This window comes from Hyla sarda, chromosome 7 (genome assembly GCF_029499605.1).
Source record: "Hyla sarda isolate aHylSar1 chromosome 7, aHylSar1.hap1, whole genome shotgun sequence".
Classification (NCBI taxonomy): domain Eukaryota; kingdom Metazoa; phylum Chordata; class Amphibia; order Anura; family Hylidae; genus Hyla; species Hyla sarda.
In genome coordinates, this window is record NC_079195.1 from 181,851,527 (window position 1) to 181,961,446 (window position 109,920).

Here is a 109,920-nt window from a genome sequence, read left to right on the forward strand (position 1 = left end):
CAGGACATAGAGCGTATGGATACGCCCTGCATTCTGAGTCCTTAAGGACCGAGGGCGTATCCATACGCCCGTGGGAATTCCTGTCCCCACCGCTAGCCGGTTGGGGACCGGAGCCGGATGCCTGCTGAAATCGTTCAGCAGGCATCCCGGCATATCGCCCAGGGGGGTCATTATGCCCCCTCCATGTCTGCGATTCCGGGTCAATTGGGTCTCCGGTGACCCGGAATTACTGGCTGATCGGGGCCATCTCTGACGGCCCCGAACAGCCATAGCCAGCAAGGGTGAGGTGGCACTGGTGCCACCTCACGATCGCCCTGATTCGTCGTCCGGTTTACCGGCCGACCTATCAGGGCACCTGCTGCGGGTGTCACTCCCGCAACCCGCTCCGCCCCTCTTCCGGAGGACGTGAGCGGGTGCGGGACGTGGACCCCGGGAGCTGGGGACCCCGATCCCCGGCGTCAATGTTGGGATCGGGGCCCCAGGAGCGGCGGCGGCGAGGGACTGACCTGTGTCCCGGAGCAGCAGCAGTAAGAGGTGAGTGACAGCCTCCTGCTGTTGCTTAGCAACAGCTCCCAGCATGTAAAAAGGGCATGCTGGGAGCTGTAGTTATGCAACAGCAGGAGGCAGACAACCACAGCTCCCAGCATTCCCTTATGGGCATGCTGGGACTTATAGTTTTGCAACAGCTGGAGGCACATTTTTTCTATGGAAAAGTGTACCTTCAGCTGTTGTATAACTACAACTCCCAGCTTGCACAAACAGCTAAAGTGCATGCTGGGAGTTGTAGTGGTGCATCTGGTGGTTGCATAACTACAACTCCCAGCATGCCCGTTGGCTGTCGGTGACTGCTGAGAGTTGTAGTTTTGCAACAGCTGAAGGCACACTGGTTGTGAAACTCAGAGCTTTTTTTTACCTAACTCAGTGTTTCACGACCGGTGTGCCTCCAGCTGTTGCAAACTACAACTCTCAGCAGTCACCGTACACCATGTACCGTACATGCTGGGAGTTGTAGTTTTGCAACAGCTGGAGGCACACTGGTTGTGAAACACTGAGTTAGGTCACAAACTCAGTGATATATAACCAGTGTGCCTACAGCTGTTGCAAAACTAAAACTCTCAGCATGTACAGTCTCTCAGCGCTTGCTGGGAGTTGTAGTTTTGCAACAGCTGGATATTCCCCCCCCCCCCCCCCCCCAATGTGTACAGGGTACACTCACATGGGCGGAGGTTTAAAGTAAGTATCCTGCTGCAAGTTTTAGCTGCGGCAAATTTTCTGCTGCAGCTCAAACTGCCAGCGAGAAACTACTGTGAACCCCCGCCCGTGCGACTGTACCTCACGATCGCCCTGATTCATCGGCCGGTTTACCGGCCGACCAATCAGGGCACCTGCTGCGGGTGTCACTCCCGCAACCCGCTCCGCCCCTCTTCCGGAGGATGTGAGCAGGTGCGGGACGTGGACCCCGGGAGCTGGGGACCCCCATCCCCGGCGTCAATGTTGGGATCAGGGACCCAGGAGCGGCGGCGGCGAGGGACTGACCTGTGTCCCGGAGCAGCAGCAGTAGGAGGTTAGTGACAGCCTCCTGCTGTTGCTTAGCAACAGCTCCCAGCATGCAAAAAGGGCATGCTGGGAGCTGTAGTTATGCAACAGCAGGAAGCAGACAACCACAACTCCCAGCATTCCCTTATGGGCATGCTGGGACTTATAGTTTTGCAACAGCTGGAGGCACATTTTTTCTATGGAAAAGTGTACCTTCAGCTGTTGTATAACTACAACTCCCAGCTTGCACAAACAGCTAAAGTGCATGCTGGGAGTTGTAGTGGTGCATCTGCTGGTTGCATAACTACAACTCCCAGCATACCCTAAAAACACTACACTAACACACAATAAAATAAAAAGTAAAAAACACTACATATACACATACCCCTACACAGCCCCCCTCCCCAATAAAAATGACAAACGTCTGGTACGCCACGGTTTCCAAAACGGAGCCTCCAGCTGTTGCAAAACAACAACTCCCAGTATTGTCGGACAGCCGTTGACTGTCCAGGCATGCTGGGAGTTTTGCAACAGCTGGAGGCACCCTGTTTGGGAATCACTGGCGTAGAATTCCCCTATGTCCACCCCTATGCAAGTCCCTAATTTAGGCCTCAAATGCGCATGGCGCTCTCACTTTGGAGCCCTGTCGTATTTCAAGGCAACCGTTTAGGGTCACATATGGGGTATCGCCGTACTTGGGAGAAATTGGGTTACAAATTTTGGGGGCTATTTTCTGCTTTTACCCTTTTTAAAAATGTAAAATTTTTTGGAAAACAAGCATTTTAGGTTAAAAAAAATTTTTTTTTTACATATGCAAAAGTCGTGAAACACCTGTGGGGTATAAAGGTTCACTGTTACGTTCCCCGAGGGGTCTAGTTTCCAAAATAGTATGCCATGTTTTTTTTTTTTTTTTTTGCTGTCCTGGCACCATAGGGGCTTCCTAAATGCGGCATGCCCCCAGAGCAAAATTTGCTCCCAAAAAACCAAATGTGACTACTCCCCTTCTGAGACCGGTAGTGCGCCAGCAGAGCACTTTTCACCCCCAAATTGGGTGTTTTCTGAATCGGGAGAAATTGGGCTTCAAATTTTGAGGGGTATTTTCTGCTATTACCCTTTTTAAAAATGTAAAATTTTTGGGACAACAAGCATTTTAGGAAATTTTTTTTTTTTTTTTTTTTTTTTTTTTTACATTTGCAAAAGTCATGAAACACCTGTAGGGTGTTAAGGCTCACTTTATCCCATGTTACATTCCCCGAGGGGTCTAGTTTCCAAAATGGTATGCCATGTGTTTTTTTTTTTTTTTGCTGTTCTGGCACCATAGGGGCTTCCTAAATGCAACATGCCCCCCAAAACGTTTCAGAAAAACGTACTCTGCAAAATCCCCTTGTCGCTCCTTCACTTCTGAGCCCTCTACTGCGCCCGCCGAACACTTTACATAGACATATGAGGTATGTGCATACTCGAGAGAAATTGGGCTACAAAAACAAGTAAAAATTTTCTCCTTTTACCACTTGCAAAAATTCAAAAATTGGGTCTACAAGAACATGCGAGTGTAAAAAATGAAGATTTTGAATTTTCTCCTTCACTTTGCTGCTATTCCTGTGAAACACCTAAAGGGTTAAAACACTTACTGAATGTCATTTTGAATACTTTGGGGGGTGTAGTTTTTATAATGGGGTCATTTGTGGGGTATTTCTAATATGAAGACCCTTCAAATCCACTTCAAAACTGAACTGGTCCCTGAAAAATATCGAGTTTGAAAATTTTGTGAAAAATTGGAAAATTGCTGCTGAACTTTGAAGCCCTCTGGTGTCTTCCAAAAGTAAAAACATGTCAACTTTATGATGCAAACATAAAGTAGACATATTGTATATGTGAATCAAAAAGAAATTTATTCGTAATATACAGTTTCCTTACAAGTAGAAAGCAAAGCTTCAAAATTAGAAAAATGCAAAATTTTCTAATTTTTCATCCAACTTACGGATTTTTCACCAAGAAAGGATGCAAGTTACCACAAAAATGTACTACTATGTTAAAGTAGAATATGTCACGAAAAAACAATCTCGGAATCAGAATGATAACTAAAAGCATTCCAGAGTTATTAATGTTTAAAGTGACAGTGGTCAGATGTGCAAAAAACGCTCTGGTCCTTAAGGCCAAAATGTGCTCCGTCCTGAAGGGGTTAAAATCCCCCTATTTTGAAGACCTAAAACTTTCATTTTTCTGTATAAGCGGCGGTATGAGGGCTCCTTTTTTGCACTGTGATCTGTACTTTTTATTGATACCATATTTGCTTATATAAAACTTTTAATACATTTAATACATAAAATGTTATTAAAAAAAGCTGCAATTTTGGACTTTTTTTTTTTTTTACGTTCATGCTGTTCACCGTACGGTATCATTAACATTTTATTTTAATAGATCGGATATTTAGGCATGCGGCGATACCAAATATGTATATCAAAAATTTATTTACACTTTTTGGGGGTGAAATAGTGAAAATGGGCCAATTTACGTTTTTTATTGGGAGAGGGGTTTTTTCACATTAAAAAAAAAAAATGTAACTTTAATTTTTACACCTTAGTAGTCCCCATAGGGGACTATTAATAGCAGTGTTTCCCAAACGCTGTCCTCAAGCACCCCCAACAGGTCATGTTTTCTGGATTTCCTTAGTCTTTCACAGATGATATAATTGTGGTGATGCCCGATTCACTGACCATAATTATATCACCTGTGAAAGACTAAGGAAATCCAGAAAACATGAGGACAGCGTGGGAAACACTGATTTATAGCAATCATTCGATTGCTAATACTGTTCAGTGCTATGCATAGGGCATAGCACTGATCAGTATTATCGGTCATCTTCTGCTCTGGTCTGCTCGATCTCAGACCAGAGCAGAAGACCCGTGGAAGGCAGCGGAGGCAGGTGAGGGGACCTGCTTCTGCCGTTCTAGATGATCAGATCTCTGCGGCAGTGCTGCGGGCGATCTGATCATCCATTTTAGTGACTACAGCGCTGCAGATGCCGTGATCTGTGTTGATCACGGCATCTGAGGGGTTAATGGCGGACATCCGAGCGATTGCGGATGTCTGCCATTACCGGTGGGTCCCTGGCTGCTATCAGCAGTTGGGACCTGCCACGCATGGCCCATCGCTACGATGCTCGCGGTCATGTATAGGAGATAAACGTACGTCCTGGTGCGTTAAAGACCACGGACTGCGTCGTTAAGGGGTTAACACACTTTTTTTTTCCATCCACAAACTCATATGAGGTTTGTATTTCGCACAACGGAGTACATTGTAATATCTTTAATCTTACCATAAAATACATGGTAAAACTGACGTATCTTTTTTTATTTGGGTCAATATGTTACCCACCATGTTACATGCTTTTCTATTATTGTACTACTTAAAAAAAAAAAGTTGGGAGTTTTTTTTTTTTTTTTTAAACAAAATAAGTATATGTAAATATGTAAAATTGTCCTATTCTGACCCCCTAAAATTTTCAAATTTTTCTGTATACGCTGCTTTATAGGAGCTCTTTTTTTTTTTTGCTCTGTGATCTGTAGTTTCTATCTGTACCGCTTATGTATATATGTTACTTTTTAATCACTTTTTATACCTTTTTATGGCATGTGATGTGACCTTTTTTAAACGTTGGTATTTTTATTTTATTTTTACCCCATCTTGATACAGGATCATGAACATTAAATAAGTTCAGACATTTCCACATGTGCTGATACCAAATACATTTATGTTTATTTGGTGTCTTGTTTACATTTTTATATTTGTAAAATAGGAAAAGGGGGAGGGATTACATTTTTAGTGGGGCAGGGGACACTCCCGATCCCCTGAAGTCATAGAAGAGAGGTGGCAGGGGTGCCACCCCTCCTATCCCTGCTTCTGACCGACCAATAGCAGATCAGGGGAAGGGGGGGGGGGTGTAACAGTTCGGTTCCCCGCTCTGCCCACCAACTGTTGTCCGGGCAGAGTGGGGGAACCGGTGGTGACCGGCCCCTGAGGTCTCTTACCATCGGCGATCGCCAGCGATGAGATGCGGCTCCCTGGTGCGCGATCCTACGGAAGCTGGTGAGTTGTTGCCTAGCAACATCTGGAGGGCCACAGTTTGGAGATCGCTATACAGTAGTCTCTAAACTGTAGCCCTCCAGATGTTGCAAAACTACAACTCCCAGTATTCGCAGACAGCTGTTTGGGCATGCTGGGTTTTATAGTTTTGCAAGATTTAGAGGGGTACAGTTTGGAGATCACTGTGCAGTGATGTCTAAACTGTGGCCCTCTAGATCTTGCAAAACTACAACTCCCAGCATGCCCACACAGCAGTTTGCTGTCTGGGCATGGTGGGATTTGTAGTTTTGAAACATCTGGAGGGCCACAGTTTGGAGATCACTGTGCAGTGGTTTCTAAAATGTGACCTTTTAAATCTTGCAAAACTGCAACTCCCAGCATGCACGGACAGCAAACAGCTGTCTCGCCATGCTGGGAGTTGTAGTTGCGTACCTCCAGGTATTGCATAACTACATCTCCCAGCATGCCCTTCGGCAATAAGTACATGCTGGGAGTTGTAGTTTTGCAACAGCTGGAGGCACAGTGGTTAGAAAATACTGAGTTAGGTAACAGAACCTAATTGAAGTTTTCGAACCAGTGTGCCGCCAGCTGTTGTACAGGTACAACTTCCAGAATGCACGGTCTGTCAGTACATGCTGAGGAGTTGTAGTTCTGCAACAGCTGGAGGTTTGCACAGGGTACATTCACACAGGCGGGTTTACAGTGAGTTTCCTGCTTCAAGTTTGAACTGCGGCAAATTCTTGCGCAGCACAAACTCCTAGTGGGAAACTCACCATAAACCCCGCAACTGAAAATGTACCCTAAAAACACTACACTAACGCTAAATAAAAAAGGTAAAACATGATGGGAGTTTAGCAACAGCTGTAGTAGGCACCCTGTTTGGGAATCACTGGCATAGAATACCCCTATGTCATGTCGTATTTCAAGGAAACAGTATAGGTTCACATATGGGGTATTTCTGTACTCGGGAGCAATGAAGTTAAACATTTTGGGGGTCTTTTTCTCCTTTTACCCCTTATGAAAAGGAAAAGTTGTGGTCCACACCAGCCTGTTAGTGTAAAAAATACAAATTTGAACACTAACATGCTGGTGTTGCCCCAGCATTTTATTTTCACAAGAGGTAAAAGGAAAAAAAGACCCCCAAAATTTGTAACACAATTTCTCCTGAGTACGGAAATATCCCATATGTAGGCGTAAAACAAGGCTCAGGAGTGAGAGCGCACTATGCACATTTGAGGCTTAAATTGGGGATTTGCACAGGGCTGGCTGATTTTACAGTGGTTCTGACATAAAAGCAATAAAATAAATACCCACGTGTGACCCCATTTTGGAAACTACAACCCTCATGGAACGTAGCAAGGGGTATAGTGAGCCTTAACACCCCACAGGTGTTTGACGTATTTTCGTTAAATTTGGATGGGGAAAATGAAAAATTTGTTGTTTTTTTTTTACTAAAATGCTGGTGTTACCCTAAAGTTTTCATTTTCACAAGGGAAAATAGGAAAAAAAGCCCCCCAAAATTTGTAACCCGTAGGAACATACTCCATATGTGGATGTAAAGTGCTCTGCGGGTAAACTACAATGCTCAGAAGAGAAGGAGCACCATAGGGATTTTGGAGAGAAAATTTGTCCAGAATTGAAGGCCACGTGTGTTTACATCGCCCCCCCATGTGACCCCATTTTGGAAACTACACCCCTCACGGAATATAAGAAAGGGTACAATGAGCATTTACGCCCAAAGGTGTCTGACAGATTTTTGGAACAGTGGTCCGTGAAAATGAAAAATTAAATTTTTCACTTGCACAGCCCACTATTCCAAATATCTGTCAAACGCCAGTGGGGTGTAAATGCTCACTGCACCCCTTATTATAGTGTGAGGGGTGTAGTTTCCAAAATGGGGTCACACGTGTGGGGGGACTTTGTAAATGCACAAGGCCCCTGACTTCTATTCCAAGCAAATTCTCTCTCCAAAAGCTCAATGGCGCTCCTTCTCATCTGAGCATTGTAGTGCGCCCGCAGAGCCCTTGACGTCCACACATGGGGTATTTCCATACTCAGAAGAAATGGGGTTACAAATTTTGGAGGGCATTTTCTCCAATTAACCCCTTGTAAAAATAAAAAATTTGGGGGGGGGGGGGCTGCATTTTAGTGAAAAAATAAATTTCCTTTACACATCCAACTTAAAACAAAAAGTCGTCAAACACCTTTGGGGTGTTAAGGCTCACTGTACCCCTTGTTAAGTTCCTTAAGGGGGTGTTGTTTCCAAAATAGTATGCCATGTTTTTGTTTTTTTGCTGTTCTGCCCCCCCCCCCCAAAACCATTTCAGCAAAATTTGCTTTCCAAAAGGCAAATGTTACTCCTTCTCTTCTGACCATTGTAGTGCACCCACAGTGCACTTGATGTCCACACATGGGGTATTTCCATACTCAGAAGAGATTGGGTTACAAATTTTGGGGGACATTTTTTTCCTATTCATTTACACATCCAAATTTCACGAAAAAGTAATCAAACACCTGTGGGGTGTTAATGGCTCACTGGACCCCTTGTTACATTCCTTGAGGGGTGTAGTTTCCAAAATAGTATGCCATGGGGGGGGGGGGGGGAGGGTGTTTGCTGTTCTGGCACCATAAAGGGTTTCCTAAATGTGACATGCCCCCTAAAACCCATTTCAGAAAAATTCACTCTCCAAAATACCATTGTCACTCCTTCCCTTCTAAGCCCTTTAGTGCACTTGACATACACATGAGATATTTCCTTACTCGAGAGAAATTACAAATTTTAGGGTGATTTCGCTCCTTATACCCCTTGTAAAAATTCATAAACTGGGACTACAAGAACATGAGTGTAAAAAATGAAGATTTTGAATTTTCTCCTTCACTTTGCTGCTATTCTTGTGAAACACCTAAAGTGTTAACACTAACTGAATGTCATTTTGAATACTTTGAGGGGTGCAGTTTTTATAATGGGGTCATTTATGGGGCATTTCTAATACGAAGTCCCCTCAAATCCACTTCAAAACTCAACTGAATAATGACAATTATTTGAAAAATTTGAAAATTGCTGCTGAACATTGAAGCCCTCTGATGTCTTCCAAAAGGTAAAAACACGTCAACTTTATGATGCCAACATAAAAGTAGACATATTGTATATGCAAATCAATATACAGTATAAGTTATTTGGAATGTCTCTATTTAAGCAGAGAGCTTCCAAGTAAAAAAAAAAATGCTTAATTTTCATATTTTTCATCAAATTTTGGAATTTTTCACCAAGAAATTATGCAAGTATCGACTAAAATTTACCACTAACATAAAGTAGAATATGTCATGAAAAAACAATCTCGGAATCAGAATGAAAAGTGACAGTGGTCAGATGAGCAAAAAAAATGCCCGGGTCCTTAAAGGAGTATTCCAGTGGTGAACAACTTATCCCCTATTCTAAGGATAGGGGATAAGTTGCAGATCGCGGGGGGTCCGACCGCTGGGGCCCCCTGCGATCTCCTGTACGGAGCCCGACAGCCCGCGGGAAGGGGGCGTGTCGACCTCCGCACGAAGTGGCGGCCGACACGCCCCCTCAATACAACTCTATGGCAGAGCCGAAGCGCTGCCTTCGGCAATCTCCGGCTCTGCCATAGAGATGTATTGAGTGGGCGTGTCGGCCGCCGCTTCGTGCGGTGGTCGACACCCGCTATCTGGCCGGAGAGCCTGGCCCCGTACAGAGAGATCGCAGGGGGCCCCAGCGGTCAGACCCCCCCGTGATCTCAAACTTATCCCCTATCCTTAGGATAGGGGATAAGTTTTTCACCACTGGACTACCCCTTTAAGGTGAAAATGGGCTGGGTCCTTAGCCCCTTAAGGACGCAGCCCTTTTTTGCAATTCTGACCACCGTCACTTTACGAATTAATAACGCGGAAACGCATTTGCCGAATATTCTGATTCTGAGAGTTTTTTCGTGACATATTCTACTTTATTTTGGTGGTAAATTTTCGGCGTTACTTGCATCCTTTTTGGTGAAAAATCCCCAAATTTCATGAAAATTTTGAACATTTTGAATTTTTCTAACTTTGAAGCTCTCTACTTGTAAGGAAAATGGATATTCACAATAAATTTTATTTTTATTCACAAATACAATATGTCCACTTTATGTTGGAATCATAAAATGGACATATTTTTGCTTTTTGAAAAAGTTAGAGAGCTTCAAAAGTAGAGCAGCAATTTTCAAAAATGTCATGAAAATTGCTCAATCTGAAGGGACAGATGTTACAGAACTACAACTCCCAGAGAGTTGTAGTTTGGCAACATCTGGAGGGCTACCGTTTGGGCACCACTGTAAGGGTGCTTTCACACTACGTTTGTAGTGTACGGTTGCTGGAATGAGACAACCAGAGTCAGCGTTTGAAATGAATGGGGTTCGGGCCGGATCCGACTGGGATACGGGAGCGGACGGTTTTCGCTCCTCCCAACTGGATCCAGCAACCGTACACTACAATCGTAGTGTGAAAGCACTCTTACAGTGGTCTCCAAACTGTGACCCTCCAGATGTTGCAAAACTACAACTCCCAGCATGCCCAGACAGCCTTTGGCTGTCTGGGCATGCTGGGAGTTGCAGTTTGGCCTTCCTAGTGGTTGCCACAGTAAAGATCACTTTACTTTCACTTTCAACCCCCCCCCCCCCCCCACTGTCGCTTCCCTACCTGAGCCAGTATCCAGCAGTCTCCAGCGAAGATCGGGGGGGGGGGTCCCCAGGCACCGGCCTCCATCTTCTGTCCATGTTCCCCTCGACATCCAGGCGTGGGCAGAAGGGGGTTGCCATGGCAACCCACTGTCCTGCTCTGCCATTGGTCAGATTCAGTTCTGACCAATGGCAGGGGATAGGAGGAGATCGCAGCACTGCAACCTCACTCCTAGCCCTCAGGATGATCGGGGCTGTCCCTGACAGCTCCGATCATCACCCGGAAAATAGCGATCGGGTCACCAGAGACCCGATCAGCCCGCAATAGCAGAAAATCGCATGTCTGAATTGACATGCGATTTTCTGCGATCGCCGACATGGGGGTCTCAGGACCCCCCTGGGCGATGTGCCGGGATGCCTGCTGAATGATTTCAGCAGGCATTCCGGTCCGGTCCCCAACCGGCTAGCGGCGGGGACCGGAATTCCCAAGGGCGTATGCATACGCCCCGCGTCCTTAAGGACTCGGGATGCAGGGCGTATACATACGCCCCGCGTCCTGAACAGGTTAAGGGATGAAAGTGTTTGCTGTATGCAGTGGTAATTACTTACCAAGAGTTGTCCAAGGAAGAACAACTACTTATCCAGAGACAGTAGAATAGAGAACATGGGCTAGCCTGAGATACTGTATCTCAAATTTCTGATGGTTCATGCTGGCTGTTATCAGAATACATATGCATTACAGCTTACTGTGTATGAGGCTCTGTAGCTGCAGACTGTCCATGCTGACCCATGGCCATCACCAAAAGTGCCTATAATGGGCATGTGAGCATGAGAAATGGACCAAACAGCAATAGTAAAAGGTGATCACTTTTACATTATGTGGACAGCCGTGTGTGCATCGCTTATCAAGATGCACTATGAGAAGAAGGCCAGCTTGTTCTGATGCTCTGGGCAATGTTCTACTCAGATCCTAGCATTCATGTAGATGTTACTTACATTCCACCTCGGAAGACTTTTTGTGGTGCCAAACAATTGGGTATTGGATCATTTTTACATGCTGGACTAGGTTGTGAATTGCTTTGTTAAGACTAATGCAAAACAGTAGTTTATAAGTTCTGGAACCCTGTTGACAACTCAAAATGTCATTTCGAACACACTTAAGAAAACTACACTTTTTTTGTGAAATCAACTTTTTAATTTCAATATATTTTTACAACAATTTTCATAGCGACAATTTATAACACTTGTTTAAAATGTTTCATTTTAAAATATAGATGGGATAGTCATTCTCTTCTGGAAAAAAAACAAGAGTTAATATCGACAATGTCGTCCAATTTACTGTGTCAAAACAATATGAAATGTACATGGGCTCATAACTCTCCTGCACATATGGAATGCTTACATATTAACGTTAATAAGACAAACAAAAAAATAGTTTTTTTTTCCTTGTTTTTGCATAGTACCTACGTCTCACCTGACGACTCAATGAAAAGGAATTCTCATTGAATGCCATGCAAAATCCAGATGTTACTCTTTGTTCAGGAGAATGCGTCCACCATATTAACCAACTACCTATTAAGAAATGAAGGGTTTGCACCTAAATTCTCTTTAGAAATTTGCAGACCAAACGATGTCTGATCTCCAAATTCGGCCACCATGCTCTTAATGCTGGCGATAACTCAAAATGCTACTGCAAAACCTATGCTAAACCCTATGTAAAGGATATAATGGATATAATATCGTAATAGAGTGATAGGGAGCTCTTGTCCATAACTAAAATTGATGTTCTGCAAAAACTTCAGCTAGACTCAAACTGTTTGTCCTTTGACAGAATCTTCGTTCTACTGTAAAACAAGCAGTCAAAGTTCGTAAACCTTAGCTTTCTAGTAATTGTAAGTCCACCAGAGGTGGTGATCTGATGAACCTATTTGCAATAATTTAAGTTAAACTGGCTGCATGGATAATTGAGACTTCCTCTCGGGATGCTTAGTAAACATAAAAGAAGCAACAATATTACAGGGATTTCCATGTTATGTATACGTTACATTTTCAAAAATAATAATTTGGAGCATACACTGTATGTACGACAAATGATGTATTTATCTCAGGTTTCATGAACCCTCATCATGTAGCTAAAGCCACTTATTATACCGCTCTTAGGGGGTATCCTGACATTATTCAAAGTCTTTCTTTTTAACAGACCCACATGGATTTGCTTTTTTGTATGAAAAATTAAGATAACAATACAAAGTGACTGAAATATGGGTACAGTTGAAAGAGGATTTGTTTAGATAGCTTACCTTCCAACAATGACAGCCTGTGTGCCGAACGGGAACTAGGTGGCCATTACACCCCTGGACACAAGGGGGGAGATTTATCAAAACCTGTGCAGAGGAAGAGTGGTGCAGTTGCCCAGAGCAGCCAATCAGATTTGTTTCTCTCATTTTTCAAAGGCTTCTTTAAAAATGAAAGAAGCTATCTGATTGGTTGCTAATGGGGAAACTGCACCACTCTTCCTCTGCACAGGTTTTGATAAATCTCCCGCAAGGTTTTTGTTCTGTATTTCTGCTGATAGTTTCCTCATCTATAAAAGTTGGTCTCTAAAACTTGCTCCTGGAAGGGTGATCCTGCTTGTTATATTCTTAAGTATGTTTATTCGTGGATAAACACATTGGTTAAAGAGAATCCGTCATCAGTTTCACCTGCACTAATCTGTTGTACAGGCTGTTAGTGTAGGTGACACTGACGACAAGAATACTTACCTTTCCCCAATCTGTGGCCCTGTTTTCTTCCTTATTCAGGCGACAGGCTTGGTGAATGGGCAGCGCTCCGGGAGCACGCTGACATCATCGCTGACTTCATCAGCTCCGCTCATGCACCAAGCCTACCGCCCAAATAAGATAATAGGCTAACAGGACCACGGATCGGGGATAGGTAAGTATCATTATCATCAGTGTCATTCGCACTTACAGTCTGCGGGTTAAACTGATAACAGATTCCCTTAAATGAGGTTTACAGAAACTAAAGTAAAAATACTGAAATTACTTTACTGACAACATTTTCATGGTGCAAAATAAAATATTGAAATAATGAATACATTAACCTATGAATAAATTACAAAAAAGAAAAATTAATGATAAATTAAAGTGACATCTCTAGCAATTAGGATTTGAAAAACTCCAAACCTATGAAGCGATGCTGAAAAACAGCATTTATGGCACACCAAAACTTGCTGCACACAAAACTGGGCCTCAAAACATGTAGCAATTAAACCTTTGGTGGTAGTCCTAAAATAACTAACTACTGTTACAATGGAGGCACATAGTACTGCCAGTGGTGCCCCAGTAATGGGTTCATTAAGATTCTCCATAAAATTGTATTTATTATTTAAAAAGCCATCACAATGCCAGCCTAAGCTAACTGTCTAAAACAGGACTATAGACCTCTGCATGTAAATAACATTCATAGCATGCTATCAAAAAGGAACCTGGTTGTTCCTACACATGACATTATAAGTAATACTAATCATTTCTTCTATAGGTTTAAACAATACTGGTGTGCATATGTCTATTATGTTTAAGCCTTGACTGAACGGGAACTGCATCATGGGAAATGCATTGTAGAAGGTGATTTGGTAAAACTGTGCTTCCCATAATATACCTAAGACACTGAAGGTCTTTAGGTCTGGGAGCACAAAGTGAAACAAAGTGTTAAGAAATCAATCTGAAAGGCAGGGAAACCAATACATATTAAACGGCAACTTATAGAAACTGCATAGTTTGCATTCTTTGTTAAGTTACCTCTAGCTTACCTCTACAAACCTTTATATTTGCATCTCAATCAAGAGATCCATACACCACACACACTTACCTCTGCCACCTATAGACAGGTGGTGGGGGGGGGGTTGATCAAAGATCTGTTTATAGTAGGATGTCCTTCAGATGGGCTAACAAGCCCTATATTTCCAGAACAGGGGGGCGATCAGCATACTATAAACAGATATGTGATCAGCCCCCCTCGTCTGTCTAAAGATACCACTATCTTGTCTTTTTGTTTTTTCTTTACAGAGACAACAGGTCCTTTTTAAAAGGTGTAATAGGTGTAGTGATGGAGCGGAGTGTTAGCATAGCCTGTGGTACGGTGTATAGCTTAGGGAACCTGTGCTGTTTATTGTACTGTCAGGCTTTGTGTGATTGTAATTTATTGTATGACTTGCAATGACGACTGAATGGCAAATAAAGCCCTTTCAGTACCTTTAAAGGTGTAATACTGACCACGCTTTGGCAACAGGTCATCTCTTTATGAAACTTCCGGCAAATCTGTATCCTGATCGCTTAAGTCTCCAGCTATAAAGTTGCCAGGAGATTTAAACAGATATCCTGCAGCTAGAGCACGATTGGAGTTACGCTATTTAAGTGGAGACTTTAAATATTAGAACTTTTTTTTCTCCCCCCCCCCCCTTCTGTTAAACCAGGTGACCCACACTCCTACTCCGAATCCCATAGTGTCTGCTATGTGCACCAGAACTCAGTTTCTTTATACATTTCTGTTAAGACTAACATTGATTGTCTCATTGCATGGAGAAAGAGGCTTCTGATCCACAAAGTAGACACTGCAGGTACCAAAGACTCAAGGGTGCAGGATGCATGGGCAAACAAGAATAGAGACAGGAGGTCAAAAATAAATCAGTCATTTTAAAGAAAATTATTAGCGCTACTAAAACTAATTTACGTTACCAATGGAGGAAAAATTCCCTGCATTAGTGTAACAGACACTATGATGGAGGCGGTGTCTCTGAAATGTCACATCAGATGTGTTCACACAAAACTCTCTCCACTCAGGACAGAGTGCTTGAAGAAGAGCAAATTGGACACTGGAGTGCGAGTTATAATACAATAAAGCAAAGTTAAAAAGATTGCACCTTAATGCTTATGGACTGTTGATATCTATGAAATTGATATCTATGAAATTGTGGTGTGTTGCTGAGGTGGATAGGTTTACAACGTCAATGGTGTAACTTCCTTTTTGGATACAAAGAAGTGATCAATTTGCAGTTAAAATTCTGTGCCTATAATATTCAGTGTTTGAAATCTTCGATAACTTGTCATTCACCCATGTGTTATTTCCATCACCAAAGACTACGATTTACTTACTCTGACAATTGGGAGATCAAGAAATACATAGTTTTTTTGTTTTTTACTTAGGAGGACATAAAAATATTTGATCTTCATTAAAACAGTGTATAATGAAAAGTGTTTTTGCAGCAATTTTCACAAAATCAGTTTTGCCACAAATTAGAAAACAATAGTGGTAAAAATTGCAACATGACTGCACTGAGTAGAGTTTATGTTGGAGGAACCTGTCTTGAAGTTTAGTATGATTTTCTCTTTGTAATTGAAATATGTGGTAATACCATGCCAAGATCCAGCGTTCAGAAAACTTAAAGGGGTACTCTGCCCCTAGACATCAGTTTTCAGATCGTTGCGGTGCCGCTGCTGGGGAGCCCCGGGATCGCTCTGCACGTAATGACGCGCAATACAGGGGCCGGAGCATAGTTACATCATGGCTCCGCCCCCCCCGTGACATCACGGCCCGCCCCTTTCAATACAAGTCTATGGGAGGGGGCACGGCGGTTGTCACGCTCCCTGCCAAAGACTTGCATTAAGGGGATGGGCTGTGATGTTACGAGGGGCGGAGCCATGACATCACGCGGCTCCGTCCCCTGTATCGCCCGTCATTACGCACAGAGCGAACTCGCTCTGTGCTGTAATGATAGTGCAGTGCCGCAGCGGGGATCCCAGGGCTCCCCAGCAGCGGCACCGCGGCAATCTGACATCTTATCCCCTATCCTTTGGATAGGGAATAAGATGTCTAGGGGCGGAGTACCCCTTTAAAGATTGTAACTCAAATCACATAAGGTCTTCTAGAGCAAGACGTTCTTCAAAGGTGAGGCAAAGATAGTCATTTGGCCACTATAGAAGATATGTTTTGTGACCACATTTACCAGAAGAATCTGATATAAGTTACAAAGCATGGTGGTAGAAATATTGTAGACTGAATTTGCTTTATTGCTTCAGGGCTTGCCCAGCTCTCTAACCTAGAGTGAACTATGAATTCTTCATTATATCAGAGGAAAGATGAGAGATCGCATCAGTAGATCGATGCTCAAGCGAAAGTGGGCCTTTACACTTAACATAGCCGCTTAGAAATGGGCACAAAATAAGTAGTGGTAGATTTTTGAATGGTATAATTCAAGCCTAGATTGAAATCCCATGGAGAGTTTGTGTAAGGGGATTTGAAACAGACTGTATGCAAGAAACAGCTAAAAATAAAAAATATATATTGGAAGAGTGAGAAAGGAATTCTCCAAATGGATGTCAAAGATTGGAAGTCAGCTAGAAACACCAAGAACAAACTATTAAACTATTAAAAGATATCCAGCCTAAAGAATCTTTATAAATCCAGCTGAAACCTGTAAGACTACACAAACCATTAGCCCATGATCTTGTTTGCTGTGTGAGCTGCAGAAGGGTATGCCTTGAGAGACGTGAGCATGGTTAGAGAAGCAGTGAATATAGAGGAAGAAGGTGTGTGCCTCAGTCAATTAGGGACAATCACACACTACACACTGAAGTGGGGCTCTCTGAGCTGAGGAGAAGGAAGTGTGACATTGCAGAGTGCTAAGAACTACTGGACTTCCTGCCTGGAGGAAAAGCCAACAGAACCAGGGTATGTGCTCAGCAAAGATTACACTTGTACATTGCAAAGTTATATAACTTTAATGTGCAGCTATATACATGGTAATTTTGTTTAGTTGGAGATCTCCTCTAATCCCTTAAGGATGCAGGGCTTTTCCGTTTTTTGCATTTTAATTTTTTCTCATCAAAATTATAACGCTTTCAATTTTGCACCTAAAATTCCATATTATTGCTTATTTTTTGCGCCACCAATTCTACTTTGCAATGACAGTCATTGTACCAAAATATCCACAGCGAAGCGGGGGGAAAAATTCATTGTGCGACAAAATTGAAGAAAAAAAATGCAATTTTTTACTTTTGGGGGCTTCCATTTCTACGCAGTATATTTTTCGGTAAAAATTAAATCTTATCTTTATTCTGTAGGTCCATATGGTTAAAATGATACCCTACTTATATAGGTTTGATTTTGTATTACTTCTAAAAAAAAAATAAAATAAAAATTTAAATACATGCAGGAAAATTTATACGTTTAAAATTGTCAATGTCTGACCCCTATGACTTTATTTTTCGGTGTACGGGCCGGTATGAGGACTCATTCTTTGCGCCGTGATCTGAAGTTTTTATCGGTACCATTTAATAATGATCGGACTTATTGATTGCTTTTTATTAATTTTTTCATGATATAAAAAGTGACCAAAAATATGCTATTTTGGAATTTTTTTTTTAAAGTGTTAATAGCGCGCGGCACAACGATCGGTGCCGCACGCTATTAGCCCAGGGTCCCAGCTGTCATTAGCCACCGGGACCGACCCGGTATGACCCCGCATTTTATACCGGGACCGGGCGCAGGGCGTACAGGTACGCCCTGCGTCCTTAAGAGGTTAAAGGGGTTATCCAGGAAAAAAAAATTTTTTTATATATCAACTGGCTCCAGCAAGTTAAACAGATTTGTAAATTACTTCTATAAAAAAATCTTAATCCTTTCAGTATTATTGAGCTTCTGAAGTTGAGTTGTTCTTTTCTGTCTAAGTGCTCTCTGATGACACGTGTCTCGGGAACCGCCCAGTTTAGAAGAGGTTTGCTATGGGGATTTTCTTCTAAACTGGGCGGTTCCCGAGACACGTGTCATCAGACAGCACTTAGACAGAAAAGAACAACCTTTACTTCAGAAGCTCATGAGTACTGAAAGGATTAAGATTCTTTAATAGAAGTAATTTACAAATCTGTTTAACTTTCTGGAGCCAGTTGATATATATAAAAAAGTTTTTTCCTGGATAACCCCTTTAAAGTGGTTGTGCGCTGCCCTGCAGTTCGGAGCTCAGCTCACAGCGTCCGGAAGTTCATTACTCCGAACGCTGTGTGCGGGCTTCCGTGTTCGCAGCCCCCGGGCGTGACGTCACGCGAGGCCCCTGCGTGACGTCTCGTCCGCCCCCTCAACGAAAATCTATGGGAAGGGCGCGCGACCGCTGTCATGCCCCCTTCCCATAGACTTTGGCAGAGGGGGCGGGCGAGACGTCACGAAGGGGCCGGGCGTGACGTCACGCCCGGCGGCTGCGAACACGGAAAATGTAAAATATGTAAAAAAAAACTGATAAAAGTCGCAAAAATTGAGACAAAAAGTCTCATTGCCAAACAAAGTAAAACTAACTCCAAAATGTTTTTTAACTATATAAATAGCAAAAAGGTTAAAAATGAAAGTGTTGGCCCTTTAAAAAATTATGAGGAGGAAATTATAAAAAGGATCAGGAAAAAGAAAATATATTAAACAAATTCTTCACTGTATTCACAGAGGAAAATGAAATGCCAGGTGAAATACAGCGAGATAAGGTAAACTCCCCATTACAGGTCACCTGTCTAAACCAGGAAGACGTACAGTGCCGCCAACAAAAAATCAAAAATAGACAAAATCGCCAGGTTTAGATGCCATTATTCACCCCCCGTGTTCTAAAGGTATTAAGTATTGTAATAGGCAGACCCCTATTTTTAATATTCAGGGACTCTACAGCGACAGGGACAGTTCCCCAGGACTGGCGCATGACAAATGTGGTGCAAATATTTAAAAAGGGGTCAAAAGGTGACCCGGGAATTATGGGCCTGCTAATTTACATACAATGGAGGTTAAACTATTTGAGGGTTTTCTAAGAGATTCCATTTTGGAGTATCTTAATAAAAATAAATATATGACTCCATATCAGCATGGCTTTATGAGGGATCGGTCCTGTTAAACTAACCTGATCAGCTTTTATGAGGAGGTGAGCTCCAGACTGGACCAGGGGTAATCGCTGGATGTCGTATATCTGGATTTTTCCAAAGCATTTGATACGGTGCCACATAAAAGATTGGTGCATAAAATAAGAAGGATTGGGCTGGGGGAGAATGTGTGCAAGTAACTGGCTCAATGATAGGAAACAGGGTGGTTATTAATGGTACTTACTCTGATTGGGTGACTGTTACTAGTGGGGTACCACAGGGGTCCTTCTTGGGTCCTGTCCTATTTAATATATTCATTAATGACCTTGTAGAGGGGTTCAATAGTAAAGAAGTAATCATTGCAGATGATACTAAACTCTGTAAAGCGGTAAACACTATAGAGGACAGTGCACTGTTACAAATGGATCTGGATAGGTTGGAGGTTTGGGGTGGGAAGTGGCCGATGAGGTTCAACACTGATAAATGTAAGGAAATTCACATGGGGAGGAAAAATCCGGTTTGGGATTATGTATTAAATGGGAGCACACTTGGGACTACTGACATAGAAAAGGACTTGGGAGTCTTAGTTAACAGTAAATTTAGCTGTAGTGACCAGTGTCGGACAGCTGCTGCCAAGGCAAATAAAATCATGGGGTGCATCAATAGGGGCATATATGCCCACGACAAGGAAATAATTCTACAGCTGTACAAATCACTAGTCAGACCACACATAGAATACTGTGTACAGTACTGGGCACCAGTGTACAAGAAAGATACAGTGGAGCTGGGGAGGGTTCAAAGACGGGCAACCAGGGTAATACGGGGAATGGGAGGACTACAGTACCCAGAAAGATTATCAGGGTTATTTAGTTTGGAAAAAAAGAAGGCTTAGGGGAGACCTAATAACTATGTATAAATATATCAGGGGACAGTACATAATTCTCTCCCATGACCTATTTATACCCAGGACTGTATCTATAACAAGGGGGCATCCTCTACTTCTAGAGGAAAGAAGGTTTCTACACCAGCACAGATGGGGGTTATTTACTGTAAGAGCAGTGAGACTGTGGAATTCTCTGCCAGAGGAGGTGGTTATGGGGAACTCTCTAAAAGAATTTAAAAAGGGGTCTGGATGCATTTTTGGAGAACAACAACATTGCTGGTTATGTAAACTAGATCTATAGGGACAGAATGTTGATCCAGGGATTTATTCTGATGCCATATTCGGAGTGGGGAAGGAATTTTTACCTCTAGTATGAGTTTTTTTTTTTTTTTGCATTCCTCTGGATCAACTCAGTAGGGACTCATTAGGGTTATAGGTTGAACTTTATGGACTCTGGTCTTTTTTTGACCTTATGAACTGTAGAAGCTAATGGTATGTATGTAAACTTTTTTTTTTTTACAATTTGCTATTGTTTTTTGTTCAGTCACACCACCTGTATCTTCATATACTTTTTGAATGAAGACCAAATATTCATGTTCACATTTGTCCTTACTTTTTGCCCTGACTGCAGGATCCTGAACTTGCGTAAAATCATATTATTACTATTAATATTATTACTACTTATTTTCTTTTCTAGGAAATAATGGCTGCTACTTAATGAGAACCATATCATATGGTAAAAACCATATTCTACCAGAAAGGATAATGTCTTGCAACATAAGAGATCAATAAAACTTGCCTGAGCCATTCCAGAGCACCTTCTATGCATGCATTGAGTAACAATGGCAGAACGCCATCATCTTGTGTGGCCAAGTCACATTCTCCAAGTCACTCCAGTTTTCTCTCCACTGTAGATGATCTATTTCCCGTCCTATATATGAAATTACTTTAGGGTAGAAATGCTTTGTTTAAGGAAGGAGACAATCATTATGTGAACATTGTGGATCTCATAGATAACAATGACATTAAAATAAACTCCAAATATCAAATCATGTAAAAGTAGATTTATGTATTTTCCAGTGGAGTCAATACTTCCCAGCTATAGACTAAACAAGTCCAGAGGGTTTTAAAACAAGAAACTGTAGGTTGATGGATAATGGATGGAAGGTAATGAAAGTTTACACAATGGTGTAACACTACAAACATCCAATATGATAAGTATACTGTGTATACGGCCATCATATAGTATTTACATAAGGCAAAGAAAAAAAAAATATTCTACTAGTGGAGTTACCCTTTAAACAGGATGAGGAGCCCCAACCATGTGACATTTGAAATGGGCACAGAGTCACAGCTTGTCCTGGCCATTTGGTGAGCATAAGTATAAGACAACCTGAAGGAAGGCGGTCAGCTCATCGCATTGGATGAGTAGTAGTGAATGGGGTAATCAGCAATGTACGATTCTTCACTTAACTGGTTAAGCATGCCCTTGTATAAAACATCCATGATAAGGACTTCGGCGACAAGTCTCTGTTTTTCCTCCATCCTCCGTAATTTTGATGCTACTGTTATACCAAAGGCGTCATACTCGTCACTGTTTTTTGAAAGAATAGCTGCAGCTTGAGTAAGCAGCTCATTGCTCAGGTCGTCATCATTGTACAGTTTTGCTTTCTTTCTCTTCCTTATGAATGGCATGTCCTCCTGGGGGTCGTAGTCTATGTCCTCTGATTGGCTGTTACTGGTTACCTGAAAGTTGCATGTTTTAAATGTCAAAATTCTTATGCATTAATTGGTTAATAAAATCTCTATCCAATTATATTTGGAGTCCCTCCTCCTAGAACAGTGTTTCCCAACCAGGGTGCCTCCAGATGATGCAAAACTACAACTCCCAGCATGCCCGGACAGCCATCTGGAGGCACCCTGGTTGGGAAACACTGTCTTAGAATGTGATCATTATGACCAGTGCACAAGAACACTGCTCCCTCCACTATAACCTGCAGCCTGTGGCAAGCAAGCTTGTCATACATTTTAGATAATGGACAACCAAATGTCTGTCCAGCCAACAGCTAGCCCTCCTCCCCACATATACAGTGATCCAACGCCTAAATAAATATCAGCAATACACAAAAATACCAAAGAATAATAACCCAATGTAGAGCCAGATGCCGCCTGCACTTACTCCAATGTACGTTTTGAGTAGCTGCGCTTCATCAGGGGGCGTGACGTGACGCCCCCTGACGAAGCACAGCCGCGCGAAACGTACGTTGGGGTAAGTGCAGGCGGCATCTGGCTCTACATTGGGTTATTCTCATGGTTCTATATATGCATGTTTTGTAGTCTATACCATTGTGACCCACATTATTATATTGTTGGTATATAGTCTACCATTTCTATGCAGCCATAGTCATTCCATTTCCAATGTTTATCTGGCCTCTGCCTCCTGTATTCTCTCAGTCCTGTGCACCACGATCTTGTATTTTGATTTCATATTTGAATATTTATTCAATAAAAATTTGCATTCTTTGGTATTTGTGTATTGCTTATATTTATTTAGGCGTTTGATTATTTGTTGTTTCAGCAATCTATACTTCTCCATTTATACGTTTGGTGACAATATACAGTGATCCCTCAACCTACAATGGCCTCAGATTACAATATTTTCAACATACAATGATCTTTTCTGGACCACTGTAACTTGAAACCAGACTCGACATACAATACTACAGACAGTCCAGATCTATGAAACGTGTCAATAGCTCGAAGAACCGACCAATCAGAATGGACAATTTACTGGTAAAACCCCTATATTACCGAGGTGCATTGACTGGCTGTCTATTTGCACCTCCCTACAGTACAGGGTGGTACTACATGTTCTGTACTACTCTTTACCTGTGCCAGGGTTAGATGCTTCTTTGGACACAGGCGAGGACTGCTTCATTTTACTTTTAAAGGACACTGGGGGACATTTATCAATGTTGGTGTAAGGTAGTAAAGATTTTACCCGTTTGCTTGGTACATTGTTTGCACAGTTGCTCAAAATTTACCAAAAAGGTGCACTGGACTTGATAAATTTTGCTCAAATATAGAAACCAGTGAGCTGCAGAGATAGACTTAAAAGGGGTACTCCACTGCTCAGTGTTTGGAACAAACTGTTCCGAACGCTGGAGTCGGCGCTGGGAGCTCAAGACATCATAGCCCCGCCCCTCATTATGTCATACCCCGCCCCCTTGGGGCTATGACGTCACGAGCTCCCGGCGCCGGCTCCAGTGTTCAGAACAGTTCCAAACGCTGAGCAGCGGAGTACCCCTTTAAGCTTTGTGGTCTCGCATCTGACACTTTTGTACGTGTCCTGTTAGGTGATGTAGGTTTGCGCAAAAAAAACAAAAAAAAAAACATTTTTGATGTTCTACAGAAGATTGCGCCAAAAAATTGTGCAAAAGATGCAATTGCACAAAATTTGCAGGGACATTTAGAACATTGAAGTGGTGTAAAGCCAATGATAAATGTCCCCACTGTGTGTACTGTACAGGATCCTGGAGAAGCTCTACATAAACAGTGATTTACAGTACCAGGAGTTCTTTATTACTTTTATATGTAAGGACTTGCTTTCTCTGTATTAGTTATCTAGTTTGTCTTTTGATCCTCACTTTTTCCTATTTTTGGATGACATTTTGGGAATTTTAGAACCAATTACCATGGTCTCAACATACAATGGTTTCAGCATACAATGGTCCTCCTGGAAGCAATTAATATTGTAACTTGAGGGCCACTGTAATGTATGCTTGGCTTAGATCATGTATTATGAGTGGGGAGAGAGGAGAAAGCTTCTTTCAGACTCCTCTGGTGTTGGCTTATCTCCCGAAGAACAAAAAGGATCCGGCATTTAAAAATCCAACATATGCTGTTAGAGGAAAGTGGGGCGCTAATCCTGTTGAAATCAGCGGGTTCAGCAGACTTTAATGTGTATTGCCATCTTTAATCACAAGAGGACACATCACCGCCCCCCCCACAAGGTCAGCATTTGTGTAGTTTAACTTTTAACCAAATTAAAAAGGAGTATTATAGTGAAAATGATCTTCATCCTATTGTGCCGGGCTACAAAAAGAACCCAAAATACAAACACTAACTCAACTTCCGTCGCTCCCCCGTTGCGCCACTATAGCTGTTTGGTCTTCCTCCTTCTTCCGTGTGCACGGATCCTCACACTGCGGTCAGCGTATCACCAGCTGCAGCGGTCCCACCATGGCCGATGATAGGCTGAGTGCAGTGTCATGTAAGGAGCCTGGGCCCCGCCTTCTACCTGCTGCTCTGGCTCCTTATTTGACACTGCGCTCAGCCCATCACCCTCCAAGGCCGGCGATATGCTGACCGCGTTGTGACAATCCGTGCACACGGGAGAAGACCAGGCCAGAGGACTGAACAGCTATAGCGGCACATTGGGGGAACGGAGGAAGGCGAGCTAATGCTTTCTGTACTCACCTGCTCCAATCCTGTCGCTGCTGTTCTAAAAGTGCCCAGTGCCACTGCTGAGCATGTAAAATGTGGTCTCCACACAACTACTTTAAAAGGAGCATGTATCTCCAGCAATGTAACAAAGAATTGTCCAGTGCAGTATCTCGGTATAAAAGCCTTAATTCTTTATTGTTGACCGAACATGGACATAGGAGGTAACAGGTAGGTGACGCTTTTATTTATTTGATCTCATGTGAACAGTGCCATTTGCAATACATAGGCTGTACTTCCACCCCCCCTAAAGGTTAGGATCAGAAAACATCTTTCTGATATCCTGCATTTTAACTCCCGTCATGTCTCTATGGTTACACGTCATTGTGCCGAGAGACATGATGGAAGTTATTCTTCCCTCTCAGTACAAGGTATGGAAAGAGTTATTCCGTCTATTAGGGGTGGTAGCTCAAAACAAAAATTACTGGATAGGGAAATTCTTTGGATCCTTAAATTGAACGCACGTTTTCCCACTGTCTTAAACAAAAGGCAGGACGTGATACTACATTACTAATGAACTTATCATAATATTGTGATGGCGATATATGTCTTGGTAACATGGAATTGTGCACCATGACCTGCCTTTTCCCAGTGTGTTTTTTTTGTTCTCTCTTTTTCAGATACTCATAGTTGTGAATGTTTGTTGTTTTTTTTCTCTTTCTCCCTTGTAAGCTTCTTTTGTTTCCTCTCATTTGGTGTATATAGCGTTTCCTTCCCAGTAAGTTCCAGTGGTGTCATTCCAGTATTTGAATTTACATGTTTTATGCCATTTTGGGATAACTTCTGGATAATAACTAATTAATTATTATAGTATAAATATATAAAAAAAATCTATCCCCATTTCATGCAGACTGACCCCGTACTCTCGTCATGCTAAGAAGAATAGTATCTTTTATGTATATTTGTTTTTATACTAGGTATTGACAGAGATTTCTTTCTGCCATGATTTTCATTACTAAAGGTCAATATTTTTGTAAATTTTTCTATGTGTTGCAATGTTACTATTGTGAATATGGCCGTCGCAGGGTTAATTCTCGATGATCCCGTGTGAGACCGGTTAGATCTGCCCTGCTTCCGCTATATAAGAGTCTCCCTTATAACATGTTTTTGTACGACTAAGGCTGCATACGACAGCCAAAACAAGTCACCTACCTGTTACCTCCTATGTCGGTGTTCAGTCAACAATAAAGAATTAAAGGGTTACTCCGCCCCTAGACATCTTATCCCCTATCCAAAGGATAGGGGATAAGATGTCAGATCGACGGGGTCCCGCTGCTGGGGACCCCGGGGATCGCCGCTGCGGCACTGCGCTATCATTACTGCGCAGAGCAAGATCGCTCTGCACGTAATGACGGGCAATACAGGGGCCGGAGCATCGTTACGTCACGACTCCGCCCCTTGTGACGTCACGGCCCGCCCCCGTCAATACAAGTCTATGGGAGGGGGCGTGGCGGTCGTCACACCCCCTGCCAGACTTGCATTAAGGGGACGGGACGTGATGTCATGAGGGGCGGAGCCATGACATCACGCTGCTTCGGCCCCTGTATCGCCCGCCATTACGCACAGAGCGAACTCGCTTTGTGCAGTAATGATGGCGGGGTGCCGCAGTGGCAATCCCTGGGGTCCCCAGCAGCGGGACCCCGGCTATCTAACATCTTATCCCCTATCCTTTGGATAGGGGATAAGATGCCAGGGGCGGAGTACCCCTTTAAGGCTTTTATACAGAGATACTGTGCTGGACAATCCTTTTTTTTACGTGTCTACTTATCTGGAGAGTTGGTCCACTCCAGTCCGTGCAGCAGTGGGGATACGACGTGGGGTGAGCTGAATTGCCTTCTCTGTATACTATCTCCAGGAAGGTCTCCTTTCCGTTACAGAACAGATTTCCTGCAGACCCACTGAAGTCAACGGGTAGCAACATAATCCGCTACAGATTCTCTACTGCTGTGAATTCTCTACTGCTGTGAATACTACGTGTGAATGTAACCGTTATAGCTTTATGTTGTGCCGTTCCTTTGTTATTTATATTAGAATTATATGACTAAATAGTCAGCCAAATGTTACCAGTTGGGGTATGTCCCTATACTGTGACACTGTCAGCTTTGATTAGATAGTCTAAGACAGGATAGGGTAACGCCCCCAACTAGTAATATCCAGTCGCCTATAAAGTTATACATTTCTAGCAAGACTAACAAATAAATGGGACAACACAGAGCTATAAGCAGACATGTTCCAGAATTGTTACTTCATGGGGAATACAAGTATTTAGTTAGACAGGTCAGGAGAGGCCACAGGCCCTCTTTAACCACAAACTAAGAGAAGAGTAAGAATGAAAGCAGTAAACAGTATTCAATGCCCAACATAAAATACCTGAGACATGTTAGTAGAGTCCTCCAGAATCTCCATGGTCTCGTCAACTGTCTCTTCTTCTTGGCGACATTCCTGCGATTCTCCTGAGTTGGATGATCCCTCTTTTGGAGAATCCTGACCAATTGTGAACTTAAGCAGGTCAAAGTACCACAGCCGGGGCACGTACACGTCTTCAGCGGAGGTGGCAGTCTTTTTAGACACCTGTACCTTGTTGAATTCTTTCTTGAAGACTGTTCTCAAATTGGCGATCTTATGTTTAACAAACTGGATGTTGGCGCTTGGACACACAGACCGACAGAGGTTGACCATGCTCTCATAGGCCTTCAGTCTCTTCTGTTTATTGGAATAGTCAGAAATCTTCACATTCCACAGGCACGGAAAGGACCGATACATGTCTATGAATTCTTTCAGGAACTGTGGATTCATGAGATATTCGGAATAAATTTTCTTTTTTGAGAGATCCATCTATTAAAAAAACATTTATCACTTCTGACATCACAAAAGGCAAAGTAAAAGTTAACCATTAAAAGTTAACTTCATCAAAATTACTCTGTTTAGCCACAAAGCCATTTTTTATTTTAATCCGATGCTGCATCTAGTGAAAAAGCCATCTCATGGCGAAATGTCAGGAAGGAGGGATATAAGATTTTAGAGCAGCACTGTCATATGGTCTATGAGATATAGGGAATACTGAAAGTCAGTTGGCAATAACAAACGATAACACAGCCAGCTAAGTTCATTAATGCTGGATGCATAACTGAAAAAGTACATACTGGCTGAACTGAGCCAGCAGGCTGTTAAAAATTAACAAAATCAGTAAACCCACCAATGCTAGTTAGCATACTAAAAATATTTGAACACATATGTACAGTGCTGGAGTTTTAAATACACCACTGCCACCTAGTGGCCAATGAGCACTAATACTAGTTTAAATGAATATTCATTTAAAGTTTTATAATTAATTTGGGTGCTTTTAGTCAGGGTTATCCCTGAGGGGATTCATCTCCCCAAGGAAATTTGTTGTAAATATTTTAGTGCCCAGAGACACCCAAGGGAAATTTTTTATGGTGACTTGTCCATCTATATGGAAAGCACGCGAAGATAAAATAATTTATATTATTATTATTTTTTATATTTAAAAGTGCCCATATGACTTCAATAGCTGCCAGGTAAACGCTTCTATGGCTGACAGCTATTCCTCCTGATTCCACCTCAAACACAAATGCGCTCTGCTTTGTCAAACAAACATTGGTTTCTTTTGTGTCCTAACCACTGAACCACAAGGATATTCTAGTCCCTCTGACTCCCCAATAGGACCGCCCACATAGAATAATCACATAATTAAACAATTATGAATCAAGTATCCCAAATTTCAACCTTTCCACGGGGAGAGAGGAGTAAGCTGCAGCCAGATACCTCTAGAGGCAGTTTATTTTCCCCGAAAACAACGGAATCAGGAGTTGAAATTCAACTTGATCATAGTTTGGGCAGGAAAACCCCATACACATTAGATTGTCAGGCTGTCTCACCAATATATGCAGTATTGGCCACTTTTCTCTGATGTGTATAGTTCCACAAACTCAAGATACAGATACCTCCTGACGAAACCACTGTCTCTGCCGAACACTTTTGACAAGAGGCTTAGAAGAAGAACATAGGATTATGGGACATCTCACTTTTTTTTGGCTGGAGCTGCCATCTGAAACAATTTACCTTATGAGCACCTGCACGACTACTTTTAGCAGGGGACCACCATTTCTTGTAAGGATTTCGTAGAGAACTTCGCCTTGTGTTCAGGTGTACTAAAATAGATATACAAACATGAATTGAATGTGGTGTACAAATCTTTGATATGTGGTGACCCAGCAGGGCTTTGTGAAACTATGTTTTATATACAGTTCTTATCTTTGCCTAGGCCCTCTTGACCATTTGTATTTGATAAATCAGTGTTATATATACTTCTCATTTAGATTCACTTAGAGTTTGCAGTGTATGACAAAAAAGGAGATTTTTGTCTACTTACCGTAAAATCTCTTTTTTGGAGGATCCATTGGGGACACAGACCGTGGGTGTATGCTGCTGTCTCTAGGAGGTGTGACACTATGGTAATAAAAAAAAGTCAGCTCCTCCCAGCAGGATATACCTGTCTTCAGGCCCTGAGCTAATCAGTTTAAGTTCCAGAACAATAGGAGGAGACCAACAGGTCAAAGAAAAACCCCAAACTGTCCGAGAACCAAAAGAAAAGAACATAACTGACCACACCCTCGGATAGAGAACCAAAGGAAACCCCAAAAAGGGAGGGAGTTGTGTCCCCCAATGGATCCTCCGAGAAAGAGATTTTACGGTAAGAATACAAAAATCTCCTTTTCTCTATCGGCTCCATTGGGGACACAGACCGTGGGACATACCAAAGCCGTCCCTTGGGTATGCAGATAAGCAGTCAGGCAGACGGTCGATCCACTGCCGCCTGCAACACTTTACGACCCAGACTAGCATCAGCCGATGCGAAGGTATGAACTCTGTAGAACCTCGAGAAAGTGTGCAAAGACGACCAGGTAGCCGCCTTGCAAATCTGCGAGGCCGAGGCTCTATTCTGTAGAGCCCAGGATGTCCCAACAGAACGGGTAGAATGAGCCACAACCCTGAAAAGAGGAATCTTACCCTTACAGTGATAGGCTTCCGAAATGGCGGACCGAATCCACCGAGAAATGGTGGCCTTGGAAGCAGGTTGTCCCTCGCGACGACCTTCCGTAAGGACAAAAAAGGAAGCACACTGACGAAATGAAGAAGTGATGGACAGATAAGACCGAACAGCCCGAACTACATCCAGCTTGTGTAGTAAGCGCTCCTTAGGAGGAGAAGGAGCAGGACAAAAAGACGGGAGGACAATGTCCTCATTGAGATGAAAGGCCGGAACCACCTTAGGCAAAAAGGAAGGATCTGGCCGGAAAACAACCTTCTCCTGGTGGATCACCAGAAACGGAGGACAGCAGGAGAGAGCAGCCAATTCAGACACCCTCCTGATGGAGGTGATAGCAATAAGAAATGCCACTTTCCAAGAAAGGAGGCGGAGAGACACCTCTCTAAGGGGCTCAAAGGGTTCACCCTGGAGGGCACTCTGAATCAAATTCAAGTCCCAAGGGGGAGAGGGTGACCGATAAGGAGGAACAGCATGCGCCACTCCTTGAAGGAAGGTTCCGACATGAGAATTACAAGCCATGGGCCGCTGGAAAAGAATAGCAAGGGCCGAAACCTGACCTTTAAGGGAACTGAGAGACAACCCCAGTTCCAAACCCGACTGCAAAAAGGAGAGAAGAGGGGGGAACCGAGAAGGTTACAGGGGATAAGTCCTGAGCTTCACACCAACGAAAATAAGACCGCCAAGTACGGTGGTAAATTCTAGCGGAGGAGGGCTTACGAGCCCTGAGCATGGTGTGAATGACTTGGGAAGAGAACCTGCTGGCCCTCAAAACCGCGGTCTCAACCGCCACGCCGTCAAATGCAGCGACTGTAAATTGGGATGGCAAAGAGGACCCTGAGAGAGCAGATCCAAACGGAGCGGAAGGCGCAGTGGAGCGTTGTCCAGGAGCCTGACTACGTCGGCGTACCACGACCTTCGGGGCCAATCTGAAGCTACCAGAATGGCGAGAATGTCCTCTGTTTTGAGCTTCCTCAGAACCCTGGGAAGGAGCGGAAGGGGAGGGAACAGATAGGGTAGGGAAAACCCCACCCAAGGAATCACTAGGGCGTCCACGGCCAGAGCCTGAATAGGTCCACGTCCGGAATGCCCCAGAGGTTGCAGAGTTGCGCGAAGACCTCTGGATGAAGAGACCACTGGCCGGGGTCGGGTGAGGACCGACTGAGGAAGTCCGCTTCCCAGTTGAGCACTCCCGGAATGTGAATCACCGAAATGGCCAGAACCTTGCTTTCCGCCCAGATGAGAATCTTGGTCACCTCGGCCATGGCTGCCGAGCTGCGAGTGCCGCCTTGTCGATTTATGTACGCCACGGCCGTGGCGTTGTCCGACTGGACACGGACAGGACGGGACTGAAGCCGGGACTCCCAATGAAGACAAAGAACGCCCGTAATTCCCAGATGTTTATCGGAAGAAGGGTCTCTCGGGGAGACCAGAGTCCCTGAACCGTCCAATCCCTGAACACGCCGCCCCAGCCCGACAGGCTGGCATCAGTTGTAACTACCTGCCAGTGAAGGGAAAAAAATGACCGCCCTTTGAGAAGAAGGGTGGAGCAGAGCCACCAGAGCAGAGACTGACGGACCCTGCAAGGGGGAACAATCTGACGATCGAGGGACAGAGGAGACCTGTCCCATCGAGAGAGAATTGCCAGTTGAAGGGGGCGGTAATGAAACTGGGCAAAGGGTACGGCCTCCATAGTTGCCACCATCCGACCCAGGACTTCCATACAAGTGCAGATGGGGCCTGAGACCTGGGTCCGAAGGGAGCGGACCCCCGACAGAAGCGCCAGACGTTTGTCCGGCGGGAGGCAAATTCGGGCAGAGGCCGTCTCGAAGCGAAGTCCCAAGAAGGTTAGAGACTGGGTAGGACAGAGGACTGACTTGTCCCGGTTGACCATCCACCCGAAGAGATCCAGAGAGTGGAGAGTGACGTCCACATTCTCCAGAGTCTGGGCTCTGGTTGGAGCCTTGATGAGAAGGTCGTCCAGGTAGGGTATCACCGAGACTCCCCTCGACCGTAAAAGCCCATCACTGGTGCAAGTATCTTGGTAAAGACCCGACGAGCCGTGGCCAGACCAAAGGGGAGGGCTACGAATTGAAAATGCCCCTCCAGAACCGCAAAGCGGAGGTACCGATGATGGCCTGGATATATTGGCACATGGAGGTAGGCATCCTTGATGTCCACCGATGAAAGAAACTCCCCTTGTTCCAGGGACGCCACCACCGAACGGAGGGATTCCATTTGGAAGTGGCAGATAAGAAGATGACGGTTGAGACGCTTGAGGCCTAGGATTGGTTGCACAGAACCGTCCTTCTTGGGAACCACAAAAAGATTGGAATAGAAACCCCGAAAACGTTCCCCTGGAGGAACGGGAACGAGAACCTCTCGAAATTGCTTCACCAGAGAAGGAGACCGGGGGGCCTGGGATCAAAAAAAGCGATCCCTCGGAAGGGAAGCAAATTCGATTCGGTAACCGTTGGACACCACGTCCCTGACCCAAGAGTCCTGAATGTGTGAGGTCCAGATGTCTCGAAAAAGTAAGAGACGACCTCTCACCCGAGAAAAAAATGCGGGTGGGGACCTCACTTCATGCAGAAGTGGGTTTGCGGTTGCCTGATTTGGGCGCAAAACGGCCGGACCGGTTGGAGTCCGACTTCCAAGACGGGCGCGCCTGGAACGAGGGAGCCTTCATGTCCCGCGAAGGCGCCTGCCCGGACCCTTTGCTGGAGCCAGAGGTCTGAAAGGCCTGAAAGGAAAAGGACTTCCTTTGGGAAGTAGGGCGAGCCTTATTTTGAGGCAACAAGGAACTCTTACCTCCCATCGCCTCAGAGATAATCTCATCATGGCGCTTGCCAAAAAAGACGGCCACCCATAAAAGGAAGCTCAGTGAGAGACCTTTTGGAAGCGGCATCCGCATTCCAAGCTTTAAGCCACATAGAGCGGCGGAGAGCCGCTAGGTGACCCACAGCAAAGGCAGAACAATGGGCTGACTGCATGGAAGCTGCGCACAGGAAGTTCCCAGCTTTAGAGCATTGGAGAGCCAGAGCAGATAGATCCTCTGGGGGGATCCCGCTAAGATATCCTGATGGAGCTTTTGGCAACTCTCCGACAGGGCCTTGGACATCCATATCGAGGCGAAGATGGGAAGAAGAGAAGAGCAAGCTGTTTCAGAGGCAAACTTCGCTAAGGATTCTACCTTCTTGTCCGTAGAATCCTTGAAGGCAGCGGCATCGGCCAGTGGCAGTGTAGTCGCCTTAGAGATCCGGGAGATTGGTGGATCCACTGAGGGAGGGGAAACCACCATAGTGACAAAGTCCTTGTCAAATGGATAGCGTTCTTGAATCGTCTTGATTCTCGGGAACCTCTTGTCTGGATGTTTCCATGCAGATTCCAGAATGTCGTCAAAGTCAGCGTGAAAGCTGAACCTTTGAGGTGCTGGCTTAGCACGATGAAAGGATACTCCTGGAGTGACATCCGAAGATCCTGGGTCCTCTAAGTGAAAGGTGTCTCTTATGACTGTCACCAATGAGTTCACCGTTTCAACTGAATCCGAGTGGTCCTCTGAGTCAGATGCCGGCTCAGAAGCCTCGTCCGCCAGTTCACCAGGAGAATGTGAACAAGTAGAGGCAGTCCTGGAGGGGGGCGACCCTGACCGGGTACGCGGCTCTGGTGTGGCAGAGACTCAATGGAAGAGTCAGACGAGGCACCCCTAGTACGCTTGTGAGAGCGTGAAGTATGTGGAGACGAGGAGCGGGCCCTCTCAGAGGCCCTGCGCAAGGAAGACCCCTTCAAGGCGGACACCACTTCCCGGGAGGCCTCAGCCACCGAACGGGAGACTTGGGTCAGCCATATACTGGGTCAGGGAAGAAACCCAGGCTGGTGGAGCGGCTGAATCCACCGGAACCGAAAGGTCATCGGGGGTACCAGGGGGTCTGGGGGAGCAGTGGAGCAGACAGGGCAAGTGGGCTCAGTAGAGCCAGGCATCTTGGTATTACAGTGCCTACAGACAAAATAAGTCACTGACGTACCAGGTTTCTGTTTAGAGGGAGGAAAAGCTCTGGGTACGGACATAATGAGAAAAAGACAGGAACTTTCTCAACCTAGTCTGTGTCCCCTGGCAGCTGCAGTGAGGAGAACTCTGCTCCATGCAGCTAGAGTGTAAGAAACAGGCCAGCCAATAGGGAGAGAGGGGCGTGCCTGAAGCAGAAGCACTAACTAATTGGCCCCTTCTAACTGAAAATCGCGCCCACAGCGCTGATTGGAGGCTACTTCGCGCCTCTGAAGAGCTCCGACAGCCCTGTGGGCAGAGCTATAGACTGGCCGAGAAGAAGCTGTAATGGTGCCTGCTCCTTGTCCCGAGCGAACGTCAGCCGCATATGCGCTCGGGGAAATAGAGCGGGCGGCCTATACGCCGGCACAGACTGCCGGAGAAAGTGAAAGTAAGCCGGCGCTGAGAGTGCCCGGCCCGTACCAGCGCCGCGGCTGTCAGCCGCATATAAGTCACTGCGGACATAGCCGCAAGTAACCACACACACAAACACACACAGTGAAGTGCCCATGTAAAACATAGATTAGATGCCCCCTAAGATGCCACTGCTCCCCAGAATAAAAGTCCAGCCCCTGTATAAGCCAGCCCCATAACCTGAAAGGTCGGCCAAAAACAGGGGGTCTCCAGAGGTTGCAAGTCCTTACCTAAGGGAAAAAAAGGGGGGAAAAGTACTTACCTCAGTCAGAAGAACTTACCTAATGGAGGCGCGCAGGGAAATGGAGGCGCGAGCGAGGCGAGCAGGGAAATAGGGGGACCCGGACCAATGAGGTACCAACCCAGGCGCTGACCGTTGGCCGGGGGGGGGGGGGGGGGGGGTTGAACAGCGCATATACGCAATGTCTGTGCCCCCTTACTCCCAATGGGGAAACAGGGAACCGGAGGAAAGAAAAAGGAATAAAAAACTAACATGTACCTATACTAGGAAAAGAAAAAATCACAAGACCTGGTCTGGAGAATTCCAGACCGTGTCCACCTCCTTCAGACACTAAGCTTAAACTGATTAGCTCAGAGCCTGAAGGCGGGTATATCCTGCTGGGAGGAGCCGACTTTTTTTTATTACCATAGTGTCACACCTCCTACAGACAGCAGCATACACCCACGGTCTGTGTCCCCCAATGGAGCCGATAGAGAAATATACATTAGAAGGATTTCCTAACTTATACCTCCAACAGATGCCACTGTATTACATGATATATATTTTTTTGCAGGATGCCTATGGATAGAACAGGGTTGTGGACTTTGACTAATTCCTGGTGTCCCAAATGTGTGTGTAACATGTATTGTAATTCTTGGTTTTTCAGACTTGTTAAAGGAAAACTGACAGCCAGTTCACCCACACTAAACCCAATACACTGGATTATAGGGTGGGTGAACAGGATTTCATAGAGGGGTCACTTATTTTCGTCCACTGGTTACAGAGTTATGTGCCTCTAAAGTTCCATTGCTTAATCCTTGAATTGAACGCTGGAGCCGTGCCCCCCGCCGGCTGGCTGACTCTTTCTCCCTCTTTCAGCTGCTAAGCTTGCCCCCGTTATTTGCATATTCATTATCTTCAACTCCATGTCTTAGTCTTGTCTTCAGCTCCATGTCTGACGTGGAGTCACAGGTCGCGTGAGCGCAGCGCTCTGTCTGCAGATCGCATGTGCAGGAAGATTTCACCCAACTCTCACGTCCTGATGACGTGACAGCCCTGCGTAAGGAGGACGCAGGTCATCAGGACGTGAGAGTTGGGTGAAATCTTCCTGCATATGCGATCTGCAGACAGAGCGCTGCGCTCACGCGACCTGTGACTCCACGTAACTAAGACTTGGAGTTGAAGATAATGAATATGCAAATAACAGGGGCGAGTTTAAGAGCTGAAAGAGGGAGGGCCCAGCTCCAGCGTGCAATTCAAGGATTGAGCAATGGAACTTTAGAGGCACATAACTCTGCAACCAGTGGACAAAATAAGTAAGTGACCCCTCTATGGAATCCTGTTCACCCACCCTATGTATTGGGTTTAGTGTGGGTAAACAGGCTTACAGTTTTCCTTTAAATCCAATGTCCACCAACATCAGAGTATATATACAGCAGTCTGGGCAACTAATGATTCCAGGAAAAGGAGGGTCCAGCACTTGTCGAACTTCTTAAATGGGTTATCCACCATAAGATGATTTTAGTATGTACCTGGCAGACAGTAATGGACATGCTTAGGAAGGATCCACACTTGTCTTGGGGCTAAATGGCTATGTTGTGAGATTACCATAACACTGTGGCTAGCTTTTTGTGAACTGGTATTTCCTGTTTGAGTTTCCTTCTTTGCCTACAAATCCCATAATTCCATTTTCCTTCCTCCCACACATCAACCACCCCACCCATCGAAATAAAAATGAGCTGCATCCATTCAAAAGACCTGTGGTTTTCAATCAAGATGCCTACAGCTGTTGCATTAGTTGCAGACTGATCTCTCTCCCACCAAGCGATCCCTCCACCCATTGAAACTGAGAGGCTCCCTGTCATCAGCTGACTTGTGAGTCAGGTCTCGGCCGCATTGCAACCTGGGAAAAATCTGTCATTTTGTATGCTATTAAAAATAAATGTTGGGGTGAAAAATCACATAAGAATTGTGAGAAAACCATCACACACAGGAACAGACACTATATTATGAACTACACTAACTTTACAGCCCCCTGTAGCATAGTCAAATAAAAAAAATTCCTGGAATACCCCTTTAAGACTTCAATAAACCTTATTATCCACTATTAAAACTGACTAGTATAACTAATACAAAGAATAAAATCACATCTAGATGCCCCAAGTAGTTTTCCTGTGCATTCGTCAGACTGATTCTTGGGGTATCTAGATTTAATTTTAATCTTTGTATTTGTTATGCTAGTCACTTTTATAAAGCTTATTGAAATTTTAAGAAATTTGCTGGACCCTCCTTTACCTGGGACTACTGCAGCATTGCTAGTGTCTTGGACCTTAACGCCACCCTTTACTTCATTACATGGGATTTTATGTTGGCCATGTTTAACTGCAGGAGCTGTAAGTAAATTGACTTTTTTTGTGATTCAACTCATGATTCCACCTACTGGACATATAGATTTTACTCATTAGAACATAGTAGTTGCACCCCATCAGACATTTTAAGTCTTTTTACTCACCCGGACTGATGTCTGCTGGAATATCTTCTTCCTTAATTTTCACACTGATTTTCTCATTCACTTTTTGAACCTCTGGACCAACATCAACTACCACAATATTCAGATTTTCTTCCTGAAGTAACGCAAACATAAAACTCAGGATATATTAATTGTCCACATGGGGCAATACTATGGCAGTTATAATCTTGTATATGGAGGCAGTATTATAATGGTAATATCTTGTCCATAGGGGCATTATTAGGTTAGGTTCACACAACGGAATCTCCGGGCAGAAAATTTCCGCCCGGAGGTCCGAGTGCGGCCAGAACCGACTGAATCAGTAGGTGCTAGGACCGCGTGGACACTGCAGTCCTCAATAGACTGCAATGTGTTCCGCGAGTATTTCCATCTGAAGAATGAGCAACGCCATTCTTCAAGCGGAAATTTCCAAGCGGATTTTCCGTTCACAAATTCCGAAGTGTGAATTTGTGAACGGAAACCCATTCACTACACTATACATTTTAGCAAGCGGAATTTCAGCCTGCAATTTCAAAGCGGAATTGCAGGCGGAAATTCCGTAGTGTGAACCTAGCCTTATACTATATATATATATATATATATATATATATATATATATATATATATATATATATATATATATATATATATATATATATACTATATACTTGCACACAAAAGGCAGTACTCTTGTTTATTAAGGTAATATTACAAGTATATTCTTGTATATGAGGGCAGTATCATGGTAGTAATATTCTTGTACATAGAAAAATAGTATTATAGAAGACATTATTGTATTGTACAAGTAATGATATTCTCATACATGGAGGCAGTATAAGTTATATTCTTTTCTGTAGGGGGCAGTATTCTAGGAGTTATATTCCTGTACATAGTTAACAGTATTAGGGTAGTTATATTACTGTCCATGTCAATATTAGAGAAGATATATCATTGTACATAGGGATCAGTAATATACTAGTTACATTCTCGTACATTGGGGGCCAATTTTAACCCCTTAAGGACTCAGCCCATTTTTACGTTTTCGTTTTTTCCTCCTCGCCTTAAAAAAATTATAACTCTTATATTTTCATCCACATAACTGTTTTATATTTTCAACCACAGACTAGTATGAGGGTTTGTTTTTTGCACGACCAGTTGTCCGTTGTAATGCCACCACACACTTTACCATAAAATGTATGGCACAATTAAAAAAATACTATTTGTGTGGGAAACTTTAAAAGAAAACCACAATTTAGCAAATTTTGGAAGGTTTTGTTTTCACGCCATACAATTTACGATAAAATTTACGTGTTCTTTATTCTTTGGGTCAATACGATTAAAATGATACCCATGATAACATAACTTTTCTATTACTGTTGTGCTTAAAAAAAACGCAAACTTTTTAACCAAATTAGTATGTTTAAAATCCCTCTATTTTGAAGACCTATAACTTTTCCATTTTTCCGTATAAGCGGCGGTATGAGATCTCATTTTTTGCGCCATGATCTGTACTTTTTATTAATAGCATATTTGCATATATAAAACTTATTTTTTTCCTTTTTTGGGGGGGGGGGGGCAATCTGACAGTAGATGTTCCAAATTTGCCTCATTCATATTGCATTTTGGGCAAGTTGAGCTACTCCTACAGTTCATTTTCCACAAATAGACCAGGGAGTAGTATGATCTAAGTATTACCCGGGATAGCAACAATTGAAATCTTTTGTTTGATGAACAATCCACCGCATTTTGGCATATTCTATCCCAGCTCTTCTCTTTTCTCCCCACCACTCTCTCCCATTTCTTTTTAGCCCTTTCTTGGTTATCTCCCAGGAGTTCTTCTGACAAGCTCATATACAGTACAGACCAAAAGTTTGGATACACCTTCTCATTCAGAGTTTTCTTTATTTTCATGACTATGAAAATTGTAGATTCACACTGAAGGCATCAAAACTATGAATTAACACATGTGGAATTATAGACATAACAAAAAAGTGTGAAACAACTGAAAATACCGTATTTATCAGGGTGTACCACGCACCGGCCTATAACACGAACCCTCATTTTACCAAGGATATTTGGGTAAAAAAAGTTTTTTACCCAAATATCCATGATAAAAGGAGGGTGCGTGTGTGCGCGGGTATACCCCGATATACCCTCAGGAAAGGCAGGGGGAGAGAGGCCGTCGCTGCCCGCTTCTCTCCCCCTGCCTTTCCTGGGGTCTAGAGCGCTGCTGTCGGCCCTTTTCACCCGCTGGTTATCGGCGCCGCTGCCCGTTCTGTCCCCCTGACTATCTGTGCCGGCGCCGATAGCCAGGGGGAGAGAAGCGGCGCCGACAGCCAGGGGGAGAGAAGGGGCAGCGGCACCCATTGCCGGCGCCGCTGCCCCGTTGCCTCCCCCCATCCCCGGTGGCATAATTACTGAGTCCGGTCCGCGCTGCTCCAGGCCTCCGTCGTGCGTCCCCAGCGTCGTTGCTATGCACGGCGCGGCGCTCTGACGTCATGCGCCGCGCCGTTCAGCGCATAGCAATGACGCCGGGGACGCACGACGGAGGCCTGGAGCAGCGCGGACCGGACTCAGGTAATTATGCCACCGGGGATGGGGGGAGGCAACGGGGCAGCGGCGCCGGCAATGGGTGCCACTGCCCCCTCTCTCCCCCTGGCTGTCGACGCCGCTTCTCTCCCCCTGGCTATCGGCGCCGGCACCGATAGTCAGGGGGACAGAACGGGCAGCGGCGCCGATAGCCAGGGGGAGAGAAGGGCCGGCAGCAGGGCTCTAGACCCCAGGAAAGGCAGGGGGAGAGAAGCGGGCAGCGACGGCCTCTCTCCCCCATGCCTTTCCTGGGGGTGTATCGGCATATAACACGCACACAGACTTTAGGCTAAAAATTTTAGCCTAAAAAGTGCGTGTTATACGCCGATAAATACGGTATGTCATATTCTAGGTTCTTCCTTTTGCTTTGATTACTGCTTTGCACACTCTTGGCATTCTCTTGTTGAGCTTCAAGAGGTAGTCACCTGAAATGGTTTTCACTTCACAGGTGTGCTGGTGTGGAGGAGGAGGTGTGATGGTGTGGGGGTGCTTTGCTGGTGACACTGTTGGGGATTTATTAAAAATTAAAGGCATACTGAACCAGCATGGCTACCACAGCATCTTGCAGCGGCTGCTATTCCATCCGGTTTGCGTTTAGTTGGACCATCATCTATTTTTCAACAGGACAATGACCCCAAACACCTCCAGGCTGTGTAAGGGCTATTTGACCAAGAAGGAGAGTGATGGGGTGCTGCGCCAGATGACCTGGCCTCCATAGTCACAGGACCTGAACCCAATCGAGATGGTTTGGGGTGAGCTGGACCGTAGAGTGAAGGCAAAAGGGCCAACAAGTGCTAAGTATCTCTGGGAACTCCTTCAAGACTGTTGGAAGACCATTTCAGGTGACTACCTCTTGAAGCTCATCAAGAGAATGCCAAGAGTGTGCAAAGCAGTAATCAAAGCAAAAGGTGTCTAGAACCTAGAATATGACATATTTTCACACTTTTTTGTTATGTATATAATTCCACATGTGTTAATTCATAGTTTTGATGCCTTCAGTGTGAATCTACAATTTCCATAGTCATGAAAATAAAGAAAACTCTGAATGAGAAGGTGTATCCAAACTTTTGGTCTGTACTGTATATATCTTAGGGCTTTTTTACTTCCCCTGTGTTCAGTGATATATGCTATTAATTTATGTGATTCTATATTAAAGCAATCTCTATTTAGTGTTGCCCTATCTGCGTGTCTTATTTGTGCAAACCAAAATTCTTTGCTTGCCTCCAAAACTTGGTGATCCTTTAACACATCAAAAAGGGATCAACCTTCCTTGAGTAAATTTGAGTAAGATATTTAATTCCTTTTCGTCTCCAAAAGTGACTATCTATCCCTTTATTAAACTCCTCTAATCTACTATTACCCCATATCGGTGTAAAGTCAAAACTCCCCTTAACCCCAAAAACATTTTTAATTTTCCCTCCATACCTTAAAGTACAATTGAACCAGTGGATAATGTGCTAGTATTTTTTGGGGTTGAGCTTCCATTAACTCAAAAATATTATCATATAAACCATTCCCAAGATCTACCATATATGACAAAATGGGATTCTTCTTTTATTCTTTTATCTCTTGGATTTTTGTGGCCAAAAAATAGAACCAAAAGTTAGGCAGCCCCCAACCTCCTTTCCCTTCTGGAAGGGTGAGATCCGAGTAGAGATCCGGGTATTTTATCCTTACCCGGCCTCTTCCCCATATTAATTTATTTATTGCTGCTGCCAGGCCTTTGAACCATTGCCGGGGTATCCACCCTGGTGCTGCCCGTATTACATATAAAACTTGGGGTAGAATTACCATTTTAACCAACGCCACTCTATCTGCCTGTGCGAGGGGGAGGCTACTCCACACTTTGACTTTCCTCTTTTATATAAAAAAAAAATAAAAATAAAAATTTTAATAATTTTTTTTATACATTTTTGGAACAAAAAGTTATAAAAAAGCTGCAATTTTGGACTTTTTTTTACGTTCACCGCACGGTATCATTATATTTTAATAGTTCGGATATTTACGCATGTGGCGATTCCAAGTATGTTTATAAAAAATATATATATTTATTTATTTATTTTTTTAATTTATTTTTTTGGGGGATGAAATGGGGAAAATGGGACAATTTACATATTTATTGGGGGAGGGGATTTTTCAAATTTTTATTTATTTTTAACATTTTTACACTTTAATAGTCCCCATAGGGGACTATTTATAGCACTCATTCGATTGCTAATACTGTTCAGTGCATAGGACATAGCACTGATCAGTGTTATCGGTCATCTTCTATTCTGGTCTGGTCTGCTCGATCTCAGACCAGAGCAGAAGACCCATGGAAGGTAGCGGAGGCAGGTGAGGGGACCTCCGTCTGCCGTTCTAGATGATCGGATCTCTGCGGCAGCGCTGCGGGCGATCCGATCATCCATTTTAGTGAACACAGCGCTGCACATGCCGTGATCTGTATTGATCATGGCACCTGAGGGGTTAATGGCAGGCATCCGTGCGATCGCGGATGTCGGCCATTACCGGCGGATCCCTGGCTGCTATCAGCAGCAGGGACCTGCCATGCATGACCAGAGCATCGCTCCGATGCTTGCGGTTATGTATAGGACGTAAATGTACGTCCTGTTGCGTTAAAGGGGTACTCCGGTGGAAAACTTTTTTTTTTAAATGAACTGGTGCCAGAAAGTTAAACAGATTTGTAAATTACTTCTATTAAAAAATCTTAATCCTTTTGGTACTTATTAGCAGCTATATGCTACAGAGGAAATTCTTTACTTTTTTAATTTCTTTTTTGTGTTGTCCACAGTGCTCTCTGCTGACACCTCTGTCCATGTCAGGAACTGTCCAGAGCAGCATAGGTTTGCTATGGGGATTTTCTCCTGCTCTGGACAGTTCCTGATACAGGCATCAGGTGTCAGCAGAGAGCACTATGGCCAACACAAAAAAGAAATTTAAAAAAATTAAGATTTTCCTCTGTAGCAAACAGCTGCTAAAAAGTACTGAAAGGATTAAGATTTTTTAATAGAAGTAATTTACAAATCTGTTTAACTTTCTGGCACCAGTTGATTTTCCACTGGAGTACCCCTTTAAGTACCACCTTACAAGGACGTACATTTACGCTCTGTGTCGTTAAGGGGTTAAGGCCTATTCTCTGTATGCTGAGGATACCTTAATGGGTTTGTCTGCTGAAAAAACTTCCTCTGACCGATTCTGTGAACAGCGAGTCGTTGGACATTTTTCTGGTGAATTTCTGTTACTGGAGCAATCTGCAGAAAACACACACAATGACTGAACAGACGATTTATGTGAATATCCCCCAGGGCCTCATACACTGGAGTGTGCTACTCGTTGGCACTGTTAGGCTAGATTCCGCTTGGAAATTGCAGGCAGAAATTCTGCTTACTAAAATGTACATGCTATTGAATGGATTTTCCAATCACCAATTCACACTTCGGGATTTTTGAAGCGGAATTTGTGAACAGAAAATCCGCTTTATAAATATCCGCCTGAAGAATGGCGTTGCTCATTCTTCAGGCGGATATCCTCACTGAACTCATTGCAGTCTATTGGGGACTGCAATGTCCGCACGGTCCTAGCGCCGACTGATTCAGTGTCGGCACGGACCACACTCAGAATCTCTAGACGGAAATTTTCCGTCTGGAGATTCCGCAGTCTGAACCAATCCTTACATGTAAAGGATTAAAAGTGACAAAAAATCCTGTGCAAACGGTGAATATCCAGCATTTGGCTGCATAGAGCTACTAAATTCCACTTCTAACATTTATTTAAAGGGGTACTCCGGTGGAAAAAAAAAAAACATGTTTAAATCAACTGGTGCCAGAAAGTTAAACAGATTTGTAAATATTAAAAAATCTTAATCCTTCCAGTACTTATCAGCTGTTGAATACTACAGAGGATATTCTTTTCTTTTTGGAACACAGAGCTTTCTGCTGACATCATGACCACAGTGCTCTCTGCTGACATCTCTGTCCATTTTAGGAACTGTCCAGAGTAGGAGAAAATCTCCACAGCAAACATATGCTGCTCTGGACAGTTCCTAAAATGGACAAAGATGTCAGCAGAGAGCACTGTGCTCGTGATGTCAGCAGAGAGCTCTATGTTCCAAAAAGAAAAGAATTTCCTCTGTAGTATTCAGCAGTTAATAAGTACTGGAAGGATTAAGATTTTTTTAATAGAAGTAATATAAAAATCTGTTTAACTTTCTGGCACCAGTTGATTTAAAAAAAATAAAAAAAAGGTTTTCCACCGGCGTACCCCTTTAACATGCTCCTCCAGCAAAGGAGAAATTCAATAAAAAGGGTGTGTGGACATCCCAGGCAACTGATTTATTGGAAATTATAAGACCAGGTCTCTTCCACCATAAGTTAGATAAGGAAAGATAGTTTGGCCTCAAGTGGGAATGCAGTAAATGAACAAGCAGATAATAGAGTTGTTGGGTAAATACTCACCTGGGCTAATGACTGTAGGTTCTTGCTCCTCCTTTATTTTCACGATCCGAAGAAATTCCCCCTAAATATTCAATGTGACATTATTATTTGACCTAACTTGTAAAAAAAGCAACATGTACAATGCTAATATTTATACTACAAATTGTATTTACCTGTGTTTTCTGAAGGGCAACATTCGCACCATCCTTCTTACATTTCTTATTCTCCATTACTGGTCAGTAGAGTAGCGGCATATGGTAAAATGCTGGTGCTGAAAATTCAAGGAACAAACCCCCCCCCCCCCACAAAACTTTTAATTCGAAATTCATTACGCATACATGACAAATCAGCCTGTCATGGGTGTAAGTGATATTGACTATGCTCAGATTGGGGAGATAGTGGTTACTACTGTTAAAGGGGTACTCCGGTGGAAAAACAATTTTTTTTCTCTTTTTTAAATCAACTGGTGCCAGAAATTTAAACATATTTGTAAATTGCTTCTATTAAAAAAATCTTAATCCTTCCAGTACTTATTAGCTGCTTAATGCTACAGAGGAAATTCCTTTATTTTTGAAACACTGATGACATCATGAGCACAGTACTCTCTGCTGACATCTCTGTCCATTTTAGCAACCGTGCATAGCATGGTGGCTTAGTGGTTAGCACTGCTGCCTTGCAGTGCTGGGGCCTTGGGTTCAAATCCCACTAAGGACAACAATAAATAAAGACTTATTATTATTATAATAACGTCAGCAGAGCAGTGTGTTCGTGATGTCATCAGAGAGCATTCCAAAAACAAAAGCATTTCCTCTGTAGTATTCAGCAGCTAATAAATACAGGAAGGATTAAGATTTTTTAATAGAAGTAATTTAAAAATATGTTTAACTTTCTGGTACCAGTTGATTTAAAAAAGCAAAAAAATAAATTGTTTTTCCACCGGAGTACCCCTTTAAGTTTTACATCCTAGGAGTCCTGCTAATATCACAAGAAAAAGATGACTGACAGCTTTTCCATTATGTGTGTGCACTCTGTAAAAAAGAACTCACATGCCGTTCATGAGTCCTGGCAGCATTTATACAGCTTTATACACAATATTTATAGAAAACCCAAGTTCAACATCTCACTCTTAAAGGAGTTCTATACTATCAAAAAAATGTAAGTGTCAGATCATGTGGGGTCCGACTGGGGGCTTCTCTCTCTTAAAGGGTTACTCCAGTGTAAATCAACTGGGGCCAGAAAGTTAAACAGATTTGTAAATGACTTCTATTAAAAAATCTTTACCCTTCCAGTACTTTTTAGCAGCTGTATGCTACTTAGGAAATTATTTTCTTTTTTAAATTTCTTTTTTGTCTTGTCCACAGTGCTCTCTGCTGACACCTCTGTCCGTGTCAGGAACTGTCCAGAGCAGCATAGGTTAGCAATTGGGATTTTCTCCTGCTCTGGACAGTTCCTGACACAGGCATCAGGTGTCAGCGGAGAGCACTGAGGACAAAGACGAAAAAGAAATTCAAAAAGAAAATAATATTTCTCTGTAGCATACAGCTGCTAAAAAGTGCTGTAAGGGTACAGATTGTTTTAATAGAAGTCATTTACAAATCTGTTTAACTTTCTGGCACCAGTTGATTTTAAAAAAATATATAGTTTTCCACCGGAGTACCCCTTTAATGAATAGAGGTGTGTCGACCACCGCAAAAGACTGTGGCCAACAGGCCCCCTCCCATAGACTTGCATTGAGAGGGCATGGTGTCACGTCATGAGGGGGCGTGGCCGACCCCCTCAGCACACGCACAGCGTTCAGAACTAAATGTTCTGAACGCTGGCCAGTGGAATACCCCTTTAACAGAGGAGGAGAAAAGTCGTAGTTTATGGTGCATGTCCGAACATTGGGGAAGATTTATCAAAACCTATGTAGAGGAGGAGGAGTGGTGCACTTTCCCATAGCAACCAGAGCTCTTTTAGTTTTACAAAGGCCTTTAAAAAATGAAACAAGAAATCTGATTGGTTTCTATGGGCAAAGGCACCATTCTTCCTCTACATGTATTGGCATTTAGGGCTTTAGGAATTATTTTTTGCATGGCTGCATTTTTCCATGGACATGGCCATAAGAGGAATCCCATATCTGTAATTTCTTAGCACTACAAAATAAAATCATTTTCATGGATTAAAAATTTACATATCCAGCAATCAGGTCTCTTCGCAGCTCCCATAGAGAATGAATGGAGAGCGTTCTGCTCAGTCAGGCCCACTTAGGAAATTGCGGGGGTCCCATCTGTCAGACACTTACCCCCTCCAATCGATCAGGGACACTTTAGAGCAGTGGTCTCCAACCTGCGGACCTCCAGATGTTGCAAAACTACAACTCCCAGCATGCCCGGACAGCCAACGGCTGTCCGGGCATGCTGGGAGTTGTAGTTTTGCAACATTTGGAGGTCCGCAGGTTGGAGACCACAGCTTTAGAGGATCCCATGTCCACCTGCCCTATCATGTCAGGACATGGGGGGATTTCTCAAAACCTGTGCAAGGAAAATGTTTAAGAGTTGCCCATCGCAACCAATCAGATCACTTTAATTTTTAAAATTCCTCTGAAAAATAAAAGCAGCAATCTGATTGGTTACTACGGGCAAAAGGTCAACTTTTCCCTCTACACATGTTTAGCTAAATCCCCCCCAATAGTGAGGTCATACTGTGTTGAGACAATGACAGTGTTGGACCCAAGTGATCATAATGACCCCACATCTCTCTGCCTGGACAGAGGTCAGGTGATCACATAACAAGGGGCTGTATCTTTATGGAAAGAAGTGGCATTAAATTATTTATATTCCAGATTGTATTGAGCTTTGAGGTAAAAAATAACTATTTTTTTTTTTAAAAACTTGTTGTTTTCTCCTGACACTGTAGACTGCATCACCCATCACCACCTCCTCTCTGTATACATTGATTTGTGATGAATTCCTGAAGGGACACCCTTTCCTGCCCATGTCATGTGGCCATCTCATGGTGTGACCTTCCCCTTCTCCAGCACACTGTGCACATAACGGTAATGACAGGAATGGCCGCCACATACTGTGCCCTGCAGTACATTTCACATACAATATCCATACTCACATACAGAAGCTTCGTTGCTCTTGTTGACTAAAAAATCACCGGAACTGGAAATATCGGCATTTGTGACGAGCAAACGCTTTCACTTCCGGGTTTTGCGTTCCATCAGCATTCCGAAATTCTGCGTTCCAGGACGCGCGTGCGTGGTGACGTCATGATTTAAGGTCCTAACGGTATTGTCGTTGCTTTGTTTGAGGCTGCCGTCTGTCGCCCGGTTTTTAATCATTATTGAATTTCAATACAACTATTCTATGTTCTATATTAATGCTCGCATCTATAACTAAGCAAGCGGTCTCTATAGTAACCGGCACTAGAGGTGAAAATCCCATGTGGCACTGCGATAGCAGACGACTATCAGTGTGCAAAACAGTGCATCCCCAGCATAGCATTGCTCTTGGTCTTTGACAAAATGGCCGCCCCCGTAAATTGCGGACATGTTAATAAATTGCGTTTTCTATAACAAATCTTGACAAGTTTGGGATTACATGACTACATTTCCCAGGGTTCCCATATCTTCTTAGTCGCACACTAGTGATGCTGTTACAGAGCCGACCTTGGGGGGCTTCAAAGAGAGGGGCTGAAGGCTTTGAGCTGATTATTGAGGTAAGGAAGAAACGTAGATGCTTTATATTTCAACTTAATGTTGTCCTTAGTGTTTCAAGGTTAGGGGTAGTTGATAAGTTTATTATTGACATGATGCTCTCTACAGTAAGCGTTTAAGGCTTGGGTGTTGTCTCCAATTTATGGAGTAAAACTTTTGGTACATGTTATGGAGGAACTGATGCCTCTCTGCCAATCAGATGTGCCTGGTGAGGTCACATGACCATACATTTGAACTCTGTAGACCAGTGATCTCCAACCTACGGACCTCCAAGTGTTGCAAAACTACAACTCCCAGCATGCCCGGACAGCCGTTGGCTGTTCGGGCATGCTGGGAGTTGTAGTTTTGCAACACCTGGAGGTCCGCAGGTTGAAGACCACTGCTGTAGACCAATGTTTCCCAACCAGGGTGTTGCACACCTATAATCCCCAACATGCCTAGGTAGTCCTTGGCTGTCCGGGCGTGCTGTGAGTTGTCGTTGGGCAACAGCTGGAGGCTCCCTGGTTGTTTTCCAACCTGTGACTCTCCAGCTGTTTCAAAACTACAATTCCCATCATGCCCGGGTAGCCAAAGGTTGTTGCAAAACTACAATTCCCATTAAACTTCGTCTGCCTGGGCATGATGGGAGTTGTGGTTTTGCAACAACTGGAGAGCCACAGTTCGGAAAATGCAGAGTCTGAGTTGCCTACGGTCATCTTTTTGATGATTCCATACCATAAACCGTGGGATTGTACTACTCTTTTGTACAATTATTATTATTTTTTTTATACTTTTGTCTTTTTTTCATTCTTTCTTCTCATTAGGGAGCAGAAAATGAAAAGAAAACTATTCTATATATCTATGGCATGGGGCAATTGGCATCAGCCTCAAGGGTTTTTTGCCTTTTTCTGGATCGACACAGTAGCGGCAAAATAGGGTTATAAGTTGAACTTGATGGACTCTTTATTTTTTTTTTTTCAAGCTTAAAGGAAAACTGTCACATGTTTTGTCCCGCACTATCCACAGGTACCCGTGGATAGTGCGGGAGACGCTGAACAATGTGAGTCCTACCTTGCCCGGATCCGCTGCGCCGTTTGCCCGTTACAGGTCTTTTTCTGTGTATTAAAATTAGCACTTTACTGGCAAAGGCGGGGTTACTGCCTTCAACTGCCACTGTGTTGTAACCGCCGCCCTGCCCGCAGCACCGCCCGGCTAATGAATATTCATATATTGCCTTACTATGTTGTCTCGTATCGGCCGAGTCTCAAACTGCCTACACCCTTACTTCAGCGATGCTCCGGACGAATGAAGCAGCGCTGAAGACCGCTTCCGGGTGTAGTGAGAAATCCCGCACATGCGCAGTAGCGTCCGGGACTCGGCCGATATGAGACAACATAGTAAGGCAATATATGAATATTCATTAGCCGGGCGGTGCTGCGGGCAGGGCGGCGGTTACAACACAGTGGCAGTTGAAGGCAGTAACCCCGCCTTTGCCAGTTAAGTGGTAATTTTAATACACAGAAAAAGACCTGTAACTGGCAAACGGCGCAGCGCATCCGGGCAAGGTAGGACTCAAATTGTTTAGTGTCTCCCGCACTATCCACAGGTACCTGTGGATAGTGCGGGACAAAACATGTGACAGTTTTCCTTTAAGAACTATGGTGGGGGGGTGTATCAAAACGTGTGCAGAGGAAAAGTTGACCCGTTGTCTATAGCAACCAATCAGATCGCTTCTTTCATTTTTAAAAAGGCCTCTGAAAGACAAAAGAAGCAATGAGCTTTTGTTTCTCTTCTGGCCTGAAATGTATGTACTATTATTATTATTTTTGTTGTTAAGGTGTGAGGAAAAGGGTCGTGGATTTGCCTATAACAAAGCTGATGTGGAAGTAAAGTTACTTCATAGCATAGTTAAAAAAAAAAATAAAAAATGAGCATGGACCGGAGTGACATGACTGAGAAGATTTTACACCTGACCTTAGAGATTATCTACCTCCTGACTGGAAAGGTAAGAGACAATTCTGGGATTTACGTAACGTGACACAAACTTTATATTTAGTGCGCTATTAGTAATGGACGAGCAAGCCTATATCCTAGACTATAAAGGTTTCATCACCCATTCTTAGGATTTTGGACCGATGAAGAAATCAAATAAACCTCGAAAATTCAAAGAACAAATTAAGACCCAGAGCCCTATTCCAGAATCTACTCCTCTCTCGCCATTACACTGGAGAAAAAACGATGATAAGATCCTAGAAATAACCAACAAGATCATTGAGCTGCTGACTGAAGAGGTGAGCGCTGCTGGGGAGACTAAACAATATGTTGTAATGCTAAGGACATGTTTATACAGCTTATTACTGTGTGGCCATAAGACAGAACATTACCGATTCCCACAGCAAAACCACACAGTGTCACTTAGTAAAAAAAATAAAAAATAAAAATAAAAACACCCCTAGTGAGATCACATGACCGTACCTTGCAGCTCCTTAGACTCATTAGCATAGTGTTATAGTTTTGCAAGAGCAGAAGAGTCACATGTTGGCAATCAGTGGCAATTTATTTCCACATCAAAATATTCCCATTTAGTTCATAGGGTTCCTTGGGAACCGTGCAAAAAAAAGAGACCTGTCACAGGGTTATGCTCTGCAGCATCCAGGGAAATCTGTGAGAGCTTTAGGGCTGCCCCCACGCAGCCTAACTCTGTTCTAACACGGCTCGGAGAAAACTGGCACAACAGGGTGCAGGTTTTGCCCATGTGCACACGCTCTGAGAGATGTCTAGACGATGGCTGTGTCATTATGTATGTCAGGTTCCTGTAAGGTGTCGGGATGTCACCGTCTATTTCTCCATGGAGGAGTGGGAGTATATAGAAGAACACAAGGATCAGTACAAGGACATCATGATAGACCACCAGACCCCCAAATCACCAGGTGAGAGACATAACTACATTCACAAATTCACTGATAAATCCTGTATAAACTATTTTATTCAGTCAATGTTTCTTACAGATGGGTCCAGTAACAGGAATACGCCAGAGCGATGTCCTAGTCCTGTCTATCTTCAGAATTTTGTAAAAGAAGATAAGCCGTGCCAGGACTACTCGGTAATGCAATAATAATAATATATGACTAGTAAAGGTCCTATAAGAATACTTTTGGGTGGAATCACTATAGACATAATAGTCGGCTGATACAGCTAAAAATCTGTGGGTTTGGCCAACTTATCTCTTAAAGCCTACCTGTTGTTTGAGCTTCTAGTTTTTGTGTGTACATGAGGCGTAGCACTATTTAAAGGGTGCTTTTTCACTTTTTTTTTAAATCAACTGGTGCCAGCAAAGTTAAACAGATTTGTAAACTACTTCAATTTAAAAATCTTAATCCTTCCAGTACTTATCAGCTGCTGTATTCTCCACAGGAAGTTTTTATTTTTGAATTTCTTTTCTGTCTGACCACAGTGCTCTCTGCGGACACCACTGTACATGTCAGGAACTGTCCACAGTAGGAGAGGTTTGCTATGGAGATTTGTTCCTTTTTTGGACAGTTCCTGACATGGACAGAGGTGTCAGCAGAGAGCACTGTGGTCAGACAGAAAAGAAATTAAAAAACAAAAGAACTTCTTCTGTAGCATAAAGCAGCTAAGTACTGGAAGGATTAAGATTTTTAAATAGAAGTAATTTACAAATCTGTTTAACTTTCCGGCATCGGTTGATTAAAAAAAAAAAAAAAAGTTTAAGGCCCTTTTATATACTGTAACTTTTATCTGTATTTTTTTACTAGTCTTCTGCTTGGCAGCTTTAATCTCTACTTTCCAGTTGTCCCTTAGCTAGAAGTTAAAGACTAGATATAATGTCCCTTATACAGTCTATAAACACAGAAGAGGAAATCCTGCAATTGTGTGGAAGACATTATAGAGAAGCACTGAGCAGTGTAAGCTGTAAATCCATCACTGGTCTGAATATATTCACATAGCTGGCACATAGTCCTGGTTTGAAGAAAATATTTTTTATATTTAAGAGTTAAATAACCTGCAGTTCAATTCATCCAGAGGCCTGCAATTACATAGTCATGCAGAAGTGTGGGAGACTATGCGCCTCTAAAGGTTTTAGACATCATTCTGTATCAGAGTTTGGTTGCCAATGTTTACCCATTTTTCTGGAAAAAAAAAAATCATAATAGAAAATTTTTATTCCCCACCAGGAGGAGAACTTCAATATTATAGTTGTTGACGTTGCACCAAAAACAGAACAGGATGATAACATAAAGATTAAAGAGGAAGATACTCTTGATTGTTTTGACTCTGGTGAGTATGATTATTCAATATAACTTCAACTAAGCACAGTAGAAGCAGCAATGTTGAAAATAGTCTGAAATGAAGTTCACTCACACACATACTTGGATGGGAATTTATAAAGATCCTGCACTTTTCGTGATCATTTGAATTGCACCTAAAGGATATGCCAAAGTTTTTTCAGAGGCGCTAAAGACAAATCTGTGAGTTGTGACAATTTGATATAGGCGCAAATAGACTTTAATTCAGAGCTTCGTAAGTCATGTGTGCAGTTGTGGAGATGCAACTAACTTATGAAAATCTGTGCAACAATTTAATAAATAAGTGCACAAACTAAAAATACACTAGGGAACTTGTACAGATAGCGGCGATGGCGGCGAGGTCTGTGATACCCCGGCGTTGAAAATATCTTTCACACCTCGGACTGGTATAAGAAAGTCCTCTGCCGTATGGAGGAATTGATGGCAGACTCAACGGGCCGTCAGGAGCGGTACATAGCAATATGGCAGCCATGGTTAGTAGAGATGAGCGAACTTACAGTGATTCGATTCGTCACAAACTTCACGGCTCGGCGGTTGCCTGCTTTAGCTTGCATAAATTAGTTCAGCTTTCAGGTGCTCCGGTGGGCTGGAAAAGGTGGATACAGTCAGTTGCAGACTCTCCTAGGACTGTATCCACCTTTTCCAGCCCACCAGAGCACCTGAAAGCTGAACTAATTTTATGCAGGCTAAAGTCAGCAACTGCCGAGCCGAGAAATTTGTGACGAATCGAATCCCTGTCAGTTAGCTCATCTCTAATGGTTAGCCTTTTTGAAGTCTAACCTGACCACTTTATAGGATGGGTTAAACTCTCATATTGTGTAGGCGACCTCTTCTCTATCCTTGCAGGTCGCTGAGTTCTTGAGAATTGAGATGGAGAGCGGAGGATTGCAGTTGGCGTTTTTCTGATGGTGTCCGATAGAGCGTGGGTTCTGAGTTATATTTCTTTCCCTCCCCTCTACAGTGGCTTCCTCTTCTCACTTTGTTCCCCTCCTCTCCTCCCCTTTCTGTTTTTCTTTTTCTCCTCCTTGTTCTTTTTCCCACCTTCCCATACTTCCCTCTGACCACTGGCTGTCCCGTTGGATGATATGTTTTTGTGCTCTGTTTTTTTTTTTCTCAGCCGCCAGTAGGTGTTTACTGTGCTGTGCTAAGATTTGATTGACACGATTGTAATCCTATTATTTCCCTGCTGTGCACAGGGCATGCTCTATCTCCTTTCTATGCTTTGGCCTTTTGTACGGATGTTTTCTGTCCCTTACCCTTTTGGAGTGTCTTTCCTTGTTTTTTGATTAATAAATGTTTCTTTAAATGTAAAAAAAAAAAAAAATTGATGTCAAAAACATCACAAGTGGCAATGCTGCCTTAGTGTTCCTTTACAATGACAAATTGACAGTAATTCTCATTAAATAAAGGTACAGAGAACATTAACAACAACAATAATGACTTCCGGTTCTGGCGCCATGCAGTGAGGACTTGTGGTGAGAGAGTTCCCTGCCTGCAAGCTAAACCAGGTCTATCTTACCCTCAATCCTATGCCTGTAACCCCGGACCTTACCCTGACCGACGGAGGGGGTATATATGGAACGTTTCTTCTCCCTCTATGGGCTGGACATCTGGCCCCTGACAGGCTGCAGCAGCAGACCCAGCATGGCCGCCTCTCCAGCCGCGCTGCTTCTCCTTCTCCTTCAGACGCGGGATCGGTAGATGAGGGAGATGATTGTGAGCCTGCCCGTCCTGACTATACTCGCCTGGCCAAGGAAGTGGCAAAATCGATAACGCGGCAGGTGGAGGAAGCTATCATAGCCACAATACATACCACCCTGGCCCAGCTACAACAGGCCTCAGCGCAGCATGACGTGCACCTCTCAGCAGTGGAGGAGTGGGTGGTTACTACGGAGGAGACTGTTGGGCGTTCTGAGACACTCTTCTCTACCCTAGAAGCGAAATGCTGGCAACTCAGCGATAAGGTAGAAAACCTGGAAAAATAGGTCCTGCCGCAGTAACGTGGTGGTGGGCCTGCCGCAATCGGTTCCCTACCAGGGACTTGCTTTATATCTGTGAGGTCTCCCTGCCAAAGGCCCTGGGACTGCCTAGACCATGCAAAGTTGAATGACAACATAGACTGGGGCCTGATCTCAGACATGAACCTGACTCTGGGGTTCACATTTGGTTTGGCCCACAGAAACAGAACCCGCCAAGTGATTGTTAAGAGTTTGGACTTCACGGACAAGGTCGCAGTGCTCCGCGCCTTTCGCCAGAGAAGAGATGCCTTTCTGTTTGACAGAGCGAAACTGTTACTGTTTGGGGACTTTTCTGCAGAAGTCTCAAGGGAGCACAAATGATTTGCTCCTACATGCACAATCCTGCACAGGAGAGGTATCCGATTTGCTCTTCTATACCTGGCCCTCCTGAGAGTCTTCTTTCCTTTATGGGTCTCTAGCGACATCTGATGATGCTGCTGCTGATCTACGCAAGGTTCTTTCTTCTCCGGATCATCACACTTCTCCAGCCCGGGATGCACCAACACCTCGTCCCTCCCATCGGGTGCCTTCAGATGGCCCCCCCCCCCCCCGAGACAACGGAGGATGGCTGGAACTCTTCCCAACTCTCCAGTGATTGGTGTTTGTCCCCAAGGGACCAAAGAGTTCGGGCTGCATTGACGGACGTTACTTAATCCACTCATCCTGATGGCTATGCTTGCCACCCGCCCTAGGAGTGTGTGTTTCCCGCTGAGGCTTCCCCGAGCCTTATTCTAAGGGATACAATTGCGGCTTGGAAGTCCAGCGGCCATGCAGCTTCCGTTTGCGATAAGCAAACACATGTCTCTATGGGGTCACCCTGAATTTCCCCAGGTACGGGATAATGGTATGTACCAGCGATGGAGGGAGGCAGGCATTCTCACTGTCCGTCATTTGTTGCACCAGACGGGACCACGTTTAGTGAACTGCAGACTTTGTATGACCTTCCAGCGGGGCATTTCCTGTCCTACTGTAAGGTCAAGGTATTTCTATCCTTCTGCTTGTCATATTTGACTAGGGAACATGCTTCCACCTCTTTAGATTTTTCTCTCCTCAGGCTCCGCTTATCACTCTTTGTCTGTTTTATATCGCCATGTGCCAGAGGAAGGGGAGTGATGCATTACAATCCTCCCTGTTCCGATACTGGGAAACCAAGTTGGAGTCAGAATCGCTAACTCAACTAATTCTGAAGGGGTGGAGTAAGGTGAGCAAGGCAGTGATTAGAAAATCCTGGTGAGAAACACAATTCAAAATTGTGTACAATGCTACTTATGGGTTCTCTCTCCCGCGTACTCACCATCCTGACAGGATTGAACATTGCCCGAATTGTGGGGACTTTAGGACTGACTTACTGCATGGACTGTTAACCTGTCCCCATGCCTGGGTGTTTTGGACTGAGTTGTTTTCTAATCTGGAAAGACTACTCCTGGTGTCTCTCCCCCTTGACCGCAAACTAATTTTGCTCCATATCGCCCCGGAAGGGGTGTTGTTGCTTTTGCTTCATGTCTTCATATTGGTGGCGAAACGTTGTCTCCTATCTCATGGGCTAGTAGCGAATATGCCGACAGTAGGGGAGGTCTTGACTCAGGTTAAGAGATACATGTTTCTTGATTTGACAGAATTGGGGAGCCCTAGAGAAAAGTCAGCCAAGGTTTTTTTTCAAGAAATGGCGAACATTTCTGGTAAATTTTCTTAGCGAGGAAGAGATTATACCGGTAATGACTAGAGATGAGCGAAGTTACAGTGATTCGATTCGTCATGAACTTCGCAGCTCGGAGGTTGCTGACTTTAGTCTGCATAAATTAGTTCAGCTTTCAGGTGCTCCATTGGGCTGGAAAAGTTGGATACAGTCCTAGGAGAGAGTCTCCAGCCCACCGGAGCACCTAAAAGCTGAACTAATTTATGCAGACTAAAGTCAGCAACCGCCGAGCTGCTAGGTTCCTGACAAATCGAATTGCTGTAACTTCGCTCATCTCTAGTCATGACTATCTTTAAAGATTCAACTTGGTATCTAACTCGGGCTATAGTGGGTTCACTGGGTTGGTTTCGTTTTTCAATGAGTGGCTTCTTGGGGAAGGGGGTTTAGGGGCCTGAAAAGTCTAATGGGTCCCTAGTCATATGCTCTCGGGGACGATATCGACCATGCTGTGTTTTAGACTTTTTTGTTTTTCTGTATTCTTTGATTGAGCCTGCATCCTATTATTCCTATATGGAGGGTCACACACACCTGATGGGGTTGGGTGATAATTGTTTATGTATTGTATACTGTTTACTTATATTTCAAGCCTATATGAAAGTCTCTTACAATTGTATATCTCCACTGGGGAATATCCCAGTCCTGTTTTTGGCTGCATATACTGGGAAAAACCCAATAAAAATGAAAAAAAATAATAATAATAATTATAATGATAAATATATTAACATTACTTTAGTAGCCAGGAACTGCCACTGCAGCACCTTTTAGCCTTCTGCACCTTTTAACTTAGGCTAGGGCTATGTGGCATTTTTTGCCATAACATGAAGATCACAATGTCATGCTGCTGAGATCACTAATGATAGTGAATGTGGTCCTGTTACAATACAACAAGTTTGAAATTCTGCTGACTGTCATGTTGAAGTGAAATTCATTTGCATTCACTATTACTTGCTGCTATTTAACAGTGTGACTTTACATTGACCTCCCTTGTAGCCTCCAATATAGGCACCTGGTCTCACCACTGCAGCACTTCATGGAGCCAATCGCTGATTGGGGTGGGACATTACTGTGACCAGTGATTGGCTGAGCGGCAATGTGAAGTGGTGTCGGCAGCTTCGTTGAGTGTGGCAGCGGCTGAGAGCAGGCACTGATACTGAGGCTACATGTAAGCGAGGGGTGTTCATTCTTTTGGAGGGAAACCAGATCCGTGTGTGAGTTCCACTATAGAACTTCTGCGGTGTGCACAAAGCAGAAAATTCCATTTGAGATCAATGAGATTCTGCTGCGTGTAGAAAATCTGTAGCGTTTTTTACCTATAAATTCTAGACCTTGTTCTCCTGCTTATTTATTGTACCCATCTGTATGTGGGACTATTCTGTCTTTTGGTGCTCAGTTTATTTTTGTATGTTACCTTTTGTGTTTTCAAAAATTATCTTTTTGACATTTAAATTGTCTGAAGAGCAGGTTTTTTTTTTTTAGATCAACTGTTGGGAGATTAAAGAAATCTAACTAACTCCAAGTCTGTAGACTGGTCCAATAGCTATCTTTACAGAATAGGGACAGGTCCTTACTGTTAATAAAGATACGGTAAGTGGTATGGTGTTGCTTTCAGGTCCATGCATCAAATTTATTATTATTATTTTTTTTTCCCATAGACCATGGATTATTATACAACAGTGAATCCCAGCGTTTTCATGAAAGATCAGAGAGTGTAAACCAGCTTGACCATTCAGAGCTCTCCAGCGGTCAGTCTGATCCAGATACACAGAACTTCAAACAATATGTTTGTTCCGACTGTGGGAAATGTTTCTCTCGCCTCTCGCATTTCACAATCCATCGGCGAATTCACACAGGGGAGAAGCCATACGTGTGTTCAGAATGTGGAAAAAGCTTTTCTTGTAATTCCTATCTGGTCAAGCACCAAAGGAGCCACACTGGGGAGAAGCCTTTTGCCTGCTCAGAGTGCGGAAAGTGTTTCAATCAGAGTTCTAATCTCTTCAAGCACCAGAAAACTCACACTGGTGATAAACCATTCATGTGCTCCCTGTGTGGGAAATGCTTCACCCAAAAATCCCATCTTGTCATCCACCAGATTATCCACACGGGAGAGAAAAGATTTAACTGTCCAGAGTGTGGAAAGTGCTTCAGCAATAATGCCAGGCTAGTTGCTCACATACGGGTCCACACAGGAGAAAAGCCTTTTGGATGTTCTCTTTGCGACAAGCGCTTTACGCAGAAGTCCCATCTGGTTAAACACCAAGTTGTTCACACTGGAGAGAAACCGTTCGGGTGTCCAGAATGTGGAAAATGTTTTATTAGTAACTCACATCTTGTGATACACCAAAGAATCCACACAGGAGAGAAGCCATTTTCCTGTACAGAATGCGGAAAGAAGTTTACCCAAAAATCCGACCTGGTTCGCCATGCAAAAATTCACCAAGGAGATAAACCATATTCATGTACAACATGTGGGAAACAATTCCTCTGTAAGGCGTATCTAGTCCAACATCACAAGGTGCACAGGGCAGAGAAGGGAACTTGACCTACGTAGAAAATAAAATTAGGAATGTATTAATTTAAAACATTTTTAAATGGTTGGAAGAAAAAAAAGCAATACAAAGTGAAGACATTTCCCTTTATAGGTCTTATTTTTGTTGATGTGCAGCCATCTGTCTGTTGAAATGGCAGGGATTAACAGTAGCATATTTTATTTTCAAAATGTAAATGACTTGTGGTCATACTAATAGAAAATTTGCAGATGTAATTCTTTTTTATTTCTAATGGTAGAAAAGAAACTAAAAGTATTGTCCTGGATAAGTATAATTTTTTGCAGTTCTGTTGAAAATACATTTACCGTATTTTTCGCCATATAAGACGCTCCCAATTTTAAAGGTGGAAAATCTAGAAAAAAAAATTCTAAAACAAATACAATGTAAAGTAAAGGACAGTGATCTTCAACCTGCGGACCTCCAGATGTTGCAAAACTACAACTCCCAGCATGCCCGGATGCCGGGAGTTGTAGTTTTGCAACATCTGGAGGTCCGCAGGTTGAAGACCACTGGTATAGGAGGTAATACTCACGTGTCCCCGCCGGTCCAGACTCGTCACCGCTACCCTGGTTGTCTCCCTCCATCGCTGTCGCCGCATCCCCGGGGTGTCCCCGTCGCTCCGGAACGTATCTGCTGCCCGGTATCCTCCCTCTCTGTCATTGCGTCGCTACGCACGCCGCTCCTATTGGATGACGGGACAGCGTGCGTGACAACGTGTTGACGACGAAGGAGAGCGCCGGCCATGCAGGGAATCCCAGCACGGACCAGACACCGAGGAGGCAGGTAAGGTCCCTCCCGGTGTCCTGTAAGCTGGTTAGGATGCCGCAATTTCACTGCGGCGGTCCCGAACAGCCCGACTGAGCAGCGGGGTTAGTTTCACTTTCGCTTCAGACACGGCGGTCAGCTTTGATCGCCGCGTCTGAAGTGTTAATACAGGGCATCACCGCGATCGGTGATGTCCTGTATTAGCCGCGGGTCCCCCCAGTTATGGGGAAGAAAAAGTGCGTCTTATACGGTGAAAAATACGGTACATGGTGATCAGCTGATCATTGCAGATTCAATTTCTGTTTCGGCTGACAGATGAAATGGTAATATCAAATTATTATAGCAGAGTATCAAAATAATAGCTATCCATGTGATGCATGGAGAGGCCTGGTTCACCACACTGAGCTGCTGCTCTCTACTCTGGCTTGAAATGTTCCTTGGGGTCCTCTTAGGCTCCATTATGCGACTGCTACCTCTGCATCCCCTATAGTAAAGCCCCTTAAACTTTAAAATAAGAACAAATGGTTTAGTAATGTTGCATAACCAAAGATTGCTGTAGCCATATAAAGTTCTATATAGCATATATTCACTTCTGGGCAAACTGCCCCCCCAGCAGTGTTTTACTTACTGCATAGTTAAAGGAGTACTCCAGCGCAAAATAACTTCTCCCCTATCCAAAAGGATAGGGGATAAGTTACAGATCGCGGGGGGTCCGAGCACTGGGGCCCCCCGGGATCTCCTGGACGGGGCCGCGGCAGTCTGCCGGAAGTGAAGTTTCGTCCACAGCCGAAAGCCGCTGCAGACACTCCCCCTCCATGTATCTCTATGGGATTTATGGAGGGGGCGTGTCAGCCGCCGCGTCATGCGGGGACGGAACGCCCCCTATCCTGTATATTGCTGCGGCCCCGTACCGAAGATCGCGGGGGGGGGCCCCAGCGCTCGGACCCCCCGTGATCTATAACTTATCCCCTATCCTTCAGATAGGGGATAAGTTATTTTGCACTAAAATGTCCTTTTAAATTGCCTACAAGGATCTGTTCACGCATTCTGTTTATTGTATAGTAATGTGTTTTACCATCTATTTTCTGAAGTCTTGGTAAAACGACAACGTTGGAAACCAACCCACAAAACCTGAACTTAAAGGCGTATTCCAGTAAAAATCTTTTCATATCAACTGGCTCCAGAAAGTTAAACATATTTTTTAATTACTTCTATTAAACAATCTTAATCTTACCAGTATTTATCAGATGCTGAAGTTGAGTTGTTCTTTTCTGTCTGACAACACTGCTCTCTGCTGACACCTCTGTCTGTCTCAGGAACTGTCCAGAGTAACAGCAAATCCCCATAGCAAACCTCTCCTGCTCTGGACAGTTCCTGAGACTAGACAGAGGTGTCAGCAGAGAGCACTGTGGTCAGACAGAAAAGAACAACTCAACTTCAGCAACTGATAAATACTGGTAGGATTAAGATTGTTTAATAGAAGTAATTTACAAATCTGTTTAACTTTCTGGAGCGAGTTGATATGAAAAAAATTGTTTTTCACTGGAATACCCCTTTTAAGGCAAAAAAAAAAAAAAAAGACAAATGTGTCAACACCTCTTTAGGCTGAAAAAAAACCATGTGTCCATCCAGTTCAGTCATAATCCAATGTTAATCCAGAGGAAGGAAAAAGAAGTGGTAGGGGCTAATCTTTCTTATCTTAGGCAAAAAAGAGTACTTCCTGGCTCCAAATCTGGCAATCAGAATGAAATCCCTGGATCACTGATCCTTCTTCAGGTTGTAGAGACTTTAAATAACTGAAAATATTATTACATCCCAAAAATACATTTATGCCCCTTTTGAGCTCTTGAAGTGAGTTCACCATGACACCTTTATCTTACAGGGAGTTCTATAGTTTTGCCACTTTTACTGTATAGAATCCCCTTCTATGTTGGTGCAGAAACCTTCTGTCCTTTTAAAGGGAAACTGCCAGCTTGCTCCCCCCCCCCGCACTAACCAGCGGTACTCGCTGGTAGTGCGGGGACGCTGATAAGTTTGATGCATACCATGCCCGTATCCCCCATGCCGTTCACCCATTATCTTCTTGAAATGCACATTTGCTGCTAACTGCCACAGGCGGGGTTACTGCCTTCATCTGGCACTGTGACGTAACCACCGCCCGGCCCGCAGCACCACCCGACTTATGAATATTCATGTTCTCCCTCATCATCTCCCTCTCCGCTCCGCTGATTTCAGGACTCTGCTGTGCATGTGCTGGCTTCCTGTCTACAACCGGAAGCCACTTCAGCGCAGTGGAGTCCTGAAATCAGCAGGGAGGAGAGGGAGATGATGAGGGAGAACATGAATATTCATAAGCCAGGCGGTGATGCGGGCCGGGCGGCAGTTACGTCCCAGATGAAGGCAGGAACCCCGCCTGTGCCAGTTAGCGGCTAATTTACATATCAAGAAGAAAGAAGATAACGGGCGAACGGCGCGGCGGATCCGGGCTTGGTATGCATCAAAAATCATGGTTAGTGCGGGGGGTGGGGGGAGCAAGCTGACAGTTTTCCTTTAAATGTAGAGGTTGCTGCATAACAGAAATCATATAAATTTGGCATCACTTTAATGATCACAACCTGCTAATGAAGTTAACATATTATTTATACCACATAGGAACACTATAAAAAAAATCCAAAAAGACAATATTTATATTGATATTTGTTCTTTTCTCATACAAATAAAATGTGTTAAGCTTGCTTTTCTTTTAAATAAGCTTAAAGGTACATTCACAGATACAAGACCTGCTGCCTATTTTATGGAGCTGATTTTGCTACCCATTGAAGTTAATGAGTAGCAAAATCAGCTGCACAAAATATTCAGCAAAAATATGCAGCAGATCCTGTATACATACACTTAAGAAGTAAAACTTTTTAGCTTCCCTCCGTGCATACATTGTTTTAAAATACAGTGGTAAGTCCAATGTAGAAATGACTGCAGTTGCTAAGGGGTTAAATTTGCCCTAAGGCTCATGAGTTCTATTGGCTATATTTTTATGACCCCTACATTCAAAATAAATTTTTCATTTTTTTTTTTTTTTTTTTCTTTTTTCAATTCTAATGTGAGTGTGACTGTTTGGGCATGCTGGGAGTTTTGCAACAGCTGGGAGCACACTGTTTGAAAAACACTGTTCTAAAAGTCATTACAGTTGTCTGGATAACAAATTATACTTATTTTGTTTCTGCCAATCCTTATTACCAGTCCTTCCGAGAAAGGTCCAGACTGCTATTATGGAAAAGCTGTTTTAGAAGGTTAAGAACATTTTCAAGGTACATTATGGGCTAAGGGGTGTTCCAGTAAAAAAATAATAATAATCTATTATGCTGGAGGAAACACTGCAGCGCCGGTTTTAGCATCGTCCAGCCCTCACTGCTCGTCTCTTTCTGTTTTTGAGACGAAAGGTCTCAGCAGGACCTGACCACACAGCCAATCACTTGCTATGACTGGACACCGCTGTGCAAGCAAGTCCTGTCTTAGAAGCAAGAAGAAGAGACTAGCTGCAGGAGACTGCGATGGGTAGGCATAAGTTTTTATTTTTTTTTTATTTTTTTTTTTTGCTCTAGCATAACACAAATGTTTTCTTATACTGGAGCACCCATTTAAATAAAATAATAATTAAAGGCAATAATCTTAATTTCTTTTATTTGTAACTTTACTTAGCTGTGAATTATTTTTTGTACCACTTTTTAGTGTTATGCACTTTTTAAATATTTTTTCTTTGCAGAAAATCCAATTTTTAAATACTTGGTTGTGGACATTTGTTGTCACATTTTGAGGCAGGAGAGAAAGCACTTGGCAAACAGACTGTTCAGATCTAACGACCGTTCAAAACTTTTGATTTTGTGTCTAGTGCCCATTTAACACAGAAGGTTTTGGTTAGTTTGTTTGTTTTCTTTTCATATGAAGTGTTTAAAATCTATAATGTTTTTTAATCATTTAACCCTTGATATTTATATTTACCATAACATTCAATATAAACGTTTTATATTTTTCAATACTTTTGTCTTCTATTTTCTTGACTTGCATAATTTACATGCATTTGATGCAGCTGTGATACAAAAGTCTAAGAAAATTATACTAGCTCTGGTAGGTACTGGCTCTCGATGAGGAGATCCAGCTATGTATGATGTCTTGGTCCCTATTCATATCACATTTTCAGGGTACACCACCAGTATGTGTCAGGATACTGCAAAATGGTATTCTGATATAGTGGACTACATTAACTCTATTAAAGTCAATGATTATGCAGTGATTTAGATCAGAATCCCAAGGTATATACAAAGCTTGATGTGAATGGGGTCTTACAGTTATGGTTCCGTGGAAATAAATTGGCAAACCCTCTTTCCTCCAAAAGGAAGAAAATTTTCACTCTGTTGCTACCTATAGGCAGATACTCTGTAAAGTTAAAGAAGTACTGCGGGATATGAAACCTTATCCCCTATGCTAGTCCCCAGCTCTATGCCAAAATAGCGCATTTTGACCACCGCATGACGCTGCAGACATTCCCCCTCAATACATCTCTATGGCAGAGCCGAAGACTGCAGCGTCCAGCTCTCCCATAGAGATGTATTAAGGGGGTCATTTTGTGGTCGGACCCCCCCTTTACCACTGACTGCCGGGGCCCCGTACGGGAGATCACGGGGGCCCCAGCGGTCGGACCCCCGTGATCTGAAACTTATCCTTAGGATGGGGGATAATTTTTCGTATGCTGGAGTACTCCTTTTAATGTCCTATCCTTATGTATCAAGGCTCTAATATTAGTGGAACATTGGCTTACAAGGTAGCTACATATAGTTGTCAAGAGAGGTCTATATATTGAGTATATAGGTTTAGTCTAGCCCTGGTGTTTGTATTTATTTTGGGAGTCTGGGTTTTATGTATTGAGGGGGGGCAGGGTACCAGATTCATGTGGTTTGATCTAGGGTCTGGTTGGGAGTCTGTACTAGTTTATTGGTTACATTTAATTTGATTTAAATCTAGCATACATTAGGAGAAAGTCCTAAATAAGTAGATGAGGAATGCAGCCAGACACTGTCCCTTCCCACAAGTTGTCATGTATACCGATTTCTTAGCCTCTTCATACACTTCTAACATGGGGCTTGCCAAGGTTTGGGCTAAATAGTGACACATTTCACATGACCGCAAATTTTATCAAAATTGTGTGACCAAAATATTTGTACTACTTCCCTGCGACATTATTAGGTTAGGTTCACACTAAGGAATCTCCAGGCAGAAAATTTGCGCCCGGAGATTCCGAGTGCAGCCAGCGCCAACGGAATCAGTTGGCGATAGGACCACGCGGACACTGCAGTCTCCAATAGACTGCAATGTGTTCCGCAAGTATTTCTGCCTAAAGAATGAGCAACGCCATTCTTCAGGCAGAAATTTTAACGTGGATTTTCCATTCACAAATTCTAAAGTGTGAATTTGTGAACGGAAACCCATTCACTATACAGTACATTTTAGTAAGCAGAACTTCTGCCTGCAATTTCAAAGCGGAATTGCAGGCGTAAATTCCGTAGTGTGAACCTAGCCGTATAGTGCCACAAGCAGGCAAAAATAAAAAGACTGAGTTTTTACGGCTGTCGCTTATCACAATGCGAGGCGATTCACTAACATTATGCACCACAACACTATGGGGGAGATTTATCAAAACCTGTGCTGAGGAAAAGTTGCACTGTTGCCCATAGCAACCAATCAGATCGCTTCTTTCATTTTGCAGAGGCCTTTGGTAAAAATGAAAGAAGCGATATGATTGGTTGCTATTGGCAACTGGACAACTTTTCCTCTGCACAGGTTTTGATAAATCTCCCCCTATCTCTGTGTCATGCCTTGTAGTCTTAGACCACTGGTCTTCAAACTATAGACCTCTAGATGTTGCAAAACTACAACCGTTGGCTGTCCAGGCATGCTGGGAGTTTTGCAACATCTAGTGGTCTACATTTTGAAGACCACTAGCTTAGCATAGTAAATTAAAGAGGCAGAAAATGTTGCCAAAAAATCTGCATCTGAAAGACCTTGCTTTTTTGTTTTTTTTAAATTCAAATATAAAGGGGCATTCCAGAAAAAAAACTTTTATTTATATATAGATATATACAGCAACAGAATTCTTTGTCTATATATATATAATATTACCAAATCAACTTGCTCCAGAAAGTTAAACAGATTTGTAAATTACTTCTGTTAAAAAATCTTAATCCTTTCAGTACTTATGAGCTTCTGAAGTTAAGGTTGTTATTTTCTAAGTGCTCTCTGATGACACGTGTCTCGGGAACCACCCAGTTTAGAAGAGGTTTGCTATGGGGATTTGCTTCTAAACTTGGCGGTTCCCGAGACAAGTGTCATCAGAGAGCACTTAGACAGAAAAGAACAACCTTAACTTCAGAAGCTCATAAGTACTGAAAGGATTAAGATTTTTTTAATAGAAGTAATTTACAAATCTGTTTAACTTTCTGGAGCCAGTTGATATATAAAAAGTTTTTTTTCCTGGATAACCCCCTTTTAAGGTACGTTCAAATGAGAGGATCCACAGCGTATTTTACACTGCGGATCTGCCTATGAAGGACCGCTACATGGTGTCTTTAGATGTGCCTGCTCAGAGCGGAAATATGCCGCTACAACCACACACTGAAGCAATGTGCAAGTCACCGCGCATGCGCGGCGTACTCGCACACATCGCGGGCTCCATGAGCTAGCTGAGAGCTTCCGCGATGTGCTGGTATACTGTGCATGCGCGCGGCGACTTGCACATTGCAGTGAGTCTGCTCATAGTGGCATATTGCCGCTCCATGCAGGGACAAAGGCACCAGTTAGCGGTCCTTCGGCGGCAGGTCTGCAGCGTAAAATACGCTGTGGGTCCCCTCATTTGAACGTTCCGTAAGAGTATGAAAAATCTGCAGCAATTTTCATGTTTTTGTTTTTAAATTCTGCAGCTTTTTTAGCGTTTTGCTGACGTTAGCACTGAAATCAATGGAACATGGAGGAAATTTATCAAGACCCGTGCAGAGTAAAAGTTGACCAGTTGCCCATGGCAACCAAGCAGATGACCTTTTTTTTTTTTTTTCTTTCCCCAGAGGCATTTTTAACAAAAGTGATTTAATTGATTGTTACAGGCAACTGGTCAACTTTTACTCTGCACAGCTTTCGATTTGGAGTGGAAATCATCACATATTTTGCATCCCAAATCAAAGCATATTTTAGCTGTGTGAACATGCGCTTATTGTTTGTGTCGACAAGGCGATATTTTTTTGGGGGGGGGGGGTGTAAATCGAGAGGTTTTAAAAAAAAACTTCTATATCGATAAGAGGAAAGAGAGTGAATACTGTTTATTCAAAAATAAAACAAACAAGAAGCAAGACTCGAAAGTCATTTTAAATCACATGACCGCCACACGATCACGTGACTTAGGCACCGGAAGTACTTTGTGCAGAGCTCGGGGGGCGTGCCCCAAAGTCTTTTCAGCGGAGCGGGTCACGTGATGTGGAGGCGATGGGGAAGTGGAACGCTAAACTGCGTGCGCCTGGAACGCAGCACCCGGAAGTGATCGAGGTGGTTTGTATATTGTTTCCTGCACGTTTGTCTGAGGACTGAGGCTGGGACGGCTTCACGTGAAGGGGTTCTCACTCGCTGGTGTGTACCTCTGTAATAATTTCCTGTGTTGTCTCTGCCTGTAGGGGTCAGTATAGGGGTTAGTTTATGGGCTTGAATATAAAAGTAAATAAATGGCTCATATGACTCAATTCCCCCAGTCAGGCTGATGTTACAGGGACTGGGGTCCAGGAAGGTGCATGTACCACCAGACAGGTCTTAGGGACTTTTAACTGATCCCCTATCTGCAGGACAAGTATCTTATTGCTGAGGGTCTGACTGCTGGGACCCCCATGATCATGAGACTTTGGGTCCTTTGCACCCTGTGTCAATGGACAGCTGCTCCCATACCCTATGGATAGGTGAAAAGTATTATTGTAAGATTTTTTCGTTATGTGCCTTTTAACAGTGGTCTCCAAAATGTAGATGTCCAGCTATTGCAAAACTACAACTCCCAGCATGCCCGGACAGCCGATGGCTGTCCGGGCATGCTGGGAGTTGTAATTTTGCAATTGCTGGAGGTATGCAATCCAGAGACCACAACCTTATGTCAGAGATGGAGTTCAAGACTCAACTAATCAGATGAGAGAATAATTTTTTTTTTAATTAAAGAGAAACATAAGTTCTGATCCCCTAATCACAGGATAGGGGATACGTGTCTGATGGAGTAGTATACAGTATGTGTAAATCGCCAAGTAAGTTCACTGTATATAGAACTACCAGCTTGGATTAAGCAGTATTGGTGATGTATTGCTCATACTGAGGTCTTTTTCAATGAATTCATCATGGCCCCCTTTTATTCAAGCATGTTTATATCATTGGTTAAAGGAATACTGTAGTGGAATATAAATTATCATCTATTTGGGATAAGTTATAGATCACGGGGGTCCGACCGCTGGGACCCCCCACGATCTCCTGCACGGGGCTGCGGCAGTCTGCAGGAAGTTCCGTGTATGGAATACATGGAGGGGATGCGTCGGTCGCCGCGTTGTGCAGGGGACAGAACGCCCCCTTCCTGTGGACTGCCGTGGCCCCGTACAGAAGATTGTGGGGGCTCCAACTGTCAGACCCCCCGCGATCTATAACTTTTCTTCGGAGAGGATAAGTTATATTCCACTACAGTATTCCTTTAAAGGGTGGCTCCCACCATCCTTTCACTTTTTTCTGTCCCTGCCTATTGCCCATCTCTCCCTAACCCCCTCCCTGCTTTTTTTTACTTATATATTTTTTTTACTATATAAAAAAATGCCTTTTTGTCTGCCTGGTAGTGTGCTCACTACCAGGCAGACTTCCCCAGCAGGCAGACGTCACTGATGCCTGCTGGGGGGGCAACTTCCGCCCTTAGTTCATCTACACAGGGTGCCACCAACTGTTTCACCACTACAACTCCCAGCATGCCCTGACATCTATTGGCTGTCAGGGCATGCTGCAGGCACCCTGTGCAGCCCCCCCCCCAGAACAATAAATCTGTTATGGCCGTGGCACGTTTATGCCAGGAGTCCGGTGAGGCCAGGGAGCCAATTCTCTCTCAGCGCTGGCTTCCGCCTGTCTGTCTGACAGGCAGGGAGCAAGCGCAGGCTGAATGAATTAGGACTGATGCCCGGCCGGCATCAGTCCGAATTCATGCGTGACGTCACGCCAGCCTGCAGCCGGCCACTAGGATGGAGACCCCTAGTGGCTGGTTTTCAACTGTAAAATAAACTAATTTAATGAAAAAAATAAAAAAATAGATCTATATTAGAGATATGTTGTAGTACATGAGTATTACAACATATCAAAAAAATGTTTGGTGACATTGCCCATTTAATGTTCATAGAACATGGTTGAAGTGTCTTTTGTGTCAGAAGCTAGGAGACTCTATATTACTATAACTAAAACTTTCCCGCAAGATTACAGTTTGCAGAACCTGAATAAGAAAATTAAAGGGATTCATCATACAGAAAAATGTATTCAAAAGTATATTTTATTAACCAGATGTCCCAAACTACAAGCGTCACCACCTCTTCGACCACCACAAAGGCTTTACTGTACACATAAAAGCCCTCTGGTTAACTATATATTTTTTCTTTCAGAGGTGACTTCCACCCCCAGCCAGCAGGACTATACACTCTCAGGGTCAGCAGGATGGATGTGGACAGCAATCACTTAAATGAAAGTGCATTAAAGCTTGCCCTGAAGATCATGTACCTGCTGACAGGAGAGGTAAGGGGTTTAAAGAGCATGATATCACTGTTACGTTAGAGCGTAAGTTTGTGGTCCGGAATAGAGCTCTAAGCGGGACTGTTTTCCTTGTCTTACACCCCCTGGATTTCTGACCATTACCACCCGTTCCACCCGTCCTGCCTGCTCCTGCAAACATTCTGTCATAGCTTTTGGAGAGAGCCCCACCCCTGTGCCATTTCATCACCCCCTTGTGCCATTTCATAGGTTTGTGGGACCCGCTGTATGTTCTGTGACCCCTCTTTCAAGACTATAAAAACCTACTGGGAGTTGCCCTAAATGCCAATTACCCAGGGCAGCAGACCTTTTAACCCCTTAACGACCACGGACGTAAATGTACGTCCTGGTTTGGTGGTACTTCGCACACCAGGACGTACATTTACTTCCTGTGTATGACTGCGAGCATCGGAGCGGCGCACGCGTCATACACTGCTGGTTCCAGCTGCTATCAGCAGCTGGGGACCCGCTGGTAATGGACGAAATCCGCGATCGCACGGATGTCCGCCATTAACCACTCAGATGCCATGATCTGTACAGATCACGACATCTGTGGAAATGCACATGATAAAATAGATGATCAGATCGCCCACAGCGCTGCCACGGCAATCCGATGATCTGTAATGGTGGCCGGAAGACCCCTCACCTGCCTCTGTCCGTCTCCCGGCGTCTCCTGCTCTGGTCCGAGATCGAGCAGACCAGAGCAGAAGATTGCTGATAATACTGATCAGTGCTATGTCCTTTACATAGCACTGAACAGTATTAGCAATCAAATGATTGCTATATATAGTCCCCTATGGGGACATAAAGTATTTAAAAAATAAATTAAAAAAAAGTTGAAAAATGTAAAAAGAAAAAGTGAAAAATCCCCTCCCCCAATAAAAGTTAAAATTGTAAATTTTTTCTATTTTACCCCCAAAAAGTGTAATTTTTTTTTTTATATAAGCGTAGTTGGTATCGCCGCGTGCGTAAATGTCAGAACTATCTATAATAATAGTGATATAATGAAATATAATGTTAGTGATCCTGTAGGGTGAACGGCGTAAACGTAAAAAAAGTCCAAAAATACTGCTTTTTTTGTCACATTATATTTATAAATTTATAAAAAAAAGATCTAAAAGTTTTAAATATGCAAATGTGGTGTCGATAAAAAGTACAGATGATGGCGCAAAAAATGAGCCCTCATACCGCCCTATATACGGAAAATTTTAAAAGTTATAGCTGGTCAAAATAGGGCGATTTTAGATTACTGATTTTTGTACTAAAAGTTTGAGATTTTTTTTAAACGGTACAAAGATATAAAAGTATTGTATTGACCCACAGAATAAAGAACACATGTCATTTTTACCGTAAATTGTACAGTGTGAAAACGAAACCCTCCAAAATGTGCAAAATTGTGGTTTTCATTTAAATTCCCTTCCTTAAAAAAAATATTTATTTGGGTTCGCCGTACATTTTATGGTAAAATTAGAGGTTTCATTACAAAGTACAATTGGTTACGCAAAAAAACAAGCCCTTATATGGGTCTGTAGATGGAAATATAAAGGAGTTATGGATTTTAGAAGGCGAGGAGGAAAAAACGAAAATGCAAAAATAAAATTGGCCTGGTCCTTAACCCCTTAAGGACCAGGCCATTTTATACCTTAAGGACCGGAGCGTTTTTTGCAATTCTGACCACTGTCACTTTAAACATTAATAACTCTGGAATGCTTTTAGTTATCATTCTGATTCCGAGATTGTTTTTTCGTGACATATTCTACTTTAACTTAGTGGTATAATTTTATGGTAACTTGCATCCTTTCTTGGTGAAAAATCCCAAAATTTGATGAAAAAAATGAAAATTTTGCATTTTTCTAACTTTGAAGCTCTCTGCTTGTAAGGAAAATGGATATTCAAAATATATTTTTTTTGAGTTCACATATACAATATGTCTACTTTATGTTTGCATCATAAAATTTATGAGTTTTTACTTTTGGAAGACACCATAGGGCTTCAAAGTTCAGTAGCAATTTTGAAATTTTTAAAAAATTTTCAAACTCACTATTTTTCAGGGACCAGGTCAGTTTTGAAGTGGATTTGAAGGGTCTTCATATTAGAAATACCCCATAAAAGACCCCATTATAAAAACTACACCCCCTAAAGTATTCAAAAAAAACATTCAGTAAGTGTATTAACCCTTTAGGTGTTTCACAGGAATAGCAGCAAAGTGAAGGAGAAAATTCAAAATCTTCATTTTTTACACTCGCATGTTCTTGTAGACCCAATTTTTGAATTTTTGCAAGGGATAAAAAGGAGAAAATTTTTACTTGTATTTGAAACCCAATTTCTCTCGAGTAAGCACATACCTCATATGTCTATGTTAATTGTTCGGCGGGCGCAGTAGAGGGCTCAGAAGGGAAGGAGCGACAAATGGTTTTTGGGGGGCATACCGCATTTAGGAAGCCCCTATGGTGCCAGGACAGCAAAAAAAAAAAAACATGGCATACCATTTTGGAAACTAGACCCCTCAGGGAACGTAACAAGGGGTAAAGTGAACCTTAATACCCTACAGGTGATTCACGACTTTTGCATATGTAAAAAAAATATATATTTTTTTTTACCTAAAATGCTTGGTTTCCCAAAAATTTTACATTTTTAAAAAGGGTAATAGCAGAAAATACCCCCCAAAATTTGAAGCCCAATTTCTCCCGATACAGAAAACACCTCGCATGGGGGTGAAAAGTGCTCTGCTGGCGCACTACAGGTCTCAGAAGAGAAGGAGTCACATTTGGCTTTTTGAAAGCAAATTTTGCTCTGGGGGCATGCCGCATTTAGGAAGCCCCTATGGTGCCAGGACAGCAAAAAAAAAAAACACATGGCATACTATTTTGGAAACTAGACCCCTCGGGGAACGTAACAAGGGGTAATGTGAACCTTAATACCCTACAGGTGTTTCACGACTTTTGCATATGTAAAAAAATATATATTTTTTTAACCTAAAATGCTTGTTTTCCCAAAAATTTTACATTTTTTAAAAGGGTAATAGCAGAAAATACCCCCCAAAATTTGAAGCCCAATTTCTCCCGAGTACGGCGATACCCCATATGTGGCCCTAAACTGTTGCCTTGAAATACGACAGGGCTCCAAAGTGAGAGCGCCATGCGCATTTGAGGCCTAAATTAGGGACTTGCATAGGGGTGGACATAGGGGTATTCTACGCCAGTGATTCCCAAACAGGGTGCCTCCAGCTGTTGTAAAACTCCCAGCATGCCTGGACAGTCAACGGCTATCTGGCAATACTGGGAGTAGTTGCTTTGCAACAGCTGGAGGCTCCGTTTTGGAAACAGTGGCGTACCAGACGTTTTTCATTTTTATTGGGGAGGGGGGTTGTATAGGGGTATGTGTATATGTAGTGTTTTTTACTTTTTATTTTATTTTGTGTTAGTCTGGTGTAGTGTTTTTAGGGTACAGTCGCACGGGCGGGGGGTTCACAGTAGTTTCTCGCTGGCAGTTTGAGCTACGGCAGAAAATTTGACGCAGCTCAAACTTGCAGCCGGATACTTACTGTAATCCTCCGCCCATGTGAGTGTACCCTGTACGTTCACATTGGGGGGGGGGGAATCAGTGCAAAACTACAACTCCCAGCATGTACGGTCTATCAGTGCATGCTGGGAGTTGTAGTTTTGCAACCGCTGGAGGCTCCGTTTTGGAAACAGTGGCGTACCAGACGTTTTTCATTTTTATTGGGGAGGGGAGGGGGGCTGTGTAGGGGTATGTGTATATGTAGTGTTTTTTACTTTTTATTTTATTGTGTGTTAGTGTAGTGTTTTTAGGGTACAGTCACACGGGCGGGGGGTTCACAGTAGTTTCTCGCTGGCAGTTTGAGCTGCGGCAGAAATTTTGCCGCACCTCAAACTTGCAGCCGGATACTTACTGTAATCCTCCGCCCATGTGAGTGTACCCTGTACGTTCACATTGGGGGGGGGGAACATCCAGCTGTTGCAAAACTACAACTCCCAGCATGTACGGTCTATCAGTGCATGCTGGGAGTTGTAGTTTTGCAACAGCTGGAGGCACACTGGTTGTGAAACACAGAGTTTGGTAACAAACTCAGTGTTTTGCAACCAGTGTGCCTTCAGCTGTTGCAAAAGCTACAACCCCCAGCATGTACGGACAGCGGAAGGGCATGCTGGGTGTTGTAGTTATGCAACAGCTGGAGGCATACTACTTTGGCTGGGGATGCTGGGGATTGTAGTTATGCAACAGCTGGAGACACACTGGTTTGCTACTTAACTCAGTGTGCCTTCAGCTGTTGCAAAACTACAACTCTCAGCAGTCACCGACAGCCAACGGGCATGCTGGGAGTTGTAGTTATGCAACCACCAGATGCACCACTACAACTCCCAGCATGCACTTTAGCTGATTGTGCAAGCTGGGAGTTGTAGTTACACAACAGCTGAAGGTACACTTTTCCATAGAAAGAATGTGCCTCCAGCTGTTGCAAAACTACAAGTCCCAGCATGCCCATAAGGGCATGCTGGGAGTTGTGGTGGTCTGCCTCCTGCTGTTGTATAACTACAGCTCCCAGCATGCCCTTTTTGCATGCTGGGAGCTGTTGCTAAGCAACAGCAGGAGGCTGTCACTCACCTCCAACGATCCAGCCGCACAGGTCAGTCCCTCGTCGTCTCCGCCGCCGCCGCTGCTCCTGGGGCCCCGATCCCAACAGGGGCGCCGGGGATCGGGGTCCCCAGCACCCGGGGTGCACGTCCCGCACCCGCTCACGTCCTCCGGAAGAGGGGCGGAGCGGGTTGCGGGAGTGACCAGCAGCAGGCGCCCTGATTGGTCGGCCGGTAATCCGGCCGACAAATCAGGGCGATCGTGAGGTGGCACCAGTGCCACCTCACCCCTGCTGGCTCTGGCTGTTCGGGGCCGTCGGAGACGGCCCCGAACAGCCTGTAATTCCGGGTCACCGGGTCACTGGAGACCCGATTGACCCGGAATCCGCCGCAGATCGCTGGACTGAATTGTCCAGCGATCTGCGGCCATCGCCGACATGGGGGGTCATAATGACCCTCCCTGGGCGATATGCCCCGATGCCTGCTGAACGATTTCAGCAGGCATCGGGGACCGGCTCCGCTCCAGATGGTTGCGGGGGGCCGGTAAAACACATGACGTTCTCATACGTCATGTGTCCTTAAGGACTCGGAAATGGAGACGTATGAGAACGTCATGTGTCCTTAAGGGGTTAAGGGATTAAACTGCCTATGGCACTATCAGGAGGTCACTGTAATTCTAGTGTATATCCCTTCTTATTGAAGTCTTTCCTCTGGAACTGTGCAGTACAATATCTCTGTCCACGCAATATTGTTTAAATTGAGTACATATTGATACGGATATAGCGAATGCTTGTTTCTGGTGTGTAAGTAGTTAATGTGAACATAATAAGTGTGTATGTTGCAAATGAGAAAAATGTGCATGTATTTAAGGGCTTATCCAACTTAGGCCATCAATATTAGTCGGGGGGCCAAGCACTCATCCTCACTTGTTGTAGTAGAGGCGGTGCAAAGGAGATGTCATGTTCACTGGAAGATAAAGCCTTTAAAATATGGCACATCACTTTGAAATTCTGGCCTGTAGGGGGTACTCTCTTTCACTACAGCCCAGGACTCATGAATACTATAACTATACATAAGTTGTGTTTTTTGTTCTATAGGTTTACGTTATCATTAAAAAACTTGGTGACCATGCAACATCAGGTAGTATACCCCATGTGTCAGAAGGATGGAACTTGGCCCAGAACACACTCATGTTGCCTTCAACGATTCCAGAAACACTTAAGAAGAACAATAAGAACAACATCCTAGAACTCGCCAAAAAGATAATTGCACTGCTGACTAAAGAGGTGAGCACTACTGTGAATGCTGGGACATTATATGGTGACACTGAGATCTATCTGTGTGATGACTATTATTGTGTATCAGGTTCCTATGAGGAGTCAGGATGTCACAGTCTATTTCTCCATGGAGGAGTGGGAGTATTTAGAAGGACACAAGGATCTGTACAGGGATGTCATGATGGAGACCCACAAACCTTTCACATCACAGGGTAAGAGGAGAAAGCAATTTGAGCATTACCTGCATACATGGATTGTATGATCAGCACATATCATTTAGTCACTGTCTATGTTTGTAGGTGGTTTCAGCAGGAGAAAAACTGAGACCTATCCTACTCATCCTCACTGTTACCAGGAAGCTAAAAAGGAAAATCACAGTAGTAGTTCACAGGATCACCAGGTAGTGTTAGTGGTGAGTGTTTATACAAGTTCTTTGTAATTTTCAAAACAAATGGAAGGAAAAATGACTTGCCTTGCACATACAATATTAAATACCCTCCAATGTCTTTCCTTGAACACAATTTTGTTTTTGTAAATATACATTGGTTAAAAATTCTGTGCTGATTGGTTTCTCAGTATATCTTTATATGTTTAATTTAATGATATATAGATATAGATATATACTGCTCCAAAAATAAAGGGAACACATCCTAGATCTGAATGAATGAACTAATTGTATGAAGTACTTTCGTCTTTACATAGTTGAATGTGCTGACAACAAAATCGCACAAAAATTATCAATGGAAATCAAATTTATCAACCCATGGAGGTCTGGATATGGAGTCACACTCGAAATCAAAGTGGAAAGCCACACTACAGGCTGATCCAACTTTGATGTAATGTCCATAAAACAAAACAAGTCAAAATGAGGCTCAGTAGTGTGTGTGGCCTCCACGTGCCCGTATGACCTCCCTACAACGCCTGGGCATGCTCCTGATGAGGTGGCAGATGGTCTCCTGAAGGATGTCCTCCCAGACCTTGACTAAAGCATCCGCCAACTCCTGGAAGTCTGTGGTGCAACGTGGCGTTGGTGGATGGAGCGAGACTTGATGTCCCAGATGTGCTCAACCGGATTCAGGTCTGGGGAAGGGGCGGGCCAGTCCATAGCATCAATGCTTCCTCTTGCAGGAACTGCTGACACACTCCAGCCACATGAGGTCTAGCATTGTCTTGTATTGGGAGGAACCTAGGGCCAACTGCACCAGCATATGTTGCAGTCCCCCAAAGAAATGCCAACCCACACCATTACTGACCCACCGCCAAACCGGTCATGCTGTAGGATGTTGCAGGCAGCAGAACGTTCTCCACGGCATCTTCAGACTCTGTCACGTATGTGCTCAGTGTGAACCTACTTTCATCTGTGAAGAGCACAGGGCGCCAGTTGCGAATTTGCCAATCTTGGTGTTCTCTGGCCAATTCCAAACTTCCTGCACGGTGTTGGGCTGTAAGCACAACCCCCACCCGTGGCCGTCTGGCCCTCATACCACCCTCATGGAGTCTGTTTCTGACCGTTTTAGTGGACACATGGACATTTGTGGCCTGCTGGAGGTCATTTTGCAGGGCTCTGGCAGTGCTCCTCCTTGCACAAAGGCGGAGGTAGCGGTCCTGCTACTGGGTTGTTGCACTCCTATGGACTCCTCCACGTATCCTGATGTACTGGCCTGTCTCCTGGTAGCAAACCTTCTTGCCAGAGCTCACATTGATGTGCCATCCTGGATGAGCTGCACTACCTGGGCCACTTGTGTGGGTTGTAGACTCCGTCTCATACTACCACTAGAGTGTAAGCACCGCCAGCATTCAAAAGAGACCAAAACATCAGCCAGGAAACATAGGAACTGAGAAGTGGTCTGTGGTCACCACCTGCAGAACCACTCATTTTTTGGGTGTGTCTTTCTAATTGCCTATAATTTCCACATGTTGTCTGTTCCATTTACACAAAATCATGTGAAATTGATTGTCAGTGTTTCTTCCTGAGTGGACAGTGTGATTTCACAGAAGTGTGATTGACTTACATTGTGTTAAAGGGGTAGTCCAGTGGTGAAAAACTTATCCCCTATACTAAGGATAGGGGATAAGTTTGAGATCGCGGGGGTCCGACCGCTGGGGCCCCCTGCGATCTCTCTGTACGGGGCCCCGGCTCTCCGCCAAGATAGCGGGTGTCGACCCCCGCACGAGGCGGCGGCCGACACGCCCCCTCAATACATCTCTATGACAGAGCCGGAGATTGCCGAAGGCAGCGCTTCGGCTCTGCCATAGAGTTGTATTGAGGGGGCGTGTCGGCCGCCGCCTCGTGCGGAGGTCGACACGCCCCCTTCCCGCGGGCTGTCGGGGCTCCGTACAGGAGATCGCAGGGGGCCCCAGCGGTCGGACCCCCCGCGATCTGCAACTTATCCCCTATCCTTAGGATAGGGGATAAGTTGCTCACCACTGAATCACCACTGGACTACTCCTTTAAGTGTTCCCTTATGTAATTTTTTTGAGCAGTCTATATGTGTTGTATATTCTGATACATAGCTTCAAATCCCTTGCATAGGCATATTGTAAATGTAAAAGATAACCCACCAGCTGTCTAAAGCCACCCCTAGATGAAAGGTAGAAACTTACTGTATGTTGCTGTACAAGTTTAGGTTTAGACTTACATTGGAATCTCAGATGTATTCCACTATATAGACATACTGCGGCATATGTTGCCATTAGAAACCCTTGGTATATATTGTATCTTTTTGCTGGAGGCCTCTGTGTAGAAAAAAAACAGAACTGCATTTTATCTGTAAGGCTAAGTTCACATTGCCATTGTGATCTGTCCTGTTCTGTGTCCATATGGCTCTTTGTGTTGTGTGTTTTATTTATTTTTGTGCCAAACTGACCCAAAACGGGTCAGAGCAAAACTGACACCACTGGGTCCCGACGGATCCCATTGACTTAAATGGGGTTTGTCATGGATCCAATATTTTACTGAAATTGAGGCGGAAAAAAATAGGACATGCACTTTTTAAATTTAAAAAAAAAATTTTTTTGCTCAACTCCCATCGTTCCGATGGAGCTTCATTTACTGGAGCCGGACGTCAATGTGATTGAGCCCTATTATGTTTTAACAAGAGGAGCTTTCCTGGAAAATCTCATACATGTGCGCTGCTGGCAATGTGAGCATAGTCCTGTCTATTGAGCTCAAAAATTTCACAGAATGCAGTGGTAAAAGTAGAATGCTTTGTTAGACCAGTGCAGCTGTACAGACACTATCCAAAGGCACCCAGCACTTGTTTGGGATAGAGCCTGCAACGGTATTGTGAACCCAGCCTAAGATGCTCAACCCCCATCACACTTGAGCAGCTGATGGTCTACAAGTAGTGGGATAGTTAGTGGTGGGGTGTCCAATGTGACCTTCAATGGTTCTGAACACCGGTATCATTTTTAGGATGGAATCGCAAAGCGTATTAAAGTTGAAGTTGAAGACCCACATCAGATCAGTTACCCTCATCCATGTAAGGAGGAAGTAGTTCCTACAGCTATATGCCCTGGTGAGTAAGAGGCCTTCGATGCACTGTTACTGTATATTTCTCATTTTGAGCTTGCTAGAGTGTAACTCTAGGTCACATTGTGTGTTTCCTGCAGAAGTATCCTGCACAAGAAATACATCCAAAGAATGTCCCAATAATCCACTTTTATTGTGTAAGGCTGAAGCGGATACAGACTCTATCCAGGTATATATTTAGGGTAATTCACTGTATGTGTCTGTCACATTGCAACCATGTTTATAGGAAGCCCTGGGTTGTAATGAGTTCCAGCACTCTTATGATTGTATTGTGTGCCATACAGTGCAAGATCAGGGTTTTTCCATTTTTGCATTTTTGTTTCTTCCTCCTCACCTTCTTGTCATAACTTTCGGTTTTCCACCTACAGACCTATATGAGGGTTTTTTTTTTTTTTTGCGCTACCAATATTACTTTGTAATGACATCAGTCATTTCACCACAAAATCTACGGCTAAACAAAAAAAAAAACTTGCGGGACAAGATTGAAAAAAAAAAAAATTAAAACATGCCATTTTGTAATTTTTGTGGCTTCCGATTCCACGTGGATTTAGTGCACCTTTTGGTACAAATGACACATTATCTTTATTCTGTAGGTCCATACGATTAAAATGATACCCTACTTATATAGGTTTGATTTTCTTTTACTTCTGTTAAAAAATAACATTTGTGCACAAAAATCTGTACATTTAAAATTGTCCTTTTCTGACCCCTATAATTTAATTTTTTTGTATATGGGGATGTGTGAAGGCTCATTTTTTGCGCCATGATCTGCAGTTATTATTGGTACCATTTTTGTTTTGACTGAACTTTTTGATCACTTTTTATGATTTTTTTTTTTTTTTTTTGGGGGGTAGACAAAATTATCAAAAATACGGAATTTTGGACTTTGGTATTTTTATTTTTATTTTTTTCAAACTTTGTTTATTGAAAGGATTTTCAGAATTTTACAATTAAGGTAAACAACAATCAGGATAATAAGGCAGGTATGCAATCAAAGAGAGGGTCGCTCCGGACCCAACAGACATAAAAGCAAATATGATATATAAGTCCTCGTTCGAGGGCAAACAGATCGCCGGACAACAGGCAATCACAATCCAAATTACAGTGAAACAAATCAGTACGATTGTCAAAACACTCACTCCAACACACAGGGGCCTCCTCCACATACCACACATGACATCCTTCCAAGCACACATACCCACACACGTAGAAGAAAAAATAAAAAATAAAAAAAAAAAAGTGAAGAAGATGACATGGAGAAGCGTGGAAGAGGTAATTGTGGGAGAAGAATATAGAAGCAAGAGAGAATCAACGAATCAACCCCTGTCATCAGAAAGGGGAAGTGGGCCCAAAGTGTTGCTGGGAGAAGCCAAAGAGTACCATTCCGTATGACGGAACGGCAGTACAATTTCGTCTATTTGTGGTTTAGTGAAGTGGGCAGCCAAGAAGGTGCGCCATTTAGCAAAGAATTTCCTAGCATCCCTCTCACAATGCCTCTCCGTGTCCAGTCTATCGACCTCCAAAAAGTCCTTGAGATTTTCCACCACTGCCGCTAAAGACGGCATCGCGGGTTTGAACCATTCACGTAAAATTATACGTTTAGCCACCAGGAGTATGACATGAATGAACCTGGGCAGTGACCGTAGGCCTGTCTCTTCCATAATGGATGCATCAACAGACTGGAACAGGAGAGCACGCTGTGTCAATGGTAAGCTAACCTTCCAAAACTTGGAAATGTATTCCACCACCTCCCTCCAGAATAGCTGAATTTTCTCACAGGACCAGATACCATGCAGAAAGGCAGGAGCGTTACATTTCGGGCATGACGTGATCCTGTCAGGAAATGCTGCCGAGGCCGGGATGTTAAAGCCCAGGTAACCAAAGTGCATCATTTTAAAGTAAGATTCCCGCCACCTTTCATTTATGACATTCTGCCTAACCTTTGTCCATCCTTCCAGTATGTGTTCTCTTGTCTCGGGGTCCTGCAAGATTGCTTCCCACTTGTCAAAAAGAGTGTGTTTAGAGACTCTCATATAAGGTAGAGATGGACAACTTTTTGGGCTGCGTCCCTATAAAATCCTCCAGAGGTGAGGGCTGTAATTCCGAACTCGGATCCCGGAGCCTAGAGGTACAGAAGGACATCATTTGTGACACCTGGAGAAAGTGAGAGGGAGGCATGTCAAATTGCTGTAAGAGCTCGTTTGGGGTAAACCAGCGACCTACCTCAGGATGCATTAGTTGCTTAGCTGTGCTCAACCCTTTGCGGTTCCACTGAGTAAACAGTGCATTCTCCCTATCCTGGGGAAATTCCGGATGACCCCACAGATGTAGCCTCCCAGACAATAGAAAGGGTAGATTGTAGGCCTTGCGTACTGACCGCCATGTCACTACCGTGTCCCTAATCAAGACAGAGCGTTTTATATGTGCGGGCAGGCACGATAATTTAGAATGTAAGCAGGACACCAAATTCCAGGGGGATGCGTAATCTGCCTCCATCTCAAAATTGGAGTGAAAGCTGGAGGTGTATATCCAGTCCAGAATATGTCTAAAGAGGCACGATAAATTGTAGCCTCGGAGATTGGGGAAACCCACTCCCCCATCCACTCGGTGAAGCATCAATTTTTGGAGGGAAATGCGAGGACGCCTGCCCGACCAGATAAAACGAGTAAAGGCTGAATTAAGAGTGTTAATGTCCTTGTGTTTCAGGAGAATAGGTAAAGTTTGCAGATGATATAGGAGTCTAGGAAAACTAATCATCTTTACCAGGTGACATTTGCCCAGGAAAGAGATTGGCAGGTGGCTTCATTTTTGTAGTTCGTTACAGATCTGTTGCAAAAGTGGGGGGTAATTCAAGGTATACATGGAGGACGGGGACTTCCCTATTTTGATCCCTAGATACGTGATGGAAGATTTAAGGAGCCCCTCGGGGATATTGAGTGCAGCCCAGTAGGAGGAGGATCCCGGGGTTCCCAACGACAAAAGTTCACTTTTAGATTGGTTAATTTTATATCCCGAGAGAGTCTCAAAGTGAGTCAACGTTGACATCAGAGTAGAGTAATGAGCCTTGGGATCTGCCATAAAGATAAGTATGTCATCTGCAAAGAGGGTCAATTTGACCTCCGTGCGTTGAATAGGGATACCACGATAAATCGAGGAATCTTCAAGATATCTGGCCAGAGGTTCAAGTGCTACATTAAATAATAGCGGAGAGAGTGGACATCCCTGTCTCGTCCCCTTAAAAAGGGGGAACGAGGGGGAGAGGACACCGGACGTGAACACCCTAGCTTGTGGCGAGGAATACATACTGTTCAGAAAGGTCCGGAAGCTCCCGGTGATGTCCATCTTGTCAAGCACCATCCCAAGCCAGTCCCATTTGACGTTATCAAACGCCTTTTCAGCGTCCAGTGCCAACAGCACTGGATGTTTACCCGGTCTGGGGCGGTGCTGCACCCTATCCAGGACCGCGAGGACCTTTCGAATGTTAGTCACAGCTGAGCGATTTACGTATGAAGACCACTTGTGAAGGACCAATCAATGAAGGGAGGGAGATACTGAGGCGATCCGCCATTATTTTAGACATTAATTTGAGGTCTTGATTGATTAGCGAGATGGGACGATAAGATTGGGGGAGTAGGGGGTCCTTACCCGGTTTCAGCAAGAGTTTGATCGTGGCCATGTTGGAGTGAAGGGGGAGAGAGCCAGTGCGCAAAACATGGTTGAAGTAGGATGTCAGAGGAGTCGCCACCTGTTCCACCAAGATCTTATAAAATTCGCCCGTGAACCCATCCGGGCCAGGTGCCTTGGAGTTGTGAAGGTGTTTGATCGCATTGCGCACCTCCTCCTCTGTAAAGTCAGCGTTCAAAAGATCACGCTGATCAGTGGTCATGGTCGGGAGGGTGACCGACTCCAGAAACGCCCCGCCAGCAACCATGTCAGCAGGCGAAGAAGCATAAAGCGCGGTATAATATGAGCAGAAGAGGGAGTTGATAGTTTTAGGGTCGGAGTGCGTCGTGCCCGATTCGTCCCTTAGGGAGGAAAAGTGTTGGGGAGAATGTCGTCCCTTGGCAAGGCGTGCCAAGAGGCGGCCTGATTTATTGCCGAATCGAAACAATTCCGCTCTAAAACGGGAGTAAGTCGCCATACATTTTCGCTCTGACCACAGATCAAAGGTTGTCTTTGCTGCCTTCCAAGCCTGGCACAGCGCCGCCGAGGGACGAGAAATATAATCAGTGTAGGCCTTCTGTAGCGCCGTGCTAGCCTCTTGAAAGTGAAGAGATTTCTTCTTCACCGTTGACATATAAGTAATTAGGCGACCCCATAAAACAGATTTAGCAGACTCCCAGAAAAGTGGTGCATTACTGGTATGAGTACCATTATCCCATGTAAACTCTTGCCACCAGCTTCTCAACGAGTCCGCGAAATTGTCGTCCTTATACATGTAAGCAGGGAAGCGCCACTGGAAGTCGGACCCTTTCGGGAAAGAGTCCGCTAGGAGCAATAAGATGGGAGAGTGATCGGAAATTACCCTGGTATGTATGTCCGTGTCCGCTACCCGGGGCACTAAATCGGGGGAGACCAGCAGGTAGTCTATACGGGACCATGATGAGTGACTGTGTGAAAAGTGGGAAAAGTCCCTACTATCTGGATGCATTAACCGCCACATGTCCTTCAGACCTACCGAACCCAGAAAGGCCCCAAACACCCTGTCGCTCGTACGAGGAACCGTCCTGTCAGCCGTCCCACCTTTCCTATCCTCGTCTGTCGTAGCCACAGCATTCATATCTCCTCCTACAATCTTATTAGGAAGCGTGTCTGCCAAGAGCCTGTCCTCCAAAGCCTGAAAGTAAGGTCTATTATCCCCGTTAGGTGCATAGCAACAGTATAAACTAAAGTCACGGCCCTCGAATCTTAAGTGAGCCCACGTCCACCGCCCCTCTGAATCCGTTTCATGAGACACAATCGTCCCCCCAAAATTTTTGTGAATAAGCAGTAATGTACCCCCCTTACCTCCTACTGCCAGGGATCCCAGAACAGAACCTACCCATAGTTTGGACATGCGTGCAATATCGTCTGCAAAGACGTCTAAGTATCTGCATCCTTTTGTTAGGGGAGCGGAGCCCCTTCACATTCCACGAGATGATCCGCATGTCTCTAAAAGCAAGGAGAGAAGAAAAAAGAGAGAGAAAAAAAAAACACACACACACAATCAGGCAGGCCTCTTAAACACCTCAAACACCACACACTCCTTCAATGTATACCGACAACCCTACTACCGTTAGAGACTGCCGCCCGACCAACAATCCAGGGACCAGGCTCGAGGCGACTAAGCTCTAACGCTTCTAGTTAACACAAGAACTGAATTTGCACTACGTGCGTAAAGACCGTCAGTCGACCGTCAGCACCGTGCTCGGGACTTCGCTTTTTTCTGCCAGAAAGTGTGCGAACCTCCCGACTAAACATGTAAGTGAAAACATAGCCAGGTGAACTTCAACCCCAACTTCCCCCCCCCCCCCCACCCACTGATTTATTAGCCCACTACCCCTCAAAAGAAATCGGCAGTCCCAGGTCCGACAAACCCAGAATCCCGGTGGAGGAGCAATATCACCCCCTAGTCCATCATAAGTGCAAACACTGCTCCCCTTAGGTCCCAAGGACCCAAAAATGAACAATAACAAAAATAACCACTCAGGATACCTAGACCCCACTCCAGCTATTAGCCCTGCACAGCAGAGGGACACATGGATAAACAAGGGAGTGATCAGGAGACATCTAGGAGCAGACTCCCCCGTCCGGATGAGCGGGCAGGGAGAGGTTCAGTAGCGTCTCTCTGGGGCCTCCTCAAACAATCATGTCCAGCAGGACTAAGCAATGCTGCCTACGCTGCAGCTGGGGTTCGGTAAACCGAGGAAGTCCCGTCTTCGTGAAAAATGCGCAGGATAGCAGGGAACTGTAATTGGAATTTGACTTTCCTATTGAACAGGTCGGAACAAACTCCACTGAAGGCCCTGCGCCTCTTAGCAACAGGTGCAGAAAAATCTTCGAAAATAAGAATGCGACAGTCCCGAACAATTAGCGGTGCAGTGCGCCTCCGAAAGGCTCTTAGGATGGATTGTCGATCATTATAGTCCAACAGTTTTGAAGATGACCTGGCGTGGTCTGCTCTGCTGGCCAGGTTGAGATGAACGAAGGGCGTCAGGTCGATTTCCCTAGGTCAGGTCCCAGTCTATGAGCCCTTTCCACCCTACAGTAATGATCCAGGCCCAGAGCCTCGGTCAATTCAATCTCGCACAAGTGCTGAAGGTCTGGGGAGAGTATCTGTTCAGAAAGCCCCACAATACGTAGGTTATTTCGCCTCGAGCGGTTCTCCAGATCATCAAGCTTAGCCCAGAGGTTGGCGTTTTCCTGCGCTAGGTCAGCAACTTGATTAGATAAATCAGATTGGTGGGCCTGGAGATCAGTAACATCAGAGCGCACTGCAGCCACAGATATATTAGTTTGAAAAATGTTCCTTCTCAGTGAATCAAAGGACGCCTGCAGCGTTGCTTCCAAGGACTTCTGTATGTCTGGGACAATCTGCGCCATTATCTGTTCAGCCAATGCTTTAAAATTGACAGTCTGTGGTGTAAAGGCAGGCTGTGGATGAGCAGGGACAGATGGGCTCCCAGGGCTGCCCAATAGGTTGGTAGGGACGGGCTGCATGGATGAGGAGGTGGGGGGGGGGGGAACCCACCTGCAACTCTGCTGGATACTGAGAGAGAGGAGGGCTAGAGTTAGAGGGCCTGTTGGACGCCATGATGCCACTTGCACCCCCTGAGGGGACCAGGGAGGGAGATGCAGGTCTCTTATGTGATTTACAGTCCTGAGCAGGAGACAGAGTCATCGGTAGGGGATCAGCTGGCCCCACCGGGGAAACACTGACCTGCGCTGGGTAAGCAGTACCTCCGATATAAGCGCTCTCCACTTGCAGGGTGCGAGGCTCGGTGAGGACGTCCTCCGCTGCAGGAGAGTCCGAGGAGGGAGCACTGAGCTGCGCTGACGAGGCCGCCACCGGAGAGGAGCAGAGCTGTCCAGAAGGTACCGGGCTCCAGCGGGTGGGAGACTGCCCGTAGGAGAAGCGGGACAGGCGCTTCTGCAGTGTTCGCGTTGCCGACACCGACCCACGTGGAGCTGTCGCAGCGCGCTTCGCTGAAGTCGGGCGGGAGATGCGGGAGGCCGGTGAATCTCTGGGTCGGCGTAGCAGGTAACGCTCCATACAGCAGGGCTGGAGAGTGTAGCGGGGATCCGTGGGTACCGGGGTCCCGGAGGGGTCACAAGGCTGTTGGAGAGACCGGATAAGAGTCGGGAGGCGCGGGAGCTCTGCTAGCCGCGTCCTCTCATGGCAGCGCCGGAACCGGAAGTCCTGGTATTTTTTTTACGCATTTGCCATTGACCGTGCGGTTTAATTAGCATTATATTTTTATAGTTCGGATATTTATGCACCAGAACTTTTATTAGGGAAGGGGTTAATTCACATTTATTAACTTTTCCGGCATTAGTCACAGGTGATGTGGGCTCAGCTCCTTAGACTGCGTTATAGAAGGGGAGTGGGCGGAGGTCGTAAAGGTACGCCCTGCATACTTATACAGTTATCCCTCAACTTACAATGGCCTCAACATACAATAGTTTCAACATACAATGGTCTGTTCTGGACCATTGTAACTTGAAACCAGACTCAACATACAATGTACAGACAGGATCTGTGAAACGTGTCACAACTGGAGGAACCGACCAATCAGAATGGGCATTCACTGGTAAATCACCTCTATTACTGAAGTACATGCACTGACTGGCTGTCTGGTAGCACCCCCTGCAGTACAGGGAGGAACTACAAGTTCTGTACTACTCCTTACGTGTGCCAGGGTTAGCTGCTTCTTTTGGACACCAAGTAAGGGCGGCTCCATTTGGGACACTGTGTGTACTGTATAGGACCCTGAAGAAGCTTCTGTCCTCTACATAAACAATTGTTTCCCAACCAGTCCGGGCATGCTGGGAATTGTAGTTTTGCAACAGCTGGAGACACCCTGGTTGGGAAACACTGACAGACAGTGATTTACAGCTCCCAGCAGATCTTTCTTACTTTTATATGTACGATCTTGCTTTATCTGTATTAGTTATCTACTTATTTTTCTTTAATCCTCACTTTTTCCTATTTTTGGATGACATTTTGGTGGCTTCAGAACCAATTACCTGGTTTCCATAGAGTTATGGTCTGAACATACAATGGTTTCAACATACAATGGTCGTCCTGGAACCAATTAATATTGTAAGTAGAGATGAGCGAACTTACAGTAAATTCGATTCATCACGAACTTCTCGGCTCGGCAGTTGATGACTTTTCCTGCATAAATGAGTTCAGCTTTCAGGTGCTCCCGTGGGCTGGAAAAGGTGGATACAGTCCTAGGAGACTCTTGAAGTCATCAACTGCCGAGCCGAGAAGTTTGTGACGAATCGAATTTACTGTAAGTTCGCTCATCTCTAATTGGAACTTGAGGGACCGCTGTACAGTAGTATAGAAGCAATATAATTCTCTGCTGTAAGGGTATTGTAAATTACATTTTTAATTTGTGATATACAGTTTTTGTTTCCCAATTGTCATCTTTGGAATAAATGAAATATGAAGAACTACTTTCTAAGGTTGCTAAATACATGTCTGGTTTTAGATATCTCCTCAAAGCTATAAGCATCAGCCTTCATCAGCGTCGGTTTACCAAGACCTGATGATGTATAAGGAAAGAAGTCAAGTGATTAAGAGGATCATGGAGCTCACAATGCAGATCATCTATTTGCTTTCTAGAGGGGTGAGGAATTCTGAAAAAAAAGATAGCGTGACCAGTCATCATTGATATGAGTAGAACTATTTTATGGAATAATGCTAGTAGAAAGGAAGAGTACATTTTAATTACTTTCCCTTAACAACAGGAATATGTAATTCTAAAGTCATCTGGAGAGCATGTTATACCCAGCGGTTCCATCCAAGGGGTGACCGTGCAGAAAGGTATCCAGCGGACCCTCATGCTGCCTGCACCTAACTCCTTAACCCATGAGCTACATAATGAACAGAAGATCTTAGAAGTCACCAACAAGATCATTGAGCTGCTGACTGGAGAGGTGAGTACTGCTCGGAATTCTGTCACCCTATATCATAACATGTAGGGATAATGTGTCTGGATAATGACTGTATGCTTGTATGTGACAGGTTCCTTTAAGGTGTCAGGATGTCACTGTATATTTTTCTGTGGAGGAGTGGGAGTATTTTGAACAACACAAGGATCTGTACATGAAGCGCTTTACATCACCGGGTAAGAGGAGAATCTGAACGATAATGCATATAGATTGGCGATTGCTTGTTTAGATGCCAGCAGTCCTAATTTTTGTAAGAGAGTCCCACAAACTAGGACCAAAAAGGTTAAAGGGGTACTCCGGTGGAAATCTTTTTTTTTTTTTTTTTTTTTTTTAAATCCACTGGTGCCAGAAAGTTAAACAGATTTGTAAATCAAAGTGTAGTCACAGCACCGGTAAAAAATCCATTTATTTAGAAATCCATAAAAAATTCAGGAGATACAAAAAGTGCAACCAGCATGCTGGAGGTCGAAACCTCCCCCTCTGACGCGTTTCCGCCCTACCGGGCCTTAGTCTTAGCTGTCATCATAGAATCAACTGATGCCAGAAAGTTAAACAGATTTGTACTTCCAGTACTTTTTTAGGGGCTGTATATTACAGAGAAATCCAAAAAAGAAATGCATTTCCTCTGATGTCATGACCACAGTGCTCTCTGCTGACCTCTGCTGTCCATTTTAGGAACTGTCCAGAGCAGCATATGTTTGCTATGGAGATTTTCTCCTGCTCTGGACAGTTCCTAAAATGGACAGCAGAGGTCAGCAGAGAGCACTGTGGTCATGACATCAGAGGAAATGCATTTCTATTTTTGATTTCTTTAGTATACAGCCCCTAAAAAGTACTGGAAGGGTTAAGATTTTTTAATAGAAGTGATTTAAAAATCTGTTTAACTTTCTGGCACCAGTTGATAAAAAAAAAAAAAAAAGTTTTCCACGGGAGTACCCCTTTAACCCCTTCCCGACCTATGACATACCTGTACGTCATGGGTGGCAAGGTGTTCCCGACCCATGACATACAGGTACGTCATGGACATTACTGCCGCTACTCGCGGCATCCCGCAGCGCCCGGAAAGATGGTGGCTATCACTGATAGCCAGCCATCTTACCGTGCGACCACGGGGGGTTTCGTCCCCCACCCCCCCCAGCGATCGCTGCTATCAGCTGGTCAAATCTGACTAGCTGATAGCAGCGTTTCGCTATCAGAATACTTAGCAGCGCGGTGTGTGAGTTCCGATCACGGGGATCGGGACACACACCGCTCTGCTAAGTGTCCCTGACCCGTCCCCCGGCGTCACTTACCCGTCGGAGCGGTGTCCCGAGCGGTCCCGGCGTCCTCCATGCGGTCCTGGCGTCCTCCGTGCGGTCCTGGCTGCGCTGCGTCCCGGAGGTGAGTTTCCGGCAGCAGTGCGGCATCTTCATTGGCAGCAGTGAGATCGCCGTAAAGCGATCTCACTGCTGCCTCTGAGAGTTTCAAACTGCAACTACCAGCATGCCCAGACAGCCTTTGGCTTTCTGGGCATGCTGGGAGTTGTAGTTTTGCAACATCTGGAGATCCACAGTTTGGAGACCACTGTATAATGGTCTCCAATCTGTGCTCTTCCAGATGTTGCAAAACTACAAATCTCAGCATGCTCAGTCTGTCCAGGCATGCTGGGAGTTGTAGTTCTCTAACATCTGGAAGAGCACAGATTGGAGACCATTATACAGTGGTCTCCAAACTGTGGACCTCCAGATGTTGCAAAACTACAACTCCCAGCATGCCCAGACTGCCCAAGCATGCTGGAAGTTGTAGTTCGGCAACATCTGATCCTTCAGATATTGCCGAACTACAACTTCCAGCATGCCTTGGCAGTCTGGGCATGCTGGGAGTTTTAGTTTTGCAACAACTGGAGGCACACTAGTTGGGAAACATTGTCCGTTTCCTACCTCAGTGCCTCCAGCTGTTGCAATTGTTGCAAAACTATAACTCCCAGCATGCACTGACAGACCATGCATGCTGGGAGTTGTAGTTTTGCAACAGCTGGAGGCACACTGGTTTGGAAACACTAAGTTTGGTTGCAAAACACTTGAAAGTTTATTACTTAACTTAGTGTTTCCAAACCAGTGTTCCTCCAGCTGTTGCAAAACTACAACTCCCAGCATGCACGGACAGCCAAAGGGCATGCTCGGAGTTTGCAACAGCTGGATGTTTGCCCCCTCCCCCCAATGTGAATGTACAGGGTACACTCACATGGGCGGAGGTTTACAGTGAGTGCTGCAAGTTTGAGATGGCGCAAATTTTGCGCTGCAGCTCAAACTTCCAGCGGCAAACTTGCTGTGAACCTCTGCCCATGTGACTGTACCCTAAAAACACTACACTACACTGACACTAACCTAAAATAAAAAGTAAAAAACACTACATATACACATACCCCTACACAGCCCCCCTCCCCCCAAAAAATGAAAAACGTCTGGTACGCTACTGTTTCCAAAACGGAGCCTCCAGCTGTTGCAAAATAATAACTCCCAGTATTGACGGACAGCCATTGACTGTCCAGGCATGCTGGGAGTTTTGCAACAGCTGGAGGCACCCTGTTTGGGAATCACTGGCATAGAATACCCCTATGTCCACCCCTATGCAAATCCCTAATTCAGGCCTCAAATGCGCATGGCGCTCTCTCACTTTGGAGCCCTGTCGTATTTCAGGGCAACAGTTTTGGGACACATATGGGGTATCGCCGTACTCGGGAGAAATTGCCTTACAAATTTTGGGGGGCTTTTTCTTCTTTAACCCCTTATGAAAAGGTGAAGTTGGGGTCTACACCAGCACGTTAGTGTAAAAAAATAAATTTTTTACACTGACATGCTGGTGTTGCCCTATACTTTTCATTTTCACAAGAGGTAAAAGGGAAAAAAGACCCTCTAAATTTGTAACGCAATTTCTCCTGACTACGGAGATACCCCATATGTGGGCGCAAAGTGCTCTGGGGGCGCACAACAAGGCCCAGAAGGGAGAGTGCACCATGTACATTTGAGGCGATTTGCACAGGGGTGGCTGATTGTTACAGCAGTTCTGACAAACGCAAAACAATAAATATCCACATGTGACCCCATTTTGGAAACTACACCCCTCACGGAATGTAATAAGGGGTGCAGTGAGCATTTACACCCCACTGATGTATGACAGATTTTTGGAACAGTGGTCTGTGAAAATGAAAAATAAAATTTTTGATTTGCACAGTCCACTGTTTCAAATATCTGTCAAACGCCAGTGGGGTGTAAATGCTCACTGCACCCCTTATTAAATTCCATGAGGGGTATAGTTTCCAAAATGGGGTCACATGTGGGGGGGGTTTACTGTTCTGGCACCATAGGGGCTTCCTAAATGGGACATGCCCCCCAAAAACCCTTTCAGAAAAACTCACTCTCCAAAATCCCATTGTCGCTCCTTCCCTTCTGAGCCCTCTACTGCGCCCGCCGAACACTTGACATACGCATATGCGGTATTTCCTTACTCAAGAGAAATTGGGTTACCAATTTTAGGGTGATTTCTCTCCTTTTACCCCTTGTAAAAATTCAAAAATTGGGTCTACAAGAAAATGCGAGTGTAAAAAATGAAGATTTAGAATTTTCTCCTTCACTTTGCTGCTATTCCTGTGAAACACCTAAAGGGTTAAAACACTTACTGAATGTCATTTTGAATACTTTGGGGGGTGCAGTTTTTATAATGGGGTCATTTATGGGGTATTTCTAATATGAAGATCCTTAAAATCCACTTCCAACCTGAACTGGGCCCTGAAAAATTACGATTTTGAAAATCTTGAGAAAAATTGGAAAATTGCTGCGGAACTTTGAAGCCCTCTGGTGTCTTCCAAAAGTAAAAACTTGTCAATTTTTTAATGCAAACACAAAGTAGACATATTGTATATGTGAATCAATATGTAATTTATTTGGAATATCCATTTTCCTTTCAAGCAGAGACTTTCAAAGTTAGAAAAATGCTAAATTTTCAAAATTTTCATGACATTTTTAGATTTTTTACCAAGAAAGGATGCAAATATCAGTGAAATTTTACCGATAACATAAAGTAGAATATGTCACGAAAAAACAATCTCTGAATCAGAATGATAAGTAAAAGCATTCCAAAGTTATTAATGTTTAAAGTGACAGTGGTCAGATTTTCAAAAAATGCCCAGGTCATGAAGGTGAAAATGGGCTGGGTCATGAAGGGGTTAAGGTTTGTGCCTTAAAAGAGGTAATTCCCAGTACTAACAGTGGGGCCTAACCCCTGGAGGATGCAGGGCGTACATGCTCCCTGTGCCTGCGTTTGGTCTATGAAGCGCGCTCAGGAGCTGAACGTGATTCAGACCTGGTGGATCCCGACTGCTATCAGCATCCAGGACCCACAGCTAATGTCAGACATCACTGAGAGGGCTGATGTCCAACATTAACCCTATAGACACTGCAGTCAAAGTTGTTTGTGGCATCTAAACATTCCTGCTGGTTAGCTCAGGTAGCTGAATGGGACCACCGTGACAAATCGCAGTGTCCCTATCAGCTGAGAGCACAGACTGAGGTCTCTTACAAGGCTTCCGTCTGTAGAATCAGCAGGCAGCCTCAGCATCCTGTACAAGTGGAGTGCCAATAACACTGACCAATGCTTTGCTATGGCACAGCATTGTTTATATTTGCTGTCAAAAGAATGCAAGTAATGGTCACCTATGAGGACTAAAAAAAATAGTAAAGTAAAATGTAAAAAAAAATGTTAATAAGCTTCTTCCCTAATAAAGGTTAAAATCGTTCTCATTGATTGACAATCAATTTCACATGCTGTTGTGCAAATGGAACAGACAACAGGTGGAAATGATAGGAAATTAGCAATACACCCCCAATAAAGGAGTGGTTCTGCAGGTGATGACCACAGACCACTTCTCTTGGTCTGTGTTGACCACAGACCAGTTCCTATGCTTCCTGGCTGATGTTTTGAATGCTGGCGGTGCTTTCACTCTAGTGGTAGTATGAGACAGAGTCTACAACCCACGCAAGTGGCTCAGGTAGTGCAGCTCATCCAGGATGGCACTTCAATGCGAGCTGTGGCAAGAAGGTTTGCTGTGTCTGTCAGCGTAGTGTCCAGAGCATGGAGGCACTACCAGGAGACAGGCCAGTACATCAGGATACATGGAGGAGACCGTAGGAGGGCAACAACCCAGCAGCAGGACCGCAACCTCTGCCTTTGTGCAAGGAGGAGCACTGCCCGAGCCCTGCAAAATGACCTCCAGCAGGCCACAGATGTGCATGTGTCCACTCAAACGGTCAGAAATAGATTCCATGAGGGTGGTATGAGGGCCTGATGTCCACAGGTGGGGGTTGTGCTTATAGCCTATCACAGTGCAGGACATTTGGCATTTGCCAGAGAACACCAAGATTGGCAAAATCGCCACTGGCGCCCTATGCTCTTCACAGATTAAAGCAGGTTCACACTGAGCACGTGACAGATGTGACAGAGTCTGGATACTCCGTGGAGAATGTTCTGCTGCCTGCAACATCCTCCAGCATGACCGGTTTGGTGGTGGGTCAGTAATGGTGTGGGGTGGCATTTCTTTGGGTGGCCACACAGCCCTCTATGTGCTTGCTGGAGGTAGCCTGACTGCCATTAGGTACCAAGATGAGATCCTCAGACCCCTTGTGAGACCATATGCTGGTGCGGTTGGTCCTGAGTTCCTCCCAATGCAAGACAATGCTAGACCTCATGTGGCTGGAGTGTGTCAGCAGTTCCTGCAAGAGGAAGGCATTGATGCTGTGGACTGGCCCGCCTGTTCCACAGACCTGAATCCGATTGAGCACATCTGGGACATCATGTCTCGCTCCATCCACCAACGCCACGTTGCACCACAGACTGTCTAGGAGTTGGCAGATGCTTTAGTCCAGGTCTGGGAGGACATCCCTCAGGAGACCATCCGCCACCTCATCAGGAGCATGCCCAGGCGTTGTAGGGAGGTCATACGGGCACGTGGAGGCCACACACACTACTGAACCTCGTTTTGACTTTTTTTAAGGACATCAAAGTTGGATCAGCCTGTAGTGTGGTTTTCCACTTTGATTTTGAGTGTGACTCCATATCCAGACCTCCATGGATTGATAAATTTGATTTCCATTGATCATTTTTGTGTGATTTTGTTGTCAGCACATTCAACTATGTAAAGACGAAAGTGTGGTGTGCCACGGGGGTGCGATGTGAGGTGTATGGGGCAGATGTTGTAGCCCAGGGGCAGATGGTGTTAACCCCTAAATGTTTGTGACGCCAGGGCGTGGTTTTACTGAGAACCATCTGAACGGTAGCACCTCTAGTCCTAGTTAGGCAGGGCAATTAAGAGTCCAACGCCAGGTCAGGGTTAACGGTAGCTTTACTGAGGTAGACAGATGGTACAGTCTTTACAGCTAGGCCAGGATCCCAGAGAGGTGGCCAGTAACACAGGGACCCTTGCAGTTTGCTGGGACTTGCAGGGACTTTGACAGACTTTAGCACAGCCACGCTGACTATAATAGACTTGACTTGACTGAAGATAGTGACAGCAGACAGAGATGACTTTACTTACTGACTTGTGGCTGTAATTTAGGCTTGAGGCCTCCAGATGTGCTGGACACCGACTCTGAGACGTCTGGACTGGACTTGACCTGAGCGTAATGTGTGGTGTAAGAGCAAAATAGGCAGATTGCAGCCCCTCCTTTCCTTATAAAGAGGGGCTGTGCAAGGAGACCATAGGCTAGCTGTGGGTTATCTGCACACCTGGTGCTCTCTGGGTAACAAAACATTTGACTTTAACATGTGACAACCATTATCATGTGACTAATAACCATGTAACTATATCAAAGGTCCTTTACACATAATATACAATTATGCAGGTTATAGGGGTACAGGGCAGGTGAGCCCTGGGGACGTGCAGGGACTCAAGCTGATAGGACTATGAGATGCAAATCCCGAACTGGGACACCACAAAAGTATTTCTTACAATTAGTTCATTCCTTCAGATCTAGGATGTGTTATCTCAGTGTTCCTTTTATGTTTTTTGAGCAGTGTGTGTGTGTGTGTGTGTGTGTGTGTGTGTGTATATATATATATATATATATATATATATATATGTGTATGTAAATAAACGAAAATACCCCCCCCCCCAAAAAAAAAAACTTCAAAAAATTAGCCCCCACACATGCCCGTATACAGAAAAATAAGTCTTATACAGGTCATAAAAGGAAGATAAAGCTTTCAGAGGAGAATGATATGGGACATTCATAATTGTATGTAACAGATGTATTTTCCTTCTGTTTGATCCATCAGGTTATCGCACCAGTCAAGGTTTTAGTAAAAGAGATCCAGCTCCTTGCAGAAATGTAAGTATTTCTTCATATCACTTGAAATAGTTGTCATCTAAACTGTTCAGTGTAAGGTTCATGCGATTTATGTAAAATGAAAATATGCTTTGTGCGGTGAATTCAACTTTTTACATAAGGGAAGCCAAAGTGAGGGTGAACTGTATTCTTGAGCTAGAAGTGTATCACATGACGCTAGAAGCATATCACAAAATTCCAATAAGTTGGGCTGTCAGAATTTTTGAAAATAATTATCCTCTACCCAGACCAGATATTTATTTATATATACGTTTATACATATATATGGAATATGCAAAGCAGCTCATCCCACCACCTTCACAGGTAGCATTCCTTAAAATCAGCTTTAGTCTCAGAAACTGATCGAGATTTTATGCCAAGCCAGAGTTCTCCCCAGAAGGGAAGAGATGGGTCCTCTTCCCTTCTGGGGAGGATTCTGGCTTGGCATAAAATCCCAATCAGTTTCTGAGTCTCCATAACTGGAGCTAAAGCTGATTTTAGGGAATGCTACCAATGAAGGTGGTGGGATGAGCTGCTTTGCATATTCCTTTTTCCAAAAAGCCTGTGGACTGCTAATGGCCTTTTTTTTATATCTCCATACACCGGAAGCGGTGCTCCTCCCTAAGGAGAATACTTTTTAGTGAATCAATATTGTGTTATTTTATTCCAGGGATATAGAGTCTCTATATCCCTGGAATAAAATAACACAATATTGATTCACTACTTTGGTGTGCTGCTGTTATACTTTACCTATCAAGAGGAACCAGAGCACCGAGGTTCAATTGTGCCTGCACCCACCTCACCTAATCTGGATCTGCTGCTATATATATGTACAGTCGTCCCTCAACATACGATGGTAATCCGTTCCAAATGGACCATCGTTTGTTGAAACCATCGTATGTTGAGGGATGCGTGCAATGTAAAGTATAGGACAGTGGTCTACAACCTGTGGGCCTCCAGATGTTGCAAAACTACAACACCCAGCATGCCCCGACAGCCAACGGCTGTCCGGGCATGCTGAGAGTTGTAGTTTTGCAACATCTGGAGGTCCGCAGGTTGAAGACCACTGGTATTGGAGGTTATACTCACCTGTCCCCGCCGCTTCGGACCGTCACCGCTGCCCTGGATGTCGCCCTCCATCGTTGTCGCCGCGTCCCCGTGGTGTCCCTGACGCTCCGGCAAGGCCTCTGCTTCCCCGGCATCCTCTCTCTCCGTCGCCACCTTCACATCGCTACGCACGCCGCTCCTATTGAATGACGGGACGGCATGCGCAGCGACGTGATGACGACGATGGAGAGCGCCGACGATGCAGGGGATCCCGAAGAGGACGCGCCGGAGCCCCGAGGACAGGTAAGTGATTGTCAGTGGACCACACGGGGCACCGTAACTGCTATCTGTCAGCAGCTGAAGCAGTCTGCGCTGCCGGATAGCCGTTTATGCGATGGTCCCGACATACAAAAGCATTGTATGTTGATGCTGCCTTCAACATGCGATGGCCTCTGAGAGGCCATCGTATGTTGAAATGATCGTATGTTGGGGCCATCGTAGGTCGGGGGGTCACTGTATATGTATTAGCAATTTAACAATTAGCAGTACTAGTGTTTTTTGAGATGAGATATTTAACAGGATATTCAACCATTTTTGTCAATTTTTATTTTTTCATAAAACATTATTTATTTTTAACAAATGAACAAATGTAATCTTGTTGTCATTTTATTTTCTAGACATCGCACAGTACACCTTATGGCCAACAGAATACATTTCAGGGTGATACTGATTTTTCTGACTCTGAAGAGGTAAGTTTTCATTTCTAGATTTGTGTGTGTAAAATATATATATATATATATATATATATATATATATATATATTACATTTTTTTTTTTTATATATATATCTTTTTTTCTTTGGGCTTTGTTTACACACACTATTTTGGTCAAAAATCATTAGTGGAATTGACTGAGAAGCTTTTTTTTTTTTTTTCCTCCGGTTTTCCTCTGTTTTTCTCCAGCCCTACCTTACCCGGATCCACCTGGCCGTTCGACCGCAATTGTAGTTTTATTCTATGAGTATATCTTGCTGTAACTGGCACGGGCGGGGCTTCTGCAGCTTAACTGGCACTGACGTCAGCGCCACTTATGAATATTCATCTCCCCTCCCTCCAGTTCTCCCTTTCTTCGCTGCTCCTAACTGGAGGGAGGGGGGGGGATGAATATTCATAAGCGGCGCCTACGTCAGTGCCTGTTAACTTGCAGAAGACCCGCCCGTGCCATTTACAGCAAGATATACACATAGAATAAAACTGCAATTGTGGGCGAACGACCGTGCGGATCCGGGTAAGGTAGGGCTCGTTGGAATCAGCGTGTCCCGCACTATCCACCAGTACTGTGGATAGTGCGGGAGAAAATATCTGACAGTTTTCCTTTAACCCACTCCTGGTTTTAACCAAAATACAATGTGTGAAGCCAGCCTTAAAGTGATATTCCAGTATTGGAAAATTTGTATCTACACAAAATTATCCCCCCTAAAATACATAACTAACTTATATAGTGTTGTATCAAATTAAAGGGGTACTCTGGTGGAAAACAAATGTTTTCATATCAACTGGTGCCGGAAAGTTAAACAGATTTGTAAATGACCTTTATTTACTTATAATTACTTTTATTTAAAAATCTTAAGCCTTCTAGCACTTATCAGCTTCTGTAAGTTATGTAGTTCTTTCCAGTCTGACCACAGTGCTCTCTGCTGACACCTCTGTCCGTGTCAGGAACTGTCTAGAGCAGGATAGGTTTGCTATGGGGATTGGCTCCTGCTTTGGACACTTCCTGACATGGACAAAGGTGGCATCAGAGAGCATTGTGGTCATATTGGAAAGGACTACACAATGTTTACTGTAGTACACAGCAACTGTTAAGTACTAGAAGGCTCAAAATTTTTAAATAAAATTACAAATCTTTCTGGCATTGGTTGATTTGAAAACCAGTTTTTCCACTGCTTTAATACTAGCAGAAGTTAAAACAAATTTGTAGTGACAGCCTGTTTTTGACAAAAATACCTCTGACAGGTAGTTGGGTACTTTCATTTTCAGTGTGGTATCCCTCCCAAGATGGTGCCTCATTGTCTGCTGTCTCAGGAGGCTTGGCAGGATCTGGTTTCCCTGGGTGAGGACAATGCCACTGACCAGCCCTTGTAGCCAACATCACTATCTCCCTATCATACAAATATATATTGTTATTGTTATTGGGAGGAATGAGATGTTTATACCATTCTGCCTGGTGCTGAACAATGTCACAGGAGAGCGGTGGAGCAGACAGGCAATGAATACAACAGCTTTTGCAGTCTTACTGAGTGTTATTCAGTGTCTGCTGTGTTATTCAATGTTCTACTCCAGCTCTGGGTGGGAAACTGAGAGTATTGCTGTGGGAAGGGAGTAGACGGTGTAGGAAGGCTGTGATGAAGAGCTGAGGGAAAGCAATGCATTCTGAGAATTGTAGTGTTGGACAGCTGCTAAACCAGGAAGTAGGGAAGAGAGACTACATACCCACAAAGCAAATTGACTTTTTGTGGCTTCAGAACCGGGACAGATAGGGTTAATGGGTTTCTGTAGTAGATATACCATTTACATTTTTTGTTTGTTAATCAGACAATATCTGACAGTGAAGATTATGAAGACGATGAAAGCCAGTCAGAAGGAGAAACAGAAGATGAAGTTCCCTTGTCAAAAATAAATGATCCGGTAATATATAGTAATACAACTTATGTACTGTATATCAATTTAAAAATGTAAGAGAAATTTAAGGGAAGTGTAAGATTACAGCCTTGCCATAGACTGGCAGAGGTGGGGGGGGGGAGGGAATCAAAACCTGTGCAAAGGAATAGTAGTGCAGTTGTCCATAGCAACCAATAAGATCGCTTTTAACATTACTTTCATCTAGGACTTGCAAGTTCTCTTGAATCGATTACGGAAAATAGTTAAGGAGTCGGAAGATTATAACCCACAGTGCTTTCAAAATGACCCAGAGTGGGGACCAGGTAAGATCATCAAAGCTTGTTGACAATATTCAAGGTTAAAGATGGCCAGTATCAAATAGTGGAGATATGAGATGAGTGAGCAGAGCCTGGCAAACCCAGTCTAGCTCCGAACTTTAAGATGACAGGGGCTCGCCAAAGTCTTGAACATTAGCAGGCTTGGCTCGTGTGAGGTAATAATAGCAGGAGGAATAAGAAATTAGAAGTTTGGGAAGCACATTCACTGTGGTGTTGTGGTGTCGTCGTCTATCCCGACAATGGTTCTCACCCTGCAGAAGTAGGGGTGAGTCGGCTGGTGCTGCCGGTGGCCGCGGCTGGATTCAGGATCTGGTGCGCGACGGGGCAGAGAGTGGTACCAGTGGGACCAGACGGAGGAGACAGAGGACGGAGCCCAGTATCTGCCGTAGGGGAGAAGGGGAAAGGAGCGGTGTTGTGAGTCTGGACGGGTGGCAGTGGGGGGAACGGAGTAGGCATTTCCCTGTGAGAGGGCTCCCAGAAGACAGGCCGCCATTGAGCTTGCTTTGTGGGCGGGGCCTAGCTGTCTCCATAGATACTCCCGCACCTGGGCTGCGGCGGGCGGGAGAGACCTGCTGTGGGGAGATGCTGCTGTTGCCATGGTTGGACGCAGACCTGGGCTTTCCCTATATGTTGGGGTTGTCTGAGATCCCTGTGGACCCCTGCTGCTGCAGTGCTGAGCGGAGCCCTCTGTGCCCCCTACCTCCCCTGTCATACCTGAGAGGCTTACTGGTTTCACTGGCTGCTACAGGGGGACGGTAGGAGAAGCTCCTGTGTACCCTATCCTGTCTGTGGACCCCATGCTCCCTGAGGGCTGGTGGAGTGCAGCCTGCTGCCCTGATTTGCTTGTGTGGCTGGAGGACACTGCTGTATGTCGGAGAAACCCCCCACCCCCGAACACTGGGGGTCTTCTGCTTGTCAATGCCCTGGACTGTACAGTGAGTGCTGCTAGTTCATAGCAACAAGTCCAAAAAGTCGAAACATGCGGCTGAGGCTGTGAGGCAATCGTCTGAGGAAGACGCATCTTTGGATGAGAGCCACACCAGAGCCAGTGCCCATTCCAGACAGAACTCCAGTGTCCCTACCCCTCTGGTTTCTAAACTTTCCACTTACGCTGCCAAAGCCCTCAATTCTCTAGATCGGCAGAAGCTCTGGTGGTCTGAGACCCATTGTACTCCCAAAAACAATTGTGGGCTTCAAGCAAAGATGCCACTACCACCTCCTCCTGCAACCAGCCAGGGTGCATGTGCCATAATTTAGAAGAACGACAAGGGCCTAACGATAAGGTAAGTATAAGAGCTGAGTGGTCAGAGATCCCCCTAGTGGTATATGTGACGTCTCTTACCATGGACAGAAGATCGGACGACGCATACGCCAGATCAATTCTGGAGAAGGTTTTGTGGGCCACTGAATAGAACACTGGGTCAGACGGGTGCTTCCAGCGCCATACCTCAGTAAGAGACAATACCGTACTCCAGGCAACAAGACCAGGAGAGCCAGAGTCCACCACGCCAGTGCGATCAACTGTATCCGGAACAGCATTAAAGTCACCTATAATAAGAACAGGAAGAAAGGAAAATGTAAGTAGTTCCAAGACATCAACACGGAACAAAGGGAATACACAGACACTAGAAGAAAACTAAAAGCATGGAGGGAGCAGTGGACAATCACAAACCTACCAAATTGGTCACAAGACACCTGTGCAACTTCAATGGGAAGGGATTTAGACACCAGCACGGACACCCCCCCCCCCCCCCCCCCCAGCACCCCAGCAGAGGAAGAGTAAGTGGAATGATAACCCCTTGCAATCCAAGCCCTCTTAAGAGCCAGGATTTTTTTGTCCTGTGATGTGTGTTTCCTGTAAACAGATCAAATGAGGGGCCTTACTTTTGACATAAGCTAAACATAGAGAATGCTTAGACTTGGAGTTAAGGCCCCTGAGATTCAAACTCATTATCTTAAATGACCCCCATAAATCCAATAGAAAATAAAAAAAAAACAGGAGGAAAAACCAGCCGGACTAATACCTCTTATCTGGGGGGGCTCTCTGGGAACCCCGACCACACACACCACATACATACCAATGCACCTTACAAACAAACAGCAGACCAAGACAACACAGAAACAAATGCAGAAAATAACATTAACATCCCCGAAAAACCCTGTCTAACACTGGGAACTTGTGCAGACCTAGACTCTAAACTCTAACAGTTGGGCAATAGCAAGAACTCAAGCACTTAAACCATCCCACTCCTTCCCCCCAGCCCAACCCCAACTAAGCTAGCTAAATGGGCCAATTCACTATGGAGCTCTGATAACCGGTCAAGGAATAAAGGGAAGCATTTGTAAGTAGTCCCTCAGTAGTGATATCTAACAGACAAGTCCAAATCCTCTAGCCTAACGAATTTAACTAAAATGGGAGGAGCAACAGTAGCCTCTACAAGAAAGTCAATCTGGAGGGCCTCAGCCGGTGATGTGAAGAATTTTGTGGTCACTCCATCCACCACACGAGGTCTGGCTGGAAACAGCTAGCATAACGATATCCCTTGTTGTGCAGGCGAAGACTGACTGACTTGCGTAAATTTAACCCTCTGCTTCTGGAGTTCAACAGAGAAGTCTACTCTGGAATCATTGATGCGTACCTCTCCTTTGATGCGGAACGCGCTCAGGATACCGTCTCTATCACGGTAATGAAGCAGTTTCGTCAAGAATGGTTTGGGAGGAGCTCCCGGCGGAGGGGGTCTAGCCGGGACCCTATGCGCCCTTCTCCACCGTAAGATATGAGAAGGTGTCAGCAGGTAGGATTTCCTTCAGCCAAGATTCCAGAAAGCCTACAGGATCCAAGTCTTCTCAGGTAGTCCCACTAGACATATATTGTTACGCCGCAGTCTATTTTCAAGATAATCCGTTCGATCAAAGACTTGTTTAAGTTAGTGCTGTACTGATGACATCTGATCCCGCAAAGGATGGAGGGTGTCCTCAACAGTCGATAGTCTGCGCTCCACCTCTCCAGTGCGTTCTCTCAGCTTCTGTGTCTCATGACGGAGCATAACATATTCCTGTCTAAGTTCATCCACCTTGGCCACCATCATAGTTAGACAGGATGTGAATGCAGCCAGTAGTTGAATAAACTTCTGATCAATGGACTCAGCTTGGCAGGAAGCATGCAGGGATGAACAGCTGTTCAGGTGAAGCGACTTCCAGAGCTTCTGCCGATCTAGGGAATCGACTGAGGCTTTGGCAGCGTGTGTGGAAATTTTGGAAACCAGAGGGGTAGGGACACTGGAGTTCCGTCTGGAATGGGCACTGGCTCTGGTGTGGCTCTCATCCGAAGATGCGTCTTCCTCAGACGATTGCCTCGCAGCCTCAGCCGCATGTTTAGACTTTTTGGACTTGTTGCTATGTTGTTATGAAGTAGCAGCACTCACTGTACAGTCCAGGGCATTGACAAGCAGAAGATCCCCAGTGTTGGGGGGGCTCCAACATACAGCAGTGTCCTCCAGCCAGACAAGCAAATCAGGGCAGCAGGCTGCACTCCACCAGCCCTCAGGGAGAGTGGGGTCCACAGACAGGATAGGGTACACAGGAGCTGCTTCTACCGTCCCCCTGTAGCAGCCGCTGAAACCAGTACGCCTCTCAGGTATGACAGGGGAGGTAGGGGGCACAGAGGGCTCCGCTCAGCACTGCAGCAATAGGGGTCCACAGGGAGCTCAGACAATCCCAACATGTAGGGAAAGCCCAGGTCTGCGTCCGATCACGGCAACAACAGCAGCTCCCCACAGCAGTTCTTTCCCGCACGCCGCAGCTCAGATGTGGGAGTATCTATGGAGACCGCTAGGCCCCGCCCACGAAGTAAGCTCAATGGCGGCCTGTCCCTCCACACAGGGACACACTTTTCTGCTTTACAGCTGGCTCCCTCTCACTCCCTAATCCTAACCCCTAACAGCGATCAGCCCTGAAAAGGGCTGAGAGCGCCAAGCTCAGGTCACGTTCGGCTACGGGTCACAGTTTTTTTTTTTTTTACTTTACCAATATTCCACCCTGACATGAATCGTCACCATAGGGATGTACAACCAGGTTGATGCATACCTAAGCTTTCTCTGACAGACACCATTGTGGAGGTTTATCAAAACGTGTGAAGAGGAAAAGTTGCGAAGTTCCCCATTTTTAAATGGGCCTCTGAAAATGGCAATCCGATTGGTTGCTATGAACCACTGGGCATCTTTTCCTCTGCGCAAGTTTTGATCTCCCCATATGAGCCCAAACCCCAAAAATTTACCAAATATTCTTAAATGGGTCATTAATGGGTCATTTTCAGATAATACATTCCCTTTATATAGACCATACATATTGTTATATGTACATGAGCCATTAGGTTTTACTGTGTCATGTTAACAAAGCTGTTCAGTGTGTGTATATTTATTTATTTATTTTTCCTCCTTTTTTAGGATTTTAAAGAATGCCTACTGGTCTTTCAGATGTTCAAAACATACCACGATTGACCCAAATATCAATCATGCAGAGTTTATTCAAGTAGGCAACTTTACTCTGATCCTCATGGAAATTGCAATGGCTTTTACTGGATGAATAGTGACGTTGCTTGTGACTTTTTATAAAAGAAGCACCCAATGTTTTTTATGTATATAATGTGTTCAGGAATTTTGTAACAATTTGTAAAAATGTAGTATTTTATGGAGAAAAATGTAAAAAAAAAAAATGTTTTCGAGTACTGTTGTTGTGTGTTTTGTTTATGTGTGCCTGTAGCACACCCCACTCTTTTTCAACTTTGATTTTTTGCTGTTTGGCAATGCACATTGCAATCTAGTTTTAGAATTGTGCTGGTGTGACTTCATCAGTCATGGTAAACTGACAAAGTGTTAAAGGTAGTTTAAAAGGTCTTTAAAAATATTTTGGGGATTTTGACTGTTCGTTTAGGTCAAGGAACTCAAAATGGTGTTCTCAATTGCCATCTGTACCAGAGAGTGGGAGATTAGGAAGCTGAATAGTTTATTGATAAAACTTGTGTTAGGAGGGAGGAGGTTAGGTTCTTGGAGAATTGTTCTGACATCTGTTAACTCCGGGCCCCATGGTGGAGTCAGGGATCTGTCTGGGCCACTCAAGGACATTCACAGAGTTGTTTCTAAACTGCTCCTTTGTTGTCTTGGCTGTGTGTTTAGGACCATTTTCTTGTTGAAAGGTAAAAAGAACTAAGCTGTAGATTTTACCATATATAACACTTGGCAGCACGAGAAATAAAATATATATATATATATATATATATAATATAAAATAAAGTTATAAATTTCCCCCAGCCGTCCCGTAAGTAGTCCCCTTGGGGAGGATGTATACTTATGGGTCCCATCGCTCTGGCTGTGGTCCCACCCCCTCTGCTTAATTGATGGCCTGTACTTTGCTCCATTCAGCTTTTCCTCAACCATGACCATTTCCCTCAACCAACCATTTAAAAAAAAAAAAAATGTAAACAAAAATAAACATATGTGGTACCATCGTGTGCGTTAATGTCTGAACTATAAAATATTGTTGTTTAAACCGCACGTTCAATGGCGTACTCGTAAAAAAAAATTCAAAAGTCCAAAATTGCGTATTTTTCATCACTTTGTATACCCTAAAAAATTTTTATAAGAAGCGATCAAAAAGTCCCATCAAAACAAAAATGGTACCGATAAAAACTTCAGATCACAGCGCAAAAAATTAGTCCTCATACATCCCTCTATATGTGAGCACCTAAGAACCGCCCGCACAAGACCTGGTCCACCTTCCCTGCCTTCAAGTCTTGTCGTTTCTGTACCTGAAGAAAAATAAAGTACCTGTCTATAGCAACTGAAGTGGTAAGTGCTCCGTTTTTTTCTTCTAAATAGGACTGAGCACTGTAAACCTCCGCCCGTGTGAATGTACCCTAAAAACACTACACTAACCCTAAATAAAGAGTAAAACACTACATATACACACACCCTTACACTACCCACACACCCCTCCCCCAATAAAAATAAAAAACGTCTTGTACGTCAGTTTTTCCAAAACGGAGCCTCCAGCTGTTGCAAAATAACAACTCCCAGTATTGCCGGACAGCCATTGACTGTCCAGGAATGTTGGCAGTTTTGCAACAGCTGGAGCCATCCTGTTTGGGGAAAACGGACATACAGTATTTTTGGTGGCGGAGGCAAGTGTAACACTTGCATCCGGGTCCACCCCTATGAAAATCCATAATTTAGGCCTCAAATGCGCATGGCGCTCTCTCAGTTCAGAGCCCTGTCGTATTTCAAGGCAACAGTTTAGGGCCATATATGGGGTATTTCCGTATTCGGGAGAAATTCTCCTTTTACCCCTTATGAAAATGTAAAGTTGGGGTCTACACCAGCATGTTAGTTGCCCCATACTTTTCATAAGAGGTAAATGGGAAAAAAAGACCCCCAAAATTTTTAACACAATTTCTCCCAAGTACGGAAATACCCAATATGTGGACATAAACTGCTCTGCGGGCGCACAACAAGGCTCAGGAGTGAGAGCGCACTATGTACATTTGAGGCCTAAACTGGTGATTAATGGGTGGCTGCTGGTTACAGCGGTTCTGACCTAAACACAAAAAAATAAACACTCACATGTGACCCCATTTCGGAAACTACCCCCCTCACAGAGCGTAACAAGGGGTATAGTGAACCTTAACACCAGACAGGTGTCTGACAGATTTTTAGAACAGTGGTCCTTGAAAATAAAGAATGTAATTTTTCATTTGGATATTTGTTACAAAGATCTGTCAAACGCCAGTGGGGTGTAAATGCTCACTGTACCCCTTGTTACATTCCTTAAGGGGTGTAGTTTCCCAAATAATGTGCCATGTGGTGTGTTTTTCGCTGTTCTGGTACCATGGGGGCTTCCTAAATGAGACATACCACCCAAAAACCATTTCTGCAAAATTTGCTTTCCAAAAGCCCAAGGTCGCTCCTTCCTTTCTGAGCCCTCTAATGCACCCGCAGATCACTTTACATCCTCATATGAGGTATTTCTTTACTCGAGAGAAATGGGTTTCAAATTTTGGGGGGCATTTTCACCTATTACCCCTTGTGAAAATGAAAAATTTGGGGTAACATTAGCATTTTATTAAAAAAATATATATATTTTTCATTTTCACGTCCAACTTTATTTAAAATTTGTCAAATACCTGTGGGGTGATGAGGCTCACTGGACCCCTTGTTACGTTCCCTGAGGGGTGTAGTTTCCAAAATAGTATGCCATGTGGGGGTTTTCTTGCTGTTCTGGCACCATAGGGGCTTCCTAAATGTGACATGCCCCCCAAAAACCATTTCAGAAAAACTCACTCTCCAAAATCCCATTGTCGCTCCTTCCCTTCTGAGCCCTCTAGCGCACCCACAGAGCACTTTACATCCACATATGAGGTATTTTCATATCATCATCACATCAGCACCACAATGAGATTGCTCCCCATTGACCATAAAGGAACAGGAAGCACAAAGAGGTTAAAAGGCCCCTCCCCGGACAACCCCTCAGTGTTTCCTGTTCCTTTAGGAAGCATTGAGGTTTTACCTCTTGGTCCTGGGGCTGGTGTCAGGATCAGGTGTGGGCCATACCAGGCGGCAGAGGTCGGTCGTCCTAGGATCTCCCCCTCTCAGGTTGCTGCTCCGGGTCGCGCGCTCTGCGCTAGCCTCCCGGACCCTCTAAGTCCCCGCCGCGGCGCTCGGTGAGTTTAAGCGGCGGGGAGATAGGCGTGCGGAGACCTTGGGCGCACGCGCGTGTCCCCCCTGGTCTTTTCTGGTCTCCGGCGCTGGCGTGTGACGTCACGTTGCGCGCGGGGTGCCGGGATTGCCGGAGACCGGAAGTTCTGCCTCTTCTCTCGGCGCGGATTTTGAATCATGGCCGGGCGGTGTCAAAACCCGAATCAGCTGGGCTATTTAAAGGTAAGACTCGCCCATTTTATGTCTTCTGCTAGAATGGACGCTACCTCTGCAATTCGCTCTGAGTCTGCGGAGCTAGGGAAGTCGATCAGCCCAGTGAGTATCTGGCCCCTTGGGGGTTTCACTTACTTATCTTGTGAGGTTTGTTCCTCTATTTATAGGTATTCCTTCTCTCCTTTTTTAGGGAGACAAGGACACCCCGAAAAAGTCTTCTAAAGTCAAGCCTAAGAAATGTGCCATATGCTTTGAAAAATTACCTGAAGGACATCTTAAATCCTTATGTAATTCCTGTACGGCCAGGATTGTTCAGCAGGAGACTGCGTCTTTTATGGACGAATTAAGGTCACTAATTAATCAACAGGTCCAGGCCTCTGTGGCAGCTGCTCTGCCTAAGCCAACTACTTGTGATCCTCCTCCTGCTAAAAAATCTAAGCCTACAATTAATGTGGATTCTGATTCAGATTCTGAAATAGATGCCTTATCTTCTAACCTGGAGTCAGAGGATGATATTACTTCTTCCTCCAAAAAATTTGAGGATAAGAGATACAATTTTTTGGCTGAAGATACGGATACTCTACTAAATGCCGTAAAAAGTACCATGAATATAGAAGACCCTAAGGTTACCCTGTCAGTGCAGGATGAAATGTTTGCGGGGTTAAAACCTAGGAAACAAAATACGTTTTCTATTCATGAGAACCTGAAAAGTTTAATTATGGATGAATGGAAAGAACCAGATAAAAAGCTCATGTTATCTGAATAATTTAAAGCAAGGTTCCCTTTTGGTACTGAGGATACTGAATTATGGAGTGAAGCTCCCAAGATAGATATTCAAGTGGCTAAAGTGGTCAAGAAAACTTCTCTCCCATTTGAAGATTCCTCACAATTGAAGGAACCTTTGGATAGGAAGATGGAAGGAATTCTTAGGAAAAATTGGGATGCATCATCTGCTTTATTAAATCCCAACATTGCAGCTACAAGCGTGGCAAGATCCCTTTTTATATGGCTGGGTCAATTAGACCATATTGAAAATAAGACACCCAGAGACCAACTTCTTTCTTCTATCCCTATGCTTAAGCTAGCTACTGCTTTTCTAGTGGATGTGTCAGCTGAGTCAGTAAGAATGGCAGCAAAATCTGCGGCCTTATCCAACTCTGCCAGAAGAGCCCTTTGGCTGAAAAATTGGCAGGGAGATTCTGTCTCTAAAACTAAACTCTGCTCTATTCCTTTTGAAGGTAAACTGGTGTTCGGGTCTGTCTTAGATAACATCCTACAGAATGCGCAGATGACAAAAAGAAGTTTCCTGAAGAGAAATCTTCAAAACCAAAGAAGAATTTTCGTCCCTTCAGAAATAGACAGAAGGAGTATAGAGGAAAAGGAAAGTCTGGAAGGTGGAGTTATCCTAAAGGAGGTAAGGGGCGAGACTTCCTGCTCAACCCTAACAACCCTGACAAAAAACAGTGACTTGCCTCCGGTGGGGGGGGGGGGCGAATAACTCTATTCTACCATCAGTGGAAGGATATAACAACAAACCAGTTCATTCTAAATTCCATCAAGAACGGGTTCAAAATAGAGTTTGTCTCCCCTCCACCTCAATCTTTCCGCACAACAAATCTCAGCACAGAGTCTCTAAACAACCAGCTATTTCGAGGCGTTCAGGATTTGTTGGCTCTGGGAGCAGTCATTCCTGTTCCTCTAGAGGAACAAGAACAGGGCCACTACTCTCGCCTTTTTCTTGTTCCCAAACCAAATGGTTCTTTCAGAACTATAATAAATCTAAAACATCTGAACCATTTCATAATATACAAACGCTTCAAGATGGAGACTCTCAAAACAGCCGTTCCCCTGATACCTCAGTATGCCTGGATGGCAACCATAGATCTAAGGGACGCCTATTTTCATGTGCCAATTTTTCCAAAACATCAAAAATTCCTGAGATTTGCGGTAATCAAAAATCATATGACCTTCCACTATCAATTCCAGGCTCTACCATTCGGAATATCCTCAGCCCCGAGAATCTTCACCAAGGTTATGATAGAAGTAGTGGCATCCTTGAGACAAAAGGGAATCCTACTCATTCCATATCTGGACGATCTCCTAGTTATTGCCAAGTCCAAGGAACTTCTGTCCCAACATGTAAACTCAACAATTCTCTTTTTACAGGATTTGGGCTGGATCATAAATTTCCAGAAGTCGAATCTCCTCCCTGCAAAACAAAAATAGTTTTTAGGGATGATATTAGACTCGGACAGGCAGATGACTTTCCTTCCCGAGGAGAAGATTACTGCTCTAATCCAAAAGATCAAAGCCTTCCACCATGCAAATTCCTCCACAATCAGGAATGCGATGTCCCTGTTGGGTCCAATGACCTCTTGCATTCCAGCAGTCCCATGGTGCCAGAGTCGCACAAGAATCCTTCAGAAACACATTCTCAAAGTCTGGAACCGCTCGCAGAGTTCGCTGGAGAAGATGAAAATTCCTCTTTCTGTCAAAAATTCTCTCATTTGGTGGATGAAGAGAAAAAATCTGGAAAAAGGAGTATCCTGGGTTCCCCTTCCTGTGGTGACAGTCACAACAGACGCCAGTCAAAGGGGTTGGGGCGCACATGTTCAGAATTCTTACCTACAGGGCACTTGGTCAGAGGAAACTCGTCTGCACTCCTCCAATTTCAGAGAACTGAAAGCCGTATTCAAGGCGCTGAAGGCTTCTCAACACCAAATCTGGAATCATCATGTGAAGGTTTACACCGACAACGCTACCACAGTAGCCTTCCTAAATCATCAGGGAGGAACAAGACACAGCCTTCTACAAGCCTTGACAGAAAAGATCTTTTTTTGGGCGGAAGGCAAGATATTGTCACTTTCTGCTGTGCATCTCAAGGGAAGCGAAAATACCCAAGCAGATTATTTGAGCAGACATCAGATCAGTCCAGGGGAATGGGAACTCAATCCACAAGTTTTTCAAGATCTTGTCCTAAAGTGGGGCATTCCAGAGGTGGATCTATTCGCCACAAGGAAAAATCGGAAGGTAAACAAATTATTTTCCCTGTTTCCAGGCGACCTCCCGGAGGGAGTAGATGCACTTCAACAAAGTTGGAACTTCAACTTAGCCTATGCGTTCCCTCCTTTCCCTCTGATCAGCAGGTCTCTACAGAAGATACGGATGGAGAAGGCCAAAGTGATATTCATAGCCCCAAGGTGGCCCAAAAGAGGTTGGTACACTCTACTTCAACATCTCTCCATAGATCACCCTTACCCTCTACCAGTAAGAGAAGATCTCCTGCAGCAGGGTCCTCTACTATTCAAGG

General features: G+C 44.3%; 3 protein-coding genes across 10 annotated transcripts; 2 read left to right on the top strand and 1 right to left on the bottom strand.

The window, feature by feature from the left end:
• Positions 1–18,557: 18,557 nt before the first annotated feature.
• Positions 18,558–48,847, bottom strand: LOC130282838 (uncharacterized). Of its 5 annotated transcripts, XM_056531672.1 has the most exons (9): positions 48,598–48,737; positions 46,950–47,150; positions 44,018–44,115; positions 43,866–43,926; positions 42,565–42,662; positions 36,826–36,937; positions 28,650–28,738; positions 26,937–27,401; positions 18,558–21,809 (listed from the first exon to the last, which is right to left on the bottom strand). In XM_056531672.1, the coding sequence occupies exons 3-9, from the start codon at positions 44,072–44,074 to the stop codon at positions 21,471–21,473; spliced, it is 1,221 nt and encodes a 406-aa protein (XP_056387647.1). In that variant the 5' UTR covers positions 44,075–44,115; positions 46,950–47,150; positions 48,598–48,737; the 3' UTR covers positions 18,558–21,470. The 5 variants fall into 5 exon arrangements, with proteins under 5 accessions (XP_056387647.1, XP_056387650.1, XP_056387648.1 ...); XM_056531675.1 differs by lacking the exons at positions 46,950–47,150; positions 48,598–48,737 and adding an exon at positions 48,766–48,847; XM_056531673.1 differs by lacking the exon at positions 46,950–47,150 and having other exon boundaries at positions 48,598–48,751.
• Positions 48,848–48,954: 107 nt separating this feature from the next.
• LOC130282822 (oocyte zinc finger protein XlCOF7.1-like) lies at positions 48,955–62,364 on the top strand. The gene is made up of 8 exons (XM_056531629.1): positions 48,955–49,091; positions 49,364–49,531; positions 49,650–49,817; positions 50,336–50,456; positions 50,535–50,629; positions 51,723–51,825; positions 57,221–58,080; positions 62,117–62,364. The coding sequence occupies exons 2-8, from the start codon at positions 49,454–49,456 to the stop codon at positions 62,198–62,200; spliced, it is 1,509 nt and encodes a 502-aa protein (XP_056387604.1). The 5' UTR covers positions 48,955–49,091; positions 49,364–49,453; the 3' UTR covers positions 62,201–62,364.
• On the top strand, positions 61,343–103,897 carry LOC130282812 (uncharacterized). Of its 4 annotated transcripts, XM_056531607.1 has the most exons (16): positions 61,346–62,184; positions 62,310–62,431; positions 68,575–68,704; positions 74,412–74,600; positions 74,680–74,803; positions 74,891–75,003; positions 78,007–78,109; positions 78,204–78,292; positions 86,823–86,960; positions 87,082–87,270; positions 87,359–87,461; positions 94,594–94,646; positions 96,368–96,439; positions 98,285–98,377; positions 98,577–98,673; positions 103,134–103,432. In XM_056531607.1, the coding sequence occupies exons 2-16, from the start codon at positions 62,355–62,357 to the stop codon at positions 103,139–103,141; spliced, it is 1,578 nt and encodes a 525-aa protein (XP_056387582.1). In that variant the 5' UTR covers positions 61,346–62,184; positions 62,310–62,354; the 3' UTR covers positions 103,142–103,432. The 4 variants fall into 4 exon arrangements, with proteins under 4 accessions (XP_056387583.1, XP_056387582.1, XP_056387585.1 ...); XM_056531608.1 differs by having other exon boundaries at positions 61,343–62,431; positions 74,891–74,991; positions 103,134–103,897; XM_056531610.1 differs by lacking the exons at positions 61,346–62,184; positions 62,310–62,431 and adding an exon at positions 62,439–62,790.
• Positions 103,898–109,920: the final 6,023 nt, after the last annotated feature.

What these genes read in the sequence shown, in the direction of transcription:
- LOC130282838 (XM_056531675.1), bottom strand. Translation starts at nt 44,074, where the DNA reads ATGGAGAATAAGAAATGTAAGAAGGATGGTGCGAATGTTGCCCTTCAG. An exon ending in TCCAGCAGACATCAGTCCGG is followed by an intron (nt 28,739 to 36,825) that starts GTGAGTAAAAAG and finishes TATCTATTTTAG; the next exon opens with TACACCTGAACACAAGGCGA. An exon ending in GTCGTGCAGGTGCTCATAAG is followed by an intron (nt 27,402 to 28,649) that starts GTAAATTGTTTC and finishes TTTTTTTAATAG; the next exon opens with ATGGATCTCTCAAAAAAGAA.
- LOC130282822 (XM_056531629.1), top strand. Translation starts at nt 49,454, where the DNA reads ATGAGCATGGACCGGAGTGACATGACTGAGAAGATTTTACACCTGACC. An exon ending in CCAGACCCCCAAATCACCAG is followed by an intron (nt 50,457 to 50,534) that starts GTGAGAGACATA and finishes TGTTTCTTACAG; the next exon opens with ATGGGTCCAGTAACAGGAAT. An exon ending in ATCTAGTCCAACATCACAAG is followed by an intron (nt 58,081 to 62,116) that starts GTGCACAGGGCA and finishes CCTTATTACCAG; the next exon opens with TCCTTCCGAGAAAGGTCCAG.
- LOC130282812 (XM_056531607.1), top strand. Translation starts at nt 62,355, where the DNA reads ATGACTGGACACCGCTGTGCAAGCAAGTCCTGTCTTAGAAGCAAGAAG. An exon ending in TCTATTTGCTTTCTAGAGGG is followed by an intron (nt 86,961 to 87,081) that starts GTGAGGAATTCT and finishes CCTTAACAACAG; the next exon opens with GAATATGTAATTCTAAAGTC. An exon ending in ATTTTTCTGACTCTGAAGAG is followed by an intron (nt 96,440 to 98,284) that starts GTAAGTTTTCAT and finishes TTTGTTAATCAG; the next exon opens with ACAATATCTGACAGTGAAGA.